Source organism: Musa acuminata, unplaced genomic scaffold, assembly GCF_036884655.1.
Source record: "Musa acuminata AAA Group cultivar baxijiao unplaced genomic scaffold, Cavendish_Baxijiao_AAA HiC_scaffold_1139, whole genome shotgun sequence".
Lineage (NCBI taxonomy): Eukaryota > Viridiplantae > Streptophyta > Magnoliopsida > Zingiberales > Musaceae > Musa > Musa acuminata.
In genome coordinates, this window is record NW_027021351.1 from 1,233,266 (window position 1) to 1,365,814 (window position 132,549).

Here is a 132,549-nt window from a genome sequence, read left to right on the forward strand (position 1 = left end):
TTGATAATGAAACCAATTGATGAATTTATGATATAATCCATATTTTGAGAAAAGTGATGCAAGACTAACTACGATCATGAAAAGACAAAACAATTAAAGCAGAAGAATTAGAAGTTAGGTCGGAGTCAACGATCGAGCATCGGGTCAAAAGAATCGAACATTGCGCTAAGATCGAATGTTGCGGGAGTCAACATGCCGATAGATCGAGCGATACACCGAAGATTCGGATGATGTACCAAAATTTGATTGAAAGTTCATCAGGAGTTCAGATAAACAAATGACATACTAGACAACTGAGTTGCTTTAATTGTTTAAGCCTTAATTATTGTAGTTAGATCTTAATTTGAGTTAGTTTTGGGAATAATCCTACTAACTCAAATAGGGGCTGGCGGTGGCACTGCCATGGCTAGCGGTGGAACCGCTTGAGGCTCGGCCTCCTAGGTAGTGTTTGGGTAGTGGTACTATCCAAACTAGTGATAGTACCGCCCAGTTCTGAGCGATGGTACCACCCAGATAGGCAATGGTACCGCTCAGACACAGTCTTCTAGGCTGTGTTAGACAGTCATACCACTTAGACTAGCGAAAGTATCACCGGAGCAGGGTTGTCAAGAAGTAGTACCGCCCAGTATTAGTGATGGTAGCAACCAATATTCCGAAAACCCAAGATGAGACCGTTTTTTGCTCCAATTTTGAAATCATTTAGGGCCTATAAATGCCCCACTCATCCTTGCTTAGTTAACACAAGAACTGAGAATAAAAACTTGTGAAAACACTATTGTAATTTTATGAGAGTTCCCCACCTCTTCTCCTAGGTTAGATTTTTGTTTAAAGGAGGGGTGAGTAAGTAAATAAGTAAGTAAATATGAATAAGGATAGTGAGTAAGTGAATCAATAAATAATGACAATGAAAAGCAAGAAAAGTATACAAACTGATTTATAGTGATTCAGTCATCCCGACCTACGTCTACTCTTGATTCCTCTTCCCTCGAGGCCATTGGCTTTCACTATCGATCTTCTTTTCAACAAATGAAGATCAACTACCCTTTTTATAACTCTTTCTTCTTTTCAAGGGCTTAGGAGAGAACCTTCACATCTCTCTTTTACAAAAGACCTCACACCTCCTTAGTATAACCTATAAACTCAATGAGAAAGAAACTCAATAATTTTCAAAAGAGTTTACATACTTCAAATCATAAGTTTTCGTTCATGCACCAAACAAGTATGAGTGGGGTATTTATAGACCCCAAATGGCTTCAAAAATAGAGCCAAAAATTCAAATCCTCGAGTTTTCGAGGTATTAGCAATAGTACAACGTAGGGCGACATTACTATCGAACAAAGCCCAAGAATCTAGGCTTTGGCGGTACCACCGTCAGCCTAGGAGGTACTATTGCTACCCTAGGTGATCCCACTGCCAGCACTGATGGTACTATCGTTGAAACTCCCGGAAAAGCACAACCCATGCTTTCCGGCTCTCAAGTGATACCATTGCTTGGGCCAACCTTAGGTCACCGAATTGGCCTTCCAACAAGCCCAATTTAGCCATGGTTCAAGTCTAATGAGCTTCTAATTAAGTTGGAATGATTATGACCCAAAATCAACTCAATTAGACTCCAAACGACTTCGATCAAGACTTAACAACTCTAATTACAATCATGAAGCCTTCAACATATTGTCCGACATATCATTTGCTTATCCGGCACTTCGTATGAACCTCCGACGCATTGCCCTTTCCTTTGGCATATTGCTTGATCTATCGGCATGTTGACCTCCCATAACATTCAATCTTCTTGGCGCAATACACGATCCTTCCGGCCTGATACTTGAACTCATGACACGAAGTCCATCTTTCGACACGTCAACCAATCCTTTGACTCAATGTCCAGTCTCTAACATGATGCTTTCTGGCCCAATGTCTAATTGTTTTGTTTCGACAATTTGCCCTTCGATAGTTCGAGTCCATGATTGAAGTTTTTCTGCATTACTTATCTTAAAAACATATTAGTTATAAATTTATTAATTAATTTTATCATCAAAATCCGGAATTAAGCAATAATTATTTTTCCTTCAAGAAACTCAATGTTTTTCTTAAATGTTATATATGTTCTTCTTTAGAGTGTGAGTATATTAAAATATCATTAATAAAAGTTATCACATATCCTTGAGTGTGAGTATTTGTTTTTAGTAATCACAATATTAAACTCTATTAACCCTAAAGATTAAAATCCTACCCTCTTCTTATTATGGTCAATAAAAATATGGTGTTTAGACAACTAGTTCATGCCTAGTATAACATTAAAATCTTATACGTTCAATATTATTATATCTATAATTAATTCTTTGTCGATAATTTAAATTTGACAAGATCTCAATCCTTGACCTAGATACATTATATCCCTTAATGGAACAACTATGCAATACATTACATTTAGTGCTTTAGATGGGTTGCCTAGTTCTTCCACGCAAGCTAGTAATGCAAAAGAATACATGATGTTAGAATCAATTAATGCATACAAGGAAATATCATAAATAAATATATAACCTAAAATTACTGATGGGCTAGGCTATAATTCTTTCTTAATCATCACAAAGACTTTGGTACTATTCTCTATTCGAATGAGATTATTATGTATTTGCTTGCTAAATGTCTTGACTTTTCACATTGAAAACAAAACATTTTACCTTTAAGATATTCTCCTATATAATTCTTTCCATATTCAGGACAAGTGGGTCTTTGCACCTAAGCTAACTAAGAAGACTAGGATGTCTAACCCACTCTTCCTTTTGTGGACGTTTGGGTTGCCCCTATTACTATCCTTGACCTATGTGCTAGTTTCTTTTATTGCCCAGAATATGTTATGGGCCTTATTGTCAAAAATAATATTCTTCCTTGGCATATCATGGCTGCGGCACTTTTGTTGGACTTAAAAAATTGACCTACTCTACCTCCAAGATCTTTTCTACTACTAGGGAATAGGAAATATCTTGGATATTCATTGTCATCTTTACATCTTGATAATTTTTTACTTTAAGTCATTATAAAAATTAATCAACATTCAAGATATTAGTGCTCACCATATAGGTGCAAATTGGAATAACTTCTCAAACCTTATGATGTAATCCATCATAGATTGGCCTTCTTATTTGAGATTAATAAATTCTGTCATTTTAATTGATCGATAGATTATACTAAAATACTTTTGGTAAAAGATCACCTTAAATTTTTCTTAGGTCATTTGTTTAGCATATGTAGTCCCCTTTCTTGCATCCCACCAAATTCAATCTTCCTATCTGGTGGCAATCTAGGAAGGTCATTTGGAAATACTTGAAGGAATTCGCTCATAACCTGCACATCCCTTGATTTGACTTTCGGTTCTACTCTAATATCAATCATATTTGTCAAATATCCTATGCATCTACCATTGAAAAGTCTTCTTCCTTTTATCGTTGAGATATAAGAGATTACCGTCTTTTTTTAAAACTCTACTAACCTTGGAGGTTAAAATACTACCCTCTTTGTATTGTAATCAATGAAAGCATGATATTTAAACAACCAATCCATACCCAATATAACATCAAAATCTTATATATTCAATATTATTATATCTGTAATTAATTTTTTATCAACAATCTGAATTGGATAAGATCTCATGATGGAACAACTATATAATACATCACATCCAGTGCTTAAGATGATTTGCTTAGTTTTTCTACATAAGCTAGTGATGTAAAAGAATATGTGATATTGAAATCAATTAATGTACGCAAGGAAATATCACAAATAAATCTCACTTGAGATTATTGATGAGCGAGCCTCTACTGCTTTCTTAGTCATCACAGAAACTCTATTTAGTACTATTCTCTATTCTAATGAGATTTTTATGCAGTTCCTTACTAAGTGTCCTGGCTTTCTATACCAAAAACACAACCCTTTACCTTTAATATATTTCCACGTATGATTCTTTCCACATTTAGGGCAAATGGGTCTTTGCGCTTGAGCTAACCGAGAAAACTAGGATGTCTAACTCACTTTTCCCTGTGTAGGGCATTTGGGTTGTTCCTATTGTTGTCCTTGACGTAGGTATCATTTTATTTTGTTGCTTAGAATATGTTGTGGGAGCCTATTGCCAAAAATAACACCCTTCCTTGGCAAATCATGGTTGCGACACATCTGTTGAGCTTGAAAAATTAATTGTTTGGCCTCCTCTACGTCCAACGCCTTTTTCACTACCAAGAAATATAGAATATCTAGGGCATTCATTGTTCTCTTCATAATTTTTTTCTCTTGAGTCCTTATATAAATTGATCAACCCTCAAAGCATTAGTGCTAAGCATGTGAGGTGCAAATCGAGATGACTCCTCAAACTTTCTGATGTAATCCATCATCAATTGGCCTTCTTGTTTGATATTAACAAATTCTACTATTTTGGCTGATCAGTAGGCTGTACTGAAATACTTTTGGTAAAAAATTTCTTTGAACCTTTCTCATATTATTTGTTTAGCATCTACGGTCCCCCTTTTTACATATAAGTTATTTGTTGTTTGAATCTTGTTATTTGTTTACAGTCCCCCCTTTTATATATAAACTTGTTTGAATCTTTCTCGTATTATTTGTTTTGCATCTACAGTCCCCCTTGTTTGGCTCCTCAAACTTTTTGTAGCATATAAGTTACACAAATAACTTTATATTCATTTGAAATTCTTACGTACATAAAGATTCTCTTAATATTTTTTATCCACTCCTTAGCCATTAGTGGATTTGCATCACATTCTAAGATTCGTAGATCATTCTTTCTAAATCGCTCACTTACTAATTCTACAATATCATATCCTCAAGTTGCTGCTAGCACCATCTGTTGTCCGCAGGCCAATAATTGTTTCAATCATTTATAGATTGTCTCTCCATCAACTCTATTAGCTTATTAATCACAATATACCTTTGATCTCCCTATATGAATGCCTCTCTATCATTAGGAATCTCCTTCCGAACATTACCGAAACTATTAGCTTGCTCTTTGGTTCACATGATATCTTCCTAATTAATCCCAAGCTATTCACACACTAGTTGCCAAGTATAAGAACATCAAATAATACTGAAAAATTATTATAACTTAATTATTAAAACTTATAAGATATTTAAGTATGATGTTCCATGCAATTTGCAAATATAGAGTCTATAAGACTCATGACCTACTTTTAGTTCCACTCATACTCTATATGCATTATTAAAATAGAATGTCATATTTCAATTTTCATTACTGATAGAAATATAGTAAAAATTAGATAATTTTAAAATTAAAACATGCTAACTTACTAAATAAAATTGATTAAGTTTTCTCATATACATAGTATTTTTGACACCTATACATAATTACAACATCTAACCAAAAGAAAACACAAATATAACATGTCTAAAATTTATATACACAAAATGCTCAGAGGTCATTGTCCATATCTGCACTGTGGTATAGACTTGCACATGCTCACTTCCCTACCCAATCAATTGGGTGGGTTACTAGTATCCTTACTTGTAAAATATGGTATATAGTGAGTAGTCACTCAATAAGTAAAATTTTTTATAACTTTATTCAGATGAGCATGGATCATATCATGTATATCATATTTTAAAATTATTGTCATAAGATAATTTGTTAGGATCAAGAGCACTAAGAGGGGGGGATGAATTAGTGCAGCGAAAATTTTTCAGCGATTAAAACGAAAGCTGCGTTCGTTCGATAAAAACGATTTCGATGTGAAAGCCGATTCTAAGATTACTTTAACTTGAGATTAAGCGAGATGACGTTAAAATAGATCTACGAAGGCAGTTTACAGTTTATGATGGAAAGCAGAATACAAGCGCAAAGTGAAATGCGAAGTTCGTACTATAAAAGCCGATTTACGTCTAAACGCAGATTTAGAAAGTTCTGAACTTAGAAACTTATTCGTAAGATCGCAGAAGGCAGTAAACAGTTATGATTGAAATCAAAACGTAAACGTAAACTGAAATATGATGATCGTACGAGAAAAGCCGATTTACGTCTAAACGCAGATTCGGAAAGTTCTGAACTTAGAAACTCGTTCGTAAAATCGCAGAAGGCAGTAAGCTATTGAGAAGTTTGCAGTGAAGGTAAAATGCTCAAAGAAAATGCAAACCGAGATTTAGAGTGGTTCGGTCAATCTAGACCTACTCCACTTTTGGCTTCCTCCACCGACGAGGTCACCGACGTCAACTAGAGGCCTTCCTTCAATAGGCGAAGGCCAACCACCCTTTTACAGATTCACTCCTTTTGACGGGCTTAGGAGACAACCCTTACAGAAGTTTTCTCTCCTCTCTTTACAACTCAACCTTTGAAGAACAGAAGGAGAACTTTTAGCCTTTACAACAGTTTTGAGCTCTAAGAATCACAGAAAGATATCAAGATTTCGAGTGTAAGTTGATGCCCTTTCAGTGTTGAATGGGTGGGGTATCATTATAAAATTATTAAACATGCAATTTTCAAGAAAATTAAATAAAAAAGAAAAATGCTTTATGAAAAGCATCATGTAATTTCAAAGTAAATTAAAGGCATTTTGATTACCTCAGCGTCGAAAGGCGTAAAGGCGTAGTTTGCCACCTCGCCTTTGTTGATTTTCTCCTCGTCTTCGGAGGAGCTCGATTCATCTCAATTTTTGTTCTTCTTCTTGCGTTCAAAGCAAGTAGTTCCGTTCTTTTTACTTTTTAATTTTTGTTTTATTTGTAGTTTAAGTTCACCATCACTTGAGCTTATGCTCGAGTGGTCTTCAAATGTTCTATGTCCCAAATCCTTCCTATTCTTTGGAAGGTGGTTCTCAAGTTCTTCACGTGTATTGCACGTCATTTTATATGTGATCAATGAATCAATTAGTTCTTCAAGTGGAAAAATATTTAAATCTTTTGTTTCTTGTAAAGCCGTTACTTTTGAATCCCACTTCTTAGAAAGAGAACGCAAAATCTTGTTCACAAGTTCAGAATTCAAAAAACATTTGCCAAGAGCTCTTAAACCATTGACGACATCCGTAAAACGGGTGTACATGTCACTAATGGTTTCGCTTGGCTTCATTTGAAAAAACTCGAAATCATGTAGTAAAATATTAACTTTCGAGTCTTTGACTCTACTAGTTCCCTCGTGCATGATTTCAAGAGTGCGCCAAATATCGAAAGCCGTTTCGCACAAAGAAACCTGATTGAACTCATTTTTGTCCAAAGCGCAAAATAAGACATTCATAGCCTTTGCGTTTAAAGAAAAATGCTTCTTCTCTAAATCCGACCATTCGATCATTGGAAGAGAAGACTTCGAAAAACCATTTTCGACAAGATTCCAAAGTTCAACATCCATAGAAATAAGAAAGATCCTCATTCGGGTCTTCCAATAGGTGTAGTCCAATCCGTTAAACAACGGTGGACGAAAAACCGAAAAGCCCTCTTGAAAGCCATGAAGAGCCATTTCTCTCGGGTGTAAGTCCGAAATGAGAAATACCGGGCTCTAATACCAATTGTTAGGATCAAGAGCACTAAGAGGGGAGGGTGAATTAGTGCAGCGGAAATTTTTCAGCGATTAAAACGAAAGCTGCGTTCGTTCGATAAAAACGATTTCGATGTGAAAGCCGATTCTAAGATTACTTTAACTTGAGATTAAGCGAGATGACGTTAAAGTAGATCTACGAAGGCAGTTTGCAGTTTATGATAGAAAGCAGAATACAAGCGCAAACTGAAATGCGACGTTCGTACGATAAAAGTCGATTTACGTCTAAACGCATATTTAGAAAGTTCTGAACTTAGAAACTTATTCGTAAGATCGCAGAAGGCAGTAAACAGTTATGATTGAAATCAAAACGTAAACGTAAACTGAAATATGATGATCGTACGAGAAAAGTCGATTTACGTCTAAACGCAGATTCGGAAAGTTCTGAACTTAGAAACTCGTTCGTAAAATCGCAGAAGGCAGTAAGCTATTGAGAAGTTTGCAGTGAAGGTAAAATGCTCAAAGGAAATGCAAACCGAGATTTAGAGTGGTTCGGTCAATCTAGACCTACTCCACTTTTGGCTTCCTCCACCGACGAGGTCACCGACGTCAACTAGAGGCCTTCCTTCAATAGGCGAAGGCCAACCACCCTTTTACAGATTCACTCCTTTTGACGGGCTTAGGAGACAACCCTTATAGAAGTTTTCTCTCCTCTCTTTACAACTCAACCTTTGAAGAACAGAAGGAGGAGAACTTTTGGCCTTTACAACAGTTTTGAGCTCTAAGAATCACAAAAAGATATCAAGATTTCGAGTGTAAGTTGATGCCCTTTCAGTACTGAATGGGTGGGGTATTTATAGGCCCCAACCCAGTTCAAATTTGGAGCTCAAAACTGTCAATTCCCGGAATTTCGGGATCAGGCGGTTGCACCTCCTGACTGGAGCGGTTGCACCGCCTGGCAGAGCTCGAAGACTGAGCCTCTAGGCGGTGCCACCTCCTATCTGGGGCGGTTGCACCTCCTGCCAGAGCTCGAAGACTGAGCTCAAGCGGTTGCACCTCCTGACTAGGGCGGTTGCACCGCTTGCCAGAGCTCGAAGACCGAGCTCAGGCAGTGCTACCTCCTGTCAGGAGAGGTTGCACCGCCCAGTCTCGCTTAGAGACTGAGCCCAGGCGGTTGCACCTCCTGGCTGGGGCGGTTGCACCGCCCAGTCTCCCTGGGAGACTTAGCCCAGGCGGTGCTACCTCCTGGCTTGGGCGGTTGCACCTCCCACAGCAACCAGGGTCCGAATGGGTTGATCCATTCGGCCCAATTTGGGTTTTTCAGGGGCCCAATTGCCCCAAGATTAAGCTAATGGGATCACCTCCCATTTTCAACTTAATCATTAGTGCTAACTACGATAAATCCTAAGACAATTTCTGCAGCTTGCTCCGGTGCGTCAATCGCTTCTTCCGGCGAGTTTCCGGCGAACTTCCGTCGATCATCCGATGAACCCTCGGTGATGCTCCTGCGGACTTCCGGCAAACTCCTGGACTTGCGACAATCCACTTGGCGAGTTCCGACGAGCTTCTTTGGCAAGCTTCTGGACTTCTCGGATTTGTTCCCGCAGAACCTTCGACGACTGTCCGAACTTCCGTCGAGCTCTCGGACTCCCAACGTGATCATTGTCATGACTCTGGCGTAACTCCTGCTGCATGTCTTTCTTCCATCGTAGTTAATCCTGCACACTGAAAACAAACACTTCGATCGAGACAATTAATCCTAAGCAATTAACCAAGTTGTCCGGCATGTCATTAGTCCCTCGACGCTTCGTCCGATTCTTCGGCGCATCGTCCTCTCCTGCAGCCTATTGCCCAATCGGCTAGTTGACTCCACAACTCCGATATCCTTGGCACAATACCCGCTCTTCTTGGTACGATGCCCGAGTCCACGGCCCGAAGCCTTCTGTCGATACGTCGACCGATCCACCGGATCGACGTCCAATCTTCTAACATGTTCCTCCGGCCCAACATGATTTTCCTGCTTTAATTGTCTCATCCTGATCGAAGTATCCTGCGTCACTTAAAACGCAGATTAAATCACAAACATACATCAAGTGGTTTCATCATCAAAATATGAGATTCAACATAATTAACAATAAACACTTCATCCTATGACTTCATTAGTAAGCATAATCCTATTATATATCATATACAAAATAAAAAGATAAAATTCTACATTGAAATAATTCAGAAAGCTTATATGCACATGTAGGAAACAGATTAAATTCATTGACTTTCACACCCCATATCATAAGATATACGTGTACTCCCACACTGTACGTCATCATAATATGTACATACAATTCTACACATGTCATAATATATAGGTACACTCCCATATTGCACGTTATAATATATGCATGCACTCACATATCGGATATCATAATATATACGTACACTCTCCTATCGCACATTATAAAATATACATATACTCTCACACTGCACATCATAGCATATACATGCATTGCACATCGTAACATATCTATGCACTCTCACACCGTATGTCATCGAAAACACGTGCACTCTTATACCGCTCGTCATCATATATGCACACGTACAATACATTTTCATCACAATTCATAGATTTTTATTCTTACAATATATATATATATATATATATATATATAGCTCATGCCTAGTTGATTATATCATTCAAAACATGCTTTCTAAAATATATTATACATATAATAATTTATATGATCACTATTTTGTAATATATTAAATTTATACTTATCTAATTGAACTCAAAAATGAATATACCAAGAAAAGATCATATCCCTTAATGATTGAGTGTGTTAGAGAGTGATATACCTATCAAATTGGGAGCATAGAGTCATGAGATGTCTTAATTAAAAACCCTATCTCTTAAATTATCAATTTATAATAATTCATTACAATAATCCTTATAAAAAAATTGATAAAATCCCACATAAAATAAATTATACTTAACTTAAAAAATTTATCTAGAATCCACTGTCAAATTTTCTAACAATTCACTCTATAATCAACTAACTATCACCAATCAAACCATCGTACAATTTTACAAAGAAATTGTACTTCAATATTCTAAATGACCAAATGATCCTAAATTATTATAAAATTTTGTAGAAAACTAGAAAACATATAAAACTAAGTATAGATCAAAATTCAACTTAAGATCGAATCATTTGGAGGCTAAACTACCCTTCTAATTCAACTACCAATATCTATTCTATTCTGCCGAAACTGGGTTGGGACTATCTGAACTTAAAACCTCATATCTTGGTGGATAAAGATAGTATTTACTCAATTCAAAATCTCACCGAATCCTAATAAAACCTTTTAAAATGTATCAAAAGACTAGAACATAATTATATCCCTAAATGGATTAATTCAGCTTAAATAAAACCCCTTCTTAAAAAATAGAGGATTTTGAGTACCTTAGATTAGGACAATCATAACTCTATGCACCGATCTCACATAAAGATAATACTAGAGGCCTTAGAATTATAAGAGAATCATACAAAACATATCCAAAAATCAAAGATAAATTCAAAGCTTAGTTTACGCAAAAGCAGCTAAAGAGATCATATTATACTCTATAAAATTAAAACACCAAGTATAGCAAGGGAATAATTGAGTTTCCCTTACCTTAATCTCCCTGGAAACGAGGTTTCCTAATCTCCATAAGAAAAGCTCAAAGAATGGCTAAAGAGGAAGTGAAATGATCAGGTTAGGAAAGAGGATGAGATCAAAATAATAGAGGTACTTAAAAGGTTGCCTTGAGGCCTAAGGTTCAATTTAATTAGACCTCATTTCAAAATTTTCATTTCATTTCTTTTATTTTTTTTCTTTTATTAATATAATTCTAATGTTCCAACAACTTCTATTGAGTTTAATTTGGTTTGATAAGATTGACATTTTTTATCTAAACTCATTTTTAATCTCACTTACGTATCTCAACATTTAGTATAATTTTTTTTTATTTATATCTCTATTTAATTTTTAATTACTCCATCCATGCCTAAGTAGTTTATTATCCTCCATATACATAAGGTTTAAAACTTAAATTTCCTTACTTTAATCATGTTCATACTAATTCAAACCTTGAGATTCACTTAAGGTCACTTGTAGTTGATATATACATATTTATTACCATAATCTAACCTCATATTTAAATTCACTAGCATATTTTAGCTTATTATGTTATGATTAACTTAAACATGAACGCTTATGCATGCTCATTTGAAATTTCGTAAAACACTAAGAATGATATTTTTGAAAAACATATACTTCAATCTAAAAGCAGAAAATGATCATATCATTTATCATATTTATGGAACATAAACATCATAAATCATATCACTAAGTGAGAATAACGTATATATATTATTTATACTTCTATTGGTGTGTTAGTTTTAGTTGGTGAAACTCGGATACTATATATTTTACTAGTGAATCACATTCCCAAAGGACATCAAAGCTAAGATTATTCCATCTTGAAAGCTCCCAGATAAAATCCATGCTATTTATGGACAATAATTATGACCTTTAATATCAAGGAGTCATTTGGCTTTGGGGGGAAGAACGACAGAAACGCAAGAAAGGAAGGCAAGTAGACATGCAAAGCATTGCAAGAAACTTAAAACGGTTCCATGTCTCTAATTAATAGGAGAAAGATATGTTTTACTTCCACATTACATATCTCATTGCATTAATCTTATTATAGATGAAGAAAATGTAGGCCAACGGTTCCTCTTTTTTTTCCCTCAAAATGTGCACGAAGAAGATGAAACAAGTGATATCAGAACCTGAAGAACAGAAGCATGAAGGTTTCTTCACGCAATCTGAAAACAAACAGAAAAAGACGTGTAAATATCATATAGCTTTTGAACTGAACTACGACATATGAATCTGAATTCATAGTGAGAAACCATAATAATATTTTACCCCAAAGCGCTTCTTAGTCCTCATCAGCAGCTCCTGAGGATCACGTCTAGTATGTGTGTAGGCATCAATCTTATTCAATTCCTAAAACAACAAATAAATTGTTCAGTATATCTATAAGGAGGTGGTATAAAAGAGTTGGATTATGCATACTTGTTTACATCCTAGTATGGGAGTACCAAATATGTTACAAAGCAAGAAGTCATATTCTCATGGGTCTTTTCATATTTCATGGAGCGTTAGACCTTCCTTTATCAAGAAAACCTTATTATCATAGGAGAGGAGACATATACCATCTAGTAGCTCTAATGTTATGATTCTGCATACACTTTTTTTTCTTTCGATGTAAAGATATAGTACATACATAGCAAGACTAGGTCAAATGGTAAAATTAATTCATCCAGGAGCACCAAAGACTACAAGTAGAGTTGGTATAAACTAAGAAAAGGCTTAACAGGGTACACAGTTTAAGGAAGATAGATCTCAAGTGACAAGCTTACCAGACAAGGGTAAGATAGGAATGAGAGGTTATACAAATGAAGAAAAACAAACTTAACTATGTAAAAGGAAACAGAAACCTGAGAATAATTGCTTGCAGATGTAGAATTTTACTGAAGATGGCTATAAATTTAATATTTACAGTTATACAATTCAGTAAAGCATAGTATTAGTTTCTCTTTTGTACACCAACTAAATAAAAACTCTCAAATGAACATTGCAAACAGATAGTCTTCTAGTTTCATGTTAATTAAATCAGAAGTTTGATTTATTGCATGTAAAAGAATCTTCTTGTTACAGAATTGCAAAATGAACCAAGTAGTTGACCATAGGGAATTGTCACACCACCTCGAACAAATTGGTATGATGAGAAAGATCACACATTATAGAGCATTCAAAGATCAATATGAGCATGGAACTACCTCAATCCACAATGTCAGCTTAGGCCTTCCTTTGGTGATATCATAGTTCTTCACCTCCTCAAAGAAGGTCTGGAATCTTTCAATAAATGGAGCATAAGCAATATCAACCTAAATTACACATTAGGAAAAATATAAGATTAGAATAACAACAAGATCACCATATAAAAATGACAGAACTTAGTCATGACACACTACAAGTCTTGATGCAGAAATATCACCTATACAATCTCAGAAAAGAAGCAAGCAAATAATGAAAATTTGCTCCCCAAATAAAGTATCACATATTACCAAACATAACAGTTAAAGCACCATGAAATGAATAACATGTCACACATGCCAATTACCGAAACTTGATATTATCACAAGTCTAATTCTCTCCATATGTTTATGTAGAACAATGTTTTGTATTTTTTAAAGACATCAATCATGAACAGTTTTAGATTCTTAGTAACTAACTTAAAATTTAGCAAGCTGACGAAGTGCCTGAATTTTAGCACTAGTAAGTCAAGGAACCACATAAGAACATGTTTTGGAACTTAATTCTGTGACAATGTCAAGCATGCACACTACAAATTGGAGTTCTCAAAGTATAAAAAAATTATCGCTTTACATATATTTATTAAGATTTCCAGAAAGATAAATCAAACTTAAGTTTTATATGGATTCTTTTGGAACAATGAAATTACTAAACCAAAATTATGGAGGAAGTGAAAATAAAAATCAACAATACTCAAGTACAGATTTCCAAACTCTAGAAAGGTGGAAAATCAACCAAACAAGTAATGAGTTATGGAAAGTATCAACAAAGATAATAATTGACACTGATATTTAAATAGGCAGATTAGGGATTAAGACAGAACAATATGGTAATCAGATAATATTCTTTTACTACTACAATTTTTAGATGTTAGCAACAAATCAAATTGTACATTGTCAGTTATTCACCAAACATGTAGTTCAAAGCACACGACTGAAAAACTTCAAGCTATGACGTAGCCCATAATTGTAAATGGTAAAAGATATCAGCTGAGATATAAAACTCATTTACAGATTTAGCAACATGTAAAACATGCAAATCAGTAAAGATTAATATGTAGTCTGAGATTTTTCTTAACTTTCTTCCATTCTGATGATAAATAAACAACAGCAAGGCAATATAATACATAAAAAAATCGACTACATGCAGTTACTCACCAAACTAAATTGGCCAAGGAAAAATGGCCCATCGTCAAATTTTGATAGGGCATCTTCTAACTTGTCGAGGGCAGCACCTGATACAAAACAGGTCTTGTATAGATCAGTGCTTAAGCATTTAATTTTCTTTGCCCAAGTAGATGATAGAAGTTAGGGGATAGTTTTTATCTAACCAGCATCATCATCAACATCCGCATTAGAAGGCATTGCACTGTACATAGCTTTGTTAAAGGAATCATTGTAAGACAACAGCTCCTCTGCAAACTGCTGTTTCGCAGGGTCCTGTAATTTTCATGATGGAATGTAAACAAGCTTGTAACATGATGTGGCATTCCTCTCATGACAAATATCAAGGAATCACTTACATCGGGCAGCAACGCTGGCCCTTCAAAATATTTGTCGATATACTTCACCAGATCAAGACTCTCTCCTTTCACCTTGTTATTATGCTCCAACGATGGCACCTTTTAAGCGACGATTCACCACCTTAATACTACTTCCACAAAACATATCACCAAATAACACCATAAAGTAATCAAACCTTATTTGCGGGATAAACCTTCTCCTTGTACCAAGCGGGCTTATTTTCCAGATCAATAGGAACCAATTTAATCTTTTCCTGCACTCCCTGCTCTTCAAGAACAAAAAAATTGTCATGTATTTGGTATAACATCTTCCCAAAAATCTAATATTTATATATAATTAACTGAAAAGAGAGGGTCAAATTGACACTCCTAAGCTTCTCGCATCTATCCAAACAGTGAAAGAAACAGAAGATTACCTTATAATTCCTAGCAATCCAGGTGCGTTGCGCATATGGGCATACATAAGATATATACAACCTTCAAGAACAAATACGAAAAGAAAGCAAATCAAAAGCTTTGATCCGAACAACAACATTTGCCTCAAATCGAATGCTGGATTGATCGATTGGCTACCTGGTGGTGCCGTCGAAGATCGCAGGTGGCTTCGAGGTCGAGTCGAGACTCGGAGGCAGTACCTCCTTCGCGAAACTGCATCAACATGACTCCATTGTTCAACAAAAACTTAATCGAATCAAGGGCATGAAGGAAATGCATAGGATTTCGATGCTCACCCAGCTGCAGCTGCCGCCATCGGCAAAGGCTCTGAAGTATCAAGAACTTTGTTGGTAAAGCTCAACCTCGACCTCCCTCGATACGAGGACAGAGTGAGGTAAGTAGAGACTGGTAGGGATTAAGATCGAATGGTGAGGGTAATTTAGACTTTCTATCTCCTGTAATTGGAATTAATCGTAAAAATTATTAATATCTTGATTTGTTGATAGAGGAGTAAATAATTTTATTTATCTGTTTGGGAGATGATTTTACGATTTTATTCTCCGAAGCTTATGGAATCGTTAAGAGAGAGCGAAGCAGTGACCAGAGAGATGTGGTGGAATTACCGGATCGGGTTTCTGTGGTGTGCTGCGCTTCCGTCGGCAACGTTTCGGATGAGATCCGCGACTCCCAGCGGCGTAACGGAGGCGAGGAATCTGCCCTATATGTCGTCCTGATTCATTCATAAATTCAAATATTTCAATAGAATCTTGGGCCGGATCCGAGTTTACTTCCGTCAGGAAACAGGCCGGCCTTATCAGAAAAAGGTCAAACTCAACTTATGTAAAACGGGTTAATTATAGATTAACTCTTTTCTACTTATTAGATAATTTAATGAGTTTTCGAATATCATTCTAGTTAATCAATTTTAATTTTTCTTTCATTGTATCGTATCACTTTTTAGGATTACTATTTTTCATGACTTATGAAAATGATAAGAAATATCTTCTAATTTTTATGTTTTAAATATACCATATAATCATAAAAAATCATAAGTTTTCTTTTCCTTTGAGATCTAAAAATTACCGATTGTTGTTATTCTAGGAGATCATTAATAACAACATCAATATCATGTGAAGTTCATCAATATTATTTTATTATTTATCATCATCAATTCTTTCAATAATTTGAGGACCAACAATCTCTCAAATTGGAAATGATAAAGAAGTATTAACATGTATATTCTTGATATCAAAATTAATTTTTTAAGATTTTTTACTCCCATTAATTTCATCATTTTTAGAAATCTTACATTATCATATTCGACTATTTTCGTACTATAATTAAGATAATAAAATTTTTATCTCTTGAATTTTTTGGATAATTAATAAAATATTTAAAAATAATTCTTAGATCTATTTTTTTTTTCATATGAATTGAAGACTCTTATCTCTACAAGACAAACCCAAATATTCCTATTAGTCCATAGCTCAAATAGAGTTGATTGAATCGAAACATGTTCAAGATATATGTATAGTTATCCTAATAGCTTCACCTCACATGAATTCAAGTAGGGAGGAATAGTTCATCATGCTTCTAAGATATTCATAAGAGTATGATTTTACTTTTAGTAACAATATTCTACTATGATACACCTGGTAAGATAAATTGAGTACAAATACCTCGCCTTTTTAAAAATCTAATAAAATGATCAACATTCTGATTGAAATTATCATATATATCATAAAATTTATCACCCCTATTCGATCTAATAATTTTAATTTTTTATCTAATTATTTGTTGATCTCATTTATGCACACCTCAAGAGGACTAATAACTTGATACTTTTCATATATTAGATATATATAATCATATATGGATAAGTCATATATAAATATAATAAAATATCTTTCTCCATAGAAATATGAAATTTAAAGTGGTCAACATATATCAGTATGAATAATCTCAAGGAAATCTTCACATTTTATGGTATTTTATTTTGTATGTTTAGTCTATTTTCTCTTAATACAATCTATGTAAACATCAAAATCAACAAAGTCTAAATTTTCTAAAATATTATCATTTACTAATCTTTCAATTCTTTCATTGGAGATATGTCATAAACATCTATGTCATAATATAAAAGATTTTTCGTTATTGAAATAATATTTTAATATAATATTTGATTGTAAGGTCACTAATGATTTTGTAAACTCAAAATTCAAATTAATTCTATACAAATCATCACATAGAATTCCAGAACTAACTTTTATTAAATCATAAAATATATTAAGTTTACTATCAAAGATAATATCCTAACTCATATAGAGAATCATCTCTAAGTACAGGCTATAAGTTCTCATTGCTATCCCTTTTGTTTTAAGATAATTTTTTATAATAAAAAATCTTTTTATATCATTAGTAAAATGAGTTAAAGCAGTAGATTTAATCTATCAAGTATTAGAAGGAACCTCTATAATATTTGATTTAAAATATATAAAAGTCAAGTTTATACTTTTCTTTTTAAGTTAAGTCTTGCGATTAATGCAATATCTTTTCACATATCCTTTCTTGTTTCAAAACAAGTACTCTACAATGAAGTTTTTCTTTTTATAAGTTTATATAGTAATAAAAAAATTAGTAATTTATACTTCAACTTTATTTTATTATTACTCATTGAGTATTATCCAAAATATTATGAGTCTTTCCTATTTTAATTTTAATTCTTAAAAACATATACTAGTTAGCTCATTTAAGTTTTATTTATCTTTAATTTTATTATAGTGAATTTTAAATGAGCTAAACTAAGAAGAAATAAAACTAAGAATTAAATATATGAGAAAGGACTCAATTACATTTATGTCTAATGTTTGAGTTTATAACTTTATTAGTCATATATATAATCCTGAATTCCTCAAATACTATCATACTAAATTTTAGTCAGTTCTTTCATTAATATATCAGATAATGACTTATTAATAAAATAAGATTAATCATTAAATATTCTACTACGCTAGTTATAAACCGTAATGAAGTCTAAATATTATTAATAATTATATAATATTGAGTATTTTAGACCTTTTCAATCATTTATATCAATTATTTATTCCATAGAACTTTTAGTAGTTATGTCTACGATCCTTTTAACTAGTTTGATCAAACTTTAACACATCCAATATAAATTATATATGCTCAGGCTATTTATAATAATTTAATTCAAAAAATATAGAAATATTTATAAGAATACAATGAAGTATCATTTTAATAAAATAATATTAATACTTTGAGTATTTTAGTAAATATTAAATTATTGATACCATCTTTATTTCACCTTTTATTTTATTTCTAGTGTTCATATAAAATTATTTATATAGGACAAGTATCATTTTTATAGAATAGTATTGCTATCTTTGAGTATACAATCCTAAACTATAAGTGTATCTAAAACTGTATCATTCTATCCCTATCACACAATTATTGGAAATAGATTCTTCTTAAGTATCCTAATTATATATGTCATTATGAATATTATTTTCTTAATATTGTTAAGAACTAATTCTTTAGTATAGTTTCATAAGTTATCGATCTATGTCACTTTAATGATTGCAAGACATACAATAATATAAAATAAATTTTAAAATATTATACAAATAATAAAAATATTTATTATAATTTAAATCTCATAAATCTACCATCGTATGCCACTTTCACAACTACCAATTAGATAAAACTTAGAAATATAAGTTACAAATAATATTAACTAAGTACCATTTAATCTAAATTATGTTGAAGTAATTGAATAATAATAAAATAATAATCATAATAATTATTGAATATTAATTAGCATAAAGAAAAATGCATATGATAATTATAATTATGATAAAAATAAATAATATCTTTATATAAAAAATAAATAATATTTCATAATTATAAACATATTTTTATGAATAACCAAACAAATATCTAAGAATAATAATTATATTTTTAATGATCACATACAAAATTTTATTATTATATCATATTAGAAAACTGTAAAAAAGATATGATTTATATTTTTAAAAAATTTTGTATGGAATCCTAAATTAGACCAATCAATCATATTTAATTGGGCAAGTCTAGAATTAGGCTACCCAAATTAGGTTTATAAATTTAGCCCAACCATCCACCTAATTATGGTCATCAAAATTAAAGTTGATTAAAGTAAAAAAATTAATCAAAAATTAACTTTTTTGAATTTGATTAAAACTTGATTAATCAAATATAAATCTAGCCAAGCAATTAAAATATAATCATGATCAAGTCTATTCAAAATATTTGATTAAAATAAATCAAATTAGTTAATTTTATAATTGAGGATACAAGTTAAAAAATTTTAATATCTAAGGAGCAAAACTATAATTTTTCTTAGGATATATAATGAAAATATATAGTTTCTAAAGGGTGGCATAAATTGAAATTAAAAGGATTTATAAGGGTAATACTATAATTTTAAAAATAAAACCATAATTCTTTTCTTCCTTTTCCATGGTCATTGCGCAAGGCCATCACAGTGTGCGATTGTTGATTATGGCCACCACTTGTGCGCTACTTGTGACTATTACTTTAAGTGATAACTATTCTTACACTGTCTATCGGTGGCCTCACCATCCTTGTGATACAATGCCCACATGTACACATCACTCGATGACTCCCCATAGTCATCGCAGCATGTAGTTATGCCTACGCCTCTGCTTACACAACTGTTAGCCTTTGGTGTCCAGCACAATGGTCGTAGGCGGTTTGCAAGCGACGATTGTCCTTACACTATCGATTGATGACCACACCAGTTCTCGTGCTATACTAACCATTGTGCCCATGCACGATTGTGCACACACGCCACCCATCGAACCCTCACGATCATTGTGGCATGCAATTGTGCCCACGCTTTTACTTGCATAGTCATAGCCAGCAAATGCCACTATAGTGACATTATTATAGTCACCATAGGCAGTGACACTATTGCAGCTACCTATGACCAATCGTGCATATGGTTACTACTAACCTTTGCACCCCAAGGCACTTCCACTACATACCATTGTTTGTGATTAGGCTAGTGACCATCGAAGGTTATTGCCCTCAATAATACTATCGCTAATAGCAAGCTGTCGATAGTGGTCCATCAAAACCTTATATCCAAGCAACAAAATAGTCAACATAGGAAAGCAGATCGACAAGATAGATGAATTGTTCAAGCATCATAAATTAAATTGGATAATACTTTTTCACAAGCAAAGGATGCTAACAAACATATCTAAATACAAAATAGATATGATATATTTTTATGATCTAAAGTATTTGATTTCAAAATATGACTATAATACCAATTATAAGTATACAAATCATGATTATGCTATTGTTATATGAAAAATTTTAATACCAAAAATTAAAATTAAATAATGATAGATCAAATTTATAATGCATATTTTTTGATGTAATTCATATAATCTTTATTTGATCTATACATGTATTGTTTTTGGATCTAAAAACTATAGGGGTGCTGTTCTATAAAGAGAACTAGACTCTTTTCTCTTCGTATTTTTCATATGAACGCTATGAGCGATGAATTAGGAACTAAGGGAGATTAAAAATAGATATATAATTTTAATAACTAGTTAGCTTATCTCTAGGAGATGGAGATTAAAAAGAGATATGTAATTTTAATAACTAGTTGACTTATCTCTAGGAGGTCTTATCTTTTTATACGTAAGAGTAGAGAGGGTCTATGATGGTAATTAAAAGATTCTCTCTCATTAAAGTCATTTTTTACATAATCCTACCATAATTGAACATCTTTTCTATTGATTTAAAAATTATAATCAAAATTTAATCAAATTTATAATATATTTTATTTAATTAAATAGAACCGTATGCATATTTTTAGTTATCATGCCTCTTTGGTCATCATATATTTAGCTGAGAATTAACTTTCCAATTATTAACCTTCTTTTAGTGCATAAATTATTTGAGGACCAGAAAAGAAAGGCCCGGACAGAGAGGTACTTGCTTTTGGTTGACACGTTGGATATTTGTTAGCCTTTCCCTGAGATTAGAAGTCTGTAATTTCTCTTATTTCTTTGTCATTTATTAGGTTTGGACTTAGGGTGCACAATGGAACTGATGAGGAAGCAAAGAAGAAGCAGGCTCGGTTGGAACGATTCGTACTGAGCTCAAAGCTGGATACTGCAGACATGGAGAAGAAAATTGCAAGAGCAATCAGGTGACTGATCATTTTCTTTTGGTGGTGATATAAGAAAAGCATATCTTTTTAGTGTAATTTATTTTAAAACGAAAAGTTTAGTGGCCACATCTTCGTTTTAATGATGCCCAAGAACTTGAGGTTTATCCTTTGAGGAAGCAATCTGAAGATCTGGAGCTGGATGTTGCGTCTCTCTGGTTTTTGTTCCGGAAACCAATGAAAAATGAAAAGTTCATTTCCAGAAACAATCTTATGTTTTCATGAACCAAACACACACACACACAACACCATCAAATGTGATCCATTGCTTGGTTTCCAAGATCAAATGTATTATCTGGGATCAGTGGTAGCTAATGTGATTAGGTGTCTTAATGTATTATCTGGATCAATGGTAGCTAATGAGATTAGGAAATTCTACTGGAAGACATGCTACTTAATTTATTCCTAATCTCATTATTATTCCAGAGACAGCCTTGGGATGCATGTTTCTTTTGTGCTCTCCACAAAGCTTTAAACAAGTTTTAGTGTTAATGATCTGTGTCTTTAGGGTTGAAATAATTGTTATTCCTAGCAGAAACACAAGTGTTTTGCTAAAATAGAATTTTATACCTGAAAAAAAAATATAGGATCTTGGGTTGGATGAGCAGTCCAAGATAGATTGCCTCTTTTTACATAATTTCTATTGATGGGATATAAAGCGGAATAACCTTTGTATATGAATAAATACTAGCAGACCATGATATGCAGTGGAATTAAACGAAATCACAATCAAATAGAATACCAAGATATATGTGGAAAACCCCTCCAATGTGAAGGGTAAAAATCACAGGATAAACTAGAGATAATCCATTATGAGAATAATGAATATACAAATCTCAATCTCTTGCCCTAAACCCTAGCAACAATTACAAGAGAATAATTGGGATACGAGGATCATGTTATTGTCCACGATATCTAAAACCTCCCCAAGTAATCACAGCAAGAGTCTACTATAGATTTGACCTAACTTGATATGAGAACATTGCTAGATGATTGAGAACAGTCTCTCTACGTTGTCCTTGTTTTCTTCCATTTCTTTCTCTTATTTTTCTGTCTGTTTCTTCTCCTCTTTGCTACTGCGAAGATCACCACGTTGCTGCCCTTTTCTACCCAAAAAATGCAGCCACCTCCTTGCCAAAACACAGCCACCACACCCCCCTTATATTGATCTAGGGTTAGGTTAAGAGGGGGTATGGGCTGTGGGCTGATAAAGCCCATATGGGCTGAATATGGGCTGTCAGCCCAACAATCTCTCCCTTCAGCCCATAAGGGAGACTGTCTCATGACTCCTCAATGTGAAGCCATGCCGACCAACTGTCGGCATATCTCCTGTCTTTCTTTTGGTAAAGTCTTTGTCAACATATCTACTCCGTTGTCATCTGTGTGAATTTTCTGAAGCTACAACTGCTTCTCTTCAAATACATTTCGAATCTAGTGGTATCTGACATCTATATGGTTTGACTTGGAATGAAACATTGGGTTCTTACACAAATGGATGACACTTTGGCTGTCACAATGCACCACATAATTTTCCTATTTCAGCCCCAATTCTTGTAAGAATTCTTTCATCAATAACATTTCTTTGCATACCTCTATAGCAGTAATATATTCTGCTTCTGTGGTGGAGATAGCAATACACCTTTGCAACCTAGATTGCCATGATATAGCTCCCCCTGTAAAAGTAAGTACATAACCTGAAGTAGACTTCCTCGTATCTATATCTCTTGCCATATTTGCATCTATGTAACTTGTTAACACATGCGGTCCACCTCCAAAGCTTAAACAAACCTTAGAGCTCCCTCTAAGATATCTAAAAATCCACTTCACTGCTGCCCAGTGCTCTTTGCTTGGATTTGCAAGAAATCTGCTAGTGACATCAACTGCATATGCGATGTCTGGCCTCGTACATACCATTGCATACATTAAACTTCTAACTACTGAAGCATAAGGAACCTTTTGCATTTTCTCCTTCTCCTCATCACTTGACGGACTTTGTTCTAAGCACAACTTAAAGTGACCTGCAAGAGGAGAACCAACTGGTTTTGCATTGCTCATACTGAATCTTTCCAATACCTTCTCAATGTATTTCTCCTATGACAACCAAATCTTCTTATTTTTCCTATCATGGGAAATCTGCATACTCAGTATTTGCTTTGCTAGCCCCATGTCCTTCATTGCAAAAGACTTACTCAGCTCCTTCATCAATTTGTCAATTTTAGATATATCTTTCCCAAGAATAAGCATGTCATCAATATAAAGTAAAAGAATAATAAAATCCTCACTAAACCATTTGATGTATACACAATGATCTGAAGCCGTTCTTTTGTATCCATTTTCTGTCATAAATGAATCAAACTTTCTATACCACTGTCTTGGAGTTTGCTTTAGCCCATACGAGCTCTTCTTCAATTTGTAGACAAAGTTCTTTTTACCTTTGATTTTGAAGCCTTCTAGTTGCTCCATATAAATTTCCTCCTCCAAATCCCCATGAAGGAAAGCTGTCTTCATATCTAACTGCTCAACCTCCAAGTCCTGGCTAGCATCAATACCAAGAGCAACACGAATAGAAGATATTTTAACAACAGGAGAAAAAATTTCTTCAAAGTCAATACCTTTCTTTTGACCAAAGTTTTTCACAACCAATCTAGCTTTGTACTTTGGTTGAGAACAATATTCTTGAGTCTTCAACCTGAAAACCCACTTGTTCTTCAAGGCTTTCATTCCATTTGGTAATAGCACCAAATCATAAGTGTGGTTCTTCTGAAAAGCATCCATCTCTTCCTGCATAACAATTAACCACTTCTCTTTCTGCTCACTTTCAACTGCTTCCTGATAATTCTCTGATTCACCTGCATCAGTAAGCATCACATACTCATTTGTAGAATACCTTTTGGAAGGTTGACGTTATCTGGAAGATCTTCTTAACTGAGGTTCTACGGGAAGTTGCTCTCCAACTTCTTCTTGCTCAATATGTCATGTAGGTAGATCAACATCAGGCTTTACACTATCTTCTTGCACATCTCCCCCATCACCCTGATATACTAGAGGAGTAATTGGATCACAATATGCTAATCTTTCTGCAGAAGTATTGGCTGGTGGCTTCTTCTTCAAATCTTCAAAAGTTTGATCCTCAAAGAAGACTACATCTCTACTTCTAAACACCTTTTGCTTTTCTGGATCCCAAAGCCTGTAACTAAAATAATCATGTGAGTAGCCAAGAAAAATACATTCTTTAGACTTACTATCTAGCTTGGACCTCTCATTGTCTGGAATATATGCAAATGCATGACAACCAAACACTCTCAAATGCTTGTAGGAAACATCTTTCCCTGATAATACATGCTCTGTAACATCACCATATAGGGTTGTACATGGTGATAAGTTGATCACATCAACTGCAGTCCTTAAAGCCTCATCTTAAAACCTTTTAGGTAGCTTAGCTTGTGAAAGCATATATATGATATTTTCCATGATGGTGCGGTTCATCCTTTCTGCAATTGCATTATGCTGAGGTGTTCTAGGAACTGTCATCTCATGTTGGATTTCATATGACCTGCAATAATTATTAAATAATCCTGTATACTCACCATCATTATCTGATCTTATGCATTTCAATTGCCTTTCTATCTCCCTTTCAACCCTTGCATGAAACTCTTTGAAGACATTAATAACCTGATCTTTAGTCTTCAAAGCATAGGCCCAAACTTTTCTGGAAAAGTCATCTATAAAAGTGACAAAATAAAATGCACCACTTATACCAAGAACATCAACAAATCCACCAGGAGTTTTTATCCTCAAAGGACCATATACATCTGTATAAATATGGTCTAAGGCATGCATTTTTCTAGACAAAGCAGGATTAGTAAATGAAACTCTATGTTATTTACCTACCAAATAATCAATACAAGGGTTCAGATTTATACCTCTGAGGTCTGGTAATGCCTCTCTCTTGGAAAGAGTTTGCAGCCCCTTCTCGCTCATGTGTCCCAGTCGCCTATGCCACAACTCCATGCTGAAGTCTTTTTCTGTAGCATTTAACTGCTCACCATAAGCTTTAGCCTGCAACCTGTACAAAGTATGACATTTCTTTCTATTAGCTATAATAAGAGAACCCTTACTGAGCTTCCATTGCCCTTTATGAAATCTGCTATCATAGTCTTCATCATCTAGCCTTCCAACTGAAATTAAATTCAGCTTCAAGTCAACCACATGTCTCACATCCTTAAGCACCAACTTGCAGCCAAGGTTGGTCTTTAAATGGATATCACCCATGCTTATGATGTCTACTGTGCCATAGTTGGCCATTTTGACAACACCAAAAATTTCATACCTGTACGTAGTAAAAAACTCCCTCCGTGGTGTAGCATGATAAGAAGCACCTATGTCAATCACCCACTCAAGATCCTGACATACACAAGAAAAAATATCATCAGAAGGAGACAAAATCAAATAATCACCACCCTACACTATAGTTGTGATATTATCTTTTGACTTTATAGACTCCACTTCTTTTCCCTTTTTCTTGCTTTTCTTAGGTTGCTTACATTGGTTCTTGTAATGTTCTTTCTCACCACAATTATAGCAAACAATATCTTTTCTTGATCTTGACTTGCTCCTACTCATGCGTGAACTGCTTCTAGACTTTGACCTGCCTCTGTTCTCTGAGATAAGTGCCTGTGAATCATTCTGAGATGTTGCTGAACTCTTTCTTCTCAACTCCTCATTCAACAAACTGCTTGTTACTTGACTCATAGTAATAACACCATCTGGCGCAGAATTACTAAGGGAAACCACTAGTGTCTCCTAACTTTCTGATAATGAACTGAGAAGTAATAATGCCTGTAACTCATCAAGAGATATTTTCATAGAGGATAACTGGTTAGTAATACTTTGCATTTCATTCAAATGCTCAGTAATAGAAGCACCCTCTCTATATTTTAGGTTCACAAGTTTTTTGATAAAAAAAACTTTGTTGCCAACTATTTTTCTTTCATAGAGACTTTTCAACTTTTTCCAAAAGGAATATGTAGAAATTTCAGTAGAAACATGGTGAAAGACACTATCATCAAGCCACTGTCGAATAAACCCAATTGTTTTTCGATCTAACCTCTTCCACTCATCATCTGTCATAGTTGTGGGTTTTGCACTATCCCCTTGCAAAGGTCCATACAAATCTTTGCAATACAAGAGATCTTCCATTCTTGGTTTCCATATCATCCAATTGTTTCCATTTAAACTAATCATGCGAGAAACATTACTGGCCTCCATATTCAAATATAAAAATTAAATCACCAAAACCTTTGCTCTGATACCAGTTGATAGGGATATAAAGCGGAATAACCTTTGTATATGAACAAATACTAGCAGACCATGATATGCAGCGAAATTAAATGAAATCACAATCAAATAGAACACCAAAATATACGTGGAAAATCCCTCCAATGTGAAAGGTAAAAACCACGGGGCAAACTAAAGATAATCCACTATGAGAATAATGAATATACAAATCTCAATCTTTTACCCTAAACCTTAGCAACAATCACAAGAGAACAACTGGGATACAAGGATCACGTCACTGTCCACGATATCTAAAACCTCCCCAAGTAATCACAGCAAGAGTCTACTGTAGATTTGACCTAACCTGAAATGAGAACATTGCTAGATGATTGAGAACAGTTTCTCTACGTTATCCTTGTTTTCTTCCCTTTCTTTCTCTTGTTTTTTTGTCTTTTTCTTCTCCTCTTTGCTGCTGTGAAGATCACCACGTTGCTGCCCTTTTCTGCCCAAAAAACGCAGCCACCTCCTTGCCAAAATGCAGCCACCACACCCCCTTATATTGATCTAGGGTTAGGTTAAGAGGGGGGTGTGGGCTGATAAAGTCCACATGGGCTGAATATGGGCTGTCAGCCCAACATCTACAACAAAAACAATGCTAACCCAACATTGCCAATAAATAAAGAGTTGAGATCAAGCAGACAATAATTGAGGGAAATACTAGTCATATTAAAGAATAGCAAGAAAAAAAATACAAACACTTCATTCTACAAGATTTAAAAGAATACAAACAGTGTAACTTTCTACATTTTAATACCATGTAAACAAAAGAACGGCAAAAAAGTGCATGCTGTTTGCAGGTTTACTTGGATACAATGAACCATGATCATATATCCATAAAAAAGAGAATACATTTTAGTAATCGGACAACAATAAGCCAACCAAAAGAGACGCCGATGATAAGCTCTAATCTGTGACAAAGCATATCTACTTCCATCTACTCTTTCAAAGGATGGTACATACAACCTTTAGCTCATGAAAGGGTATCAACTGATTTCACTTCAACCTCCTCAACTGATCACTTTCAGATCCCCACCTCAGTTTCTTTTCGCCATCTCTTCTCGCTCGATGAGGAGTGCTGGTTGCTGTAAGCCTATAGGTGTTTGGTCTCTGTTGGTTCTCGGGTTTGTTAGGTTGTGAAGCCAGGTAAGAAAGAGCTGTAACAACATCAGCCATCAGAGGCCTCATTGAAGGCTGCTCTTGAACACACATTGCAGCAACAGCAAGTGCCTGGTATAAGCCCCTTGGAGGATACTGGCCCTGAAAAACTGGATCAGCAATCTGTCGAAATTTCATCCTGTCGTTGAGCATTGGTCGCGCCTGTAACCAAACAGCATATTAACTAGCATTACTACATCAAATAATCCAAGCAAAAAAATAACTAGATCAGAAGGAAGAGTTGAGCATTTTTCCCTTGAATAACAACAAGGCTTTTTTTTCCCTTCATCTCTTAAGCCTCAAGCAAAGAACCTAGAAAACAGAAGTTAAAGGAAAAGGCAACACTCAATGATCAGAAATGAGAGTAAACAGAAGACTGACTTCTATTTCAGGAACAAATTTGGTCCGAACTAGATATCTCAAGTCAGCTGTGATCTAGATACCTGACTGGCTCAATATTGCCTAGATCAAGTATGTTTAGAAGCAAACTTCAATCTGTCTCAAAAAGTACTGACAGAAGTTGTGCCTATAGGAATGCTAGTTGGTGTTGGGAGTCTAGTCGAGTCTACATAGGGGAGAATTGGTACCGAAACAGGAAAGAATGATAGAAATTGAACTGAACTCCCACGATGTTTTCCTCTTCATGGAAACATCAAGGTTGACATGCTCGTACTCTGTTTATGAACTTAAAAATTGAATGACTCTAATTGAACTATTTTTCATATGATGATATATATGCAATATTAACGCTAACCAGACAAATGATAGATTGGCACCATTTAAAGAAGCACAAGTAAAGGTGTAAAACAGTTCTAGGGGAGACAAATGGAAAGATATATCCATTAAAGGACAGGATCCTTACCCATGCAACAAGATTGTGCTCTTCTGCTCCTCTAGAATTGTCAATTGCCCTTCTTCCAGTTATGAGCTCTAAAAGAACAACACCAAAGCTATAAACATCTGATTTTACTGTCAGCTGCCCCGTCATCGCATATTCAGGAGCACAATACCCATATGTACCCATCACCCTGGTGGAGACATGAGTGTTATCACCTACTGGACCAAGCTTTGCCAAGCCAAAATCAGATAACTTGGGATGATATCCTTCATCTAGCAAAATGTTAGAACATTTTAAATCACGGTATATAACAGGAGGGCTGGCCATATCATGCAAATATTCCAATCCTTTCGCTGCCCCAGCAGCTATTTTCATTCTCGTGTTCCAGTCGAGCCTCCTCTTATTTGGAGAAAGGTCTGTCGTAACCACACGAACACATAAATATCATTTTGAACAAATAAGTGTCTACTAATTTAAAGGAGTATGATACTCAGGCTGCATGAAAGTAGTATACCATGAAGATGGTCCTCCAGTGATCCCAATGGCATGTATTCATAAACCAATAGTCTTTGATCTCCATCAGCACAATAACCAATCAAATTAACAAGGTTGGGATGGTGCAGTAGGCTCAGCATCAGAACTTCGACAAGAAATTCCCTGTTTCCTTGCAGGCCATTGGGATTGAGCTGCTTTATAGCAACAATCTAGCCCAAAAAACAGCAAAGTGTGTGTCACCAACTTGATACTTATGTACGTTGAGTAAAATCTTCTTCTCAACTTTAAATGGTACCTAAAACCTAGTCCTCCATTTATCATATAGGAGATGCGATGAAATTCTCAAACCAACAGACCAAAAAGAAACCACAACTGTTACTATTAAAGACATCCTTAGGTAAAATCATCAGATTGCCAAATAGAACTATAGGTGGAGAAATACTCTATGGTTTATTCAAAAAGTAGTTACCCAGAGATCAACACACCTTAAAATTCAAGAAAAACATGCACATTTCTAATTTATAAACTTAGATTTGCAACTTGCTAATGTTTGATGAACACAAAATAAGATAAGCAAAAAAGAAATGCTGTCACAAAACATTCGCTGACCTGATTGCCACTTTCCAGCATGCCTTTATATACTCGACCAAATCCTCCCTCCCCTAGAAGGAAATCAGCCCTGAAGAACTTGGTTGCCGCAGCCAGTTCACGATATGAAAATGTATGAGCAGCGATTGGTCGTGATCCACTACTGGATGTCTCCCCCTCATTCCATGGGCTATGGTTCTTAACATCCCATGACGCAGTGCATTTCAGTGTATCTGCTAGAAGAAGAACATGAAGTAAAATAGGACAGAATACAAAGAATTCTTATGACTCACTTGTAACTGGATGTTTCCGAAAGGCAATGGATTTAGCCTATAAATTTTGGTAAAACTTTTCATATTTCTTAGCCAATTGACAAATGCTGTGCACAAAATTAGACATGAAAAATCAAATTAACTAAACAAAATCTTCTTTTGCAAAGTGTGGCTTCAAGTTCTGAAGCACACCGATGCGGATTCATCTGTAAATTAGAGAAAAGAGTGCTCTTTTGCTTTTCCAATCCATTAACCCACCGCGAGAGTAGATGGATTTAGACGCAGATTTTGTTCCATGTGAAGTCTAAACAATTCGAAAGGAGGAGCATAATCAATTCGTTTCACGCATTAACAAGTAAACAAGCTCATCGACGAACGAGCCGATCATCTTGAAGACACACAACCAAAGGAGTCTAAAGCTGCCATCTTTTTCGATGGATTCACGTTCCAATACCTATGGCTTGCTGGATCCGATCCTTCTCGTCCACCTTCGGTCCGGTGCAGGCGAAACAGCCGCTCCCCATCTCTTTCTTCCCCACCAATTTCTCCCAACTCTTCCTCTCGCTGTCTCTGCTTTCTTAGTTATTCGCTTAGCTGGGACGAAGCGAACAAGAAAGGACGTCGTTAACTATTTACGGACACCAAACGGAAAGCTTTTTGAGGGAGTATATATTTACAGCGAGCGGAAAACGACCGTCTGCGAGAAGTACCAAATTTAATCGGAGGAAACATGAGATCTCCACCGTTCAATCAGTGGATCCAATGGTTTTGATTTCAGCGAATACGTTTCCGTACGCGTCTCCATTTTAGTCCCTCAAACACGGGTTCCCATTGGCTGACGCTACCCGCCGCCGTACCCGCTTGTAGTTGCAGGCTTTAACGGGTCCCGCAATTGATGGGAATTCAACTCTAAAAGAGATTTCAACCGGTTATTACCGAAGGAATGAATGCCCGAATCCGTGTCGAATCCGATACCCGTTAAATTATGCATACTCGTTTCACATCGGATAGATGGAGATTCGAATCCAATTTAAGTGGATCGAATAGGGTCTGATACCAAAAAAACCCGACCCGTTCCCCTTACCGTATCGGACAGGTATGCGAGGTGCGTATAGTCTGTGGAGAACCGCTTCTTGAACCAATAGAAAGCAGCGCAACGAAGAGGCGATCGCGTCCGGGAAAGCGAGGCGAGGCGAGGCGAGATGAACCCTTCTCCTCCTCCTCCACGCGATCCCGATCTCCTCGAAGAGGCGTTGGGGCTCGGCCGCGGTGGCTCCCCCCCGTGGCGCCTCGCCTTCGTCGAGGACTGCGTCGAGACGAGCGGCGCCTTCGTCCTCCACCACTTCTTGAAGCGCGCTCTCTCCACCGAAGGCGATGGGACCGTTGTCTTCCTCGGTCTCGCGCAGCCTTTCTCACATTACGACCGTGTCCTTCGGAAGATGGTAAGCCGAGTTCTCGGATCCTCAATGTGTCGCTCCTTTATGGTATTTTATCGAACACTTGTCTCCCTGTTTTTCCCGCCCGCGATGATGTCGAGAAGTGATTGGCTGGATTTCTGCTGTTTTCGTCTACAATAGTACTAAGAAGTGATCGGTTGGGTTTCTGCTTATTTGTTTCGCATGATTGCACTCGTAGAAATTTGATGGACATCTCTCAACCTTGCTGTTGTTGCCCACGATGTTGTCAAGAAGTGTGGTTGAGTTTCTGCCTATGTATTTTTCATGCCTTGCCCTCGTGGCATTTTGTCGAACACCTCTCCCCTGCTGTTGTCACTCACGACGGTATCAAGAAGTGATTGGTTGAGTTTCTGCTTATTTATTTCTCATAACTGCACTTGCGAGATTTTGTCGATCGCCTTCCGCACTGCTGTTTGTTTCAGCTTCATGAACGCATCTTCATTTTATTCGTCAAAATTATATGGAGAGAATTATGGGAATGATTTAGGTAAAAGATTGTGTCTGTTTAATCCTCTTCTCGTGCCAGTCCAAAGTGAAAGAACGATGAGTTTCATGAACAATATCTGATACACTCGAGGCCTCTCACGTGATATATTGCTTTCGTGCCTTTACGTTTTAGTTTTCCCTGTTTCTGTTTTCCTTGAAGACTTGGAAACCTAGAATTTGGTGATTGAGTTTTTTTTTTTCTTTCTTTTTTTCTCTAAAACATAAACTAAATGTCGATTTTTGGCACAGATAAGAGAGGGAAATATGAGAGAGAAAAAAAAAAGAGGAAGTTGGAATAAAAAAAGCATTCGTTTTATCTAGCTGCCCATTTGTTAACATTTCATATTAACATGAAGCTAGATCTACTATGCATTGTATCTTGTTCTAAGATTTCTTTAATTATAGTTATAAAAAGACACTTGATCTCTTGTGGCTTTTTTACTTATGTGGCGTATCTTCTGCATGTTGAATCTTAGAAATTATTTTTGAGAAAATTTACCCTAAAATCAATTTAGGTCTAAGGTTGAACTTTACATTATTTGACCAACTAAACTAAATGCAGTTATTCCCAGCTTATGCAATTATAATTCCCTTGACTGTATTTGTGCAACAAAACACACTTGGCTTTGAAATTATCTTGGAAAGTTCTAGTTTAGAGTTCTTATTTACTCTATTTTCATCAACCAAAACAGTATGATGTTTCCTAATCATCATGTTACATGAAACTTAATCTCGGTTATGTATAGTAAAACCATCTTTATTTGTATAAATGGTGAGGATGTATGATCAATCTTGATGCAACACTATAATAAACAGAATTGACTTTCTCACCTCTTACTATTCTTGAATTTTTAATTGTATTATCATAGCTAATTGCAGGTGCCGATGTTTCTTTTCTTTTTTTTTCTTTTCTGGAATCTTTTTGTTTTTAAATTTGGTTGATGAGTAAATAACTTCTGCGGTTAAATTTTTTGGCACAAAATTAAGAGTATTTAATAATCATTGTTTTTTTAAAGTTTGTTTAATCACATTTTGAACTTTCATATCATGTCTTATAAATTTATTTTGGTATATTGTATATTATGTTATTTGGAATAGCTCATAAACTTTGTTTTTTTTTTTTTATATATTTAAATGTTTTCTTCCTTTCATTTGGTACTTTCTATTTTCTTGATATTAAGTGCTAATTGAAAATGCACCTCTACTGCTCAATAGGAATATCTTAATGTCATGCACCTCTAGCTTACTTGCATAAAGCTTGACCACATAACATAAGTTGATGGTGTTTTTTGTTATAGAAATTGTAAGAGAAAAAGAGAAGTAAAGTCGAAGAGTTATGGACTAACTAGAACTATTTGTGGAATTTAAAATGTGAAATATATACTATAATTCTGGAAATACTATATATTTCATGAAATAGCTTTCTCATGAAAATACAAACACAAAAGTATATGTTGTGTGATCAAGCTTTCTCATGAAATAGCTTCAAGGTTCTCTGGATGAAATTTTATCAAACACAAAATTAAGAGTTGTTTGTCAATCATTGCCTTTTATTTTAAAGGTTTGTTTAATCACATTTTGAACTTTCATATCATATCTTATAAATTTATTTTAATATATTGTATATTATGTTATTTGTAATAGCTTGTAAACTTTGTTTTATTTTTTGTTTAGACAATAAAATGTTTTCTTCCATTCATTTGGAATAGCTCATAACAGTAATTTAAAAAACGCTAGATGCCAAAATGCACCAAGGTCCCAAAACAACCGAGGCGCTAGGCGCTCGCTCGAGCGAAGTGAGGTGCTTTGAAATATTAAAATATAAAAAAATATAATATAATTAATAAATATTATTATTTAAATAAAAATATGATATTAAATTAAAAATCTACTATTAACAATATATTACTTACTGTTAACAATAGTTAGAGGGGGAGAAAAGAACTGTTAATAATAATAGAGGGGGATAACAGGGTCATTGAGAGTGAAAACCGATAGTGGAAAGTGGTAGCAACAGCGGTGAGAAGCTGGCAGCAGCATTGATGGAGGATTAGTTTAAGACAACCGCAGTAGTGTTGCAAACGGTAGCAACGACGGAAGCTGCGGATAGTAGTAGCAGCTGCAGCGGAAGCTCCAAAGGGCGTCCATCGGTGGCAAAGGAACCTGTGGTCCTCTCCCTCAACAATGGAAGGAACTGCACATGTAGTGACAATGGAAGGAAGCTACGGGCTCTTGCTAGGCCGTCGGACCCGTCCGTTGGCAACAGAGGAAGGCTCGATCCGTTGCGTCTTCGGTGGAGGCAGCAACAGAAAGCGTCAGCGGGGTCGTGCGAGTATGAAGGGTGGCTTTTGAGAGTAAGAAATTGTGTTACTAACTACTGTTGAACCAATCCAAACATAAAAGTCTGGTTCGGTTGCCTTATTTGAACTGGGTGCTCGCTCGAAGTGTCTGACACCTAGGTTCGGGCGAGTGCCCAAGCGGCGCCTCATTGAAGCACGTCGCCTCGTCCACACACGAGGCACTCGAGCCTTGCATCGCCTTGCCCGAGCACTTAGGCGAGCGCCTGAGCACCTATTTAAATCACTGGCTCATAATCATTTAATAGACCCCAGATACTTCTCGCACATGGTCTTCACCATGTAACAGTTAAAGCTTGCCTTATGAGATTAATATTTGTTATTTATTCAATACAAATTTCTTGAAAATGTTTCATACACCAGCTAGATTTTTTGAATAGCGCAAGTGCTTTTGACTAGAGCACAAGCACTTACATGATGAAGATTAAAAATTCATGGCTTTATACTTCTCTTATATGGAGAATTGTTTAAGTATTATTTTGTTAATAGTTAACTTTATCTTGACAATATTTTTTTGTGTTTAAACTTTTTTTTATTACTACATTTGTATGTATCCTTTTGTGGTCCAGATGCTGCACACTTTATTTTTTTGTTTTCTTAGATTTTTGTTCCTTATTTACTTTGTTTCCTGAAATATTTTGTTTTTATTTTGCTTCTTATTGTGATATCTACTGACTTTAATCCCTTCCATTAAAATGTTTCTGTAATTTTCATGTTAGTCTGATGCTATTGCAATGTTCTTGCCACTTAGCATTATTCTTGAAACTTCTGAGGATATTAGAGATGAAAGATGTCACAACTAGCTGGCATTCCCAGTGTACTCTCGATAGGATCTGCATTTGTATATGTTTAGAATCATATTTATATGCATTGGGAAAAATAGGACCAAGAATCCGAAAAGCTAAGCATATTTAATATACGCTTCTGTATAGTGTATAATATATTTAGAGTTGAATTGGAGATACTAGTAATGTTTATTCCATGGCATCATTTCTATAATGCTAAATAATAGAATTTCTTAATGCTCTTTGTGTTGATTAGTGTTTGGTTTTGAGTATATACGTTTCCTCTAGTTTGTGATGGTCTTGCCTGATCCATCACACTATTTATTGTCTTATCCTGTCACACAGCATATTATTATGATGTCAGCAACCTCATTAGCATTTCTTGTTTTATTCAGGGATGCAATCTATCAGTACAAAGGAACAAGAATAAACTTCATTTTATTGACTTGCTTAATTTAGAGTTTCTAGGCGAGCGGAGGCTTTCAAGTATGCTCCTGACTTTCAATCATTTTACCATTTTTTTCTTGCTCTGTCTGTTCACTATGATAGTATACTCCTGATTATTTGCTTGTTAGAATCTTTGTTGCATGATGCGCTGATCCGGTTTCATCTTTTATCCATTCCATTTATACTTCAATCGCAGATGAAAAGGGTGAAAATGACATAGAAATTGGATTTATGGATTTGTATAATAGAATTTTAAGGTCTATAGAAGCTATTAGGTCAAAGGATTACAATGGAGGCTGGACGACTATTATAATTGACGATCTCTCTCATTTGGAAATAGCTGCTCATGGCTCTGCCAAACACGTGTTGGACTTTCTACAGTACTGCAGAAGCCTTACCTCTGAAATGGTAAAAATAGATGATTTTTCTTTGTGTCCAATAATTGATTCTCACTATTGTTGCTAAGTTGCTTTGATTCAACAATTAGGACTGCTCTCTAGTGATTCTGAATCATGAAGATATTCACTCAAGTGATGAAGCTCTGCAGATGCTTTCACATCTTGACTACATCTCTGACATTCTGATAAAAGCAGAAACTTTATCTACTGGTATAGCTGCTGATGTCCATGGACAGGTAAATGCAATTCTTAGTAACATAGGTCTATATATTTGTTTCACCAGTAAATATCAATAGATTTTCTTACCCCTGATGCCTTGTCATTTACATTATTCTGGTGCTAATGTTTTCAATGAGGTACTTTGTGGTCAAAGTTGTAAACCCTTTAATTTTTTAGGAGATGATGTCTGTTTCTTAGTCATTGTGCCAAGCAATAAGTTGATTTGCCTTCTTACCATTTTTCCTACACATGATATGTATGTCAATGCTGAGAATCATTGATGGCTGTTGTTTCATGTGATTCTAGTGTGATAAGTAGGATGTTTGTACGGGAACAATTCATTCCATGTGAGTTGGGATAAAGATAGGATTTTTGGAAGCAATATATCTACCTTTTTCATGATAGTCATACCTTTTTATTATACTGTTTTGAGAAATGGTATTAGACATGGAACAGACTAGCTGGTTGAAGAAGAAATGAATGATATAAAAGTGAGTCGCTTAGTTTGGACATGTAATTTGAAAATCTGAACTAGAGATGCACTGTAAAAATGGCTGAACTAGAATATGAATTGGTGAAATGTTGTAGGAAACATATAGGAAGCTCCTCCAGGAAAACTCTCATAACCTATTGCCTTCAAGTTCTAGTAGTATCCCATTTTCTTTCAACATGAACATGTTGCTGAATCTTTTTTTTTTTTAATTTACATTTCTTTTAAGTAAAACATATTAATTTAGGGGGTCTTTTGCAAATGTCACAAATTGCCATATGACAATGTATCCTATGATCCTACATTGGTTTCATAGTGTTCCCTTTTTGATTTTTCAACGAAAAATTTAGAAGACAAGATGTTATTTTTTTCCTAAGAATCTGGAAAATAACTTTTAAGAATTCTATTGTTCCTAGCAAACAAACCTTGGAAAAGAAGTTTTCTAAGGAATACCATCTTTCTTTTACTTTTCCGTGGAACCAAAATGCACCCTACTCAGAATTTTATAGAAAACCTAGTGACTGAAAATGAAAACCTAGTGACTGAAAATTTTAGAGAACGATTCCAGTAGCATCTGGTCTGACATGGTAATGTAACTTAACTTTTACATGTGTCCATTTTAGTCTTTGTCACTATCATATTTTATCTTCTTAAGTTGACTTTAGTAAAATTCATATTTGTAAATTACCCTTGCATCATCTATATCTTATAATGCAGATGAGCATAAATGAGCCTTTGATTTTCAACCCACTTCTATCTCCATCAAATGCCTTGCAATTACCAGGAAAAGTAAAAAATTTCCATTGACTGTTAACGTTGCTTCAGTATGGTATATAATTTCTATAATTACATCGATATGTTCCTGTTGAAACTTATTAGTTGGGTTTGATAACGTCGCTCTTGAGTAACCTAGGTTTTTTTGGCATATTGTATAGACCATATGATTTCTATAATTACATCAATATGTTCCTGTTGAAATTTATTATCTGGGTTCGTTAATGTCGCCTTCCTCGAGTAACCTAGGTTTTTTTGGCTATACTGTATAGCCGAATCCTACTGCAACATGTTGTGTTTTGTTCTTAAAAAGTGTTTTATTCAAACACATGGTGAGAAATTGCACAGCATTTATCTTTTTTACCAAAACAGTTTCCATTTGGAGGAGCATAGTGCTAAATGAATAATCTTGATTTTTCTCATTTTAATTGATCTACCTGGTAGTAAATACTAAAGAATTCGTATCATTGTAACAGATGACTGTCATAATCAAGGATGCCCCAGGAGGGTTGATCAAGAAACTTCATAGTTTCCAATTCAAAGTGAAGGAGAATGGTGTCGAGTTCTTCTATCCCGGGAGTCGATTCTAAGCATGTTTGCAATAAGTTCCTACTAAAGGTACCTCTCTAGACATTTATCATTTTGGACATAAATGCCATAGTAATGTAGTATGCTTCTATGTTTGGAAACATACGTTTGAGCATCCATCGGTTTGAATAGTCTGGTCGACAGAGTGGTGACTAACTGTTATATCGGTGGCCATGGATGATGTTTTGGAGGATGCTTGTCAATCAAATCGCGGAACTTTCTCAGGTCAACATGACATGTGAAACCAGCATTGTAACCTAACGAAATCAATCAGGAAGCCCGAGAACGATCCGAAATAAGAAAAGAATGGTTTCATAAAGGATCAAATGCAAGGCAAAAAGGATTAACACTTATTTAAGGGTTTGGTGGCTGGGTCAATAAATAGGATAACCACAATATCAAACATTCGATATGCACTATCTAGTGGGGTTGACAATCTGAATGCGTGCTTGAGTGATTGACCTTCGTACGAAGGATTAAATGCTTTTACGCGAGAGATATCAGTAAATTATTGAGCTAAAAATATTAAGATACATGAAAGAAGAAGAGTGTTAATAGTAAAAATATTGAGATACATAAAAGTGAGAAAAATACTGAGATAACTTCTTAAGCAACATGATAACTCACCATCTTTAATCTCTTTCTTAAGCCATTCTATTAGCTTTTCACCACATCTTTATGAAGGCCAAGAAACTCTAGCTCAAGATTGAGGAAAAAAAAAATTCAATTCATCTTTTGTTATACCTAGGGGTTTAGTTTTGTTTTTATTTAGTTACTTTTGAGTACCTTAGACTTTAAATTTATTTTTAATTTTTGATTAAATTTTGTATGAATTTCTTATGATTCTAAAACCTCTAGTATTATTTTAATCTAAGATTGATACATAAAGTTATTATGGTCCCAATATGAGGAACTCATAATCTCTTATTTTTTTAGAAGAGATTCTATTCGAGCTAAATTGACCCACTTACCAATATGATTAGGTTATAACATTTTGATATATTTTCAAAAGTTTCCTTAGGGTTACGTGGGATTTGGAATTGAGTGAATATTACTTTTGTGCACCAAGATACGAGATTTATAAATTCACATAGTCCCAACCCAATTTTGACAAAACATAATATGTGTTGGTAGTTGAATTAGGACGGTAGTTTAGCCTCCAAATAATTATATTTTAAGTTAAAATTTGATGTGTATTTAGTTTTTATATCTCTTAGTTGTCTAAAAAATTTCATAATAATTCAATATCATTTGGGTAGATAAAACAGTAAAGTAAAATTTTTTAATAGAATTATGTGATGGTTTGATTGATACTAACTAGTTCATTTAGTTTTAAAGTGAATTATTCAAAAATTGATGACGGATTCAAGATGAATTTTCAGATTGAGTATAGTTTATTTTATGATAGATTTTATCAACTTTTTATAGATTATTGTAATGAATTATTATAAATCAATAATTCAATGGGTAGAGTTCTTAATTGAGATATCTTATGATCATATACTCTGAATTTGATAAATGAATTGCTTTCTATCCTACTCGATTATTAAGGAACATGGTCTTTCATTGATATTTTCATTTTTTATTTCAATCAGGTAAGTGTAAGTTTAATTCACTATAAATAGTTATTGTATAAATTATCTATATAATGTATTTTGGAAAACATATTTTGAATTACATAATCATCATGAGCTAATCATGAGCTAAATATGGATGTATATATTTTATAAACATAAAAATATATGAATTATGATCAAAATATATTATATGCATGCATATAAAAAAATATGACAAATTGGAAGGGGAAGTACTGGAAGTAGATCGGTTAAGGCTAGAGAAGGTCGATCTCCTGAAAGAAATACAAAGGTTTGGAAAAAGAAGAACTGAAGAAAGCGAAGAAGAAGAGAATGAAGAGGCCCTTGTTCTCTTGGAGGAAGAAACTCAGAAAATCCTCTCTATGGAAACAAAGGAAACGGGAGGATCAAGAAGATCTAAGAATATGCTCTTCAACTTAAAGGTACATATGGAAATTCTGAATATTCCCCCTTTTGAAGTTAATGCTATACTAGATACAGGTGCTACCACTTGTTGCATAGACGAGAAGGCTGTACCAAAAGCTGCAATAGAAGAAAACCCTTATGTGGTGCATTTCAGTGGGATCACCTCCAAAACGACAGCAAACAAAAAATTAAGGGGAGGCAAAATGACTATTGGGAACAACACTTTCAGGATTCCTTATACCTATGCGTTCTCAATGAAGCTTGGGGATGATATTCAAATGATAATAGGATGTAATTTTATAAGGGCAATGCAAGGAGGAGTTAGGATTGAAGGTAACACGGTTACGTTTTACAAAAACTTAACGACTATTAATACTTTGCCCTATATCTCAACAGCCGCAGCAATAGAAGAACTAGATTTGGAAGAAGATGACTATATCCAAATCTAGGAGGCAGTATTTTACTCTGCAGAAGCCCAGCAAAGCAATGAAGATATAAGGGCCAAGTTTGGAAGCCTACTAGACTAGTTAAAAGCCCAAGGTTATATTGGAGAAGATCCCCTCAAACATTGGAAAAAGAATAAGATAACCTGCAAGTTGGAAATTAAGAATCAAGACTTCGTGGTGGAAGACAAACCCCTTAGACATTTAACACCACAAGCAAAGGAAGCTTTCTCCAAGCATGTAAAAGCACTACTAGAAATAGGGGTTATTAGACCAAGCAAAAGTAAGCACCGTACTACTGCTATAATTGTTAATTCAGGAACCACGGTGGACCCCATAACAGGAGCTGAAAGAAAGGGGAAGGAAAGGATGATTTTTAATTACAAAAGGCTCAACGACATCACCGAAAAGGATCAATACAGCCTTCCTGGTATCAATACCATCCTTAAAAAGGTCAGCAATAGCAAAATCGCCAGCGGAAAGTACAATCCGATCAAGTCCACTATAGACGCTGAAATGCATGCAATCATGAAAACTCTGGAGGCATTGAAGATTTACTTTCTTGATAAAAGGGAAATTATCATCAGAACTGACTGTCAAGCAATAATAAGCTTCTTCAATAAATCCACTCAGAACAAACCATCTAGAGTTCGATGGATGTCCTTTGTAGACTACATCACTGGAAGTGGCGTGGAAGTCAAATTTGAGCACATCGAAGGAGATAGTAACATTCTAGCCGACTCTTTATCCCGACTAATAAATATTTTGGTTGCAGGATGGCCGAACGAATCATTACTCCTCCTAGAAGCCACTCAAGAAGTTCAAGCCAAACCAAACCCCAAGGCCGCTGCACGCCTGAATCAACTAATAAACCAGGTGACCTCCTCTTGCAATACCAACAAGAAATGGATAAGCTCAGAACCAAGACACGTGAAGGACTCTCATTTGACGAAATGGGACTATCTGAAAGAAGACTCGGAGCAATTCAAAAGGAAGCCTCCCGACAAGCATGTGAAGCATTACAACAATTCATAGACATCCACCTAATCAAGACTGAAGAGTATCAAAGAAGGAGCGGTGGAAAAGACAACTGGTACAGGGACTGGTTACCAGTTGTTCTCCAGCAGCAACAACAACTGGAGAAGGCTCTATCTCTAGCAAAAGATGTCTCACAAAGGACAACTAGCTTTAGCCTTTAGAGGTAAGACCTGCAACAACTGGAGCATCTACTTTTCTTAGCCGCCAAGTAAAAACAAGTTGCGTGGGGTAGAGCATATGCTTTTCTTAGCTGTCAAGAAAAACGAGTTGAGCCTCGGGGAGCCACTCGTAGTGTCATCAATAATTGTACCAAGGAATATGCTTTCCTTCAGCAGGAAGCTTAGTAGATATATCAGATGAAGGGATAAGAATGCGATGGGGCCCAATGAGTACCCGGTTCTATCCTCTTTTCTCTATATATCCTCTAGCTCAGACTCTTGCAAGACATCGGTCGAAAAACCAGAGTCTTACTTGAGAAGAAGTCTAAGTCCAATCCTTTGTAAGCATTTTAAGCTTTCTATAGTTCTTTGTATCTTGGTATCTTCACAACATACAATAACGAAGAACTTGGTATCTTCACAAGAATTTTTCAGCTTCCCCGAGCAAATTTTCAATAAACTCCATTTTTGCTAGAGGATCTGTAAATCCTTGTGAAGATACCAAGTTCTTCGTTATTGATTCCCACCTCATAAATACTTCATCAAACATTCCCAGTTGGGATGGGATTATAAATATTGCTCCCTACTGCTGAAAGGCTGAAGGGAGGTTCCAGGCTTCTGAAAAGTTCTTTGCCTTGAACCTTGGTTGTCTTGAATGCCCTTCATATTCTGGCCTTTGGCTTGTGGATTCTATATTCACAGCCGGAGGGTAATTTACTGGTCCCATGGTTGAGTCCGCCGGTGGCCTGTAATTTGACACAGCAGATGATGAATATACCTGATGAGATAATTTTGCTAACTGGGGGTATTCCATTACTAGTTCTTCTTCCAGTCCTGCTGCAATTAATTCCCTCTGAGGCTTTCGAGGATACGGTATCTCTACTTCTTTTTCTGAGATATGGGTATCTTGAAAATAGGAATTCAGGCCTTCGCGTAGTTCCTCTGCTTCATCTTCACTACTACTTGATAATTGAATATTGACAGCTATTGTGTGGCTTCGTATTTCTTCTTCATCGCTGAACGTTTCATCATCCACAGTGTTATAGTGGATTCTGCTGGATGTCGATGCTGCTTTATAATTATCAAAACTGATCGAAATCCTTCCGTCAATTAAGTTCCTGCTCCTGAGCTCAGCAGGTTGCATGGGGATTGAGACTTGCGTTGGTCTAATCATCCAGTCTCTTCCTCTGATTTCTGCCGTGGAATAACTTCTACCTGGTAGAGCCCTTATGCCATGGCTTGTTAGGTAATCCACCACCCCTGAGATTTCATAAGCAAAGGCGACATTCGGGGTATTTGAAAGCCGCCCTACCATTCCTCTGGTAATTAATAAATTTGCTTCTCCATTCTGCCATGTGTCATATCCACGGGTTAGTATAGAGAGTTGTATATTGCGGTAAAAATCTCCTACCGTCATCATAGTATCTGGTACAACATAGACCAGTTGACTTCCTCTGGTCAAGTTTACTTCCATGGTAGCAATGATGGACCTATCATCGGCCCATCTGTTGTCTCGGAACACTAATAGCGCTAGTGTCCCTTCTTCTTGCCCGTGGAGTGTCTGAATCCTTGTTTGTAGGATTCCAAGATGAATATATCTCATCCCGCTCCTAATTAGTTGGTCAAAGCTTTGTTCTTGTATGAAGGCCCTGTCTTCTTGGTTATTGGTGACCAACATAGCTTCTTCTGATCGATGCGTGTAAACCCTGTGGTGTGCATCGTCCCTCCTTGAGTGATACAGTATTTCAGCTGGTGCTATTGCAGCTCTTTCCCTCATGGATAATTGTAGCTGTGCCTGAGGGTCTATTTGTTGCTCCAGAACTTGTATGTTTGAGTCTGGGTTTCTGGAAATTAGTTGTCCCAGTCGTCTTCTAGCGTTGAATATTCTCCTCTGGTTTCTTCTGTAGTTTCTGATCTGATCTTCTATAAGAGGAGTTGATGTGGATACCTCTTGGGTTCGCGTTCTGGAAGTCATCCTTTTGCTTCCTGAAAGATCTTTATAGGATCCTTAAAAACCAGGATTTTTCCTTTCGTCTCTTTAGGCCTTTCTGAAGGACCCAGGTTAAGGTTTGCCAATTTGGTAATAAGTTCGTCTGGTACTACTTGGGATTGTATTATTTTTTATTGTTGCAATTCCCGTATTGTTTGTAGTTCTGTCCGTATTCCTTTTATGTCTTCAGCAATTTGTATCAGAAGTTGTATCTGTACGTTATGCTGCTTGATTACGGCGACCTGGTGGCTGAGAGTTCCAGGAAAATCACTTGTTTTGAGAAAACCAAGTGATGGAGGTTCAATGGATTCAGTAGCTTTGAGGGCCTCTTTGTAGGATTCGGTGCCCCTAGAGGATATATGGCTCATCCAAAGATCTGTTTCTCTATTTTGGATAATAGAATTTCGATCCTTTGGAGTTTTTGATCTAGGTTTTGTGATAATCGTAGGGCCTCCTCTTCAATAAGTTTGGGTTGCTTAGATATTTCTAACACTAATTTCTGAACCTCGGATTGGGTGAGGGGCTTATTTTCAATGAATAAAGAGGATAGCGTTTTTACTGAAGATTCGAGATTTCTAATCCTCTTTTCAAGGTTATGGTTTTCTTCAAGCAAGAGTTTGAAGTTTCTCAGGTTTACTCGGCTTGATAGACAGGTTCTGTCATAAATAACAGAGATGTTATGAGCTAGTTCTTTCTTAGTGGGTTTTGTGGTCTCTGCTAGATTCAGATAGTCAAGATGTGAGGTATGAGAATCTGTATACCACTTTTGAATAGCTTCCTCCCAAAGTTTAGACATATACTAAATATGCATTGTTTTGGATCTACTTACGTTCTTAACCCTGAGGGCTTGCGTCAAAGGTCTTACTGCAGTTCCCTGACCTGATTGCCTTCCTCGGGCTCCTCACAGGTTTAGATTGTAAGAGATATTATTATCAAGCACATTTTAGCATAAATGTCATGATAGTTTGGTTGGAAACTATATCAAAACAGCATACAAACTAGCTCTGATACCAAAAGAAAGCGGAAGCTACCAAAAGTTTGTAAGAAATGATAAGCACAAAGAACTATAGAAAGCTTAAAATGCTTACAAAGGATTGGACTTAGACTTCTTCTCAAGTAAGACTCTGGTTTTTCGACCGATGTCTTGCAAGAGTCTGAGCTAGAGGATATATAGAGAAAAGAGGATAGAACCGGGTACTCATTGGGCCCTATCGCATTCTTATCCCTTCATCTGATATATCTACTAAGCTTCTTGCTGAAGGAAAGCATATTCCTTGGTACAATTATTGATGACACTACGAGTGGCTCCCCGAGGCTCAACTCGTTTTTCTTGACAGCTAAGAAAAGCAGATGCTCTACCCCACGCAACTTGTTTTTACTTGGCGGCTAAGAAAAGTAGATGCTCCAATTGTTGCAGGTCCTACCTCTAAAGGCTAAAGCTAGTTGTCATTTGTGAGACATCTTTTGCTAGAGATAGAGCCTTCTCCAGTTGTTGTTGCTGCTGGAGAACAACTGGTAACCAGTCCCTGTACCAGTTGTCTTTTCCACCGCTCCTTCTTTGATACTCTTCAGTCTTGATTAGGTGGATGTCTATGAATTGTTGTAATGCTTCACATGCTTGTCGGGAGGCTTCCTTTTGAATTGCTCCGAGTCTTCTTTCAGATAGTCCCATTTCGTCAAATGAGAGTCCTTCACGTGTCTTGGTTCTGAGCTTATCCATTTCTTGTTGGTATTGCAAGAGGAGGTCACCTGGTTTATTAGTTGATTCAGGCGTGTAGCGGCCTTAGGGTTTGGTTTGGCTTGAACTTCTTGAGTGGCTTCTAGGAGAAGGAGTAATGATTCGTTCGGCCATCCTGCAACCAAAATATTTATTAGTCGGGATAAAGAGTCGGCTAGAATGTTACTATCTCCTTCGATGTGCTCAAATTTGACTTCCACGCCACTTCCAGTGATGTAGTCTACAAAGGACATCCATCGGACTCTAGATGGTTTGTTCTGAGTGGATTTGTTGAAGAAGCTTATTATTGCTTGACAGTCAGTTCTGATGATAATTTCCCTTTTATCAAGAAAGTAAATCTTCAATGCCTCCAGAGTTTTCATGACTGCATGCATTTCAGCGTCTATAGTGGACTTGATCGGATTGTACTTTTCGCTGGCGTAGGCACATACCTTTTCAGTGTTTCTGGGGTCGTGTTTTTGTTTTTTCCATTTACAAATACCTCCCCATCCTTCCATGCATCCGTCCGTTTCAAGTATTATAAAACAGTCTTCAGGAGGTACCTCTAGATCAGGGAGATTTTGTACCAGGCTCTTAATCTTCCTGATTAGTTTCCAATCTTGCTCATTCAGCCTTTTCTCGCCAGTGGGGCTTGTTTTTGAATATAACGGGCCTAGAAGCCTGCCCAGGTTGGCTACATAGCTTCTTGCATAGTTTAGAATTCCCAGCCATGATCTGAGGCCTTTCTTGGTAGTAAGGTCTTCTTCCTGATACTCTGTGATTCTTTTAATAATATGGGGTTGTAACTTGATTTTGGAGTTCCCCAAGACTGCTCCAAGAAATTCAATTTCTCTTACTGCAATTTTCATCTTCGTTGGGCTTAAGACAAGGCCGTTTTCTTGGCATATTTCTAACATTTTAGTGAGGTGTTGCCCATGCTCCTTTTCGTTCTCTGAGAAGACAAGGATATCATCAATGTATACTGCAATGAATTGTTCAGTACCTTTGAAGCAGCTATCCATTTTTCTTTGGAATACAGCAGGGGCATTTTTGAGACCAAATGGCATTGTAAGCCATTCATACAGTCCTTCAGGAACCCAGAATGCAGTCCATTCAATGGAATCAGGGTGCATGGCGACTTGGTGAAAGCCCGATTTTAGATCAAACTTTGAGTAAATTTTGCTATTGCTGACCTTTTTAAGGATGGTATTGATACCAGGAAGGCTGTATTGATCCTTTTCGGTGATGTCGTTGAGCCTTTTGTAATTAAAAACCATCCTTTCCTTCCCCTTTCTTTCAGCTCCTGTTATGGGGTCCATCGTGGTTCCTGAATTAACAATTATAGCAGTAGTACGGTGCTTACTTTTGCTTGGTCTGATAACCCCTATTTCTAGTAGTGCTTTTACATGCTTGGAGAAAGCTTCCTTTGCTTGTGGTGTTAAATGTCTAAGGGGTTTGTCTTCCACCACGAAGTCTTGATTCTTAATTTCCAACTTGCAGGTTATCTTATTCTTTTTCCAATGTTTGAGGGGATCTTCTCCAATATAACCTTGGGCTTTTAACTGGTCTAGTAGGCTTCCAAACTTGGCCCTTATATCTTCATTGCTTTGCTGGGCTTCTGCAGAGTAAAATACTGCCTCCTGGATTTGGATATAGTCATCTTCTTCCAAATCTAGTTCTTCTATTGCTGCGGCTGTTGAGATATAGGGCAAAGTATTAATAGTCGTTAAGTTTTTGTAAAACGTAACCGTGTTACCTTCAATCCTAACTCCTCCTTGCATTGCCCTTATAAAATTACATCCTATTATCATTTGAATATCATCCCCAAGCTTTATTGAGAACGCATAGGTATAAGGAATCCTGAAAGTGTTGTTCCCAATAGTCATTTTGCCTCCCCTTAATTTTTTGTTTGCTGTCGTTTTGGAGGTGATCCCACTGAAATGCACCACATAAGGGTTTTCTTCTATTGCAGCTTTTGGTACAGCCTTCTCGTCTATGCAACAAGTGGTAGCACCTGTATCTAGTATAGCATTAACTTCAAAAGGGGGAATATTCAGAATTTCCATATGTACCTTTAAGTTGAAGAGCATATTCTTAGATCTTCTTGATCCTCCCGTTTCCTTTGTTTCCATAGAGAGGATTTTCTGAGTTTCTTCCTCCAAGAGAACAAGGGCCTCTTCATTCTCTTCTTCTTCGCTTTCTTCAGTTCTTCTTTTTCCAAGCCTTTGTATTTCTTTCAGGAGATCGGCCTTCTCTAGCCTTAACCGATCTACTTCCAGTACTTCCCCTTCCAATTTGTCATATTTTTTCTTCAGCTCTACCACCTCGTTTTGTAAACGGAGGTTTCCCTGAGCTATGGCTATAGATTGAATATGCATTTCTTCTAGCTCCTTGGCCTTTTGTCGTTCAAATTCAATCGCCATTTTGAGCCTCCTTATTTCTGCTTCACAATGATTAATAAAGTCTTGTTGTGTTTGAAGCAAGTTTCTAGGTTCATACCTTGGGGGTTCCTCCATCATGACGGGGGTTCTTTTGTCAAAGTAATATATGCTACACATTCCACACGAAGTGATCTTGCATAAGGGACAATGTCTCCTATGCCTTCTTTGCGACATTCTCTTGCAGCATTTGCACTCTTCCAATCCTGGCGATAGTTCTGTGTTGATTTCCCATATGTGTCTGCATTCAGCTTGTTCTTGGGAAACTTGTATTCTTGCTCTGTATCCTGTTTCAGGTCCTATCCACCAAGTTCTACTATATTCTATTAAAGCGAAAATTTTATGGGTAAAGGAGTGAATACCATGCTGTAGGTCTTCTATGTCCTCTCCTTCAGAAATTGAATAAATTGCGTCGCTTTGGTTTTCTCCTTCTTGTACAGATAGTATTTCGTATTCATCTGGAATATCCAACTGTTCAAATATAGCAACTCTTTTGATATTCTTTCGGTCATTGGGGCACTCTCTTGCAAAATGCCCTTCTTCTCCACAAAGGTAGCACTTACATTTCTTATTTCTTATCAAGTGCTTTCTCTTCTCAATCCTTGCGTGGGATGAGTGAGGTTTACCTTTATAGGTCGTTGATCTTCTTACCCCATATTTTCTTTCAGGTTTGTTGTAGTATCCTGGGATAGGAATTTCACTGCAAAAGGACAGGTCCTTTAATGCTCTTCTAAATGCAGCATCTTTGCATTCAGCTTCTAAGTATTTGTAGGAGAAGAGTATTCTCGGGATCACTCCTATAGTGTTTCCCCTATACTTTGCTTCAAATGCCTCTTTAATTCTTTTTCCTAGCTCCCCTGGCATTTTTGACCATAGCTTTTCAGATAATTCAGGGCCTAAGAACATCCTTCCTGTTTTGGATGCCAACCTCATATAATCATTTAAGAATTGAATAATATGTTTGAGGTTAGTACAGGATAACCTTTCAAGGTCTCTGTAGGCTCTTGCGCTGTTGTGGATCCCTGAAATGGATCTTCTAGTATGAAGATCGTCCTTAGTTGTGAGAGGATATTTTGTGTTCCTCCCGTTCCGTCTCCATTGGCTAGAAGTAATTGGTATTCTTCTGGATAAGCCATTCGCCATTGGATCCATGCCAATTTTTTAGCTTCCCCGAGAGTGCACAGATATGTTGTATGAGAGTGCACGTGTTTTTAATGACATGCGGTATGGGAGTACACAGATAGGTTTCGACTTATAGTACATATATATGCTATATGGGAGTGCATATATATATATATATATATTATGACATGCTGACACGGATTTAGCTGGTTTTGCCCAAGTCGTGCGGCACCCTTGCGTGTCCGTCCGCAAAGGTCAGCCTCCTCGAAGACTCCCATTGTCCCTTAGGACCAACAAAAGAGAGAACGTGCAAGAGAGAACGCCTCAATCGGGATCCACAAGCAAATATCTCCGAAAAACACTTCATAGACAATGCAAATTACAAACAGACTTTACAAGCTCTGAACAGTGGCACAACAAAGGGTAAAATGGTCCATTACAGACCGAAAAGCTCTCGCACGTGTCCACATGACACAACCTTTATTTACAAGCCTAAAGAGGCCACCAACCCAACTAAAGTGGGACTTATCAGCCTTCGGCTGCCCCTCTACACGCTGTACAAGGCATGAACATGCCAACAAACACGGACATATATAAGCATTACATCAAACACCCTGTTTCAAAGTTTGTCCGTGACATTCTCCCCCACTTATCCCTTCGACGTCCTCGTCGAAGCCTTTGTGAACACTGCAACTCTTCGCCCTTGCTGAGTCTTCAATCTTCTGTTCCAGCTGCAATGCGCCTCCTGGCTCCCAGCTGCTCTCCGCTGTTGTTTTTGGGTAGTCGAACCTTTGATCCGCCATGCTGCTTCAACTCGCCAATGACTCTGACTCTGGTGTGGGGTTGGCTGAGTTGTGTTGATCCTCGTTGATTCCTGCGGATCCACCAAATGAAGGAAAAGACCATCCTTACTGCGCCAGTTTCTCAAAATTTCCACATGTTGCTTGAACTGGGTGGATGCTTGTTGGAGCTTTAACGAGCATCGCCTCGCAAACTTCTGAAGTTTTGGGTCCTTCCTCCACAAAATATGCTCATTGACTCTTCTTTCAGTTAGTTGTCGCATCCAAGTAGGTTCGCATCACTTCCGCTTTCGATTGGCATTTCGTTGGGAAATGAAGCGGACAATCTACTCTCAGTAGCACTGATCACCGTTGGTGAGGATTTGACAACTATTGTCTTCCATTATCTTCGAAGGGTCTTTGAACTTATGCAGAGCTCCTCTGCTGTATAGATAAGAGAACTGGGGTACTCGGTTTCGCCCATTCTCTTAAGAGTTGAGAAGGCAAAGGTTACTTGACTTCGCCCGCCTCCTCGAGGTTGTACTTCATGCATCGAGCTGGTTACTGGCCTTCGCCTGCTCTTTGCTCACACTTCTGAAGCACTTGAAGTGTTTGCACTCCTTGCGTTGAGTTAGTTACTGTGATTCACCTTCTCAAAGCCATTGAACTTCTGGAATGCAGGAAGTTTCCACCCCAACTTGGAGTAATTCTCTGATAGATGAGGTCGCCTCTGGGATTGTACCGTCTTCTCCATCAACCCTGCCGCCTACTCCACTGAGTAGCAAAGGTACAACACCGCGTACTGCTTGCTTCGTTCCTTGGTCGTGCACTCTTGCATGACCCGAAGTCCTTCACTTACAGCTATCTTGATGAGAAACTTGTTGACACCGGTCTTACGAAGTTTCTTGGCCTCTGCCCTTCAGCCTTGTCTCGGTACTTGGAGATTGCCTCTGCATGCTCCACCTCCTCGGCCCCTTTCACGACCAAGCGCTCTCCCTCCGTGAGAGCAAGGGATCAATGACTTTGACGGAAGTCCCGCCTCTGCGGTACCATGGCGCTGCCATGCCCATGGCCCTACTATCCGTCGCCTCGCATCTGAATCCCTTTTCTTCACGATCAGTAGAGATGTCTCCGTGGCACTCCTCTGAGTCCACCTCCATTCTAACTGATTGCTTGACTTTGGGTAGCTAAGTCCCTCTGGACTCATCGTCGCTTCCTCGCCCCTTTCGACCCCCTGCTTCAACACCTCTGTGTTCTCCAAGCAGTCTGTTTGGTCGATGGAAAGACAGACTGCAACTCCCATGCATGGCCTCTGCCATCGCGTTGTAGGGTTTGCACCAATTCTGTTCTCCTTAGCTTCCTTGGTAGCAACGTTCGCTTACTCGACCTTGTCCTCTGACTTGTCGGGCTCCCTTAAGCGAATATGAGCTCTGGAGCAGTCCAACTCTCCAGTTGCTTCGATCATACCTCTGCATGATCAAGTCCCTCCCATGGGACTCCCTGGTACTTGCATACGAACTTTTCCCTTGGTGGAACCCAGCCCCCATATGCTGATGACCAAGGTTTTCATCCGATGCAAAATTCGGTGCACGCCCGGAAGACCCGCCTCTGCGGTACCATGGCCTTCACTCCTTGAATCCATAGCCCTTCTTGCCGTCGTGTTGTTCACCAAAGCGGAGCTCCCAGTAGCTCCCGATCATACCTCCATATGATCTCATCCCTCACGGGACACACCGGTGTGTATCGCATTGCCACGAACTGTTCCACCACGATCCGCTGCACCATGTCGCCTCCTGGTGACATCTCCATTGCATTCTGATCCTTGTGGAATAAACTCGAATTGTGAACCCTCCATGTGTGGCCTCTGCCAATACATCGCAGGGTCTCCTCCACCTTCGATTTTGTTCGCTCCTTTAGCAATCGACCTTCATCCACCCACTCTTGGGTCACACCTAGATGAAGCACCACTCTAGGACAGTCCATCGCCTAGTAGCTCCCGAAGTCCACCGACTTCACTGTAATTTGTGCACCATTGTCTGGATCCTGGGCCTCTGCCCCTACCAGCACAATCTCCGCTGTGCACCGCTTCCTTCATGGCAACTTTGAATGACAACACTGTGGCATATTCTTCAAGAGTACCCGCCTCTGCGTCCTCTTGCCCCGTGCTAAGGCCTTCTGAACTCAACTTCACCTCCGCAAATTGAGTCGCCTTAGTTCCTTCATCAAATGCTCCTCCGAGATAAGGTGCATGTGCCCCGAAGCTCCCTTCGTCTTTGGCACCATGCAAGATGAGTCCGCTCCGTCAGAATGAAAGACCCATGGAACAACATGATTCTACTCTTGCCTCTGCAAGAGTTCATGTCCTTGACCTCTGTCTAAGGAAAGCACTGTGCCTCTGCTCCATGTTCCAACTTCTATGCTGGCTCCCTTCATGCGGCTTGGGTACTTCGCCAAGTTACACCCAAGTTGCTCCGCTCCTCGTTTCTGCATTGAGTCGATGGTGGCCCTCGCGCCCACCATTCCACGGGTCAGCCCTCCCTTGAGTCCGATCTCCACATCGACTCCAAGTGTGCCTTCATTTAAGTTGCTTCAGGTCGCTCCCCTACTTGATCTCGCAATGCATCCACCAATGCATTCTCTCGAGCGAGATCATGCGACGACTCCTCGCCGCTTGCTCAGTCCATCGAGCTTCGTGGAGTTGTTGTTTGTTGAGGTACTCCTCCTCAACATGTGAAGTCCGTCTCACATGATTCTCCCTCTAGAGAGCTGAGACTTATCCCTCCTGGATAACTGTCCCATTGGAGCAACATCTCTCTTCGTTTCGGAGACCACCATCCCCTTGGACTACTCCGATCTGCTGAACAAACTGTGCATTGTTCTGCCTCCTGCAAACGCACTTGCTAGATTGCGACTCCCCGTCAATACAGCCCCCACTGCACCCCTCAAGGCCTAGCAACATGCTGAACTCGTTGCACACTTCAGCCTCCTACGGACGTATCCTTCACATGCCGAAGAGAAAGTTTCAATGCTCCATGGCGCCGAGTCTCGGCCGCCTTGGGATGGCCACGAACATTCCGTCGTCCGCATACAAGCCCATGCATGAGTACCAAATTCTTCGAGTTAGCAATTCCCCTCACCTCTGTGAGCTTTGCATAACTCTTTTGGTCGTTGAGCAACTCATTTCACCTTGGATGGTCTCATTCTTGCCAAGCGCCTCGCTTGCCTAGAGCACCATCAAGTATAGTTGTCAACGTTGAGCCGTAGCTCAAACTCAGCCATCCCAACCTTTGTGCGCTCCAAATTCTTCCAAGCTTGCCTGTTCTCGTGGTGCCTCTTGCGCGAAGGGTTGGCCATTCCTGTGAATGCCAATCTCAGATGCCCGCTCCTCTGAGCGACTCTTTTTCCTACATCTCCATGCCCGTTTTTCCCCCAAACGGTCGCGCGTGTGCTGACTGCCCTCAACGCAGCCCCGCTAGGTCCCCCACGTTTGCATGCTAAGTGTTTCTATGAGTGCTTGTCCCGCTCTGATACCATATGACACGGACTTAGCTGGTTTTGCCTAAGTCGTGCGGCACCCTTGCGTGTCCGTTCGCAAAGGTCAGCCTCCCAGAAGACTCCCATTGTCCCTTAGGACCAACAAAAGAGAGAACGGGCAAGAGAGAACGCCTCAATCGGGATCCACAAGCAAACATCTCCGAAAAACACTTCATAGACAATGCAAATTACAAACAGACTTTACAAGCTCTGAACAGTGGCACAACAAAGGGTAAAATGGTCCATTACAGACCGAAAAGCTCTCGCACGTGTCCACATGACACAACCTTTATTTACAAGCCTAAAGAGGCCACCAACCCAACTAAAGTGGGACTTATCAGCCTTCGGCTGCCCCTCTACACGCTGTACAAGGCATGAACATGCCAACAGACACGGACAGATATAAGCATTACATCAAACACCCTGTTTCAAAGTTTGTCCGTGACAATGCGGTGAAGGAGTGCATGTATATATTATAACGTGTAGTGTGAGAGTGTACGTATTATATATTATGACATGCGATATGGGAGTGCATATATATATATATATATTATGATATGGGGCATTAAAGTCGATGAATTTGCTATGCTTCATATATTATGTATATAAGCATCTTAATCATTTCGATGTAGAATTTTATCTTTTTATTTTGTGTATGCTATACTATCAAGTTATGCTTACTAAAAAAGTTATAAGATGAGAGATTTATTGTTAAATATCTTACACTAATAAATTTAAAATATGATATCCTACTTTAGTTATGTAAGGTATGGGTGGAAGTAGGACTAGGATATTACAAGTTGTGGTATTAGAGCCCAAGTTATAAGTCTGTACACTGTCTATCTGCAAATGTATGGGGTCTAATACTCAACTATAATATAAGTTTTAATAATTGAGTTGCATTGATTTTCTTATTATTATTTGATGCTCTTATACCTGGTAGCAAAGGTGTGAACAACTTGAAATTAATCAAGAAGATATCATGAGAAAAAAGGGTAAGCTAGAAGCTCTAGTAATATTTGAGAGGAGACTTTCGATAGTAGAGAAACATCTACATAGGGAGATCAAAGATATGATAATTAATAGGCTAGTAGAGTTAGTGGAGAAACAATCTCTACAATAAGAGGAGTTATTGGCTTGAGTACAGGAGGCGATGTTGGTAGTAACTCGAGGACATGATGTTGTATAATCAGTAAGTGAGAGATTTAGAAAGAATGATCCATCATAAAAAAATATTAAGAGAATCTTTGAGTATCCAAGGATTCCAAATTTAAATAAAATTATTTGTGCAACTTAAATGTTGATGCATGTCACTGGTGGGATATAAGAAGGGGGACTGTAGATGCTAAACAAATGACCTGGGAAAGATTCAATAAAATTTTTTATCAAAAATATTTTAATGGATCCCACGTATCAACTAAAATGGCAGAATTTGTTAACATCAAATAAAAAGGCCAATCGATTATGTATTACATTAGAAAGTTTGAGGAGTTATCCTAATCTGCACCCTATATGGTTAGAACTAATACCATGAGGGTGGATCAATTTCTATAGGGGCTCAGAGAAAAAAATTATCGGGGCATGAAGATGATAATGAATGCCTCAAATATTCCCTATTCCTTAGTAATGGAAAAAGCTTCGGAGGCAAAGGAGCCTGAGCAAAGAATTTTTCAAACCCAACAGATGCGTCGTAGCCATGATATGTCAAGAAAGAGTATTATTTTTGGTAATAGGCCTCCACAACATATTCTGAGTAGTAAAATAAAATGATATTTAGCAAGGAATTGCATAACAATCTCATTAGAACAGAAAAGAGTATCGGACAAAGTTTTTGTGATGACCAAGACAAAAGCAAAAGCTAGCCCATTAGTAATCTCAGGTTATATCCACTCCCTAAAATTGATAACTTGTTTGATCAATTACAAGGTGCATTAGTATTTTTTTAAATTGATTTATGTGTAGAGTATCACCAACTAAACATAAAGATATGAGGACATTCTTGAGACCATTTTCAGGACCAGATATGAAAATTTTAAATTTTTAATGATATCACTTGATCTAATAAATATAATAATCATCTTTATGGACTTAATGAATAAGATATTTAAGTAGTATTTAGATAAATTTGTGATAGTAATAATATTTTGATATACTCACACTCTAAGAAGAAACATGTAAAATATTTAAAATAACCTTGAGTATGTTAAAGGAAAAATAATTATATGTAAAATTTATGAAATATGAATTTTGGCTATAGAAGATAACATTCCTTGGGCATAATGTATCTAAGGAAGGGATCTCCATAGATCTAACTAAGGTGGAAGCTCTTAGTGACTAGCGCTGACTATTGTAATGGAGATAAGGAGTTTTTCTAGGATGACAGAAGGATTCTCCAAGATAACATCACCTCTCACCTAATTAAAATAAAATAATATTAAATTTGAATGGACTAATCATTCTGAAAATAGTTTCCTAGAATTGAAAAGGTGGTTGATTTCAGGTCTAAATCTTGTAATACCATTTAGGTCAAAAGGATTTGTAGTGTATAGTGATACATCCAAAAATGATTTATGATGTTCTTTGATATTGAATGATAGAGTTATAGCTTATGTCTCATAACAATTAAAACATTATGAGAAAAACTATCCAATCCATGATTTAGAATTGATAACACTGATGTTTACCCAAAAAATTTAGTGATATTATCTTATAGGGAGATGTGAAATATACATTGATCACAAGAATTTAAAATATTTTATTTACTAAACAAGAGTTAAATATAAGACAGAGAAGATGGCTGGAGTTAGTAAAATGTTATGATTGTATGATCAATTACTATTATGGGAAAGTGAATATAGTTGCTGATGCATTAAATTGAAAGTTACTTGATTTAGCTACTTTATCAATAATTCAAAGACCTCTTCATATAGAAATATAAAAATTTGAATATGAGATGATCCTTAAAGGTTTAATTGGGAGATTAGCAATAGTAGCCAACCCTTTTGAAAAAAATTAAAGAGTTATAGATTGATGACCCTTATTTGAACCGATTAAAGTCTAATATTGTGGTTCAAAAAATAAAAGATTTTCACATTAATGAAGAGGTAATCAGATTTCAGGATAGATTATATATACTAAAGGAGCTTGACATAAAGCAAGAAATTGTAACAAAGACACTCATTTTAACAAAGACACTCACCTCTATATTTAGTATAGGGATATGAAAAAGTACTATTGGTAGCTATAAATGAATAGATATATGATCCAATTTGTTGAGAAGTACCTCAAATGTTAACAAATTAAAATCGAACATAAGAGATCAATAGTACCTTAAGACCATTGCAAATACTTTAATGAAAATGAGAAGAGGTTATTGAATCTTGGATTTTGATTATGAAATTAATTAATTAGTTTACGATCTAATTTACATTGTGAGTGACGTAGAATTAACTTCGATCAGAAAATGTAAATTGATTAAAGTAAGAAGAATCAGACATTGGGTTGGAGTGGAACATGTCAAGAGTATTAAGACTGTATCTGCACTAAGAGGGTGGGGGTGAATTAGTACTTTCGTAAAACTTACGTTAATTCAAAAATTTTGTTCAATAAAGTCATATCGAAAAGATGTTTAACTTAAAAATGTACGAAAACGTAATTAACGTGGTGAGAGTAAGAAATATGTTCTCAATATAAATGAAAAGCATAAAATAAATGTAAACCAGATTTTATAATGGTTTGGTCATCCCAACCTATGTCTACTCTCGATTCCTCTTTACTCGAGGCCACCGGTTTTCATTATCGATTTTCTTTCCAACGGACGATGGTTATATTTTAAGTACCAAAATAAGATGGAAAGGTAATAACCAAAAATATTTTATATGACCTACGCCAAATGACTTATTATCAAATCATTCGAAAGTGAAGGACTCAGGGTTGATATAATAATGATCAGCCATAAATTGGAATAGGAAATAGTAGGTGTTGTTGTATCCTTTTTTATTTATAGGAATATGTGACAAAAATGATGAAGAAAGTAGCACAACCCTAAAGGGATAACTAGCAACTTGCTTTAGTCGAGGGAAAATTATGCTCTTTCAAGACAATAATTCGAGTGCTCTAAAAGTTTGAAGAGGCAACCAATTCCAACAACCAATTTCATACATGGAATATAATCTATTAATATTTCAAAAGGATAAGCAAAGAGTAAGCGAATACCAGTAGTCAACTTGATGTGTGAAGTATATTTATCTTCACCCACCTTCTTTTTAAGGATTAACCTTATTTCTTAAACCTTATCTCTTAAATGTTAGCGAGTTAAAGTAACATTGGCGGATCAATGTTTGACTAATCAATGGTAATATTGATAGACTATATTTGAGAGCTAGGTGTGTTGTGGCCAAGAAGAAATAAAGATGTAATAAAAAAGAGTTATACCATCATTATAAACTTAGAATGAGGATCTCGAAAGAATAAGTGGAGAGGATTATCACAAAGTAATGCAATCAAGTGCATGTCTATGACCTTTTGTTGGTATTGTTTTTCGGTATTTTCTTATAGACAACTTATAAGGGGTATGAAGTAATATTGTGAGCCCCATTTTGCTATTGCCAATGTTTTTTTTGTGTTTTGTGTTTTTTGCTATGCAATAACATAAGCATTATAGGTAGGTAGAGCTGCATTGCAAACATAAAAAAATACCAAAATAATCTTGCTTTTATGTGCCACGAGCTAATTTTTAACTATTGATTATGTTTGTAAAACATCGACTCTTCAGCACCTTTGATCTATTCAATTAATAATTTTTTATTAAATGTATCATTTAATACATTTGAATACATTTAATTAATACATTTAAATACCTTTTGCTATTCAATTAATACATTTGAATACATTTAAGTATTCAAATGTATCAACATAATAATTATTTGATCTATTCAATTAATAATTTTTATTAAAATTAACTCATCGGACATAACAATTAGGTTTGTCCTATTTGGAAATTTCATGCACCTGATGATTGCTTCACATCAACATGATCACTTGGTTAATATTGGATGATCAATCAAGTCTATCAACACCATCTCTTTAACCTGCACAAGAAGCAAGAAAGAAGTTTAGGTTGGGTAAATCCATTACTCATCAAGTAGTCAGCTTACACCTACAATAATATCTGCAAGGGTGAAAGAATCCATTGTTACCAAAACAAACCAACAAGTTACAGGAATTATAAGGCTGTGGGGATATGAACAAATCTTTTCATCTGCTTCTGATGAGGCATTAAGTCTCAAGTCCTACTTATTCTCAACTCACAAAACAAAAAACAACAATAAAAAAAGAGAAAAGGGATCAATCTCAAACTTCCAAGCATTCACCTCAATGCCAATTCCAAATCAAGACCCAAGAAGAGCCTAACACCTATATTAAATACATAGATGCAAAAGCTGCAACACGGCCGTTAGAAAGATCATCTTTAGCTTTTGGAGTAGCAACTAGATATGGCTGGTGGGTGGAAATGGAGATGGCCATGAGGAATGAGGCTTCAGGGGAGGAATGGCAGCTGTAGTGGTGCTGGCAATCGAGAATCCTGATGATGCTGCAGAAGAGAACAGCGGAAAAGGAGTTGGGCACTGCATCTGCCATGTCCAGCTTGGGAGAGCTTGCACTCCCATCATGGGCTTCTTTTCTCTGGCTCTTTCCTGCACTTGTATTTAGCAGTTATAAATCAGGCAAGTGTGGAATTGAGAACAGCATGTAAGAGAATCTCCAGGCAAACAAATTGAGCAATTATTTGCAAGTGGTGAGCCACAGCCTCTAATTTAACTAAGCTAAATGTTTGATGCTGTTCAACAATATATTATTAATAGGTGAAAATTTTCATAATTCCAACAGAAAAAGAAAACTAAGCTTCAAATATCTCTATAGAGTCTATGCATGTATGATAGCAAAAATAATTCGAACTTCAGAGAGTAAATGTGATTGCTTAGGATTTTTTTTTTCTTTTTGTTTTTAGGAGAAATCGAGGGAATCATCCACACTAATGGTATAGTCACTAGGAAGAGTAGTTGGGTGAAGTCTCTACAAGTTTCAGTACCTTAAACCTCATCAAGATGAAGAAGTAGAACCAACTATTCAATTGAGTTGAATCAATTGTAAGAGTTACATGAAATTATTCTATTGAGTTAAGCTAGATATACCTTTCAGACTATGTCTAATTAGATGGCTTAATTTTGATCATGCTCTCCATGTCCAGTATTTGGACTGCAGCGGTACATCAAGAATGGAACAAATGTATCCTACACGAGGGGGGCCCTTGCAAGCTTGACAATGGCATCATCATCAATCAAAAGTTTGTCCACTTTTGAGAGGAGTATTTCTGGTAACATCAGATGCAAAGCCTTTTCAGAGGTTGTCTGAAAGTAATTTCTGATGTACCGCAAGCAAAAATAGGCACATAGCTTAACAGGTTTACCCAAATCAATAATCTAGACACACTATAAGCAGCTACACAAATGCTCTACAAGACAGACCTTTGCATTCAGAATAAAATTTTAGCCCCCTAACAAATATATGAAATTAATGACTGGTTCAAAATTGACAGGTATTCTTGTGGTTCCTTCTGACATACATAATTACATATTATATGCAACTACATACATTATTGAGATATATATATATACAAAATATGTTTCTAGAATGCATTGGCAAGAGCCTCGTTCACTAGGTTCACCCATTCTTTCATATTCCATGTGACTAGATCTAGATGCATGTGCATGTCCCAAAATCCAAGAAAGAAATAAGAGAACCTGATACATTTTGAACCCTATGTCTCTGAGTTTTAAGCAGTAGCCAACTATACAGCAAGGTAACTACAATCTGGAAAGAAGAGAATCCACTTTTGCAACATTACCTCATTGGTGGAATAGTAAGACAGTCTTTGAGCAGTCCACGCATGAGAACTCTCATTGGGCATATCAATGTCATGACGAACAAGAATTGGTTGCGGAGGGGGGTTGTTAACCTGTAGCAAAAAAAGATCAACTGCTAATCAGCAATTCAAGCAACTATTTACTATTTTAAATGATCCATCAGCTCCTACAGTTCCAAAAAAATAAAAATAGTTGCAATTTTTCATCAGATAATACTAGTGAGGAGACAGAAAGAAAAGAAAAAGGATCGAGACATATTACAACTCAAGAATTCTCCAGGGGCATATCTATGTGATAAGGATTAGCAGAAGAAGATGGTTTACTATCAACAGTACAGACAACTATTTGATATAAGATCCCTTAGCACTTACAGTTAAACAAATATAAAATAGTTGCAATTTTTCATCAAATACCACTAGCGGTGGGGCAAGAACAGATACAGGATCAAGAATGTTTAAAATGACAAAATCACTAAAAATACCACTAGGCAGAGCATTTTCTTTGCAAAGAAAATTACCATAATGAAAAATGGTTAGTTGGCATCCCAAGAAAGCAAGAATTTTGTTAAGGGAATCATTACTGGAAGAGGAAGCAATCTATTAAAAAGTCTTGGGACTTGTATTCTTCAGACTATGACTGTTGTAACAGCGAAAGGTACTAGCAACTGCAGTGGAAAGAATTCACCCATCTGTACCTTTACTAGGGCAGAAGCTTCAAATGAGCCAAAGGGGAACAAGATGCCTGGCAGATTTTGATCCTTCTTTGGACTATGTACAACAGGTTGACAAATCCTCAAGTTCAAATCTACATTGTGACCTGAAAGAATGACAAAAATCGTTCAAGAAATAAAGAAAGCACACTGGGAATTTATAGAACTTCATATGGTCTTTTCTACACCTCTTATATCGTTGAGAGTGACAAGGAAACAAACTGCAATTCGAGAGTATACCTTCAGAATCAGTACCAGTAAATAGCTGTCTCTCGTAGGCACTCGGGTCAAAATTGGTGACAGCCTCCCTCCCATTGCATTTTATAGCTGCCTTGTCGTAAGCTCTGATGTCAAACAACAACAAAGATAGAAAACAAAATATTGGTATCAGAATGGGACTCTGACAAAATTCAGATTTTAAGAAAATTATCATGAGCAATGAGAAAATCCATGCTCAGGAGGACCTTGCAGCTTCTATTTCACTGTCGAATAGTCCAAGATATATGTACCTGCACATTCAAGCATTGCGTTCTCATAGCTAAAGAGTGGGTTTTCATGATCTTCTTTACTTCTCAAAATGCTAGGAATACGAATATCATAGATTTTGTCGTGGTTTGGCCAAAAAGATAGAACTGTGAACCTTAAGTGGCAAGATCCATGGTAGGAGACTAAAAACCCTTACTGATTCAAAGCAAGAATCCAAATAATAAGAAATGGGCACAATTTGCTTACTTCTTGCCAAGCAACTGCCCCATGCGAGCTTCCCAGCGACCACACTTGTGAAGGGTCACCCCTCTATATTTGGAGCTACCCCTTGAAAATCCAGTGCTTTGTCGGCGAAGTATGTGCACAAATTCTTCTTTCGTCAAATTGCTCATCTGACAAGAAGTGAGCTGATGAATTAATTCTACTTGTTCGTCAACCAGAACCACCGACCAATGTATTCCGGTGCATCATCCCATTACCTGTTTCAGATCTTCCTCGTAGTCGCTAAGATTGAAATTGATGTCAGCATCAACTCCCCTGAACTTTATTGCGGCTCGATCATATGCTCTGCGATTAGAATGAAAAACCAGTAAAGATTTCCCAAATCATGCAACGGAAAGAGGCAAGAAAAAGATGCATCTGAAAGAGGATGATTTAGACCTTGCGGCAGCATGAGCAGTGTCAAAGCCTCCTATTAGCGTCCGGCACAATCAGTAAAGATTAATTTTAGAGGATAACATATTATCTAATTACCAGCAAGCAAGAGGAATTCTTACCCAAATAGACCTGCTTCCCACAGTCCCTGTGGATACGAAAGTTATGGTCGATCGATTGGAGGGCTAAGTAAAAGAGCAAGTTTTTAAGGAGCAAGATGCGAACCAGATGTGGGATTCCCATCTTCCTGTCCTCCGGTAGAACGTGACTCCCCTGTACTGGGAGCTGCGGGATCGAGGCCCCCTTCTACTCTTCTTCGCCTGCTGTTGCTGTGGCTGCGGCTGTTGTTGCTGCTGCTGCTGCTGCTGTTGAGGATGGAGAACTCTCCCACTCGATGAAATATCGGCCTGGCGGAAGCTAAAATCCGTCCACTGTGATCTCGATGAGGACGGCAAAGAGGAAGCCGCCACGAATGGTTGTGGCACCGGCTGGGGCGGAAACAGCTGCCGGGTAATTAACCCGGACTCTTGCGAGACATCATTCCCGTCCTCCTCGATCTCTTCATCCACATCATTCTCGCCCTCGGCTGACGCAGATCTCTTCAATATGCCGAACTCGAAGGCGGGAGCGGTGACCGGCAGGGTGGAACACGAGTCCTCATCGGCCGCCGCACTCGTGGAGGTCTCCACGTTGAGGACAGACGACTCAGACGTCTCCGAGCCAACGACACCGGTGTACTCGCCAATGGCCTTCTCGGCGACAGCCGTCGACTCGCTCGAGGATGCCACGTTGAGGTCCAACATCCTTCCTCCTCTCCGATGGATACAGTAAAAGCCAAAGCTTTTTTTGTCCGATTTAATCGACGCTCGATCTCCAACGACTCTCCCACACTTGGGAATCGAGTTACTACTTATCTCCGGAAGAAGAGCCACAGCAAGTAGAGGTAGAAGCAGGACAAGGCGGAATCGTTGTCACGGAACATCTGTCTCCAGGCCTCGACGGTTGCAGCAACCGCGATGGATTTCCCGAAGCATTTACCTCGACAACTTCACTCTATCTAGCCCGATTCCTCCTTTATAAGATCGAAATCCGAAGAAACGGAAGACGATAAGATCCTCGATTATCAGATCCGATCGGGAGTTCAACAAGGGAGATCAAAAGAACGGAAACCCACGAAGACGAGAACAACAACAAGAAGCAACAAACCGAAAAGACCCGATCGGCCTGGAAGAGCGGCGGTGGCGTACGGATTTCCGGCTGTCGTCGGCGCCGGCGGCGAAGGGTGAGGAGATGAGACGTGGAGAGGGGGAGGGCGCAGCGAATAAGATATATAGAGGAGGCCGAAGCAAATAATACGGTCTGCCGGGGGGGCGACCGGGAGAAGCCGGTGTCCCGGTTTCCATGGGGGCGGGCGTTTTGCGGGAGGTCCAAAGGACAAGATATCCGCGGTGGACAGATCGTAACCGTCGGACGAGATCGGACGGATGGGATCGCGTCTGTTGACCACAGAGTGATTAAAGGTCGTCGCCTCGTAACCACTAAGGGATAAGAGCCGTACACGTACCGAAACAAGATTCTTAGTACGAGAATACTTTTCCTGCCCGGTTCGGATCTACGCGCTCGCTCACCTGCGTTGCAGTTCGACGAATTGCCGACTCCGGAAGTGGGTCCCAAAACCGCATGGAAGGTGGACGAGGCGGGTAGGAGGTGAATACGTCGATGTTGTTGGTAATGTGTCTTATGTTGATTAATTAGTGATAAGTCGGATGATTAGGTGGTATGCATTTCCTTTTTTGGAAGAGTATGGGAAAAGGACATGATGGGGGCTGACAATGATATTTTGTGTCGAAAGAAAGAGCATAGTGGAAGGTAAAACATGTACTTGATATAAATAAACTATCGGATATATAGATATCTTGTTATGTAAAAATAAAAAATAATAAAAAAAAGATTAAAATTTATAATGACCCGAGTCTGATGGACTAACTAGTCTATCAACTTCGTTTGATCTAAACCATTGACTCATCAGACTCTTATAAGTCAATCTTAATCTTACTCACTTTCGATGCGGGACTAATCAGGGTGTTACAAAATTCATGTTCATAAAATTCTATTTTACTTAGTACTGTTTGGATGAATTAATTATGCTTTGTCATTATTATTCAAGTACTACTAGATCCATATTGATCGTGGACTATGAGCATAGCTCGGATAGATTCAATGAATAGCGGATGTACACAGTGAATCCCAACAAGGTTAATAATAACATGACAAGCTTGAACTTTTGGAAGGTCAAAGTGCGACTTCACAACAAGAATTGATATGACAATTAAGTGTCGCCTCATCAACATGATGTATTTAGGTACCAAATCAGATTGAAGTAATTAAAAAGAAGATTAACTATATAACCCATTTTTTTAATTTGTTAAGTTACCAAGAGTATGATAAATTAAATTTGACAATTCCATACTTAAATGACAAATTTTCCAAATAAATATATACGGAAAATTGTGTCAATTTTCATGGTTCCAATTCCCATCACGATTGAATGATCGATGTCAATCGGTGACCTTCCAACCAACTTGAAAAGCCAATATGAATGATTTAATTGCTCCCCTTTTATCAATGGAGACTCCTTTTTTGTTTGACGGTTCGGTTCAAAAAATAATTATTTAATTAAAAAAATTAATATTTTAATAATATTAATATTTTATTAGATCAGTGCAATATGAAAATATCAAGTGGTTTAGTCTCACGTTCGTTCGTTCAAGGATTATATTATATAATTAATAATTCAAAATAGGTTAAAAGTTATTTTTCGCTAAGAGACTCTTTTAAGATCAACCCTAAAAGTATAACACCTTTTGAATCGAGAGATGTGATGGATCTCATCACATGATACCGATCGTGAGGGTTGAAAAGTCGTTGGCTCTCCATTTGTGTGAGACTGATGAGATAATATATTGGTTGGAGATTTGGAGAGTCGATGCATCATGAAGTCTATCCCAAAAAGTTGAACAATTACTCATGGATCTCAAATGACATCCATCATAGTGCCTAAGAACATTATAATTTAGAGTTCAATCCGAAATAATAAAATTATATAGCATATAATCAAAGTGGATAGTTAGTCCTCGCACCAAATAACAGTAAGAATTAATGATGGACTTAATAGTCGATATTAATAAAAAAAATAAATATTAGTATCATAACTAAATAAATAAATAATTAAAATAAAATAATAAATAATAAGAATTAATAAAAAAAAATTAGTATCAACCATGCGACGTCTATTAGGAAAGATATTATTGAAAAAAATAAATCATGATAAAATTATAATAACATATTATCATGATTCTATCAATAATGATGATCATCATCTGAATGTGATCTCTTACGTTATGAAATAATTTAAATGAGTATTTTTTATTTATTATTGATTGAGAAAATTATATAATTATTATTTTTTATAATCTCTTTGTGTATATAAACTCATACACACTATTAATAAAAATTCGAGCTAGTCATTTCTTTCATGGTATCAAAGAAATAGTTACTCCAACGAGTCTTTTTTTTTTTTCTTTGATCCTCTCTCTTACTATTGTTGATTTATACCTCCTTCTTTATTGTAGTTGAAGGTAGCTTTATAACTTCTATTAAGCTTTATGTTATAATAAGTCTATATTTCTTGCAAGCTGCTTTGGATCTTTTCTTTTCCACATTTTAACATGGCTAGTAATATCTTTTTAACAAGACACTCATCTTATATCATTCTCAACTCTTATACTCCTAAAAATACTTTTATCTCCATTAACGTTGTAGTTTAAGCTCCTCTCAAACTCACACCAACAAATTATACCTCTTGATATACTCAATTTTATTCTCTTTTAATTGGTTATGATATTATGGGTTATGGAGATGGCACTATCAAGAATAATCGTAAATATACTTTTTGGATCCATTAAAATCATCTTCTTAGAAGCATTATCATTATCTCTTTTTCTCCTCAAATCATTCCTTACGTAGTCTTTATAAAATCCTCTTATGAGATGTGGTCTAAGATTATAACAATGTATATGAATCAATCTTGTGATCATTTCATGCAACTCTCAAAAACTCTCTTTAAGCTTTCTAAAGGCACAAAATATATTTTTGACTATATGTTAGCTATTAAAACTCAAGCAAATGGACTTATTATGGTTGATGCACCTCTTGAAGATGAAGAGATTATTTTTATATATTAAATGATTTTGGTTTATATTACAAGGAGATCTTAGTTGTGATTCATACTCATGATAATCTTATATCTTTTAAAGAACTTCATAATAAGTTTTTTAACTATAAAACTTATCTTAAGTGAGAGTCACTATCTTTTAATATTACTTTTATTATCATCAATTTTAGTAATAAAACTAGTTTTAACAATAAAGGCAAGATCTATAACCAGTAAGGCAATTATTGAAACAATCATTTTAGAGGCAACATACAACAACGCCACAACAAAAGTATCACTAAATTTGAGCAATAATTTAACAATAAATTCACCTATCAAATTTATGATATGCAAGGCCATTCTACTAAGAAATATCGTCGCTTACTTTATCATGACAAGTGATAGTAAAGGTTTCAAAAGAACTCATATTATTCTATAATCCTTCCCTCTTCCTCAACATCCTTTTACTCTATGATATTCTTTATTCCTGATATAAAGAAGAACTTAATATCTATCTCTAAATTATATTCTTCTAATACTATTTTTATTAAATTCTTACCCTCTTCATTTGTTATGAAAGATCTCAATAGAGATGGAGTTTAAAAGTAGCTAACTGTTGCACTATCCAAATTCATCTATATTTTGGCCATCATGAATGCTCCATATCAAGAATAACATAATTGCTTAGAGTATCCTTATTTTAATATTCTAAATAATATTGTTCATTCTTACAATTTATTTTTATCATCATTATCTTGTCATCCCTTTTCATATAATTCATGTAAATACAATGAAATACACAAACTTTCATTTTCTACATCATCTTTCACAAGTAATTCATCTTTTGAACTTATATATATATATATATATATATATATATATATATATATATATATATATATATATATATATACACACACAATGTTTGGGATCCTTCACCAATATAATCTTATGATAGATTTAACTAATATTTTATTTTTATTGATTATTTCATAAAGTTTATATATAGTTATTGAAGCAAAAATTTGAAGTATTTATTATTTTTCCTAAGTTCAAACTTATTATTAAAAAATTCTTTCAATAATTCATTATTTCATTATACTTTTTGAAACCAATCAAATCTCTCATTTTATCACCCCTTCACATATTCCTGAACATAATAGAATCACGGAACATCATAATTAGTACATCATCCTAACTAGTCTGACACTCTTTACTCAAGCTTCTTTTTCTCTTTAGTTTTAATCTTACGCATTAGTTACATCAACTTATCTTATTAATTATATGCCCAATTCAGTTCTTAACATGATTTCACCATCTAAAAGACTATTTGGATCCACTCCTAATTATAAGAAATTACATATTTTTGGGTGTCTATGTTATCCATGATTAAAATCTTATACTCATAATAAATTGGAAGCTCGATCAAAATAATGTATTTTTCTTGAATATTCTATTGATTAAAATACCTTTAAATATTTTTATCCATTAACCAAAAGAATTTTTATTTTTCGTCATGTTGATTTTGTGAAATCTATTTTTCCTTATAAATCACTTGACTCTCTCTTACGTAGACTAACTTCCAATAAATTTATTAATTAGGTTTCTCAAATTCATGAGCCAACTCATATTATCATTTTCGTTCAAGTTGAAATATTAACCTCACTCATCAATCGAAACACTTTATTCACTCGGATCCTACTAGGTCCTTCCTTAAAGATGTATAATAAATAATGGGTACCTTATCCATCAAGCTGCCTCATGAGAGTGTCGCGCATCAAGAGAATTCATAGCAAAGTTTGGTTTCAATATCTTCTATTTTAAATTCTTTTATCCAACATGTTCTAGAGATGTCATTGACCCAATACCAATTTATTTGATGGTTACTAGTGCTAGTTAAAAGTGCACTGTAAGCCAATCATATGAGTGATGACACGTGTAATCTACTACACAATCTCTTTTAGTTAATATTAATAATGATATTTTCGCACTTTAAATTATGATAATAAGATCAATTCACATTTAAACATAAATTTTAAATATTCTTGGTTATATGTTACTCGAGGACATCGAGGTAACTAGACAAACTAGTGTACTATATACTTGTCCATATGATGGAGGTAACTGGTCTCATAGCTACTAGTGTGGGGACACTATGAATATAGTGCAGGTGCTCATTGGAGAATGAGTTTATTGAATGATCTGCTTACCGAATGCTAAATGGTTAATGATATCTTATCGTTAGATAGTAATTCTGTAGTCTTAGTTATGCATATGGTCCTTAGACTTAAGACACCAAAGATGTCTTATTTGAGTATTTCATGCTTTGATACTGAACTTATGCGACTGAAAGTTCTAAATCTAGTACAAACGGTCATTAGGAATGATAACCAACCTTACGAAGGTAATTGAGTGTCAATAAAGGATTATCCACTCTCAGTATCATGAGAAGAATATCCCATGTATTCTTTCTCAAATAAATCCCTAGCTAGGTCACTCGAATTGAGAGAGAATGAGTTCTCCGAGAAAATTTGATAAGAGTAAGACTCAAATAGATTCTATATGGGCCTGATAGCACTATGACCGATATATGGTCTTTAATATATTTGATGGATGATGGATGATGGATTATATATACATAATAATTGAGAGCTAATATGTCCAATAGATTAGATCCTATTGTACCGTTTGAGAATTATGGCGTAATTACCTAGTACATCCATAGTCAATGAATTGAGTGAATTATTATGAGAATAATAATTCACTAAATCAGAAAGGGTTCTAACGAATGCAACTCACGACCAACTCGGTATTGAGCCTAGAGGGTCACGCATATATGATGGACGACTCGACGAATAGAGGATTGTATACGGAATATCTAATAAACCTCATTTACCCTTGTTTTAATAGATCTATTAGGTGAGACCCAATAGAGCATGGAACTTAGAGTTGTTATTGGATGGGAATCCAATATCTATTAAGCCAACGGTTATTGGATAGAGATCCAATACCCATTAAGAAGGATCCATTAGGGTTTTCATAAAGGGGTTTTCTATAAATAGGAGTGGGGCTTAAAGGATTCTAGGCTAGACCCCTAGAGTTGCCAGCCTCCTTATCTCTTCCTCCCATCTCTCCCTTGTCGTAAGCCCCCTCCATAGTGTGAGAGGATAGCAAGAGGGCCAGCTCTTTCTTACTTACTACTGTTGCATAGTGGTGCACTATCACGAGGAGAGAACCCGCAGTAAGGAGGAGGTGCGTCGCCGATGTCGCCCACCATATGGATCACTGCTAAAGAGGATTTTGCGAGAGCTCCTTCATCTGATGGACCAAGATCTGAATTCTCTCCCCTAGGTGAGAACATCTCACTCCTTCATGTGGTTTTGTTATTTTAAGTTTTATACTTCCGATCATCTCTTGATGATCCGATACTTTTGTTTGGGAAACAGTTTTTGTTTTAATTTTTTTGCTACACATGTGATGCTCCTCATTTTCCTAACAACTAAATCTAAAAATTAAATCTTTAAACAAAATAATTATTTTTTTATTTTTATAAAATAATCTCAATAATTTATTTTTGAGCCTTGTACTATCAACTAAGTATTAAAAATTCTCAAGCAGCAATGGCTAAAGAATATAATGCTTTATTATAGAATGCTATATAGGACTTAGTCCTATCTCATCTAAGTTATAACCTTATAGGGTGTAAATGAGTTTTTCATACCAAATGAAATCCTGATGGGTCCATTAATAAGTATAAAGCAAGACTTAGTTATAAAGAGATTTTATCGACGTCCAAGCCATGAGTACCATGACACCTTTAGCCTAGTTATAAAGCTAATAATAATTCATATCATTTTATGTCTTGCCTTGTCTAACTAGGACTTCAACAATTAGACATGAATAATGCATTTCTTCATGATTGTACTTTCGATGATGCATTTATGAGATAACCTCTAAGTTTTATTGATAAAATCTTCCTCAATATGTATGTAAGTTGTGCAAGATTCTTTATAGCCTCGAGCCTCTCATACTTGGTATCATGAACTTCGAACACATCTAGTCTTAGTTGGATTTCATAATTCACAATTTGATAATTTATTATTCATTTATTCTCATGAGGTCATAATCATATTTTTACTAGTTTATGTGGATGATTTAATTATTACTAGTAATAAATCAATAATAATTTATTTATTTATTTAGCAGTTGTGAAATAAATTTTCTATCAAAGATCTTGGGTCCCTCACTTATTTCCTTGGTGTTCAAGTCATTCACACGATAAATAGTATATTTCTTTCTCAACAAAAGTATATTCATGATTGTCTTGATCGTATCAAATTACTTGAAGCAAACATTATTACTATGTCAATCTCGATAAGTGTTCCTCTTGCTAATCTCATTGATGTCATTGAGTATTATCAAGTTGTTGGTAGTTTGCAATATTTGGTATCCACTTCTTCGGACATTGCATATGCAGAAATAATCATAACTTATTTCTATGAAAGGATTCCCTTCTATTGCTTCATGCATTTTTAGATGCCAATTAGATAGGTATTAAGGATGATAGGATATCTACTAGTGCTTATGTTGTATTCCTTTATCATAATCCAATCTCTTAGAAATAACTCTCTATTGCAGGATCGGAGATTGAATATCAAGAGATTGCTTATATAAATGTTGAACTTTATTAGATTCAATAATTATCATTTAAAACTATTTATCATATTTTATAATCCTCTATCTATATATTGTGATAATACTGGGAACATATGAATGTGCTAATCCTATATTTCACTCTAGAAGCACTTAACTAATGATTTTTTACTTTATTTGTGATAAAGTTCAAAATGATAAATTATATGTCTCTCATGTGTTATCTTCTGACGAAATTAAAAATGCTCTTAACAAGTATTTATCTTGCCAACAATTTTTTCTACTTCAGTTTAAGATCAATATCTTTGATGAGAGTACCATATTGTGAGAGCATATTAGGAAGGATATTATAAAAGAAAATAAATCATGATCCTCTCAATATTTTATAATGATTCTAGATAATAAAAATTATGATAATATATTATCATGATTCTATCAATAATAAGGATCATGATCTCAACATGATGTCCTGCATTATGAAATAATTTAAATGAATATTTTTATGTTTATTACTGATTAAAAATTATATAATTATCATATTTTATATTCTCTCGTTATGTATATAAGCTCATACATACTATCAATTAAAAATTAAGCTAATTATTTCTTTCAACGTCGTGTGTAAAAACTGACGCCTCATCCTCACTCTTAAACTTTTAAACTGATGCCTCCACAAGAAGATATTTTTCTATCATCATTTTTATTTTTATTTTCAGTAATGAATTTTGTGGTGTGAGTCTCATGATTTTTTTTTTGTTACGTGATATTTTTTTTAATGCACCAAGGTTTGTCTGAATTAAATAACATATTACATATTTGATAAGGTATATTTCGGATCTCGATCATGTTATGATCTATGCCACGATCCACCTCTAACATCAACACAAACGCGGGCCCTCGGGACATGGACCAAGCGCCACGTCGGATACACCCCTACAGATTCAACACAAGAGTCGCCTTCCTCTCACGTCGAGCTGAATCCCGTATAGGGAGGCGTCATCTTGGCAAGTCCCGTTCCGGAAAGCTTGGGATGGCACTGCATGGCACTATTCCGTGCATACTAGGCGATGACCGCACGAAGGTACGAACTCGCTACTCGGGCACCAATATAAAAGTCCCTTATCGGTAACTGGCCAAGGGATGAGAAAAACAAGTGATAAACCACTGACTTAATCTACGAGGAGCCCAAGTTGAGAATCCCTCGATAGGGGTCTATGTACAGGGACGTGGCCACTCCCAAGCTAGCTTGATCTCGCGTTGGAGACGCGACCACCTCGACCTCTGATCCAGCCCAACCTCGGTATCGTCTTTGATCGACCGAGAGATACGCTCCTGAACGTCGACGACTCTGGACATCGACCTGTGGACCAAGCCGTGTTGACTCCTCGATCACGTCGTGTGAGTTCACCAATAATATTGTAGTGGTGAATAAAAACATTATATTTCCAAATAGAGCAAGGAATATATCTTTCCAAAGAATCTTTGATAATTATATATATTATATTATATTATATTATATTATATTATATTATATTATATTATATTATATTGTATTGTATTGTATTATTGAAATGTACACATGAACCCTCGTTTACACATTCGAAGAACGATCAAAAGAGTTAAAAATAATCGATCACATAAACAAATCATGAGAACAAATAATTTATAGTACAGGGGATATCGAATCCCTCTTATGTAGAAAGTCTAACGTCTTTGACATTGTACATACACTAATAAATAAATACGAGTGAGTTCATGACAAATGAGGAGAGATTATGGACAGCTTTCGTGGACTTTTTCTTTTTGTGATTTTATTTTAATTTGCTGGTTAAAATTGGCAATCCGATTCGACAACAATTCGAGGAGCTAAATGATTCTGCTTGGAGGATCGTTAGGTGCGTGACTCACACCACAGGAAAGCGAAAGGAAAACTCCTTCCTGTGCTTCGTGGAGCCCATCGTGGGCGGAGGCCGACCGGTGACCGCTCCGCCTTTGGTCGTATAGTCTCTCACCCAAATTGCCACCAAATCCATTCCCAATAAATAAATATATAAATGAGTCGTGTCCCGATCAGATGCTTAGTTTTCATGGGACCCAGCCTTGCTGGCAAACCAGAGATCGACAACCCATCGGCACATGATCAAGGTTAAGCTGACTCGGCGGCAATAACATATTACGTCTCGAGTCAGAGGGGAAGAGAAGGTCGCCTAACGATCGGTAAACAATGGAAGGAGGTTTTTATAGTGTTAATGTGTGGTAAGAAAGGGAGAGTCTCATGTCATGTGTATTAAATAAAGAAGAGTTGGGATTTGAAGTCGTAGGCAAAACCTCGGAAAGCCGGTGGATTTATATGGCCGAGTTGAGTGAGTCACTTTGGAGTAGCTTTTACCCTTTCTGTGCTCCTAAGGGCAAGAACTTGGTCTACAACGCCTGCACCAAGAAATCACAGGGTGGTGGTGGTGGTGGTGGTGGAGCCACCACCATCGGTGTCATCGACACCATATCCCATTGTCACGTGGGTTTTGACCGCTGTATTCGTCACGGAATTTGTCAAAGATTTGATCGGATCAAAATTGAGATAAAAGAGAATATCAATTTTCCCCATCAATTTTAGTCCATGATGTTAGATTTTGTGATCTTTTATAATCGATAAGATATATATAATATAACTAATTATATTTTGATGAAATATATTATTCAATAACAAAAAAGTCTACTTAAAGTAGGATTTCTTACGAGATAAAAGATGAACTCTCTTAGTTATTTATCTTAGACTCGCTGTTTTCGTTTGTAAATAGACATGACCTCTAGGAACTAAAAATTAACATCTCACAAGGCTATAGTTGAGGGATTACAAAGGTTATAAGGACGCTAAATGTTACGAATTTAAATATTAAATATGTGTCAAGAATAAAAAAAATATTTTTTTAAAAAATTATGACAAAGATGATATCTACGATCCAATTTTGTATAATATAATAATGATATAGGAGTAAAGTCTCAACTAATAAACTATACATGATTTTGTTGTTGTAAATGTCACATCCTTAGTTATATTATAAATAATTCAATTTTGTATAATATAATAATGACATAGGAGTAAAGTCTCAACTAATAAACTATACATGATTTTGTTGTTGTAAATGTCACATCCTTAGTTATGTTATAAATAATTAAATTATTATTTATGGTTTATAATAAAATCTTTTAAGGTATCTTTATATCTATCTCTTCTCAAACGACTATATGTCGATATTATGTTTAAAAAAAATTAATTTTATCATCCATCAAATATATGCATTTTGTCAGCTTGAGCTATTAAGCTATTATGATTTCGGCACTGTTGGTGGATGAAGCACCAAAAGATGTCAAAGAACAAATAAATGGATGGCCCTAAGATGGGTACGAGGTTTGGGTAGACAGCATCGGTGCTACATGTCCGTCCATTCATGGAGAGAAGAAGATATCACCGACGACATACCACTTCGTTTCCCTATTTACTAAATCTCATCATTGCTTATTATATTTTCGAAAGAAAGCTAACCAAATCCTCATATGTCCTAAAGATCTTAATCGAAATGTTATTCTAAGAACTGGTCCCTTAGAAAAGGATTCCATATATTTTTAAGTCTTAATGAAAACAAAACAACAAAGAATTTGATTATGTGATCAACAAAGTATGTGGTAAGACATCACAAGACAAACCTCATATTCTAAGTAAGTGATTGTTCTTCTCTTTTACAGAGTTCTAATGTAAATCAATAAATCAGGTTTAAGTTTTGCAGATACTGATTTATATTTTTAACAGCTCTAAACTCACATTGTTTGAAAACTAACACATGAAACTTAAATGGAGAGAAATATTGCACAAAGATTTATTAAACATGTAGAGAAATAGAAAAAGGACAGATATTGAATTCAAACTCATAATCTACACCATTACCATAAGCTCTAACAACTATGAAGGTGTTATTATATTTCCTCCTTTTGTAGCCAAGAAATAAGAAATTTAAGGTTGACTTATCGAATGGCTACGCAGATTAACATACAGCAACTCAGGTGAAACAACTTCCTTCCTAAGCCTTATTTTAGTTATCATAAAAGTCATTGTGGACAGCCCTTAACCCTCTAAACAAAACACTATGTCCTATCTAATGGTTGCTGCTCTCCAACCGAAACCCTATTTTATTGCCTAAGAAAAAGAAGTACAGTGACAGACTGCTGCTATAGGGGTGATGACAAATCTTTTTTTGGGTCCAAGCTACAACTCTATATGTTATTTTATGTGATTTGAGGTGCTAAAGCCCAGCATGACAGCTAACGGATGAGGATGCTTCGAACGTTCCTCCCCACATTGATTATTCTGACCATGAACGATCTAATCCACCATGGGAAGCCTTTGCCTTATCCTCAACTTCTCAATCAGATACCATTAATAAACCAACACATGAATCATTACGGAATAAAGAATTCTTTATCTAAGAGGAGGTAAGCGAGTAACCTGGAGTTGCGGTATAGTAGAATGAATAGCTGATGAAGTTTCAAGACATAAAAGCTTGCCAATTGAGCAAAGCAAGGCCATGTATTTATTATGTTCACGTTGAGCAAAGTTCAGCAAAAATTAAATGTATTTACATTATTATTATTATTATTATGCTCTTAGGAGTCTTTCCGAATAGTTTAACAATGATAACTAGATAATATAACTCAAAATATATGTATATTTTTAGATTTTTTCAATGTTATCGTCAGTAAATATTTTAAGATTCTTGAAGGATAAGGAATCCTAATTGAAAAAAAAAAATATGAATGAAGAAAACTTTGGTAATTAAGGTTTGATTATTCTATAAATATTTCATGTATATTTAGATTTTGATAGGGAGAGACTAAGATATGAAGAATACTTTTTATGCTTTTGAATTTCTCTCTATATAGGATACTTTCTAGAGTTTTAGAGATGATGAGAAAAAAAAGAGTATAAATTCTTTGAAATTTATATGAGAGGGTTTGCAAGAAAGTTATGCTTTCAAAGTCTTGTAGTGAAGAATTTAATTTTCTTCGTGGATGCATACGAGATTCATCAAGCCATGTTGATCTTGCATTAACTTTCTAGTATGCTTTCGATTGTTAATCTTTATTTTTTAAAATTCTTTTCTCCCTCTACAATAAGTGGTATTAGAGTTTAAAAGATTCAACGATCAGAGATTCAACAAGGATGAGCAACAAAGATTAAAATGAGCATGAAGTAAAAGTATTTTATCTTTAAAATATATAAAAATAAATAAATACTTATTAAGAGAGTGATTATTATGATTGATAAATATTTTGAGATTCTTAAAGCTAATATCTCAATGAGATAAGAAATTCTAATACAAGGAGTTCTCATGAAAAAGAAATCATGATAATCAGGGTTTGGTTCTTCTATAAATATCTTATGTATCTTTAAGTTTTAATGGAAAAGAAAGCAAGACGTGAAAAAATAACTTTTATGTGAAAAATATCTTTAAGTTTGGTGCTTCTAAGTTCTCTCTATGGTGTCTAGAGAGAGTACCTTTTATAGTTTTAGAGAGGATAAGAGAAAATAATATAATTCTTTTAAAATTTATGTGAAAGAATCTACAATGAAGTATGCTTGAGTGGGGATAACTTAAGATCTTTTAATTAAACTTATATTATGAAAATTTTGATCTTCTCCATAGACATATGTGAGATTTGTAAGTATTTTATCCTAATGAGATAAGGAATCCTAAGATATATGTGAGATTTGTAAGTATTTTATCTTAATGGGATAAGGAATCCTAATACAAGAAATTCTCGTCAAGGAAAAAAATCATAACAATTAGAGTTTTGTTTATCTATAAATATCACAATCATTTTTAGGTTTTGATGGGAGGAGATTAAGAGGAATACTTTTTATGCTCCTAGGTTTCTCTAGAGTGTTTAGAGAGGATAGTCCCTAAGATTTCTAGAGAAAGTAAAAGAAAATAATATAAATTCTTAAAAATTTATATAAGAGGGTCTACAAGCAAATCATTTTTGAGTGGAGATAACTTAGAGTCTTTTTAATTGATCTTAAATAGTAAAGAATTTAATTTTCTCTGTGAATGTAGATGAAATTTATTGAACTATGTTAGTTTTATATTAACTTTTAATATATATTTAATTATTAATTTAAAATATTTTTTAATTTTAAAAATTTTCTCTCTCTTCCCACACTCAAGAAATTTTCAAATGGAAATTATTGCTTTCCCCTCCTCTCACATGGAGTAACTTCTTTGGGAACTGTAATATATCTTATTTTTTAATTTTTATAATGACTTATTTATAATGTAAGAATCTATTTTGAATTGTTTATAAGACATAGTAATAATCTGATGATCTATTTGTAAACTGACCTAATCATAAATATGAATAATATAAGAATTAAATTATAAAATATATAAAAATACAAATTCCACCACCTCAACACCTCTGCCTTCGTTCTTAAGGAATTTGAGAAGGCAACATCACTAGAGAAGAAAGGAAAAAAGGAAGAAGAGAAAAAAAGAAGGAAGAGGAGAAGAAAATTTGGGGCTTAGGGTTTATACCACCTCAGTCATACCCCCTGAATTATCACATTTGAGAGGTATGAACTTATCTTAAATTAATAATATTATAATTCATCAATAATTCATAATTCAGGATCTAAATTAACATTTGAGGACATTGAAAAATATTCAAACATAATTCCCATCTATAAAGCCTATACAGTTTATAATTATACACCACCACACTCGATAATTCACGAAACCAAAAGCCAACTTAACAAAATATTAACCACACTTACAAATCCATAAGTGTGAAAATTTATGAGTTCACAAAATCAATCATTTATCATAAGTTCATATCATCATAAAACTAAACATTCTAAAATCCCAAACCTAAGAGGTCTTTTAAGGCTTTTACATGATACATCAATCCAAATTTATCAATAACATTTCATTACATATATACTTATATCATAACCACATATCAACCAACAAGATTTACCTACAATCTGAATAATTTTTCACTACCTCAGCCCAAGTCTAACTTTTCAGTGAGTAACAAGCTAACTTTAAAAATTTATATAGCAATGGAGTGAGCATACATAGCTCAGTAAGCGACTAACATATTAATAGTAAAAGAAGATAATTTTAAATAAATTTGATATCAAAATGCAAGGTAGGATATAAGAATTTATAGATATCCACTCATTGAATATAGAATCACAAATGTCATTTCATTTGAAATATATTTGGTTCATAATAAATTGAATAAAGAGTAATTGGAGTATATCAATGATATAAGAAGTATTTCGGAATATATCAATGACATATAAAATATTTTAGAGTATATCAAAAGAGAAAATATGAAATAGAAACTTAAATATCATATTTGACGTTGTATTCATTTCATTCTTATCGAAAGTGTATATAGAAACACATAACCAAATTTTTTAATATTATATCAAACATATAGGAGGTGAAGTAGGATCTCAAATATAATATCTCATGTTTAGGAGCGCCATCCATCCACGCTTACATGAAGCCAAAGGGGGCCGGCAAAACATCGTGGGCTCTAGGCATAACACCCTTTATCATTTCTGGCAAATGTTCAAATAATTCCTTTATTATTTCTGACAAAGGTCCAAATAATTTTACAAACACTAGAGTACAAAAGGACATTATGAATAATAAAATTGGCACATATCGGAAGCACATACAGAACAACGAAACGTATATGTGCCTATATGAGTCAATACGATGCAAACATAATCTTTCACATAATGCATTCAAATATGAAAGAAATTAAAGGCAAGAGCATCCAAGTACTCTAAGCAATCACATATAGCTCAATTGAAGAAAGAATGCTAGATGAATTCAATGTCTAAAGATATGAAACAAGAATAGACACAATTGACAAAAGTTCTATTTTGGCAAATTCTGTGAGGGACATTATACAAATAATTTGAATGATAAATTATACTCTAATTTACTCAAAAATGATATCATTGGAAATATATATCAATGCACTTTCAGATAAAATAATTTTATATGAATTGAAGTTTCCAACAAAGAGTTATAAATAATTTGGTAACTAAAGGTCAAAGAACAAAATCTCTATTTTGTAGAATCTATAGGGTCAATATTAATAGATAACTAGGTCAGGAATTATAAGTAGTTTAATATCGAAAGGTCAGAAATTATGATCCATATTTTATAAAATTCATAGAGTTAATTAAAACAAAAGTTTGGGTAGGTATTTGAACTCCAAATCTTTTAATCCAGATATCAAAAGAAATATCTATGAGTTTATTTTCAGATAAAGTAGGTTTTGCTCAACTTAGAATTCAATACAAATAGTTATAATAAGAACAAGGCACATAGGCCATAAATCTAAAAATATTTTAGATTCAAAGTTTTATATCTAAATAGGATTGATATCAGATGCAAGGCCAAAACTCTTCAAATTTTTCATAATCAAGGCAAAAGCATAGATTAGAGTTATAATAAAAAGGGGTTAGAATACTTACCTTTGAAAATTTTTGATTCGAAATGAGAGGATTTGAACAAGAAAACCCTAAGCCCCAAATTTTCTTATCTTCTTCTTTTTTTTACTATTTTTCTTTCTGTTTTCCTTTCTTCTCCATCGATGCTGCCTTAGATTCCTTAAGAACGACATAAGAGGTGTAAAGGCAATGAAATATATTGTTTTATATATTTTATAGTTTAGTCCTTGTATTATTCATATTTATGATTAGGTAATCAAGGTTTACAAATAGGTCCTCAGATCATCACTCGATAATTTAGAAACCCAAAGCCAACTTAACAAAATATTAATCACACTTATAAATCCACCAATGTGAGAATCTATGCAACCGTAAAACTAAACATTTACTATAAGTTCATATTATCGTAAACTAAATATAACATTCCAAAATTCCAAACATGAGAGGTCTTTTAAAACTTTTACACAATATATCAATCCAAATTTGTCAGTAACATTTCATTACACAAAAAATTATACTTATACAACAATATAATCAACCCATAAAGACTTTCTCACTATCTGAATAGTATTTCACTACCTCAGCCTAATTCAAACATTTTAGCGAGCGACAAACTATCTTGAAAAGTTTATATAGCAACAGAGTGAGCTACAAAGCTCAGCAAGTGATAAACATATCCATGATAAAAGAGGATAGTTTCAAACAAATTTGGCATCAAAATACAAGCTAGAATACAAAAATTTATAGATATCCACTCATTGAATACAAAATTGCAAATGTCATTTCATTCAAAACACATTTGGTTTATAACAAATGGAGTAAAGAGTAGTTAAAGCATATCAATGACATATGAAATATTTCAGAGTATATCAATGGTATATTAAATATTTTGAAGCATATCAATAACCCCCTTAAAAGAAAATTTTGTCATTTAAATTGGTTATACCTCAATCGATGAAAAGATGAGAATAAGCTTTTTTTTATTTCCTCCTCTAGCTCCCAGATCATTTCATCAATAGAAGAATGCTTCCAAATCACTTTAACTAAAGGAATGTTCCTATTTCTTAGGATCTTTTCTTTCTTCTCGATGATTTGAGTGTGTGCTTCCACGTAAGATAAATATTTATCAATCACAATCGATTCATACTTAATGATATGAGAGTGATCTGATATATATACTTTCTAAGTATTAAAACATCATGGATATATAAATCCATAAGTCTATTAGAAGAATAAGTCATATTGATAGGTAAGAAATATACAAATTTGGTTAACCTATCAACGATGACCCAAATAACATCATGCTTTCTAGAGGTTATAGGTAGACCTGAAATAAAGTCCATGGTAGCTCATTCTCATTTTCATTTAGGAATATCTAAAGGTTGCAATAAACCTCTAGGTCTCTAGTATTCTACTTTAATTTCTTGACAAGTTAAACACTTTAAAACATATATTGCAATCTCTTTTGAAACAAAAAAATTTGCCTTCAATCTCTTTTCTACTTCTTTCCTCAAGTAAACTAAATATGGATCTTATAGCTGTCCTTCTTTATTTGTTGAATGAGATCATATTGAATCTGGATGGAGGCCATTAATATCATTGAGTCTTGTATTTTTCTTGTAACATTCAAATCATAATTTTCTTCCAATAACTTTCATCGCTTCATAACCATACTAGCCATAAAACTTGTAGATTTTCTACTAAGTGCATCGGCTATAAAATTAGCTTTACCTAGGATGGTAACGAATGATGTAATTATAATCCTTTAAATATTCTATCTATCTCCACTATCTCATATTTAATTCTTTCTGGGTAAAATTATACTTTAAACTCTTGTGATGGATAAAGATTTCAAATATTTATCCATATAAATAATGTCTCCAAATCTTTAGAGCAAAAATAATTATTACTAATTCCAAATCATGAGTTAGATAATTTTATTCATAGTTTTTCAATTGTTTATAATCATAAGCAATCACTTGCCTATCTTGTTAGTCTCTTGCTGAGCTTTGTATGCTCACTTCGTTAATATATAAAATTTTCATATTAGTTTGTCACTAACTAAAAAGTTAGAATTAGGCTGAGGCAGTGGAAAGCTATTCAGATTATGGGCAAGTCTTGTTGGTTGATTTGTGATTGTGGTATAAGTATATTTTGTATATAATGAAATGTTATCGATAAATTTGGATTGATGTATCTGTATAAGCCTAAAAAAACCTCTCAGGTTTGAGATTTTTAAATGTTATGTTAGTTTTATGATGATATAAATTTATGATATCGTTAACTTCTTCCCAATATATAGGCGTTCTACAATTTCACCTTATAAAGCTTCATAAGGAGCTATCTAAATACTCAAATGATAATTATTATTGTAAATGAACTCAATAAGAGAAATATCTTTATTCCATTCACCTTTCAAATCCATAACATACGCTCTAAGCAAATCCTCAAGTGTTTGAATTATTTTTTCTGACTGACCATCGGTTTGAGGGTGATAAACAGTGTTAAACTTGACTTTAAAGCTAATAGATTCCTTTAATCTTCTTCGTAATCTAGAAAGAAATATGAAGTCCTCTCATATAATTAAGTATGAGCCGATTATGATTGATAAAGACTTGTCTTATATAGAAGAGCTCATTCGGATCATTGATAAGAAAGAGAAGATATTAAGAAATAGAATTATTTCTTTAGTTAAAATGATTTAGAAGTATCATTCTATGACGAAACAACTTGGGAGCTACAGAAGGAAATGAAAAAAGCTTATCCTCATCTTTTTGTCGATGGAGGTATGATAAATTTATAGGACTAAAATTTTCTTTTAAGGGGGGAGAGTATAATATCCTTCATTTTTAAATTTTCAAAAAAACTTATTTGTAATGTAAGAAACTGTTTTGAATTGTTTATAAGACTTAGTAGTAAAAATCTGATGACCTATTTGTAAACCCTAAGGACCTAATTATAAATATGAATAATACAAGGACTAAAGTGTAAAACAAATTCCACCACCTCTACACCTTTGCCTTCATTCTTATGGAATCAGAGAAGGCAGAATCCATGGAGAAGAAAGGAAAAGAGGAAGAAGAAGAGAAAAAAAAGAAGGAAGAGGAGAAGAAAATTTGGGGCTTAGGGTTTTCTTCCTCAAATCCTCTCATTTAGGATCAAAAATTTTCAAAGGTAAATTTCTAACCTCATTCTATAGTAATTTTAATCTCTGTTTTCATCTTAATTTTAGATAATTTGAAAGATTTTGCCTTAGCACCAGACATTTCTCTCGTTTAGATGCAAAACCATGAATCTAATATTTTTTGATAATTTGACCTCTATGCATTGTTTTAGCCCTAACTTTTAGCACTAAATCTGATTTATACAAAACCTAATTTATGTTAAAGTAGATTCATAGATATTTCTTTTGGTATCTAGACTAAAATATTTGGAGTTCAAATATCTGCCGAAACTTCTATTTTAATTAACCATATAGATTTTACAAAATAGAGACTGAAATTTCTGACTTTTCGATACTAGACTACTTATAACTCTCTATTAGAAATTCTGATTTGTATAAAATATACTTTATTAGGAACTAGATCTATAATCTTTCTATGCATATCTGATTTAACAGATTTGGAACATAAATGCCTACTAAAATATCTATTTAATCGATTTTATGGATTCAATAAAATAGAGATGATGTTTTCTGACTATTTGTCACTAAATTATTCGTAACTCTATGTTGCAAACTATAATTCATATAAAAATTAATTAATTTAAAAGTTGATTGATATATCTTTTAAATGCAACTATTTTGGATAATTTATAGTATAATTGGTTATCTAAGAAATTTATATAACATGCCCCTCACCGTCTGAACGAAACTTTTATCAATTTTGCCTATTTTTGTTTTCTCTATTTGAAATTGAATTCATCTAGAATTCTTTATTTTAATTAAGCCTTGGTGACTATTTTAAACTCTTATATGCTCTTGTCCTTAATTCCTTTCATATTTGAATGCATTATGTGAAAGATTATGTTTGCATCGCATTGACTCATATAGGCATATGTATGTTTCATCATTCTACATAAGCTTCCGATATATGTCAATTTTATTATTCACAATATCCTTTTGTACTATGGTGTTTATAGAATTATTTAGACTTTTTCTAGAAATGGTAAAGGGGTTATTTAGACTTTTGTTAGAAATGGTAAAGGGTGTTATACTTAGAGCCTGCGAGGCTTTGCCAGCCCCCTTTAGCTTCATCCAAACATGGATGAATGGCGCTCCTAGACGTGGGAGATTATATTTGGGATCCCACTTTACATTCTATATATTTGATATGATATCCAAAGCTTCAGTTATATATTTCTATGTGCGTTTTGGATAAGAATGAAATGAATGCAATATCAAATATGACATTTGAGCTTCTGTCTCATATTTGCTCTTTTGATATGTTTTGAAATATTCCATATGTCATTGATATGTTCTGAAATATTTTTTATACCATTGATATATTTTAATTACTCTTTACTCCATTATTATAAATAAAATATACTTTGAATGAAATGACATTACGATTCTATATTCAACGAGTTGATATCTATAAATTCTTGTATTCTACCTTGTATTTTGATATCAAATTTGTTTGAAACTGTCATATTTTACCATGGATATGTTAGTCATTTGCTAAGCTTTATATGCTCACTCCATTATTATATAAATTTTTCAAGATAGCTTGTCGCTCACTAAAATGTTAGAATTGGACCGAGGTAATGGAAAACTATTCAGATTTTGGGTAAATCTTTACTAGTTGATAGGTTGTTGTTATATATGTACATTTTGTGTGTAATGAAATATTAACGAAAAATCTGGATTGATGTATTTTATAAATATTTAAAAATACCTCTGATGGGATGTTGGAATATTAAGTTTAGTTTTACGATGGTGGTATATGGTTGGTTTTGTGATGCTCATAAATTCTCAGACTTGTGTAGTTAAAGTTTTGTTAAGTCAGTTTTAGGTTTTGTAAATTATCTAGTGATATGATGTATAATTATATTATTGATATTTGAATATTTGAGTGTTTTCTTTTAGTATCCTGATGTTAGTTTGAATCTTGAATTAGATTATTGATAAAATTTAATATTATTAATTTAAAATAAATTTATATTTAGGGGGTGTGACAGGAACCTTGTCATAGCTCGTATAATAATGATTCCACACCATATTTATTAAACAACGATAGCATAAAGCTCCATCAGAAAAGTTCATTTGTCTCAAATGACTAATTAATTATGGCTTCTGTCAGAACCCCGAAATGACGGACCAGTAATGTCAAGATCAAGGCATTATATGTAGACATGCCCATGAATCAGCACTCTGTACAATAAAATTGACAGAAACACCTCTCTCGACACTGAGAACTGAGCTCTTCATAATCCTAAAAGTCAAGTCATCCGGTGACGAACAGTTTGGTTGATCATATCTTATCCATGACTAATCAAAACATTCCCTAGTTTTGCCATAAAATTCATGCTTGCAATGCAACTCCAAGAAATCTGAATGCTAGCACCTGAAGAAACATTTTTTTGGATCCAAGACTTACGACTTAAGGTTAGATTCCTAGATATTATTTCTTAGTTTGTCTCTGCTCAAGTTCAACAAAAAATAGCATGTAAAAATATCCATATATATATGCAGTACACTCTAACCCTCCTGGTTATCTTCAAGAATTAATGTGCCCACTGAAAATGATATGCCCAATTTAGATCACAATGAAAAGCCATATTATGAATTAAGGTTAAAGAAGAATACATTTTGTTCAACATAACTGCAATAAGGGTTCTGTGACTGATGAATGATATTAATCTCTACAACCGGATGACAGCATAATCCAATATAATCTGATAAGACCCTAAAGTCTTATCGTAGGCTCTGATACCAAATGATAAGACTCTAAAGTCTTATCGTAAAAAAGAAGAAGAAAAAGAGAATGATAATGATAGACAATCATCATTTTCAAGTATAGTAAGTATTTCAAATATGAAACATAGCAAGATGACAAAGATAGCAATCCATCATTCCATGGCAAGATATCAATTGTAAAATAGCAAGCTAAGCTCAAGATATCTTATCATAATGAAAGGCATTTATACATTTTGATATGTTTCAAGCATCTGCGATGTGTTGCAATGTATATGACGATTCCAATTATATTTCAAGCATACCATAAAGTATACAAGTATTTATAATAAGCATTTACGATAAGATACATTGCATATATCTATAATGTCAATTTGACATCAATTTACTATATTTTGGTATTATTTCTCCCCCTTTGTCATTATAAAAAAAGAGAATAATTTAATAATACAAGTGTGGTAAAATAAAATTCAAGTATCAAACTCCCCAGCAAAGTCGCCATCCAATCGATATTGCATCGTTGCATGGTAACATTCACAAATTCATAACATCAAAATTTATCAACATTAAAGTGATAGATTCCATCAACTTCTCTCCCTTTGTCATCAAGACATTTGCATGAAGGAAAGGAAGAAAAGTAAGGAGGAAATCCATTAAGAACCAAATTTGTGAAGTCAAAAATACTAAATAAGTTTTCGTTAAAACATGCTTTAATCAAAGAGAAAGGATTCATGAAAAGGATCATACGAAATCAAATCCCTATTCTTGTAAGTGATTATCACATACTAAAATTTATCTTTAAAGGATCAAGATATCCAATGGAATTTATAAAATTCATATTTCATTAGAAGAATAAGGAGAGGAGCGTCATATGAAAAAGAAATTCATAAGCCAAATCCATTTCTCATTAAAAATTCACAAGAGATAAACTCATGAGAAATGTATTTGTCAATGAAATCCATGAAGTGATCAAGTGTATCAAAAATCATTAAGTGATGGAGCAAGAGTATGAAGTAAACTTGATACCAAGGAAAATAAAAATGAAATAGATTTATGAAAGCCCCATTCATGAAATGCATTAAGAGAAGGATAATCCAGAAAAGAAATACAACTAACTCATGCATTTGAACAATTTAGCATTTCTAACTCCCTTCTAATAAAATTAAATTGTTCTTCACTAAAAGGTTTTATAAAGATGTCGGCGAATTGATGTTTCGTATCAATAAACTCTAGGATTATATCATGATTATTAACATGATCTCATATAAAGTGATGCCTAATGTCAATGTGTTTAGTTCTAGAGTGTTGAATTAGATTTTTTGTTAAACATATTATACTTGTATTATCACATTTTATAGAAATATTCTTAAGGTAAATTTTATAATCTTCTAATGTATTTTTCATCTATACAACTTGTGCACAACATGCACTAGTTGCAATGTATTCGGCTTCGATTGTGGATAATGCAACCGAGTTTTATTTCTCAGAAGACCAAGAGACAAGTGTGTGTCCTAAAAATTGACATATTCCGGATGTGCTTTTTCTATCTAATCTATATCCAGCAAAATCCACATCAGCATAAGAAATTAATTTAAAGTTTTTGGATTTTGGATATCATAGTCCTAGATTAATGGTTCCTTTAAGATATCTAAGAATTCTTTTAAACTGCTTTAAGATGAGATATCTTAGGATTAGATTGAAACATAGCATAAATTCCTATGCTAGATATGATGTCCAATCTAGTTACGATGTGGTATAGTAAACTATCTATCATGCCCCTATAAGCTTTTTGATCAAAGCTTTCTCCACTTTCATCATTGTCTAATTTAGTGGAGGTACTCATAGGAGTATTGATAGCTTTTGAATTATCCATATCAAACTGTTTTAATAAGTCTAATGCATACTTTGTTTGACTAAGAAAAGTACTATCATTAAGTTATTTGATTTTTAACCTAAAAAAAAGGTTAGTTCCCCCATCAAACTCATTTCAAATTCTAGACTCATACTCTTTACAAACGATTCGTATAAAGATTTATTAGTAGACCCAAAAATAATATCATCAACATAAATTTGAATAATAAAAAATTTATTTTTAATTTTTTTAATAAATAATATGGTATCAACCTTGCCTTTAGAAAAATTATTTTGTATAAGAAATGAGCTAAGTCTCTTATACCAAGCCCTTGGGGCTTATTTCAATTCATAGAAAGCTTTAGTCAATTTAAACACATGATTAGGAAAATTATCATTCTCAAATCTGGGAGATTGTTCAATATAAACTTCTTCGGAAATAAAGCCATTAAGAAAAGAACTTTTAATATCTATTTGAAATAACTTAAAATTATTACTACTAGAATAGGTAAGGAGCATCCTTATGGCTTCTAATCGTGCCACAGGAACGAAGGTTTCTTCATAATTGATACCTTCTTTTTGGTTGAAACACTTGGCCACTAATCTAGCCTTGTTTCTTACCACGATACCAAATTCATCTTGCTTATTTTTAAAGACTCATTTAGTACCAATAACTAAATGGTCATTTGGCCTTGAACAAACTTTCACACCTCATTTTTCTCAAATTGATTCAACTCTTCTTGCATTGTGATAACCCATGAATCATCTTTCAAGGCCTCGTCAATGCATTAAGGTTCAATTTAGGAGAGAAAAGCGACGTTGGCACAAAAATTCTTAAGAGAAGAATGAGTTTGAACCTCTTTTGATGTGTCTCCTATGATTAGCTCTTTAGGATGAGCATCTAAATACTTCCATTCCTTGGGTAAAGAAGGTTCGGAAGAAGATATATCCAAGTTGCTAGATAGAGAAGGGGTTTCATTTAAATTTAAAACATCAAAGTTAAGATCATCATTAAAATCATTTTTCTTAGTTTTAGAAACTTTATTAAAAACCACATGAATAGACTCTTCTATAACCAAAGTTCTTTTGTTGAAGATACGTAAAGCCTTAGAAATAGAAGAATAATCAAGAAAAATTCCTTCATCAGATTTTACATCAAACTTTCCTAAGATATCTTTTTCATTCAAAATAAAACATTTACACCTGAAGACTATAAAATATGAAATGTAGGGTTTTTTGTTGTTCCACAACTCATAAGAAGTTTTCGAAAGTAATGGTCTTACTAGAACCCTATTCATGACATAGCATATCGTATTTATGGCTTCGGCTCAAAAATATTTGGGTAGGCTATGTTCATTTAACATGGTTCTTGTCATTTCTTGTAAGTTTCTAATTTTTCTTTCTACTACTCCATTTTGTTAAGGATTTCTTAGAGTAGAGAAATTATGGTTGTATCCATTAGATTCACAAAAATCTTGGAAATCAAGGCTTTGAAATTCACCACCGTGATCACTTCGAATTGATGAAATCATAAAACCTTTTTCATTTTGAACAAGTTTACAAAACTTAGAGAAATACCTAAAGCAATCACTTTTGTGTGCCAAAAAATAAGTCCATGTATATCTACTATAATCATCCACGATGACAAACACGTATTTGTTACCTCCTAGGCTTGATGTAGCAATTGGTCTAAACAAGTCCATATGGATCAATTGCAATGGTCTAGAGGTGCTTATTTGGTTCTTTGGTTTGAAACTATCTTTTATTTGTTTTCCTAGTTGACATGCATCACACACATTGTCTTTAATGAACTTTATGTGAGGAATTCCTCTTATAAGTTCTTTATATGAGATTTAAAAGATTAGTTTCATGCTAAAATGACCTAATCTCCTATGCTAAAGCCAAACATCGTCATTCAAAACCGAAAAACATATTTCATTACAAAGATCATCAATGTCGATAGTGTATACATTATTTTATTTTAGGACAATCATAGATGTGTTTTTGTGTGGTTTTTCAATAATGCAAGCATTGGATTCAAATCTAATGATGTATTCTTTATCACACAATTGACTAATGCTCAAAAGATTATGTTTTAAGCCATCAACCAACAATACATTTTTAATAAAGAAGTTGGATTTGTTACCTATGGTTCCTTTACCAATGATTTTACCCTTGTTGTTATCTCTGAAGGTGACATATCCTTCGTCTAGGCTAGTGAGCTTAGAGAATTGAGATGGATCTATGGTCATTTGTCTTGAGCATCCACTATTAAGGTATAATCTTTTGCTCCTAGTTTGTGATGGTACATTTTTCTACAAAAAATGATGATTTTTATGTACCCATTTGACCTTGGGTGTCTCAAAAATCGATCTACATAGCTTATCATATTGCATTGAGTCATTTGAAGTTCTTTTAGGAACCCAAATCAATTTATATAGACTATATCTCTTAAGTGGACATTTATAGGCAACATGTTCGAGTTTGCAACAAAAGTTGCATTTGGTGTGAGATGATACATGCAAGGTAGGGCCTTTAATAAAGGTAGTTGGATTTTGGTGAGAGTTGCTCACAAATTCGATTCCACATCTCCTATGGATGTTACCCTTATTGGTAAGGATCATGTTCAAGGACTTGCTACCAACCTCAAATTTTTCTAAGGTTTCTTTTGAGTAGCAAGTTTTCCTTTTGAAGTATTTCTATTTCATCACATTTCGTACATAGAGCTAAACTATTATTGTGCTCAACTTTTAATCTATATAAATCACTAACTAGAGAAGCATGCTCCTTTTTCAACAATTTATATTTATTTCTAATTAACTTACATTCATCAAATAAATCATTAAAGCACTTAATAATTCATCAAAGGATAAATTTGCATCTAATGAACTATTTACCTCATCTCCAATCGCCATTAACATATAGTGAGCAACTTGCTCGGTGTTGGTTGGCTCCTCTTCTTCGGATGCACTTGAGTCATCCCAAGTTACTTTAAAGGCATTCTTCTTCTATGGTTGCTTCATCTTTTGGGGACATTCACTTTTAAAGTTTCCCGGCTTTTTGCACTCGTAGCATATTACTTGTTCTTTCGTTCAACTTTATTTTTAGTATCATTTTTAAATTTATTTCTTTTTATGAATTTTTTAAACTTTCTTGTTAAGAATGTCAAGTTATCATCAATGTTCTCATCACTTGAATTTTCTTTCAAATGGTCTTCTTGAGTTCTTAATGTCATATCCTTCCTTTTCTTTGGAAGGTTGTTCTCAAGCTCTTCATGAGCATTACAAGTCATCTCATAGGTCATTAGTGACCCGATTAGTTCTTCAAGAAGAAAGTTATTTAAATCCTTGGCCTATTGAATGACAATTACTTTAGGGTCCCAACTCTTTGAAAGAGATATTAAGATTTTATTAACAAGTTTAAAATCCGAGAAACCTTTACCAAGTCCTTTTAGACCATTGACGACATCCATAAATCGAGTGTACATGTCTCCAATGGTCTCACTCGGTTTCATTCAAAACAACTCATAAGTATGGACTGAAAGATTAATTTTTGATTCCTTTACTCTACTAGTGTCTTCGTGTATAACTTCGAGTGTGTGCCAAATATCAAAAGTCATTTCATAAATCGACACTCGATTGAACTCGTTTTTATCCAAAGCACAAAACAAGGCATTCATAGCCTTGGCATTTAGAGTGAAAATCTTCTTCTCCAACTCATTCCAATCATTCATTGGAAGAGAAGACTTTTGAAAGTCATTTTCTACAATGTTCCATAATTCGAAATCCATAGAAATAAGAAAATTCCTTATTCGAGTCTTCCAATAAGTGTAATTTATTCCATTGAATATGGGCGGACATGTGATTGAGGGACCCTCTTGGTTGCCGGTAAATGCCATCTCTCTTGGGTTTCAAACCAAATGAGAGTGACCTTGCTCTGATACCAATTGTTAGGATCAAGAGCGGCACTAAGAGGGGTGGGGGGGGGGGGGGGGGGTGAATCAGTACAGTGAAAAATCATCAATTTCGTAAAATATTTGTTTCGATTCAAACCGTTTTGGAAGAATGTTGAACTTGAGAGCTTTCATGAAAATGTAAAGAGAAACTTAAAGAGGTTTGCAGTAATGTAAATTGCACAAAAAGATAAGCAAACCAGAATTTAGAGTTGTTCGGTCGATGTGACCTACATCCACTTCAGATTCCTCCTCCATCTAGGTCACCAGCGTCCACTAAAGGCCTTCCTTCAATAGGCAAAGACCAACTACCTTTTACAGCTCTTTCTCTTTTTCCTAGATTTAGGAGATAACCCTTACAAACCTCACTCCTCTTTTTTGGATGTTTACAAAGCTAAGAGAGGGAGGGGAGGACTCTTTCTCATTTTTACAACACTTAACACCCCAGAGATTCAAGAATATGTTAAACACTTTCATGTCATTTCATGCAGAAAATGGTATGATTTTTATAGGCCCTAATGGCTTTAAAATTGGAGCCAAAAAGTATCACATCCCTGAATTTTGGGGTACTGATAGTACCACCGCTATTATTGGGTGGTACTATCGCCTTCACTCTGACACTGGATGGTACCACCGCTTAATAGAGCTCGGAGACTGAGCTCTGGCGGTACCACCGCCTCACAGGGCCAGTACCATCGTTGGCAGCATTAATTGCTAGCGGTACCACTACCCAGACCACTTTGTCACGGCCTTAGCTGGTTTTGCCTAAGTCGTGCGGCACTCTTGCGTGTCCGTCCGCAAAGGTCAGCTTCCCTAAAGCCTCCCATGTCCCTTAGGACCCACAAAAGAGAGAACGGGTTAGAGAAAATGCCTCATTCAGGATCCACAAGCAAACATCTTCGAAAACACTTCATAGACAATGCAAATTACAAACAGACTTTACAAGCTCTGAACAGTTGCACAACAAAGGGTCAAAATGGTCCATTACAGACCGAGAATCTCTCACACATGCCCACATTACACAACATTTATTTACAAGCCTAAAGCGGCCACCAACCTAACTAAAATGGGACTATTAAGCCTTCGGTCATCCCTCTACATGCTGTACAAAGCATGAACAGACCAAAAGACACGAACATATATAAGCATTACATCAAACATCCTGTTTAGAAGTTTGTCTGTGACAACTTGGGAGAGTGGGTCTCCCAAGCAGTGCCACCTTTGACCTTGATTTCAGTGGCTGAATAGACTATTCAATCTGGCCCAATTCAGCCTTATTAAAGGCCCAATTGGCCCCTAATTAAATTAGTGAGATTACCTCTCAATCCTAACTCAGTTTTTGGTCTAACTACAATAAATAAGACATAATTAAAGCATTCTTGTCCCGGTACGTCAATTGCTCTTCCGACGAACTTTTGATGAACTCCCGACAATGTTCCGGTAGACTCCCGGCAAGCTCCTGGACTTTACGACGATCTTCTTGGCAAGTTCCGACGAGCTTCTTTGGCAAGCTCCTGGACTTCTCGGTTGGTTCCGATAGAACTTCCGATGACCGTCCGGACTTCCTACGAACTCTTGAACTCCCAACGAGATCTTGATCTTGACTCTGGCACAACACCTGCTTTATGTCTTACTACTATCGTAGTTAATCCTACACACTTTTCTCAATATATAGATTAGATCAAACAATTTAAAATTGATTTCATCATAAAAATTCGAGATTCAATCGTTAATTCTTGGGTGCCATTATTCAAAAAGTCAATACGACTTAGTCCACACCCAAAAGCATTGACCCATCCCAAAAACCAAAGTGAATTACTTGGGATGGATTTTGATGTGTGGCTAAGATAATGAGTAGGCTCCTAAGGCTCCACTAGCACATAGCAACCGACCCATGGCCTCTTTTAAAGTGTAGTTTGCCTACTAAATGGTGTTCATAGCTGCCTTAGATACACTTGGGTCTTGCATAATTGGTTAGCATCGAGGGGTTTTTTGACTCGACCTTTCCGATGCTTAAGTCAGTAAAAGAAACTGGAGAAGGTTTAATAGAGCTTCCTTAAGTTCCTTCCCCTATATCTAGAATTGGGGTTATCTTTTATACCTGATTTGTGGGAGAAAGATGGTTGACTACTCATCCTTTGCTTTAGATTCTCAAATCGTTAAGGGTTCATTTATGTCGACTACTAGTGAACATGTCTTCTTATTGATTATATCATAGGTAGACGGTTGGGGGTGTGTCGTCTGCTAGGGTAGGGATATGCTTGAAATGGATAGGAGATTGAGATCAGTGCTAGGTGCTCAAAGAGTTGGGCTACATCATCTAAGATTAATACTCTTTGGGGTTAAGCATGCAACCCCCCCTGAAATCATGGTTAGGGGTGATGGATCATTGTTAAACGATGGTGCCATCGAAGGGAAGTGGAGAGGTTTGGCAGTGAGGTCGAGGGGAAGCTGAGAAGTTAGGACTGATTATTGTATGCCATTGTCTTGTATGACTTTTCATGTGTGCGTGTTAGTTCCAAGTGGTGGCCTACAAACGGTCGAATTAGTAAAGTAGGGCATATGTCATTGCTTTTCCTACCATTTGTCCTCTCGGAAGGTGTGCCTTGTGGCTCTGGTAGAGGGTTTGAGGCACATCGCTCGGTCGTTTGACTCTACTGGAGTTGAGTTTTGTGATAACATTTTGTTCATCGTAACAGGTTTCTACTCATTCACTGTTGCAGGAATATGAGTATGTTGTTTGTGGATTTTTCCTTGACCGCCTTAGCAGAAGTATAAATCCATCGTGGCAGCTACTACCATAGCGGTTTTTGTTTGACTACCATAGCGGGAGTATGAATCCACCATAGTGGGTCTTGTTTCACTGTCATAGCGAGAGTATGAATCCATCGTGGTGGCTTTCGCTATAGCGGGTCTTGTTTTGACCACGATAGCAGGAGTATGAATTCGTCGTCATGGATTTCATCATAGTGAGTTTTATTTCAACCACCGTAGCTGAAGTATAAATCAACTATGGTGGCTTCTGTGTAGAGGGTCTTGTTTCGACTATCATAACGGGAATATGAATTTGTCAGGCAGCTTCCGGTTGTCTCCTGGTTAAGCCATGAGGGGTACTTGGTCTTTATGATGTGTGTTAATTATGGTAGGGTTTATACCTAATGGCCTTGATCGCGTTATCCCTCTTGCCTGGTGAAGGGCTATATGGGCCTCGGGACTCGTATGTCCTCTTGGGCTTTGGAGACTTCAATTTGCTATAGATAGGCTCGAATCCCAATGTCGTGGGTGTAGTTGATGTGGTGGAGATCTTGTGCCATCTCGAAGTGGGTTTTGGGTGAGGATAGCTGTCTTGTCGTAGGAGGTGAGGGATCGTTTCTTTGGTTGTTGGGAGGGCTTTATCTATGACGTAACTTTTTCCCTGGCTCCTACTTCCTTATGGTTTTTCTTTTTTGTTTAATCCCCTACTGTTGCCTTAAGGACTTGTTTTGCTGCTCTCTACTTCCCTTCGATCTCCCATTGCCTAGGTCAAGATGTCTTCTTTTTCCTCCTCGGACTCTGGTTCATGTCGTCACTCCATCGAAGCTTTCGGTCCCCCTCGGAGAGTGGTGCAAGTTAGTTCTACTAGTCATAAGTGCCCTGTAAGCTAATCACATGAGTGATGTCACGTGTAACATGATATGTACTTTTTCTGCTTATTATTATTATGATAATTTTTTATTTTATATTTCTTATTGCATAAATATATTGTGATGTCTACGGACCTAAAGAAAGGGCAAACATGGATAGAATACCCTATGCCTCAGCGATAGGGTCTATCATGTATATTATGCTATGTATCAAGCCTGATCTAGCATATGCTCTGAGTGTCACAAGTAGATATCAGGTGGATCCAAGCTTGGAGCATTAGAAAACAGTAAAGTATATCCTTAAGTACTTGAGAAGGATTAAGGATATTTTACTGATATATGGAGGAAGTAGCCTCACAGTTAAGGGCTACACGGTGTCACGAACAAAATTATAAATAGGATGTTTGATATAATACTTATGTATGTCCGTGTCTTTTGGTTTGTTCATGCTTTGCACAGCATGTAGAGAGACGGTTGAAGGCTTGATAGCCCCATTTTAGTTGGGTTTGGTGGCTATTTTAGGCTTGTAAATAAATGTTGTGTCATGTGGACACTTGTGAGAGATACTCGGTCTGTAGTCGATCATTTTGACCCTTTGTTGTGTAACCGTTCAGAGCTTGTAAAGTTCGTTTGTAATTTGCATTGGCTATGAAGTGTTTTCTAAAATGTTTGCTTGTGGATCCCGAGTGAGGTGCTTCTCTAACCCGTTTTATCATTTGTAGGTCCTAAGAGACCATGGGAGGTTTCGGAGAAGCAGACCTTTGCGGACAGACATGCAAGGGTGCCGTACGACTTAGGTAAAGCCAGCTAAGTCCGTGATAGATAGTATCAGAGTAGGACAAGCACTCATAGAAATACTTGACATGCAAATGTGGGAGACCTAGCGGGGTTGTATTGAGGGCAGTTAGCACGCGTGACCATTTGGGAGAAAACGGGCATGGAGATATAGGGAAAAGGAGTCGCTCGGAGGAGCGGGCATCTGAGATTGGCATTTAGAGGAATGGCCAACCCTTCGCGCAAGAGGCACCATGAAATAAGCAATCTTGGAAGAATGCGTAGCGCACAAAGGTTGGGATGGCTGAGTTCGAGCTACGGCTCGACATTGACAACAATACTTGATGGTGCTTAAGGCAAGCGAGGCGCTTGGTAAAGGATGAGACTATGCAAGGTGGAATGTGTTGCTTAGTGACATAAAGAGTTGTGCAAAGCTCACAGAGGTGAGACGAATTGCTAACGTGAAGAATTCGGTACTCATGCAAGGGCTTATATGCGGACGATAGAATATTCGCGACCATCCCAAGGCGACCGAAACTCGGTGCCATGGAGCATTAGAACTTTCTCTTCGGCATGAGAAGGATACGTCTGGAAGAGGTTAAGTGTGCAGCGAGTTCAACATGTTGCTAGTGATGAAAAGAATAGAAGATAAGAACAATTACTATAGAAGCTTTATTGAAGAAATGAAAAATGCTTCAATACATTAACATGTTCCCTCTCCTATTTATACATATTAGGAGAAAGGATTTCCCTCAACAGAATAGAGGATTTTCCTCAATAGAATAAAGAGATTTCCTCATATAGTTGGGGAAATCTTATCTTCTATCATACCCCCGCAAGATGGTACTCCTGATAAGAATACCAATCTTGGATCGATGCAAAGAATGGTTTACAAGAGAGAGACTTCGTGAGTAGGGCAAGAGCAGATCGTTGCTATAGTTGTGATTGTTGTTGCTGTGAGGGCACAGGCGTTTCCTTCGTTCTCCTTAAGTTCGCCCTTCGTTCTCCTTAAGTCCACCGACTGTTGGCAGATCAGCAAAGGCAACGAAGGCTATCACGGTGAGGAAGATGAGGATTAGCCGTGGAGCCTCATAGGAATGTGGCTGCAGCGGCGTTGGTCGCTGGCCGAAGACAAGGGCGAAGCTTCGCTTTTCTCAACGACGTTGGTCGTTGGCCAAAGGCAAGAGTAAAACTTCACTTTTCTCACTACTCTGATACCATGATGAAAAGAATAGAAGATAAGAACAATTACTGTAGAAGCTTTATTGAAGAAGTGAAGAAGCTTTATTGAAGAAATGAAAAATGCTTCAATACATTAACATGTTCCCTCTCCTATTTATACAGATTAGGAGAAAGGATTTCCATCAACAGAATGGAGGATTTTCCTTAACAGAATAAAGAGATTTCCTCATATAGTTGGGGAAATCTTATCTTCTATCAGCTAGGCCTTGAGTGGTGTAGCGGGGGCTATATTGACATGGAGTCACAATCTAGCAAGTGCATTTACAGGAGGCAGAACAATGCATAGTTTGTTTAGCAAGGTGGAGTAGTCCGAGGGGATGGTGGTCTCTGAAACTTTCAAAGTGAAGGAAGCGAAGAGAGAAGTTGCTCCAATGAGACAGATATTCAAGAGGGGTAAGTCTCGGCTCTCTAGAGAGAGAACCATGTGCAACAAACCACACATGTTGAGGAGGAGTACCTCAAAAACAACTTCACAATGTTCAATAGACCGAGCGAGTGAGTACCTCAAAAACAACTTCACAAAGCTCAACGGACCGAGCGAGCGACGAGGAGTCGTCGCATGATCTCGCTTGAGATAATGCATTGGGGGAATGCATTACGAGATCAAGTGGAGAAGCGACCCAAGGCAACACAAATAAAGGCACACTTGGAGTCGATATGGAGGTCGAAATTAATGGAGGGCTGACCCGTGGAATGGTGGGCATGAGAGCCACCATTAACTCAATGCAAAACGAGAAGCGGAGCAACTTGGGTGTGACTTGGCGAAGTACCCAAGTCGCATAAAGGGAACTAGCATAGAAGATAGAATATGGAGAAGAGACATAGAGCTTTCTTTAGACAGAGGTCAAGGACAAACTCTTGCAGAGGCAAGAGTGGGATCATGTCATTCCATGGGTTTCTCATTCTGATGGAGCAGGCTCATCTTGCATGGTGCCCAAGATGAAGGGAGCTTTGAGGCACATGCACCTTACCTTAGAGAAGCATTTGATAGAGGAACTAAGGTGACTCAACTTGCGGAGGTGAAGTTGTTTAGAAGGCCTTGGCACGATGCAAGAGGACGCGGAGGCGGGTACTCTTAAAGAATATGCTATAGTGCTACCATTCAAGTTGTCATGAAGGATGTGATGTGCAACGAAGATTGTGCTGGTAGGGGCAGAGGCCTAGGATCCAGATGATGGTACACCAATTTCAGTGAAGTCAGTGGACTTCGAAAGCTACTAAGCGACGGACTGTCCTAGAGCGGTGATTTGTCTAGGTGTGACCCGAGAGTGGGTGGACGAAGGTCGATTGCCAAAGGAGCAAACATAATCAAAGGTGGAAAAGACCTTGCGATGTGTTGGCAAAGGTCACATATGGAGTGATCATAATTTGAGTTCATCCCATAAGGATCAGAATGTAATAGAGATGTCACCAAGAGGCGACATGGTGTAGTGGATCATATTGGAATAGTTCGTGGCAATGCGATACATACGAATCGAGTCCCGTGAGGGACTATATCATGCGGAGGTATAATCGAGAGCTACTGGGAGCTCCACTTCAGTGAACAACACAATGGCAAGAAGGGCTATGGATTCAAGAAGTGAAGGTCATGGTACCACTGAGGCAAGTCTTCCGTGTGTGCATCGATTTTTACATCGGATGAAAACCTTGGTCATCAGCATATGGGGGTTATATACTACCGAGAAAAAATTTTGAATGCAAGTACTAGTGAGTCCCAAGAGAGGGACTTGATCATGCAAAGGTATGATTAGAGCGGTTGGAGAGTTGGACTGCTCTAGAGCTCGTATTCACTTAAGAGAGCCCGGTGAGTCAGACGACAAGGCCGAGTAAGCAAACGTTACTACCAAGGAAACTAAGGAGAACAAAATATGTGCGAACCTTACAACATGATGGCAAAGGCCATACATGGTAGTTGTAGTCTGTCTTTCCATCGACTAAGAGGAACTGCTTGGAGAATACAAAGGTGTTGAAGTAGGGGGTCGAAAGGGGCGAGGAAGCGATGATAAGTCCAGAGGGACTTAGCTATCCAAAACCAAGCAACGGTTAGAATGGAGGTGGACTCGGAGGTGTGCCATAGTGCCACGGAGGTAGATCTACTGATTGTGAAGAAAGAGACGCAGGTGTGAGGCGACGGATAGTAGGGCCATCGGCATAACAACTCTATGGTACCGCAGAGGCGGAACTTGCGTGGAGTCATCAATCCCTTTCTCTCATGAGAGGAGATCGATTGGTCATGAAAGGGGTCAAGGAGGTTGAGAATACAGAGGCAAACTCAAAGTATTGAGACAAGGCTAAAGGGTAGAGGCCATGGAACTTCCTAAGACCGATATCAACGAGCTTCTCATCAAGATAGCCAAAAGTGAAGGACTTCAGGTCGATGCAAGAGTGCATGACCAAGGAACAAAGTAGGCAGCAAGTAGTGATGTACCTTTGCTACTCAGTAGAGTATGCAACAAGGTTGATGGAGAAGATGATACAATCCCAAAGGTGACCAAAACTATTAGAGACTTACTCCAAGTTGGGGTGAAAACTTCCTGCATTCCAGAAGTTAGATGGCATTGAGAAGGTGAATCATAGTAACTAACTCGATGCAAGGAGTGCAAACACTTCAAGTGCTTTAGAAGTGTGAGCAAAGAGCAGGCGAAGGCCAGTAACCAGCTCGATGCATAAAGTACAACCCTCGAAGAGGCAAGCGAAGTTAAGTAACATTTGCCTTCTCAACTCTTAAGAGAATGGGTGAAACCAAGTACCCCAATTCTCTTATCTGTTTAGCAGAGGAGCTTTGCACATGTTCAAAGACCCTTCGAAGAAACCAAATGGAAAACAATAGTTGTTAAATCCTCACCAATGGTTATCAGTGCTATTGAGAGTAGATTGTCCGCTTCATTTCCCAACGAAATGTTAATCGAAAGTGGAAGTGATACGAACCTACTTAGAAGTGACAACTAAGTGAAAGAAGAGTTAATGGGTAAATTTTATGGTGGAAAGACCCAAAAACTTCACAAGTTTACGAGGTGATGCTCATTAAAGCTCCAATAAGCATCCACCTAGTTCAAGTGACATGAGGCAATTGAGAGACTAGCACATATTAAGGATGGTCTTTTCCTTCAACTGAAAGATCCGTAGGAACCAATAGGGATCAACACAACTTAGCCAACCCCACACTAGAGTTAGAGTCACTAGCGAGTTGAAGCAGCATGGCGGATCAAAAATTCGACTACTTAACAACATTGGCGGAGAGCAACTGGGAGCTAAGAGGCATATTGCAGCTGGAGTAGAAGATTAAAGACTCGGCAAAGGGAAGGAAGTGTTAGCATCAGCAAAGGCTTCGATGAGGACGTCGAAGGAATAAGTGAGGAAGAATGTCACGGTCAAAACTGTAAATAGGGTGTTTAATGTAATGCTCATGTATGTCCATGTCTTTTAGTTTATTCATACTTTACACAACATGTAGAGGGACGGTCAAAGGCTTAACAACCCTAATTTAGTTAGATTTGGAGGTCATTTTAGTCTTATAAATAAAGGTTGTCATATGAACACTTGTGGGAGATTTCGGTCTGTAGTAGACTATTTTTGATCCTTTGTTGTGTAACTATTCAGAGCTTGTGAAGTTTCTTGTAATTTGCATTGGTTATGAAGTGTTTCCTGAAATGATTACTTGTGGATCCCAAGTGAGACATTTTCTCTAACATGTTTTCTCTTTTATAGGTTCTAAGGGACAATATGAGATTTTGAAGATGTTGACCTTTGTGGACGAACAAACAAGGGTGTCACATGACTTAGGTAAAACCAACTAAGTCCATGACAAGATGATACAAGGGAATCCAATCCATTAGACTCGTCTGTCCTCAATTACCATATATTTATAGTCTCTCATCCATCTAATACACCAGAAACCATATACCGGGCATAGTACTCTCAGGCCCATATAGTTTCTACTCGAGTTTTGCTTTAATCAGATTCTCCCGGAGAACTCTTTCTCTCTCAATCCGAATGACTCTAGTTAGGGATTTGTTTGAACAAGAACACATGGGATATTCCTCTCATGACACCGAGTGCGTATGATCCTCTATTGATACTCAATAGCCCTCGTAAGATTGGCTACCACTCCCAATGACTAGCTGTGCTGGATCTGAAACTTCCAGACCTATAACTCTGGTATCAAAAAATGTTGTACTCATATAGGACATCATTGGTGTCTCAAGTCTAAGGACCAAATACACTACTAGGACTATGGAATCATTGTCTAACAACAAAGCATCATCTGCCATCTAATATTCCGTGAGCGGATCAATTAGTGAACTCATTCTCCAATGAGCACCTGCACTATATCCCTAGTGTCCACACACGAGTAGCTATGAGACGAGCTGCCTCCATCATATGGACGGATATATAGTACATCAGTCTGTCCAGTTATCTCGATGTCCCTCTCGAGTAACCTATGACTACGATTATTTAGGGTCTGTGTTTTAAGGTGAATCGGTCTCATTATCATGATCTCATCATGATCCGATTCCCATTGTATAGATCCATAGACATTATAATATATATATTCATGCAACTAGCAATATAAAGTAATAAAATATAAAATATAATAATAAGCAAAAAGATCGTGTGTCATATCACACGTGCCATCACTCATATGATTGGCTTGTAGGGCACCTTTGACTAGCAGATGTAAGTTATAGATGCCCTACAAGCCAAACACGTGAGTGATGACACGTGTGATATGACATGCACTTTTTTTTCTTATCATTATTATGGCAATTTCTCACTTTATATTATTTGTTGTATAAATATATTGTAAGTGCTCTACTATTTGATACTAGACTTATAGGTTTAAAATTTTTAGATCTAGCACAACCGGTTATCGGAAGTGGCAGCCAACCTTACGAGGGCTATTAAGTGTCGATAGAGGATCATCCACTCTTGGTATAATGAGAGGAATATCTCGTGTGTTCTTTCTTAGACAAATCCTTAGCCAAGGTCATTTAGATTGAGAGAAAAATAGTTCTCCGGGAGAATCCGATTAGAGCGAGACTCAAACAGAAATCATATGGGCCTGATATCACCATGCTCGGTATACGATCTTTGGGATATTAAATAGATGAGGGACTATAGGAATACGGTAACTGAAGACAGATAGGCCCAAAGGATTGGATACAAATGTATCGTTTGGGGACTACGACGTAGTATCCTAGTATATTCGTAGTCAATGAGTCGAGTGAATTATTATAAAGATAATAATTCATTGGGCCAAAAGGAGTTTTAATAAGTATAACTCACGACCAGCTTGATATTGGGCCTAGAGGGTCACACACGTATGGTAGGTACTGCGACGTGTAGAGGTTCGAATATGAGATATCTACTAAAGTCCTTATTTTATTGGATATCCATTAAGCCCATGAATTATTGGATCTTATAGATGAGATCCAATAAGAGCTAATAAGAGACCCACTAATCTAAGAGTCTTAGGTAATTGGATGAAGATCCAATACCCAATATGGTAGGATCTATTATGGATAAGTTGATAGGAGGCCTCTATAACTAGGAGAGAACCAATGGGCCATAGGTTGGGCCTTCTTAGCTACCACCTCGTATTCTCCACTCCCCTTCTCCTCCCCAGCCAGCAGGTGTGGAGATTTGGGCAATGATTCAGTGAGCGTCTTCACAACCCTACCGTGTGGATCATTACTGGAGAGGAGGGCGCTTGACCTCCTTCATCCTCTCCCATAGATCTATAGAAATTCAGGGATATACAATCTCCCTAAGTAACACAATTATCTTACGTACAATTTTCAGTTCTGCGAGTTTTTGCATACCAATCTTCGTACAACGATGAAACATTTTTGTGAAAATCTGAAATTCTTTATTTATGTTCTTTCGCTATGCATATGATGTCACCCCTAGATTTCCCTACAATGGTATTAGAGCTAGATTATTCATGCGAAAGATTGGTTTTGAATTACATGTGTTGTGTTTTAGAAAAGCTTTTGATGTCAAAATTATTGACGGCAAAGGCGAGAGAGGGCAGCAATAGTTGTTGGACTTGCAGGTTGGCCAAAGGCTGCTTGTAGGTTGGCCAAAGGTTGCTTGCAGCCTTGGCCGAGAGCTTCCAAGGGAGCTCTTAACCTGGTCACTTGTGTGTAGGGGTCGCAGGCAGCCGGTGGGCACAACGCACGCAGCAGCACTCGCTCGCAAAGGTGCGACACCACTCGCACGGGCACTCTTGCCTGCACTATGCCCGCGGGAAAGGGCGACGACCACCCCCGTAGAGGCGATCGTCGGCGGGTGGCGACGGCCGCAATGCAACAAGCATGGGGAAAAGGGGTTAGGGTTTTTTTGGGTAAAAGGATAATTTAGGCCCTCGAAATTTTAGAAATTTTTAGGTTTGACCTTTCTATCCAAACTACCTAAATACCCCTTATAATTTAGAAATTCCCTACATGTCTCAAATTTCAAAGTTCTCCAATGAGCACCTGCACTATATCGCTGTCTGACAATAATGAATCATCTACCATCTAGCATTCCGTGAGCGGATCAATCAGTGAACTCATTCTCCAATTAGCACATGCACTATATCCCTAGTGTCCATACACGAGCAGCTATGAGATAAGCTGTCTCCATCATATGGGCGAATATATAGTACACCAGTCTGTCCGATTATCTCGATGTTCCTCTCGAGTAACCTATGACTGAGATTATTTAGGGTCTGCGTTTAAAGGTGAATCAGTCTCATTATCATGATCTCATCATGATCTGTTTCCCATTACACAGATCAATGGACATCACAATATATATATTCATGCAACTAGCAATATAAAGTGATAAAATATAAAATATAATAATAAGCAAAAAGATCATATGTCATATCACACGTGTCATCACTCATATAATTGGCTTGCAGGGTACTTATGACTAGCAGATTACAAGTTATAGGTGCCCTACAAGGCAATCCGTGAGTAATGGCACGTGTGACATGACATGCACTCTTTTTGCTTATCATGATTATGGTAATTTCTCACTTTATATTGTTTGTTATATAAATATATTGTGAGTACTCCCCTCTTTGATACCAAACTTATAGGTTTGAAATTTTTAGATCTAGCACAACTGGTCATCGAAAGTGGCGGCCAACCTTACGAGGGCTATTGAGTGTCGATAGAGGATCATCCACTCTCGGTATAATGAGAGGAATATCTAATGTGTTCTTGCTTAGATAAATCCTTAGCCAAAGTTATTCAAATTGAGAGAGAAATAGTTCTCCGGGAGAATCCGATTAGAGCGAGACTCGAGCAAAAATCGTATGGGCCTGATAGCATCATGCTCGGTATACGATCTTTGGGATATTAGATAGATGAGGGACTATAGGAACATGATAACTAAGGATAGATATGTCCAAAGGATTGGATACAAATGTATCATTTAGGGACTACAGCGTAGTGTCCTAGTATGTCCATAGTCGATGAGTCGAGTGAATTATTATGAAGATAATAATTCATTGAGCCAGAAGGAGTTTTGATAGGTATGACTCACGACCAGCTCGATATTGGGCCTAGAGGGTCACAAACATATAGTATGTACTACGATGAGTAGAGGTTCGAATATGAGATATCTACTGGAGCCCCTATCTTATTGGATATCCATTAAGCTCATGAATTATTGGATCTTATAGATGAGATATAATAAGAGCTAATAAGAGATTATTGAGTAGAGACCCACTAATTTAAGAGCTTGGGTAATTAGATAGAGATCCAATACCCAATATGGTAGGATCCATAAGGTTAAGTTGATAGGAGGCCTCTATAAATAGGAGAGAACCAAAGGGTCATAGGTTGGGTCTTCTTGGTTGCCACCTCCTATTCTCCTCTCCCCTTTTACTCCTCAGCCAGCAGGTGTGGAGATTTAGGTAACGATTTAAGGAGCATCTTCATAACCCATACCGTGTGGATCATTGCTAGAGATGAGGGCTCTTGACCTCCTTCATCCTATCCCACAGATCTATAGGAATTCAAAGATATACGATCTCCCTATGTAACATAATTATCTTACATACAATTTTCAGTTTCGTGGGTTTTTGCATACCAATCTTCGCACAATGATAAAATATTTTTATGAAAATCTGAATTTTTTTATTTTTGTTCTTTCTCTACGCATGTGATGTCACCCCTAGATTTCCCTATAGTGGTATCAAAGCTAGATTGTTCGTGTGAAAATTTGGTTTTGAATTGCGTGTGTTGTGTTTTAGAAAACCTTTTAATGCCAAAATCATTGACGCCAACCGCGAGAGAGGGCGGCAATAGTTGCTGGACTTGTAGGTTGGTCAAAGGCTGCTTACAAGTTGGCCAAAGGTTGCTTGCAGCCTTGGTTGAGAGCTCCCAAGGGAGCTCTCGACCTGGCCACTTACGTGCAAGGGTTAGGGTTTTCTGGGCAAAAGGATAATTTTGCCCCTCAAAATTTTAGAAATTTCAAGGTTTGAGCTTTCTATCCAAATTACCTAAATACCCCTCCCAATTCAAAAAATTCTCTACTTGTCTCGAATTTAAAAAAATAGTTAATCAAAAAGTTTAATTAACTATTATTATTTATCTAGTGGTCCTATATAATGATATGTATATGTGATGTATAATGTGGATAGATGATCATGAACCGTGTGATGTGATATATGTGTGTGATGTGATCATTATTATTATTATTATTGAAACCTATGAGTCTCTATTTTTCTCATTTATTATTAGGTCTGCATGCCTGTGATTCTGTTGTGATTACACGAGAAAGCACAACGGGAGCGTAGAGGAAAAAGTGGAACCCACGAGGCCGAGACAGACGATCACGATGCATGAAGATACGTTGAGATGCCAACGGAACTGACAACGATGAGATGGACAATCGCAAGGCATAGAGATACGCTGCTACACAAATAGATCTTGATGTAAGTGATTAAGCTCACTAGCTCGGGCTTGATCACATTAGGATATGATTCATGATCATTTGATGTGATTGCTCATGTGATGCACGATTACTAATACACCTACCAGATGATCATGAACCACATCCTAATGTGATCATAATCCTCTCTCAAGGTAAAATCTTGTGTTAGCCATTTTTCTTTTTCTTATTTTTGAAATAAATAATTATGTCATGAAACAAATAAATCATACTTGTCCATCATGATAAACATAAGAGAAGAGAAAGTGATTGTGAGTGACTTATGGATAACTTAAATACATAATTATGTTATCGTAAAGTTTTTAATGAGTGTGAATAACTTAATGATGTATGGCATTATCATCCATTCAACTGTCTATTAATGCATAACATGAAACTTGTTGAAAAATAAGTGAGGACATAAGCAACAAATTTTCTAGAACTAATTTGGTTCAAAAACTAATGCAAAAAAATGTGAGCTCCATTTGTTTTCTTAAAGGAAGGATTCACAAAAATGCGAGCTCCGATATCTTTTATGTCTTTTCATACCTTTTGAAAAGAATTTTACGCTCTTCAACCTCATTATCAATTTATAATCAATAGTTGCCCCCAAAATCATCCAACATTCTTTGTCCACTATTACGAGTCCTTCGTTTTAGAATCTTTTATTAGATTAAAATTTTAGTAACTAAGCATGTTACGAAAAAAACTAATGATACTATTCTTTATTTTGAAGACACCAAAATAGTAATTACAAGAAAAATTTCTTCAAAATAAGAAATAAATATTTTTGAAAAAAAATTTATACTCTGCAACATCATTGCCCGCTTATAATCGGTAGTCGCTCCACAATCATCCAACAATCTTCTCTGTCTATTCATTTAAATCTTTCCTCTTAAAATCTTTCGTTAAATTAAAATTTTATCAACTAAACATATTACTAAAAAAATAATGATACTGTTCCTTATTTTTAAGACACTAAAATGATAATACAACATTACATTATAAAAAAAACAAAAAACACTTCATCTGACGTTAATAGTTAACTGAAACTAAAGCTAAACACGAGAGCCATGTTGGGTCTATTTGAAGGCACAAGCAAAGTCAAAACACATAATCTAATTCCACTTAATGTGTGAGACTGGATATGTTATTTCCAGAACAAATATGTTATTTCCTTGGAAGTATGTTCCGTCCAAGCGGCTCCTACATAATTCTTTGAGATGTCTCCCCCTTAAAAGTAAGGTGTGTCCTTATTAAATTAGATCACAATCATCTAAATATGACAGCACAGTTAACAATATGCCTTCACACCAATTAACATGACCGAGGCCAAGTGGACACTGATCGATCGGTTGGCAGAATTAGCTAAATATGGTAGAAACAGAACACAAAAAGCTTGATAATTTGGTTACCTTTCCAAAGTAATTGACTTCCCCCCACTCCTATTTCTGAGACATCAGCATAAAAGAATCAGTACCTTTTGTTGCAGAAAAACCAAATAGAAGAATCACCAAATCAACATGGAAGTTATACTCCAAGAAACTCTTGGAGAATTTAAATTGTCACAAATGTAAAATGATTAATTTGCAGTCAGCACTAGCAATCCAAGTTATCGGCAACAACATGGTGCTTTCCCTGCACAGCAACAACATAGGAATCATATTCAGCAATAAATTTCTCCTTGCGGAGCAGGAAAAGGAATTTCTTTCTGAACTTCTCTTCGTTTGGTATCATGACAGATGGCAGGTTATGTTCTCTATCCAGCAATTTATTCTGATTAAGAAACTTCAGAACTTCATATCGAGGTCTCAACCTCTTCTCCAAGCTATACTTCAGAAGCATCGGATAGCGACTGATACATGTCAGCTCACAACCAGCTTCCTTCGTCAGGAATGTCATCTTGTCACATATGTTCTTCTTCGAGAATGACCAAATGTTTGGGCACTTCCTGAATAAAGCATTGATGTCAGGCTGGGACCACCCAAAGCTCATCAGAGTTACCGACATAGCATCAAACTTGGACCTGCTCACATTAACGACCACATGAAGTGCATAAGTGTATACTCCAGAATCACGTGGGACACCCAATTCCTCAATATATTTGATAACTTCCTTTAATTTGTCTATTCTACCAAAATAGCCCGGCATTGTCACCACCATATGCGCGATGCGCTCGTCACTGATGCCATGTTCCCTCAAGAGAGATATACTGGGTTCTATATTCCGAGCCAAGCTAGAAGTAAGAATAAACAAGTTCCTCTTGCAGGCTTTCAGAAACCTCTCATTAGAACCAAGAAGTGACCTCCAGAAGTTGATCGTTGGTTGGATATCACGGAAATAGAGCAGAGTCGGACATGAAAAAACCAGCTGAATTATTTCAGTGTCAGAAAATCCCATGTCCTGCAAAGATCTCATCCTGGGCTTCAGGACAGTCTCTACGTTAGCAAATATCAACTTGGGTTGCCTCCGGGTAAGCTTCATGACTTGTGCATCACTCCAACCGCTCTGCTTAAAGAACTCAATGGAAGGACTTGAACTTGGAAGTTTTTTTTCACAGATGCGATCCTTGGCCATTTTCGCAGCCTCTTTTGAGGAAAGTTCACATGACTGAAGGGGGTCGACCAACATAAATTTGGATCTATGATTTGAACTGTGGTCTTCGGCAGTGGAAAAGCTAAACAGACCGCAGAGTTGATACGAGGAAAGATGGATGGTGGACTTGTTACATGAGAGAAGGCAAAATAGCCTCTTCTGCACCAAAAACATTGTCTTTTGAGGCAGTATCACGTACTGTTTGCAGAAAAATACAAGAAAAGTAAGTCTTATTTCTGCCCTGTCCAATCCAAATTCCTCCTCTGCCTCAAATCAAGGATGGTGAAAACTTTCAACTAATCATCTGTCTCAGACAACATTCCTCTACCACTCATGTTAATCCACATGCATTCAATTCCAATCAGCCATTTCTTTCATAGATAAGTCTCTAACTGGTGTTTGCGAGTTGATAAAGAGTACCTATGATTAGTTACTCATTCTCATGCTCACATCCAAGCAATTCTCCACCACTGAAATAATGGCTTCAAATAACACCTGCACACTGACACTAAATTCCATTTATTTTTTTATTGTAGTTGGTGGGTTTAGACACTACCAAGCGTCCTATATCCCAGTAGCAATTGAAAAACCATATCAAATGTATTTTCATCAAATATTCTGCATAAGAGTATACTCATGTTTATACTAATAGGTTGAACATCAATGACTTGCAAAGGGTACCACAGAATTCAGAATAACTGGAAGATGAATAATGTTTTCTCTAACATCAGATTCACTAATGTCCTACAACTAAAACCTGGAACATTTCAAATCAGCACTTCCAGAGTAACTGATCCATTTAATCAAGAATGCCCAAGAGATGACCTAGATTGACTAATGTCCTACAACTAAAACCTGAAACATTTCAAATCAGCACTTCCAGAGTAATTGATCCATTTCATCAAGAATGCCAAGAGATGATCTAGTTATAAGTCTAGCAAAACCGGTAAGTAGAAAAGACACTGTTTAATTAATCAATAACAGTAATTTGTGAGGTTCAACATGCTAAAAAAGGCATTGCTGATGAAGATGTGCAATTTGACAAAAGAAAACAACATAGCTGGAAGACCAGAGAAAGGCAATAAATTTTCTGAAAAATGAATAAAGAGATAACAAAACTGCCTCAATCAAGAAATGCTACAGTTTATTTGGCTCTATGCTGATAAAGGAACTTAATTTATGAGAAAGATGCTCATGTAAACAACTTCAACTACAGTAAAAAACATTATATGTAGCCTCAGCTACATATCATTAATGAAGAAAAAAAGCCTAGATCAGTGAGTTGCCAATAAAACCAGCAAGTGCAAACAACCACAATAATAACAAAAGCCATGATGTCCAAACTATTCACGATCAGCCATATGGATCTTTTGCATCATTGAACTCTGTGTAAGAAAATATCTGTAGTTAAATTAAGAGCATTCAAATCTCTTTCTATTGTTACCAGTAAAGTCCACTTCAAATCACCAACTAAAGCAGCAAATACAAGATTTGACAATTCAAATGTAAGCAGGCCTCTGTGTTTTGAGGCACGAACAAGCCTCAAGTAGTGAAGATAGTTTGCTTTCAGCACGACAGCAGAGAACACGCTATGTTGGCATAAAGGTGTAAGGTTATACCTAACCAAATACATTGAGATTTTGGGTCTATTTTGGGGTTTGGAGATCACATCAAATTCTAGTTGTTTACTCAACTTGTACCTTAGTGTGAGTCAGGTCCTTTGGATCATTTCGGGTTTTGTGTTGAAATTTTCCGGTGTGGACTGTAAAGACAATGTAGTAGACATTATAAGAAAACTAAGAGGTTTGATGAACCAAACACTTCATCAAAATAAGCAGTTGCTGTTGAGAGAGCTTCTTTTGGGAAACCTGGTCAGATTAGCACTACTTAGATATATTTTGAATTATAATGCTTCACATGAGGAATAGTCAGACTAGTGCATGATTCTATTAACAAATAATTATAGTTTTCTCTGGCCAGTGACCCAATTATTGCCTCTGCTATCTCTTGTTCTATCTTTTCCATGCGTTTTATTTTATTAAGACTTCCCCAGTTCTCTTTGCTCTATCTAAAAGCAGCACTTTTGCTGTCTAGCTTAACAACAGTATTTAACTTGCATTTTGCAACTTCTTATTTCTTTAAAGTAAATGCGCATATATGATATGCATGCATTTTTGCATCATTGAACATTTGAGATTGATAAAATTTACATTATTAGGTCAGTTCTAAACCAACTCATATCCGAGAGCTGGAAATTAATTGTCACTTGCCACTAAATACACTCATTGGAAATGTCGTAATATAACAAAATTTAGAATACTGAGTGTTGGTGTGAACAACTTTTGAGCCATGGCCTCGGGGCCGTCGCAGCTCGGTTCAGGTCCGAATGACGGGGATCGACTTACATAGGAGCTCGTGGGGGCGTCCTGCGGGGAAGGGTTCCACTCTGCGACGTTGGGAAGAAACAGCTCCGTCTTCGTACCTGCACACAGGTCGGGTCGGAAGCTCGGCCCGACCCCTCCGACGATCAAGTCAATGATGTGGGGTGGTGCGGTGTTTTCCTCTGTGTCTCCCCTCTCCTTTAGAACGCGAGGGTATTTATAGGAAAGTTTAGTGTTACCTGATGTGCCTGCCCGTAGGGAGCAGGATCGTACCTCTGATGGCGTCTGACATCGTTGTTGGCGTGGCATGAGGGATCGAGCCTGAGAGGTCATTAATGGGCCTTGGCCTGTGTTCTGGTTTGTTTGACGAGGTCCAACCGGGTTGATCGAGGCGTGAGCTTCGTCTGGGTCAGCTGACGTCAGCCCGAGTCATGTCGTCATTTATTACCCTCATCATATTCCCCCCCCCCCCTCGAAGGAAGTCATGCGTCGGCTGTTGCTGGGGGGTCCGAGGCGTGGCTTCGGTTTCGAGAGACTGTCCTAGCCGGGCGTTTGCCGGTTCGTCGTGGCGTTTAGCAGCTAAGAAGAGCTGGGTGTGCAGCGGTGACCCTGGGTAGTGTACGGCCGAGGAGCAAAGCTCAGGTGTGTTCTCGGGCGACATGCAACCGAGGAGCACGACGCGGGCGGGCTGGCCGCTCAAGTGTGTTCTCGGGGGGCATGAAGCCGAGGAGCACAACGCAGGCAGGCTGGCCGCTCAGGTGTTTTCTCGGGGGGCATGAAGCCGAGGAGCACGACGCAAGCGGGCTAGCCGCGCAGGTGTGTTCTCGGGCGACATGCAGCCGAGGAGCACAACGCGAGTGGGCTGGCCACTCCGGTGTGTTCTCGGCGGGCATGAAGCCGAGGAGCACGACGCAGGTGGGCTAGCCGCGCAGGTGTGTTCTCGGGCGACATGCAGCCGAGGAGCATGACGCGGGCGGGCTGGCCACTCAGGTGTGTTCTCGGGGGGCATGAAGCCGAGGAGCACGACGCAGGCGAGCTGGCCGCGCAGGTGTGTTCTCGGGCGACATGGAGCCAAGGAGCTACTTGCGTCGTAGTCCCTCCACGCGAATTTAGCAACGACGAGGACCGAGAACATCTGTGCCCTGTTGTGTCATTGGAGGGGAGCTCTTTGCGTCTGCAACACGCTCTTAGGCGTCGAAATCAAGGCGCCAGGGGTCTGCCGTTTGCTTAGCTTGCCCCTGAGTCGCCGCGTCAGGCCTTCATTATGGCGGGACGTCCTTTGGCCTCGCTGACGTGACATGGCGGATAGGTGCATACGTGAGTGGGCTGTCACCCACTCTCGGGAGGCGAAGGGGCGCTGGTTCTGGCGGGATCCTTCCTTTAAGTAGCGCGCGCCCGACTTCGTTCCCTTCTCTCGCTGCTGAGTCTTCTTCGGGTCTTGCCATCCCCTTTCCAATCATTTTCCTCGCCTCCAGCGTCGCCTCACTTCCCCAAGTAGCCCCTACCTGTTTCCCGTTAAGGTCAGTGAGGATGACCTCCTCTTCTTCCCCTTCTTCTTCTTCCCATGGAGCTAGGGAGAGATGCCCCCCACCGTCCCCCATTCAATCCTCCGATGGGGAAGCGGCGCGGGCCCTTGAGACCTTGATGTGGCCGCACGACCTGGACTCCACCGTGAGCGGGTCATCGCTGAGGGGACTCCGGGAACGTTATAGTATCCCGGAGGACTATATCCTCAGCGCCCCTGAACCGGGACAACGGGCCTACGACCCGGTTCCGAAGGGTTTTGCGTTAACCCTAGACGCCCTGGAGGCGGGTCTGCGCTTTCCCCTTCACCCCCTCATTGTCTCCTGTATCTCTCTCTGGCGGATCTCGCCATCCCAGGTGGCGCCAAACTCTTTGCGCTACCTAGTGGTGTTCCTAGGGGAATGCCACTACGCCAACATCACCCCCACACTCAATCTGTTTATGTCCTGCTACTGTCTTTCCAAAGGGCTGGGGGGTTACTTCCTGTCTGCCCGAGCGGGCTTTCGAGTCGGGGGGGCCCCTTCCAGCAACAAAGGATGGAAGGGGAGGTTTTTCTATGTTAGTTGTGCAAGGGATTGGGGTTTTGGAGTCCGATGGTCCGCGAGGGTGATTGATAACACCGGCCCGAGCCTGAGCGACGAAGAACCCCGGGATCTGGGGAGGCTCGGGGAGGTTCTCCCCAGCTCCCAGGCCATCCGGAATATGACCGAGCGGTGGCTAGCCGAGGCTGGTCTTAGTCCGACGCCTTGGGGTATGTTAATAGCGCCCGGTCCGGGTATTCCGTGGCTCGCCCCTAGTTCTAACTTTTGACCTACTTTTTGAAATGGTGAATCTTCGATCCCTTCTGGGAGGTCGAGCGTCGCCCGCTTCTTCTCCACGCCCATCAACCGACCCGAAGCCCGGCTCGAAAGACGCCCCGTTGGAGGTCGAGGTCGGGCGTCCTCGGAAGAAGGCCAAGCTCTCTGTCTCTACGGGAGCTGAGGCGGGTCCTAATCGAGGCGCGACGGGACCCAGTCGGGAGGCGACAGGGAAGGACTCGCGCCCTCCCTCCGTGCGCGATCTGTGCCGACTACCTACGGGCGACGACGAGCCGTTTCTATCGCGGTTGGTGGGCGAGATCCTGACGGGGGAGGCAAGTGACCCCCTGGTCGCTCGTTGGGGGGGCATGTCCCGGGGGGACAAGGTGTGGGCTGGAGGGGATTCCTCCGCGGCCTTCCTCCGGGGTACGCTTCATCCCGACATGGCTCGGGACATATATACCCTGCCCTCGGAGGCTTTGCATGGCAAGTCGGCCAAGTCCCTGACATTGGTAAGTATTGCGCCTGCTATTTCTAGCTATACATCCGACGGTGTTTCTCCTAACCTGTCCTCCTCGTTGCAAGGCCTTCACTACGCGACGGCCCTGATGGATCGGGTGCATGACGCTGGCCGGATCATCGGGGGCCTAATCGGCCGCAATGCCGAACAGCGTTGCCAGGTGGAGGAGGTCTGTGCCGGGGCGGGCCCGGAAGTCGTGGCGCCCGTTGAGAAGCGAGCGGCGGATTCGGAGGCGGAGGTTGCTCACCTCAAGTCGGAGCTCCAGGCCTCCGAAACTTCGAATAAGGAGCTCCAGAAACTTGTAAGGGTAGAGCGGACCGAGCTCCGTCTGTTGAAGACGGAGGCGAGCACCCTCAGCAAGAAGTTGGAGGAGGCGAAGGCGGAGGCGACAGCGGCTTCTGAAGCGCTTGCCGAGGAGGCTCGCCTCCGACCCGACAAGGACAAAGAGCTGATCGTGAAGCTGGCAGGCATCGCATATTTGCACATATGCTCTCGCGTCTCGACACATAGTGGGCCAGTAGTACCCTTGACGAAGCGTCTTGAATGCCAGGGTGCGCCCACCTATGTGCTCACCGCAAATCCCGTCGTGGACCTCGGCAAGAACTGACTGAGCCTCTTCGAGCTCCAGGCAGCGCAGGAGGGGGCGTGAATACGATCTCCTGTATAACCGTCCGCCGATTTCTCGATACCAGGCTTGGGTTCGGCGTAGGCGTCGAGCCGCGGCTTCGTCATCAGGAAGCGTCCCGTGATGTTTGAAGTCTAACATCTCCTGCACCCATGTCGTTGGGGAGCCAGCAGCGGCCACCGCTACGACCGCGATGGCTCGGGTGGGGAGTTCCTCCACGTCGAGCTCACTCTCGGGACCCGACCTCGAGGCCAGCTTGGCCAGCGTGTCCGCCCGTTCGTTTTGGCGCCTCGGCACCCTGGACAATATGAAGCGGGAGAAATGGGCGGCAAGAGCTTTTACCTCCACCAGATACCTCGACATGGTTGGGTCCCGTGCCGCATACCCTCCGGTGAGCTGTTCGGCAACCAGCTGCGAGTCGGTGAGGACGTGTATGTCACCCACCTGCATTTCCACGGCTAGTCTGAGCCCCACCAGCAGCGCTTCGTACTTCGCTTCGTTGTTGGTGGCCTTAAATCCGAAGCGGAGCGAGCGCTCGAACGAGCGCCCATCGGGGGCTTCTAACACCAGCCCGATCCCCGCGCCTTTTCGACCGGATGATCCGTCCACGCGGAGGAGCCATTCCGTCTTCACGCGTCCTGGCTCCTCGCCCTCGGGCTGGGTTAGTTTTGAGATGAAGTCGGCCACCGCCTGCGCCTTGATGGCGGTCCTCGGGACGTACCAAATATCGAACTCACCGAGCTCCACTGACCACTTGAGGCGACCTGCTAGGTCAAATTTAGACAAAACCTGACGGAGCGGCTGGTCGGTGATTACCTCGATCGGATGAGCTTGGAAGTAGGGGCGCAGCTTCCGGGCGATCAGTACGAGCGCCAACGCCAGCTTCTCGATCGGGGGGTATTGTTCCTCGGGCCCACTAAGGACATGGCCGGTATAGTAAACCGGTCGCTGTTCTCCAGAGGCCTCCTTGACCAGGACAGAACTTACTGCATGTTGAGAGGCGGCCAGGTAGACACCCAGCTTTTCCTGAGGGGACACCGAAGTGAGGCGAGGGAGGGAGGCCAGATGCTCCTTTACAAGGGCGAGAGCCTTCTCGCATTCCACCGTCCACGCGAAGTCCTTGGGATCCTTCAGAGCCCGGAAGAAGGGGAGGCATCGGTCGCCTAATCGAGAAAGGAACCTTAACATGGCGGCGAGCCTTCCGTTCAGGCGCTGCACTTCCTTGATTGTCCGAGGGGCCTACATGTCGATAATCGCTGGTATCTTTTCGGGGTTCACATCGATTCCCCTTTCATGTATGATGAACCCGAGGAACTTGCCCGAGTTAACACCGAAGGCGCACTTGGCGGGGTTGAGTCGCATGTTGTACCTTCGCAACGTGTTGAAAGTCTCGGCCAAGTCGGACAAGTGAGTCGTCGCCGCGCGACTTTTTACAATCATATCGTCGACGTAGACCTTCATGTTTCTCCCTATCTAGTAAGCAAACATTTTGTTCACAGTCCTTTGATACGTAGCCCCAACGTTCTTCAGCCCGAATGGCATAACCTTGTAGAAGTATACCCCTCGGTCGGTGAGGAAGGCGATTGTGCTGCTGGTCTTCGGGCGCCATCCTGATCTGGTTGTAGCCGGAGAAGGCGTCCATGAATGAAAGGCGGGCGTGACCGACTGTTGCGTCGACTAGCTGGTCGATTCGCGGGAGGGGGTAGCAATCCTTCAGACACGCACGATTAAGATCGGTGTAGTCAACACACATTCTCCAGCTTCCATTAGGTTTCTTCACGAGGACTACATTGGACAACCAGCGTGGGAATTTGGCTTCTTCAATGAAGTCTGCCGCCAGAAGTCGTTCCACCTCTTCTCGGACGACCTGCCAGCATTCGGGGGCGAGGCGCAGGGGCTTCTGCTTTACTGGCCGCATGTCGGGGGAGACGCACAAGCGATGCTGAGATACCTCAGGGTCGACGACTGGCATGTCAGTGGGTGACCAGGCGAAGATATCGGCATTCTCTTGGAGGAGATTGATAAGCTAGTCTCGTTCCTGCTCGGGAAGCTCTGACCCGAGCTTGATCGTCCGATCGGGACGTCCCTCAAATATTGGCACATCCACCGTAGGCTCCATCGGCTCGGGGTGCTGAGCCGGCTTTTTCGCTTCTCGGGGGTCTTTGAGGGGCAGTTCGGCCGTCCTTCTTTTGTGCAGGGAGACCGCGGTCAAGTAACACTGCCTTGACTCGCGGGGGCTCCCCCGGGCCACTCCAACCCCTGCTCGGGTCGAGAACTTCAAGGTTCGGTGGTAGGTGGAGATAACCGTCCTGAATTTGTTAAGGGTGGGGCGCCCCAGAATCGCGTTGTAAGCGATGGGGAGGTTGACCACCAAGAAAGTTGCCATCACCGTCTTCGTCCTCGGCACTTCCCCGAGGGTTAAGGGTAAGGTGATCGCGCCCAGCGGTGAAATTGATTCACCGGTGAACCCGGTGAGCGCTGAGTTCATAGGCTTTCGGGCGTCGTAGGAGAGCCCGAGTTTCTGGAAGGCGTCTAGATAAAGGACGTCGGCCGAACTTCCAGTGTCGACCATGATCCTCCTTACTTGGGCGTTGGCGATTCTGGCGGCCACCACCAACGCGTCATCGTGCTCGGGCCGCATGTCCCTCTCGGGGGGAAACGTGACCTCGGGTTCGGACCCGCGCCCAGGGTCTTCGGTTGCGGCAACGCGGGCGTATGCTTTCCGCCCGGACATGCTACTTCCCCCAGATGCCGGGCCGCCCGTGATCACGTCAATCTGACTTTCGACGGGGCCCTCGGGCCGGGGGGAAAACTCTTTACCCTGTCGTAGATAGCGATCGAGGTGACCTCTCCGAATCATCTCCTCGATCTGTCGCTTCAGCTCACGGCACTCTTCCGTGTCATGCTCGTTTTGCCAGTGAAAGCGGCAATACCGCGTCTTGTCCGCGAGCTCCCGTGGGCTCCTCATCGGACTGGGGGTCTGGAGCAGCCCCTTCTCCTTTATCTGGAGGAATATCTGCGTTCGGGACGCTCCCATAACGGGGAGTGGCGACCTCGGCGCGGAGGGGTCGGACCGGTCCGACCTTCGCCTCAGCGGGCCGGGCAACTGCCCTCGCAGTGGCTCCGTCCGAGGCCTTTTATGTTCCTCGTGTCTCCCCGACATCCAGGCTTCCGCCGCGACAGAGTGGTTGGCTCGCTGGAGCATTTCTGAAACTGTGGTGGGGAGTCGCTCCACGAGGGACCAGAAAAACCTGGACGGACGGAGACCCGCCATGAATGCCTGCATCAACAAAGAGGGGTGAGCTTCTGACAAGCCCCTGATTTCTGTGGCGAATCAGCTCACAAAACGAGAGAGGGGTTCGTCCTCCTTTTGGTTCAGTCCAAGGAGGAGGGCGACGGACGGCTTCGGTCGGGCCACAGCCAGGAAGTTGAGTTCGAACTCCTTAGCGAGTTGGTCGAAGGAAGCGATTTCGTCGGTCTTCAAACCGCTGTACCACGTGCGTGCTGGCCCCCTTAGGGTTGTGGGAAACGCCCTGCACATCAAAGCGTCAGCAGTTCCGTATAGTGCCAACTGAGCCCGAAAGGCGGCCACGTGGTCCGCAGGGTCGGTGGTGCCATCGTAGGCGTCCAGGGAGGGGAGTCGAAAGCTCGGGGGCACCGGTTGGTTGCGTATCTCAACTGCGAACGGCGACCCCCGGTGTGCATCATCCCCTGGCTCTCCCTTTGAGGCATGGACCTCCTTCCGCACTTCTTCGAGTCGTTGACTGAGAAGGCGCAGTTGGGCCCGAAAGGAGTCCGCTGAGTCGGGAGATATCGCCTCATGCTCGGGTCGGCCGGTTGGGTTTCCCCCTGCTTGATCTCCAAGGAGAAACACCCAGGTCTGGGGTGAACCAAGGAGTATCGAGGTGGTCACGTGAACCGGTGCAGAGGACTCCACTCGGCGCGTAGGGCGGGCCGTCGACGTGTTCATTGATTGAGAAATGAGCGGGATGACGGTCTGCACCATTCCCGCCAAGGTTCGGACCTGGAGGGCAAGGTCCTTAAAGGCTTCGGATGACACGGGTGACGGCACGCTCGGAGCGGCCTCGGGCGGAAGCAGACCAGGGTCATTGAACAAACGCCAATAGCGTTCCGAGGTCGTGACGAGGTCCTCGACCCATGGCCCGTCACGCGAGGGGCGCCCGGCTTGCGCCCCTGTTAAGAACGATCCCTCGGCGGGGAGTTCGTCGAGGTCTGTCTGAGGATCCCGAGGCATTCGGCCCTCCTTCCAGCGCCAAACTGTTGGTGTGAACAACTTTTGAGCCGTGGCCTCGGGACCGTCGCAACTCGGTTCAGGTCTGAATGGCGGGGATCTTGCTCGGAGTCCCTCGGGGGTTGCCGATGCAGCCGGTTGCAGGGATCGACTTACATAGGAGCTCGTGGGGGCGTCCTGCGGGGAAGGTTTCCACTCTACGGCGTTGGGAAGAAACAGCTCCGACTTCGTACCTGCACACAGGTCGGGTCGGAAGCTCGGCCCGACCCCTCCGACGATCAAGTCAATGATGTGGGGTGGTGCGGTGTTTTCCTCTGTGTCTCACCTCTCCGTTAGAACGCGAGGGTATTTATAAGGAAGTGTAGTGTTACCTGATGTGCCTGCCCGCAGGGAGCAGGATCGTACCTCTGATGGCGTCTGACATCGCTGTTGGCGTGGCGTGAGGGATCGAGCCTGAGCGGTCGTTAATGGGCCTCGGCCTGTGGTCTGGTTCATTTGACCAGGTCCAGCCGGGTTGATCGAGGCGTGAGCTTCGTCTGGGTCAGCTGACATCAGCCCGAGTCATGTCGTCATTTATTCCCCTCAACACTAAGCACCATGTTTGACCACAATATCAAGACTACGATCAAGATAAGCAAATTTAGATAAATATTGGTCAAGATTATTTTTTATGACCTCCAGTACAAGTTACAATGATTGTGGACACTCTTAATAAGTCTAACTTTGCCAATAGAGAAGTAAGAGGTTGCTTTTTACGGATCATACCAGTAAGATCCTACAAGTACTGGGTAAGTCAAGATTCAGTGCAAAGTCCAAAAAAGGTTTGCCAAATTTAGAATTCAAAACTCGTATATTTTGTGAATATGGTTCCTTATATTTAGTCCAAAGTTTAAGGGTAGTCCACTTATGGATATACACTATATACATCCCAGATTTTACACTTATGCCTATTACAGATTTCGATTTGTAATTTTATGATTTATATTTTTTATCTTATGCAAATTAGTCAGGGATTGTTATGTATAAGGATTTACTAAAAATAAATGGGAAAGAAATGTTGGGAACAGTTATGGAAACTACTTGCAGTTTAAAAACTCATTTAATGTGCTGTAATGGTTCAAAAAGTCATAACTCTTTAGGATAACTGAAAGGATGTTTTAGCATCCTTTCAATGTCTAAATAAACTCCGCTATATTGAAAAGTAAAGCAATAAGAAAATTCTAGTGCAAACAAAGTACTGAATTCTATCTTTCTCTTTATTTTCTAGTTGAATTTTTATTCTTCAAGTAATCAAGAAGTGCAATCTTGATTATTTCAGGTAATAGGCATTGTATCCTTAGAGAGAATTTCTGTGAAGCCATCTGCATTGTAGTGGGAAAATTATCTATCTTGAAAATAGTTTCCTAGAAATGCCTTGCCTAATTTTGTTTTGTTCAAGTTTTACTCAGATCTGTATTTCTACTACAACAACTGTACCAATGTTCAAGAACAAAAGAAGATAATTGATGTCATAGGGAATTTGAAATGTCAGATAAAATTATTTTGAATACCAAAATGACTAATGTTTCAACAATGTAAAAATGAAACCTCAGTTTCTGCCAAGGCACATATCTACCATCTCATTGCAATGAAATGAAAATGAGAAAAAATGGAAATTAAAATATAAGCACAGCAAAATATAAAATCACATCTATGGATGAAGAAATCCACAGCCATGCGCAACAAAAAAGAACTAAGAGCTTCGATGTAATGAGCAGAGCATGAAGATACAGTGACAGCTCCTAATAGCTTCCAGTACCAAAGTGCCCTCTCCAAATCCCATTAATGATGGCACCCCTTAGCCTCAAAATTGAATATATACATGCATTCTCTATGGTTCCATCTGATGACTACAGTATGCATATTATTTGATGTTCATAACCATTTGAGAACCGACTTATGCGGCAAGCAACAAGAAATTAATAAAGGATCAAAAGATTAAATAAAATAGCATGTATTCCAATATGTATAGGCACGGCCAGATATTATGCATTAGGGACTCATTACAGATTAACCCATGTAGTTAGCTACCTTTAGCATCTCTGTCCCTACACTTTAAAAGGTTACATTTACATCCTTAAAATTACGAAAATGAAACATTTAGACCCATTTACCATGATGAGGTCAGTTTTACTAACGGAAATACGAAAACAAAGGGAAAAAAATATTATTTTAACGTTCCAGTTTGTGATGACAAACAGCGTTGGTGGTGCTAGACGACAACGCAGCTGGGTGTCACGGGTGATTGTTATGGATGAGGAGAATAGTAACGAGAGGTGAGGGCCGCTCTGCATTTGCATTTGCGTCGATGTAGTGTCGTGCGACGAGATGGCCACTGATGCAAATGTTGAGCGGCACCGCTCAGCATCAACATCAACGCAGTTGCCGAGAGGCACCCTTCGACATTAATATCGACAATCCTTTCATCGCTCGACAACTGCATCGACGTCGATATAGATACAAAGCGGCTATCACCTCTCGTTATCGCTCTCCTTATCCACAACAATCACCCACAGCCCTCAGTGACGTCGTCGTGCACAACCACCGACGTCATCCGCCACCACTAACTGAAATATTTAAATTCCCTTTTAACCTTTTATTTTTGTATTTTCGTTGGTAAAACTGACAACGTTAGAGTAAATAAACTTAGATATTATACTTTTGTAATTATAGGGATGGCAATGTATTTTTTTAAAATGTAAGGATCGAGATGCTAAACCTAGACATTGCACTTACACGCAATAGGGAGTAGGAATTGAGGTTGCCTAGGGCTCTCCAATAGGAGGGGAAGAAACATTCCAAGGGAGATGAGTCACACGAGGGTGGGGATCAAATTTCTTGTCTTAATGGACCCAATTGAGGTTCAATTTCGGTGCAACACCACTTGAGCGTGCGACTAGACCGCCCAATGCCCAGTTGGTGCTCGCCTAAGCATCGCATGAGTGAAAACGCCTGCGTGATGTGCACAGCAAGGCGCTCAGGCCTCGCCTCGTGTGATTAGGCGAGCACCAAGCACCCAATGTTTAGGTTAGATAGAACTAAGATGATCTAACTTGAATCTCATGACATTTAAAAAATAGATAGATATACAACCAATGTAGCTCAAATTCAATAATCTTTCTGGACCTATGATGAATTTGGTTCAAATCAGTGAGAATATGCCAATAAAACCAACAAGTGCAAACGACAACAATAATAACAAAAGCCATGATGCCCAAACTATTTATAATCATCCATACGGATCTTTTGTATCTTTGAACTCTGTGTAAGAAAATATCTGTAGTTAAATTAAGAGCATTAAAATATCTCTCAATTGTTACCAGTAAAATCTACTTCAATCACCAACAAAACCACCAAATACAAGATTTGACAATCCAAATGTAAGCAGGCCTGTGTGTTTTGAGGTATGAGCAAGCCTCAAGTAGCGAAGATAGTTGCTTTCAGCACTTGGCAGAGAACATACTATGCTGACATAAAAGTGTAAGTTTATACCTAACCAAATACATTGAGATTTTGGGTCTATTTTGGGGTTTGGAAATCAAGTCAAATTCTAGTTGTTTACTCAACTTGTACTTTAGGGTGAGTCGAGTCCTTTGTATCATTTGGGGTTTTGTGTTGTTCTGGTGTGCTGGAAAAGGAAACTACAATGCAGTAAACATAATAAGAAAACTAAGAGGTTTGATGAACCAAAAAATTCATCAAAATAAATAGTTGCTGTTGAGATAGTTTCTTTTGGGAAACCTAGTTAGATTAGTATTATCTTAGGTATATTTTTAATTAAAATGCTTCACATGAGGAATAGTCAGACTTGTGCATGATTCTATTGACAAATGATTATGATTTTCTTTGCACAGTGACCGGATTATTGTCTCTGCTATCTCTTTTTCTAACTTTTCCATGCTTTTTTGTCTCTAAGACTTCCCCGATCCTCTTTGCTCTCTCCGAAAGCATCACTTCTCCTGCTGTCTATCTTAACAACAGTATTTAACTTGCATACAGTGACATGATATTTCTTTAAAGTAAATGCTCATGACATGCTGCAGACTGCTTGTTGGGAGGGGTAGCGGGTAACTATCAGGGAGTAGGAAAGGGAAGGGGAAGATGTAAAGAGAGGGTGAAGAGAAGGAGAAGGGATTGTGCGACGGCGAAGGAGGGATTAGAGAGAGATACCGGACGCTGTACCGTTCGCTGGCGGAGAGGAAGCCGCAGCATCCACCGTTCTCCGAGGAAAAAGCCGCAGCGATGAGAGCTCGACGGAGGAAGATGCCGCCGTCTTTCGCCAACGAAAACGCCGCAGTCACAGTAAGAGAAGGGAAGGGAGACAGTTTCACCGCTGCATTTAGGGCATTTGAGGATGCCGTTCTCATCTGGTTCAATCGAAACGAAGATCCAAATTGACTTGACTCGGGCTCGACCCGGCCTGAATCAGGCGGCCGGCTGGGCTGCACCCGGTTGAACACGCTCGCCCGGCCCACTTATCGGGCGCCCGCTGACATCAATGGCTTCAGCTTCGGCTACCTATCACTGATGAAGAAAAATTATTTTTATTTTTATTTTTTTATTGAGAATCTTCACCGGCATAATCTAAATCAGCGAGAATTTACTAATAAAGCCAACAAGTGCAAACAATCGCAATAATAACAAAAGTCAAAAAAAATATCCGAACTATTTACGATGTGTGTAAGAAAACATATGTAGTCAATTCTCCTTCGATTCACAAACTAAACTAGCAAACATAAGATTTGATGATTTAAATATAAGTAGGGCAATGTGTTTTGAGTTATGATCGAGCCTCAAATTATCATTATCGAGAGAGTGGCTTTCATCTCCGTAAAGTTATATTTAAGCCTTAGTCATCGATTTCAAAAATTGTCAATTCAAAATTTGGAATCAAAATCGAATCGGCAAGAATTGGTTTCGGTTTATTCTAGTTTGAACCTATAATTTTTCATTATTTCATTTAAAAATAATTTATAATTTAAAAAAATATATATTTTTAATTTTTGAAGATAATGAATGTACAACTATGTTGAGTATGAGTGTAAATATGTAATGATATAATAAAATATTTGATATAAAATTATGTAAAAATTATAAATATTTAATCTCTTCTGATGTTCGATGTCTCGATCGTTTCTGCAATTGATATATTAAATATGAGATCGTTATCCTCCTAGATGATCTCTAAGTTCTATTTCATCGTCTTTGTCTAATTAACTAATTCGAGGATCATGTTCAATCTACTTTTATCTAGAATTTATTCTCTTATGTTGAAGTTGTTAGCATAAAATCTGTAATCATGCTATCTGTAATGCAGAAAAACTTTATGATAAGATTGAAATCAAATAAATTGGATCTAACAATATTACAATGCGTACCTTTCATGTTGTTCAAAAGAATAAACCTTATTTGATCTACAAGCGCTCCATCTTCGGATTTGAAATATAAATTTACAAGGATCTGCAAAGAGAACTAGATCATTCTCCTCTCTTCTTATCTTTTCACAGGATCACTTAGATTGATGGATTAGGGGATTAGGGGAGAGGAAGATTAAGAGAAAAATCTTAATCTCTCAATTACTGAGATGCTACTCAGATGCACTCTGATACACATTCTCCCACTTGGCCCAATAATTGGTAAGATACAAAAAGACTTAAAATTTAAAAATAAATAAATAAAATTTATTTAAAAATAATTTGACTCAATTAGATTCTGAATTTTTTGAAAAAACTATATACACGCACGTGAATTTTAGAAAATAGGCCAATAAGTCTAATAATAATAATAATAATACATTAAGTTTGACTAACAATATGAGTCATAGCGGTTGTATGACATTAGTATCACACTTCCTTCTATGTACCACAATACTGTTAGCCTTTCCTAATGCAGTCTAAAATGACCACTATAATTTGTCTTGTCCAGACAATCATATCATCACATTCAAACATATTATGTACATACATAATTGTGAATAGGATAGCAGAAACAAATGATTTCAAGTACGTAAGAAAGAATGTCAATTATAGTGTCCACTCAAACATGCATCACCATATCCTTTATGGGTTGCTCACAAACCCAATCATAAGAATATGTTCTTTCAAAATACTTTAGGCTGCAAGTCCTAAGTGAATGGATCAACAATCAATATAATGGAACTCAAGTAATTAATTGACATTAGATGTTTCTGGACTATCTTCTCTAACCATTAAGTACTTTATATCATAATGCATATAGATGCAATAATACTTGTCATTCTTAGAGAAGAAAACTACTGCAATGTCATAAAATATCTTAACAACTTGGTAATTAAATCTGATTATACCAAGTCTTGAGATAAAAATTTTACAGTAAAAAATTTGATTGGTGGCGTCAAAGCATGCCACAAAATCAACTTCTATTATTAATAATAATAAATTACCCCTCTAATTACATAGATATTAACCGTTGGACTTCCTATTATCGAGGTAATTTATATGATCAGCATCTGAAAAATACTATTATTTCAAGCTGATATAATTTCATACATGTGAGCATATAATCCTTTGTCCCTTCCGGATATCTTATTACTTTCTTTATAGTCCTTTAGTGTTTTTACTTCTGGGTAACTCCAATATATACCCAATATTTTAATTATAAAAACTGATATATTTTTCTAACAAAGACTTAAGCATAGACTTCCAACTACGCATATACAAAAAATCTTCTTTATCTGATTCTTTTCAAGTCATTTTCAAACATTTACTATTGACTAAAATTTTGCTTTTATGATTTACTGAACAAAGCTGTATATTAAAATCATTTCAAGACTCGGTTGATATATCCTTTATAAGACAATCTTCATAATCATTGAGGTCTATCCTTGAATTACTCAATGTTAATAATATAAGATGTCTCATTCATATCAACCATATTAAAACTTTTAGTGATAAATTCTTAATTTAGTATAATAAATCAAGATCATTATTGGTAAGGTAAAATATTATCCATATATAAGACCAATATAATAAACTTGCTCCCACAGATATAAATACTGATTAATAGTATTTACCTTAAATCTGAAATAATGATATCAAGAACCTTTATATATCATTACCTTGAAGCTTGTTTAAGGTCATAAATGGATTCCTGAATTTGCATACCAAACTTTATATTTCTTTCATTTTCTTTGTAAATCATTTAGAGTAACCCATATAAAGCTAGATCTTTTAAAAATATTTTCATATCATTATGATATAACTTAAACTCATAATGAATCACTAATATCATGATGATTTTTAACGAGTTCATTAAAAATCTCGTTATGGTCGATACATTTTCTTATGAGTAAAACTTTTAACCACAAGTTTGACCATTATTTCGTTCAATATTGTCCTTTGAGCCACATTTATATAATAGACTCTTTTACAATTATTGGACAATTCGATAAATTTATCAGACACCATTCTGGTTATTGATTTTAACTCTTCTTTTATTGCATCATATTATTTTTCAGAATCATTACTTTTCATGACCCGTGACAAAAATAAGGGATCCATTCTGATTCCTATATCATAATATAGTTCTTGTAGATATACAAGATAATAACCATAAATGACATGATTCCTTCCCCTTTGAGATATTATCAAAGTTATCAATTATGGTTGTTCTACAAGACCATTAATAATGATATCAAAATAATGTGGGAGTTTAGTAATGTTATTTTATTGTTTACTTTCATCAAATCATTTAATGATTTGAGTAATAACAATCTCTTGAATAATAAAGGAGTATTAACTTATATCTCCTATATATCAAAATTAAATTTCGAGATTTTCACTCTCACTTATTTGTTATTTTATAGGAATCTTATGTTACCAGATTTAATTATCCTCGTACTATGATTAGAGCAATAAAATATGTACCCCTTTAAACTTTTCTGAATAGATAATAAAATATTCAAAAATAATTATTAAATCTAATTTTCTTTTATGTGAGTTGAAGATCCTTATCTCCATAAGACAATCTCAAATATATAAATTTCTTAAGTTATGTTTCCTATCATTTCATAACTTAAAAGATGTCATGTAATTACTTACTAGGAACACCATTCAAGATATACATAGTTGTCCTTGGAGCTTCTTTTCACATTGATTTGGGTACAAAAGAGCTTCTTTTCACATTGATTTGGGTACAAAAGAATAATATATCATACTCCTAACCATATCTCTAAGGTACGATGATATCTTTCAGCAATTATATTCTACTGTAACACATCTGGTAAATTATATACCTTATTTTTCTAAGAACCTAGCAAAAGAATTATAATTTGGTTCATCATAAATATCATAAAATTTATCACCCTTGTCAGATATGATGATCTTGGCTTTTCTATCTAATTGTCTATCAACTTCATTTATATACACTTCAAAAGTATAAACAATCATAGATTTTACATGAATTAGATATATATAATCATATCTCAACAGATTATTTATATGATGATAAAATATCTCTCTTTAATGAGACAAAAACATAGAGTGATAAACATAACCTCAAGGAGTTTATAAAACTATATTTCACTTCAATATTTAATTATAGGATCATTGTAAACTTATAATTCATATTAATTATGCATAGACTATTATACAGAATTCAAAGGTTAATTTTATTGAATCACAGTAAGTTTACAACCGCCAAAAGGAAAATAATATTCTAATAATTTTAGATAAAGAACTCAAATTCCCAAAATTATAAAAACATAACATGGATTCTCAAAATTTGTCAAATTGAATCATCTTTAGATATAAGCGATAAATATAAACTAATTTTGCTTTCACTTTAAGATAATTCCCTACACTGATAAATATCTCATTCTCTTTTGGTTTTATCCCTCTTCATTTTTTCTTTTTATTTTAATGAATATCTATTATTGGTAAGATATGATGAAACATCAAATTAATCCATCAATAATATCTGTAATATTTGATTTGAACCATATAAAGGTTATAATTATACCTTTTTCATTTCAAACCAAATCTTATAGTATATTTCTTCTTCACATAACTTTATTTGCTACAAAAGTAACACTTTACTGTGAAGATATTCTTTTATGAGTTTATATAGTAATTATAAACTCAGGTGGAATTATGCTTCATCCTTATTTTAGTGTTACCTACTCCTTGAGTAGTACTCAAAATATTATGAGTCTTGAGCTTACAGCTTTATCATTTATTTTGATTATATAATTTTAAATTCCTCAAATACTATCATAGTAAGGTATCAACTAATAGACTTATCAGATAATTTAAATTATTCTTTAGATATTCTCATGCGCTAGTTGTAAACTGTACTGAAGTCTATGTATCATGAAATTAAGTCTTTTATATCTTTCTTAATTAGTCATCTCAATTATTTATTTCACAGAATTTTTAATAATTAAGATTATATTCTGTTCAATTAATATGATCAAGGTCTCACTCACTCAATACAACTTGTATATGCTCAAGCCATTTATTTCAGAAAGTATAAGGACATTTATAGAAATATAATAAAGGAAGTACCATTATAATAATATAACATTAATGCTTTGAGTTTCTAGATGAACTATTGATATCATCTATATTTCACCATTGGGTGAAATATTGATATATCTAGTGTTCACTCAATATCACTTTATGGAGGACTAATATCATCCTTGTGGAATAGTATTGTTACCTTTGGATATACGACCCTAAACTACAAGAATATCCGAAATAGTATCATCCTACCCCATCATATAAATTATTTGAAATAGATTCTCCTTTGGGATTATCTAAATCTCATAATTATATGTGTTATCGTGATTATTATTTTATTTAATGTCATTTAGGATAATTTCATAATGTATTTTATAGATTATTGGTCTAGGTCACTTTGGTGGCTACAAGACCAATACAAAAAGATAAAATACAATCTAAAATATCCCATGAATGACATGAACTTTATTGTAATTCATATCCCATAAGCTTATTATCCCAAGTTACCGGTCAGATAAAACTTAGGAAGATAAATTATAAATAATATTCACTAAATTTCTTTATCCTGATTCATGCTGCCATTATGAATATTATTTTATTTAATATCATTTAGGACTAAATTCATAATGTATTTTATAAATTATCGATCCAGATCACTTTGGTAGCTACAAGACGAATACAAAAATATAAAATACAATCCAAAATGTCCTATAAATGATAAGACCTTTATTGTAATTCACAAATGTTTATCATCCAATGCCACTTTGCCAGTTATAAGTCAGATAAAACTTAAGGAGATGAATTACAAATAATATTTATCAAATTTCTTTAATTTATGCTAAGTAGTTAAATAATAGAATAACAACTATAATAATTATTGAACATTAATGCTAAATAGTTTCAATAATAAAATAACTATAATAATTATTAAACATTAATGCTAAACAGTTCAATAATAGAATAACCATAATAATTATTTAACATTAATGTTTAGCAATTCAATAATAGAATAATCATAATAATTATTTGAACATTAATGCTAAACAATTCAATAATAAATAATCATAATAATTATTGAACTTTAATCAGTAAAAGAAAACTCATATTATAATCATGATAACATATAAATCATGCCTTCATGTGAAAAATAAACATTATTTCATAATTTCAAATATATACATGTGAATAACTAAATAAATATCCAAGAATAATAATTGGATTTTATTTACCACATGTATAATCAATAATTCATATGAGAAAACTATAAAGTAAACCATAATTTATAGTTTTTTAAATCAAAAATTACATCAAATCAAATAATCAAAAATATAATCATGATTAAATTCAATCATAATTATAATAAATCATATTTATCAATTTTATAATTGAGAATATAAACCAAATTTCTCAATTTCATAATGATAAAACTGTAAATATTTGATAGGATATAAACTGAAATTAAGAAATTCACAAAGGGCAGAACAATAATTTGGCAAAAATAGACTCGAGGGTAAAACTGTAAATATGTTGACAGAATCTAAACTGGAATTACGAAATTTGCAAATGTATGTAATTTTGCAAAACCCAATCCTCGAGGTCAAAATCATAATTATGCCAAAACCCTAATCTGCATTGCCGCCGCCTCCGCCTGCGCGTGCGGCGCTGCCGTTGCGGCGCTGTGTGCGGCGCTACCGCTGCTTGCGCTTGGTCGCTGCGGCGCTACGTGCAGCGCTGAAGGGCTGGCCACGGTTGTTGCCAGCGCGCGTCCGCTGCGGCGGCACCTGCCCGCGCGCGGCCGCTGCTATCGCGGGGGCTGCCTTTGCCCACGAGCGGCCGCTGCAGCGGTTCCTGCCCACGCGTGGCCATCGCCTGTGCACGGCCTACCCACACGCGGCCGCCGTCGGTGCACGGTTGCCATGCTGCGGCGCTGCCTATGCCGCCTGTGCCCACGCGCGACCGTTGTCGCTACCGTTGCCCTTTGTCCACGGGGGCAGTGGCTGCCGCCATCTGCGGCCACCGCCCTTCCGCAGGCGCCACCATTATGCGTGAGAGCGGCCGTCGTCTTCACATGGGGTGCAGCCGCTGCCTTCCGTAGTCACCGCGTTCACAGGCGGTGCGGGATGCCCATGGTGCCACCATCGCTCGAAAGCAAACCGTTGCCAGTGCACGACCGTGATGCGCGGCTATAGGGTGGTACATGGCCCTTCGTCGGCAACGATCAACCGAGATGATCGTCTCAATAACATTAATGATAGTAAACAGTATATTCATCGATCAAACATAAAATTATACATTGCTCATAAATAGTAATAGAGCAAATCATATAGAAAAAACAGATCAATAACATCCGATTAATCATTCAGGCATCGTAAACAACAATAATAGATCTAATATATTTGATCTCAAGAACTTAACTTTGATACCAATTGTTAGTATAAAATCTATAATCATGCTATATGTAATACGAAAAAAATTTTATGCCAAGATTGAAATCAAATAAATTAGATCTAACAATATTACGATACGTACCTTACTTGTTGTTCGGAAGAATAAATCTTATATGATCTACAAGCACTCCAGCTTCTCTCAATTGCAACTCAGATACACATAGATAATACCTTTAGCCCCTAAAGGTCCTGTCTATTTATAGGCTATTTATAGGCGAGAAGAGGGTCTAGGATAAGTTATTATGAGAGTTCCTCTCATCAAGATTATCTCCTAAGGAATCCTAGGACTTCTTTTCTATTGGTCAATAACTAGAATCCAATAATATCTATAATATATATTATATAATTAAATAGGACCACATAATCTAACAGAAGTTTCGATCCATAGCTATCATCGACACTAAGGTTGCTAGTATTCATCATCAACATTGAAAATGTCATTATATATCATATACATCGTTCTAGAATAAGAAACTCTATACCTATAATATTGTCACCAAACTCAAAAGAAATTGTTAGATATATATTAAGTTTGAGCTTGATGATCCATTTGATTTTTTTTATGTTTGTAATAATAGTTTTTCTCCCTTACAAATTTTATTATCTCTAATAACTTGATCTGGAGAAGTTTGGAAGGAACTATGTTATCTACTATAATTAGCACTATAATAGTTATATAAGTTAATAATTAAATTTTTTAATATCTCTAATTTTATGACCAATATCATTGACTCCTAAACTTTCATAATAAGTGATTAAATAATTAAATAATTACTAAAGTCACTTAATCTAGTACGAGAGCTAAAAACATATGTAATTAAATAAATCGATAGAATTAAAAAATAATTTATATTTTTTTAATTTTATAGTTATTATTGTCATATTTAAATTATTATCATATTGATATTCTTATAATTCACCAAGCATAATAATACAAACAACCAAAAATAATATGCATAGTAAATGTATATATTACATTATTAAAAAGTTTAAAAATTCTTTCACATACATTCTGATGTTGCGAATATAAGCAAACTTTCATAATATTATTTGTAACAAAAATATATAATAATTTTTAATATTAAAAAGATTTTTTAAATAATTTATATATTGAATTCCATTAGGTAGAAATATCTTTAGGAAATTTTTTTATCCTTTTATTATTTAATTTATAAAATATGACTTATTTTTTTCATTACTTATGGATGGCTTCACATGAATGAAATATATATTCAAAACATGACGAGCACATCTAACATGAAAAAACAAAACCATGGAAAATAAGTTGGCAAGCTTTTTGTAATTTCAAAATAAAAGCGGTATTTATCATTGTTTTATTAAAACCAATGGAAAAAAATTTTAAGAATCAGATAATATATTATAAAATTTATCATTCCATAAATATTATTGATTTTATGCCATTTGACAAAAACTCAAAAAGTAATAATTTTTTTTACATGGTCCAATCACTATCAATCTAATAATAAGTGATTCTTAGTGTATATTTGCTAGTGATCACTCTAAATATTAAAATAAATAGAAATATAACTATTTTATCATTTGAGCCCAACAGTCCATCGACATCCTATTTGATCGAGATTTTTTTTTATATTTTTTTATATAAAAATAATCAAATTAACGATTCGAACCAATCGTAGATTTCGGGATCAATATTTTCAAATTTCCAAATCCAAGAACTAAAATCAATTGTCCATGGTCAATTCTGATTCAATTTGTAAATTAAAAGATTGTCGATTTGATTTAGTTATGATTCGAATCGAACTTAGATAAGAACTAGTTATACCTAACTAAATACATTTAGATATTGGGTCTATTTTCGGGTTTGGAAATAAGTTATGTTATAGTTGTTCAGCATATTTGG

At 37.1% G+C, this 132,549-nt stretch overlaps 6 protein-coding genes across 18 annotated transcripts; 1 reads left to right on the forward strand and 5 right to left on the reverse strand.

Moving 5' to 3' along the window:
- Positions 1-12,129: 12,129 nt before the first annotated feature.
- On the reverse strand, positions 12,130-15,808 carry LOC135671511 (protein IN2-1 homolog B-like). The gene is made up of 10 exons (XM_065179688.1): positions 15,656-15,808; positions 15,498-15,572; positions 15,341-15,401; positions 15,101-15,187; positions 14,925-15,023; positions 14,733-14,841; positions 14,560-14,636; positions 13,366-13,473; positions 12,449-12,529; positions 12,130-12,345 (listed from the first exon to the last, which is right to left on the reverse strand). The coding sequence occupies exons 1-10, from the start codon at positions 15,673-15,675 to the stop codon at positions 12,337-12,339; spliced, it is 726 nt and encodes a 241-aa protein (XP_065035760.1). The 5' UTR covers positions 15,676-15,808; the 3' UTR covers positions 12,130-12,336.
- A 12,068-nt stretch (positions 15,809-27,876) lies between these two features.
- Positions 27,877-30,940, reverse strand: LOC135671452 (probable serine/threonine-protein kinase PBL7). 3 transcript variants are annotated; one of them, XM_065179592.1, is made up of 5 exons: positions 30,770-30,940; positions 30,065-30,276; positions 29,475-29,664; positions 28,985-29,376; positions 27,877-28,284 (listed from the first exon to the last, which is right to left on the reverse strand). In XM_065179592.1, exons 1-5 carry the CDS (start codon positions 30,837-30,839, stop codon positions 27,961-27,963), a joined length of 1,188 nt encoding a protein of 395 aa, XP_065035664.1. In that variant the 5' UTR covers positions 30,840-30,940; the 3' UTR covers positions 27,877-27,960. The 3 variants fall into 3 exon arrangements, with proteins under 3 accessions (XP_065035664.1, XP_065035663.1, XP_065035665.1); XM_065179591.1 differs by having other exon boundaries at positions 30,065-30,279; XM_065179593.1 differs by having other exon boundaries at positions 28,257-28,434; positions 30,065-30,279.
- Positions 30,941-31,441: 501 nt separating this feature from the next.
- On the forward strand, positions 31,442-59,924 carry LOC135671496 (elongator complex protein 6-like). Of its 3 annotated transcripts, none has more exons than XM_065179664.1 (6): positions 31,442-31,757; positions 35,796-35,886; positions 36,044-36,255; positions 36,335-36,481; positions 38,205-38,346; positions 59,786-59,924. In XM_065179664.1, exons 1-5 carry the CDS (start codon positions 31,518-31,520, stop codon positions 38,316-38,318), a joined length of 804 nt encoding a protein of 267 aa, XP_065035736.1. In that variant the 5' UTR covers positions 31,442-31,517; the 3' UTR covers positions 38,319-38,346; positions 59,786-59,924. The 3 variants fall into 3 exon arrangements, with proteins under 3 accessions (XP_065035736.1, XP_065035738.1, XP_065035737.1); XM_065179666.1 differs by having other exon boundaries at positions 36,188-36,255; XM_065179665.1 differs by lacking the exon at positions 59,786-59,924 and having other exon boundaries at positions 38,205-38,447.
- On the reverse strand, positions 58,640-63,626 carry LOC135671495 (APETALA2-like protein 1). 4 transcript variants are annotated; one of them, XM_065179661.1, is made up of 11 exons: positions 63,517-63,626; positions 62,536-63,382; positions 62,433-62,458; positions 62,317-62,347; positions 62,136-62,223; positions 61,903-62,048; positions 61,635-61,679; positions 61,411-61,514; positions 61,156-61,277; positions 60,443-60,553; positions 58,640-59,231 (listed from the first exon to the last, which is right to left on the reverse strand). In XM_065179661.1, the coding sequence occupies exons 2-11, from the start codon at positions 63,111-63,113 to the stop codon at positions 59,025-59,027; spliced, it is 1,458 nt and encodes a 485-aa protein (XP_065035733.1). In that variant the 5' UTR covers positions 63,114-63,382; positions 63,517-63,626; the 3' UTR covers positions 58,640-59,024. The 4 variants fall into 4 exon arrangements, with proteins under 4 accessions (XP_065035733.1, XP_065035732.1, XP_065035734.1 ...); XM_065179660.1 differs by having other exon boundaries at positions 62,536-63,615; XM_065179663.1 differs by lacking the exons at positions 58,640-59,231; positions 63,517-63,626 and adding an exon at positions 59,754-59,908 and having other exon boundaries at positions 62,536-63,264.
- Positions 63,627-107,508: 43,882 nt separating this feature from the next.
- LOC135671524 (transcription termination factor MTERF5, chloroplastic-like) lies at positions 107,509-123,055 on the reverse strand. Of its 6 annotated transcripts, none has more exons than XM_065179722.1 (2): positions 122,894-123,055; positions 107,509-109,080 (listed from the first exon to the last, which is right to left on the reverse strand). In XM_065179722.1, the coding sequence occupies exon 2, from the start codon at positions 108,757-108,759 to the stop codon at positions 107,590-107,592; it is 1,170 nt and encodes a 389-aa protein (XP_065035794.1). In that variant the 5' UTR covers positions 108,760-109,080; positions 122,894-123,055; the 3' UTR covers positions 107,509-107,589. The 6 variants fall into 6 exon arrangements, with proteins under 6 accessions (XP_065035794.1, XP_065035793.1, XP_065035792.1 ...); XM_065179721.1 differs by having other exon boundaries at positions 107,509-109,087; XM_065179720.1 differs by having other exon boundaries at positions 107,509-109,093.
- Positions 116,459-117,706, reverse strand: LOC135671391 (uncharacterized). The gene has a single exon (XM_065179494.1). It carries the CDS (start codon positions 117,704-117,706, stop codon positions 116,459-116,461), a length of 1,248 nt encoding a protein of 415 aa, XP_065035566.1.
- Positions 123,056-132,549: the final 9,494 nt, after the last annotated feature.

What these genes read in the sequence shown, in the direction of transcription:
- LOC135671511 (XM_065179688.1), bottom strand. Translation starts at nt 15,675, where the DNA reads ATGGCGGCAGCTGCAGCTGG. An exon ending in GGATTGCTAGGAATTATAAG is followed by an intron (nt 15,188 to 15,340) that starts GTAATCTTCTGT and finishes CTTGAAGAGCAG; the next exon opens with GGAGTGCAGGAAAAGATTAA. An exon ending in AGCTGACATTGTGGATTGAG is followed by an intron (nt 12,530 to 13,365) that starts GTAGTTCCATGC and finishes TTGTTGTTTTAG; the next exon opens with GAATTGAATAAGATTGATGC.
- LOC135671452 (XM_065179591.1), bottom strand. Translation starts at nt 30,839, where the DNA reads ATGGGGAGCGGCTGTTTCGCCTGCACCGGACCGAAGGTGGACGAGAAG. An exon ending in TCGGATCCAGCAAGCCATAG is followed by an intron (nt 30,280 to 30,769) that starts GTATTGGAACGT and finishes TTCTTCTTCTAG; the next exon opens with CAGATACACTGAAATGCACT. An exon ending in AGCACAATCTTGTTGCATGG is followed by an intron (nt 28,285 to 28,984) that starts GTAAGGATCCTG and finishes GTTTGGTTACAG; the next exon opens with GCGCGACCAATGCTCAACGA.
- LOC135671496 (XM_065179664.1), top strand. Translation starts at nt 31,518, where the DNA reads ATGAACCCTTCTCCTCCTCCTCCACGCGATCCCGATCTCCTCGAAGAG. An exon ending in AGGCGAGCGGAGGCTTTCAA is followed by an intron (nt 35,887 to 36,043) that starts GTATGCTCCTGA and finishes CTTCAATCGCAG; the next exon opens with ATGAAAAGGGTGAAAATGAC. An exon ending in CTGCTGATGTCCATGGACAG is followed by an intron (nt 36,482 to 38,204) that starts GTAAATGCAATT and finishes TCATTGTAACAG; the next exon opens with ATGACTGTCATAATCAAGGA.
- LOC135671495 (XM_065179661.1), bottom strand. Translation starts at nt 63,113, where the DNA reads ATGTTGGACCTCAACGTGGCATCCTCGAGCGAGTCGACGGCTGTCGCC. An exon ending in AGATGGGAATCCCACATCTG is followed by an intron (nt 62,459 to 62,535) that starts GTTCGCATCTTG and finishes TCGTATCCACAG; the next exon opens with GGACTGTGGGAAGCAGGTCT. An exon ending in GGGCAGTTGCTTGGCAAGAA is followed by an intron (nt 61,680 to 61,902) that starts GTAAGCAAATTG and finishes TTGAATGTGCAG; the next exon opens with GTACATATATCTTGGACTAT.
- LOC135671524 (XM_065179722.1), bottom strand. Translation starts at nt 108,759, where the DNA reads ATGTTTTTGGTGCAGAAGAGGCTATTTTGCCTTCTCTCATGTAACAAG.
- LOC135671391 (XM_065179494.1), bottom strand. Translation starts at nt 117,706, where the DNA reads ATGGCGGGTCTCCGTCCGTCCAGGTTTTTCTGGTCCCTCGTGGAGCGA.